Source organism: Pecten maximus, chromosome 19 (genome assembly GCF_902652985.1).
Source record: "Pecten maximus chromosome 19, xPecMax1.1, whole genome shotgun sequence".
Classification (NCBI taxonomy): domain Eukaryota; kingdom Metazoa; phylum Mollusca; class Bivalvia; order Pectinida; family Pectinidae; genus Pecten; species Pecten maximus.
Window position 1 is genome coordinate 18,028,099 of NC_047033.1, and position 144,179 is coordinate 18,172,277.

A 144,179-nucleotide genomic window follows, 5' to 3' on the forward strand; every position below is an offset into this window, starting at 1 on the left:
CTTTCTATGCCACCAGTAAGAAAAGTTACCTACAAATTTCATGCCACTAATGAAAGACAGATCTGATGAATCCTTGACAATTTGACGATGTTGGTTAAACAAAGATATGATCTAAAATCTCTATGTTGGAAACAAAGCTAACACAATGATTTTCCAAAACAACCAAAGTTAGAAAAAATAGGTCACATCAACATGCATGTGTCTGTACATAAATCAAGCCTGAAGACTATGGGACTTGTAGTTTCAGAGAAATGGAGCTAAAATCTAACCAAGGTGTTGTATGGACGGACATTAAAACATTAATTAATCTTCTGATAATGCTGAAAGTCGTACTTAAACAGTTTCTAACTTATAACGTATAGAAGGAGTGATCCCAACACAGAATTTCATCCAGAAATTCATTCCTTCAGTTGTTTACATGTTTCGACTACAGGGTAGTTGTCATCAGTTCTGATGACGATTGACAACTACCCTGTAGTTGAAACATGTAAACAAGTGAAGGAATAAATTTCCAGGAGGAAACTCCATGTTGGGATCACTCCTTCTATACGTTATTAAAAGGATTTTTGAGCGAGACCTCCGGTATCTTTTAGGATCCACAGCAGTTTCATCAGGATCGGCACCTAACTACACCTATAGAGACGCTGTGTCTCCACCCCCCACCCCCCCCCCATAGAGAGTTTCTAACTTAGCTTGGGTACGTGGCCAGTAATGCATAATGCATCAAGTAAATCTCACATTTTCATGGGTTTTTTCATGAAGATTTGGTTTTTTGATATGCTAGTTGTACTTATATAAGAGTAAAGTAAAAACACTGCAAACCCTTGAATTTAAATTATACCTGTCTTGTACAACACAAAAATAACATATGTGTGACAAGTTCATATCATCATATCAGAATTGGATTTGGAACAGCATGATAAAACAAAAATAATTTACATTATCACGGAGATAGCATCCAACAAGTTAATGAACAATGCATTAAAATTAAAAAGAGATGTCTCCCGTAATACCCAATGATAACAACAATTAGTGAGATCTTATATTCATGATATATTTAAGGCGCAACTTAAATCACTGATATGTTTACTGAATAATGCAATCTTCTACCTGCATTTCAATTTATCTCTGTCAAAGTCTGATATTCTGTTACAAAATACTATGTGAGCATGTTACAGAATGGCAATCTGAGTCTTGGATAGATCAATTTCTAACACAAATAAATTCTTGTCTTTTTTTCTTGTATATAATTTTATCAAAATTACTTAAAGTATATATCAAGTACTGTACCCAGTATTATAATTTCAGAATTCATCAATTTGAATGAATTACCTCCCTTGTGGGTAATATAAGAGCAAGGCAATCAACAATCTAATTAAAATCAGATGTCCCAGGCATTACACAACACTATAGACGTAATGTAATTAGGGACATGTTTTAATTAGATTGGACGATCGGATGTGACATCAGTTTACTTGTGATGTCACTTTGAGCCAACTATTGCATATAAGTGCCAGATAGACAAGATAAAAAAACAACTGAACAGCACACATCTTAGCTGTGTCTAGTACAAGAAAACTCTAGCACTGAACAGCAAACATCTTAGCTGTCACTAGTACAAGTATATTAATCCATGAGCATAGTTCCACTATTTATCTTAGGGGCATTTTCCTAAAATAGATGTGTTAGAAGTATGACTTTGGTTGAGTTTTTCAAAATGTGATTACCTTAATTCACTTAATTAGTGAAAATTTCACTTCTCCTTTACTTCCAAACCTGTTTGTATTCATGACAATAGGCTGGTAGGAAGAGAGTGTTATAGCTTCATAAAATTTTGTCAAGTCAATTTTACCCCCGGAAATGATTTTGTCAGGATTTAAAAAAATTTGTTCAACTGTGATCAGCTTAATCACCTTTTGAATAAGTGGGTCAGTGATTAGTTAGCATTCTTGTCAGAATCAGGGCATCAAGCAGTGATACAATTTAATCTGTGTCGCCCTCTTTTCAATTCCCCACAAAACCTTCTGGGGTATAAAATTTCAAAGACATGAGAAATGAAATTTCAACAAGGCAGAAGGTAGAGAATGAATTAATCACAGCAAAGCAGTGTTATCCCCTTGAAAATGTATATTATTCATACAATCCTTAATGGGAGTGTCATACTTGCCAATGTTTTAAAATTGGACTTAAAGCACATGCTGGCTTTTATCCATATAGACAAATATACCTAAATATTTAAACAGATTTTGAAAAATCAATACCATACAGCAAGATAATTTATTCTCGAGGACTTAAAAAATGGATGATAAAAATATTTACTGATAATTTAATGTAAAAACTACTAGTAGTACAGGCAGCGTCCCTCCAAAATAAGAATGGTTAGCAGGTATGTAGTTTCATATAGACATAGAAGTAAACTTTTAAATGCACAAATCCAAGCAATCCTGGAAGTAAAGCCATTTGGTAGGCAAATGACACCCAAAATCACAGGCAAGACAGCATAGACTTGAAATGGACGTTAAGTGAGACACAACATTTGATTTCAAATCTGAATATTTAGCAAGACGAAGGTGCTCACTGTAAATAAACTATGAAAAACATTTAACAAAATATTGTTATGTGACAGAGTTTTATATTAATAACAGAACAATAAATTTATCTATTATAAGAACTGCATATATCTTAATAAAGGGCCCCTGTTTGTACACACATTGTTAAATTAAACAAGTAAATATCTCAACATACTTAATAACGCTCTCACTGACATATCGTACAAATATACACATCAAGAATGTACTAAGTACAGGGGACGAGTAGTTCTGATGTCGTAAAAACAAGAGGATTTCAGCTACATTGTTGTCACAGCACTTCCATTAATTATTACTATATTATACACTATGTGTACCTGGAAACATTCCCACTCAGATAACAAATAAAACCTTTTAGATCTGTTTACAATCCATCCAGGCTGTAAGTGTGGTGTTTACTGTAAATTGTAGAAAGTAGTGAAAATTTCACTACATTGCTAAATTTTACTCGTCTTCTTGGGTTTGCCCTATTCCTATCGGTGAAAATACAAAAACTTAATAGCAGTAAAAGTTAAATAGTAGTAAAAGTTAAGTTTGCCCTCCTCTGATTAGTCAAAAATGTTACAGTTAGTGAATGTTAAATTTCCTCTTTTCTTATTGGTCAAAATTGGCAAAAACTAAATAGTCGTCATCCTCTTCTTATCGTGAAAATGAAAAAAGCTATCCGTATACTTTAGCAAAAGTTAAGTCAATCAAGTCAAAATATTAATGAAAGTAAACTTTACCCTCTTTTAATTTTTCGAAATTAGCAAGTTTCCCAGTTTCCACTGGGTAAATTTCAGAAAAGTAGATTTTGCGCACTAACCAACAAATCAATAATTTGGTAAGGAGTAGTAAATATCGCTAAAACAATTTATACCAATTTTTTGTTAATGCTGAACTGGTTCTTATAAAAAATATATGTATATCAACATTTCAATATTACAGCAGTGGTACCAATGTTTAACAAGTTTTCACAGTCACACAACATCAACAGTTAATATATATATTTACACATCAAAAGCATGATGGTGTGAGAATATAATATTTCATAAATTCTAAAAAATAAACAAAAACAATACCAGAAGAGTTTGGCAGATTATGCATCAACATTAACATAGCACAGATTGGATGTGACTTTCAGTCATTATTTAAATAAACTACTAGGTGAATTTGTAATAAATCAAAAAGTTCATTTGAAATATTATTAATAATCTATTAAACTTATATTCATATATAAATTATTTTGATAAAACATCAACTGATTAAATTATGCAAAATTAACTGAAATAATTCAAAAATTTATTTCAGATTTAATGAAATATAATAGTGAAAATGAAATTCAATTGAAATACAATCTTTTAAATTTTGATGCATAAATAGATTGATCAAAACATAACTAAATTACATTTTACAATATTATTTAATATTCAATACAAAAGTTCAAATATGATTGAAATAGTGAAAATAGTGAAAATAAAATCCAAATGAAGTACAATGGAATTTTCTCTATCTCACATTAACCGTCGGTTATCTTGTTACTCTGAAGATAGTCAGTATATTAAGTGATATGTATTCCTGAAGAAATCTAAATTGACTATAACATTCATCTACATGTAACATCCATGACTTTGTTGATCTTCATCATATCAAATAACTGTCAAAATCATTTACGAAAACCATATTCAACCTTTTAAACACATGGTTTGTGTTTAACAGGAACAACACAAAAAGGTGAGAATAATAAAGCCAGAAAAATGTTAATGTCAAATCAGAATTGGAAAAAAGATCATTTGAATTTTTCTCTGGAACGTGCGTTAATAAAGAAATATCAAAATGTATTAAATATAAGAATGAAGTTAATAAACTTTTTTATAGACTAAATTATTTTTTCCTAAAAAAATGAGGGGTGCACTTTGAGGGACAAGTTTGCTTATATGGCCCAATACGGTACACCTATAATCCTTGTAACTACAATCAGACAATTCATCTGTCATTATTCCCATGCCTAGAATCCATAGGAAGACAGGATGGAATGGAGAAATTCCATGCATGCCATCCATACCGAACAAACATTCTAATGTTGTAACTGTCTCACAATACTAATACATGTTTAACACTGGAATACAAGCCACAAAGCTTTCCTACTACATTACTGATAAAACATATTATTGGTTATTGTGTTACTGTTATCGTAACAAAGCCCTGAATCCTAGTGATTTCAATGGCTGTATCACTTTGTTACAGTGATAACAGGTTTTAATGCAAATTTGTGACAATACATGTTTTTGTTTATGTTTTAACTTCCTATTAACAGCCAGGGTCATTTCAGGATGTGCCAAGTTGGAGGTGGAGGATAGCCAGAGTACCAGAGAAAAACCACTGACCTACGGTCAGTAACAGGCAACTGCCCCACTGGAGAGCTAGTGATAAAGTGTCGGGACACCTTAACTTCTTGGCCATTGGCCCCATGTGACAATAAATAATGTTTGAAATATAAATCCTGACAAAATGTTGATGTTAGATATCTAAATATGTGTTAATAACAAGAAAAACATTGACGAGGATCAGGCTGAGGTCACAAGGTCATGTCATACAAACATTACAGTCAATTAGGACTTTGGTCATTAACCCTGTAACATACCTGGCCATTTAAAAAATAAATATTTACTATTATCATATGACATATTTAAACTTCAGCCTTGAATTTGTTTAATAGATTTGTGAATATAAAGTAAATTTGGAGCGAAGCATTTCAAAATCTGAAAAATTTAGAACTTCAGAACATTTTCATTTACATGTAGATGGATTTTTGATAATTCAATGACCCTCGAGTCATACAAAAAAAAGAAAATATCTTTTGATTTGTAAAAAAAAATTGGGCAATCAATAAAGTGGTTATCATTACATTAAATATTAAGGTTGTAATTCCAAGGTCAATGTCAAGGTCATTACACTAGAGTCAAAGTTGAATATGTCCAAGGTTGTTGGGTCATATGTCTATGAGCCTTGAGGTCTAGTACCAGTGACAACATACTGTTATAACTTAAGGAAACTATACCAGGAATGTTTCCACGGCATGGATAAGCATTCACTAAATGCCAATATGTCTTCATAACCTTTTCTGGATCAAGCTGTGACTATTAATTTCCAACTGTTAAATGATTTTTTCCTGATCAAGGATAACTAAACTTTTGACTCTCGCTCCAAGTCAGCATACCCGGTCACAAGATTCTGTTTACGCACCACACTGCCGGCGTGTCGCAACTTGAAACTCCCATAATGCCACACTCTATTTTTGTCTTCTTCAATTAATGTATGTAGCTGAAATAATAAATAAAACAGTGCTCAGGAAAGAAAAAAAACTTTTTTTTACTGAAACATTTAAACTGGTTGAAGGTGATTATCTTTATCCAATATGTTTTAAAAGGTAAAAAAATTACAAAAAGCAAAACAATTTATCAACACATGATACATGAATCACTACTGTTGGCCCAGATGGGAGCATACAGAAGGTACTTGATGTGGAGGTACTCATTTAGTTAGGCAGGTATTTATACCTAGTAAATCAAAATGTGGTTGGTCACCTCGGGAATGCTATTTTTGTTATCCACACTGCCACTCAACTACCCCTGGGTATTTCCACCTCTTCAGACTGAACTCCCTAAAGAGCCAGTCACACACTAACAATGGACCTCAACAGGACTGTACCAGAGCAGGTAATTAACAACAGCGAGAAAATGAGTTGAAAAAGCAGTTGAAATATTACAATTGGCCATAGAGTTCCTATTGTGATACTGTAGATTCAATATCATCCAACTGATATACAAGAGATAATTTGCTGCTGAATACCACTTTTCTATCACCTTTAGTGTTAGAGAAGCATTGTCATTGTTCTACTGAATAACCACCATTGACCAGCGCTATAGCAGAGTGATACTTGACCAGCGCTATAGCAGTGATACTTGACCAGAGCTATAGCAGAGTAATACTTGACCAGCGCTATAGCAGTGATACATGACCAGCACTATAGCAGAGTAATACTTGACCAGTGCTATAGCAGTGATACTTGACCAGCGCTATAGCAGTGATACTTGACCAGCACTATAGCAGAGTAATACTTGACCAGTGCTATAGCAGTGATACTTGACCAGAGCTATAGCAGAGTAATACTTGACCAGAGCTATAGCAGAGTGATACTTGACCAGCACTTTAGCAGAGTGATACTTGACCAGCACTTTAGCAGAGTGATACTTGACCAGCGCTATAGCAGAGTGATACTTGACCAGAGCTATAGCAGAGTGATACTTGACCAGCACTTTAGCAGAGTGATACTTGACCAGCGCTATAGCAGAGTGATACTTGACCAGAGCTATAGCAGAGTGATACTTGACCAGCACTTTAGCAGAGTGATACTTGACCAGCACTTTAGCAGAGTGATACTTGACCAGCGCTATAGCAGAGTAATACTATCCTACGACATAAAAGAGACAATTTGCTACTGAATACCACTTTTCTATCACCTTTAGTGATAGAGAGGCATCATCATTGTTCAGGGCTCAAACTGGATATTTTCACCAGGTGGCCTGTTTGACTACCAAGTCATAAAATCTAGGCGCCAATTGGAAAACTTAGGCTCTTGGCCAAGTTGTCCTACATTTTAAACAAGAGGCCCAATGGGCCTGTATCGCTCATCTGGCTCTACAGCAACTTTGAAGTTGATTGAGGTCATTTCTAAAGATACTATGTTGATTACCTCTTTATTCAAATATCATTGTAAGCTAGTTTTATTCATATTAAAAATGTTCTAGTCCTTCATTCCAGCATTCTATTGGCCTAATATCAGGTCTTGCAGGCTCTTGGCTATCGCAAAATTATTGCTTACAGATTTAAGCCGATTTCACCCATGTGACCTTGAATGAACGTCAAGGTCATTTATTTGAACAAACTTTGTAGCCCTTCACCCCAGCATGCTACAGGCGCAATATCAAGTCCCTGGGACTCTTGGTTATTGAGAAGAAGTCGTTTGAAGATTATAGCCTATTTGACCCATCTGACCTTGAATGAAGGTCAAGGTCATTTATTTGAACAAAATTTGTAGCCCTTCACCCCAGCATGCTATAGGCCCAATATCAAGTCCCTGGGCCTCTTGGTTATTGAAAAGAAGTCGTTTGAAGATTATAGCCTATTTGACCCATGTGACCTTGAATGAAGGCCAAGGTCATTTATTTGAACAAACTTTGTAGCCCTTCACCCCAGCATGCTACATGCTCAATATCAAGTCCCTGGTGGGCCTTTTGGTTATTTAGAAGAAGTTGTTTGAATGAAAAAGTTGACGCCGGACGGCCGGACGGAACGACGGACGCTGCACCACGGCATAAGCTCACTTGCCCTTCAGGCAGGTGAACTAAAAACGTCATTTTAGCATTGACAACAACCTTTGAAAGATTAACCAAATCGCAAATTTATACAATACAATTTTTAGTGGCTATGCAGGCGCCTTATACCGTAGGTCAATAACTGGATCTAAGGCGCCATGGCCACTAAAATATGCACCACTTTGAGCCTGTTGTTCTACTGAGTAACCACCATTGACCAGCGCTATAGTGGAGTGATACCACTGAACTACCATTGTATTGCAGACACACTACCAATATTATTACAAAAGTGTCGCCAAAACGACCAATCCCTTTAAATATGAGCCCTTCTTGAGGATGGCTATTTGATGATCATGAAGACACAGGTCAATGATCCTTTAATCACAGACTGTTAGTCTGTGCCCACTCTACACAATGACAATGTACATTGTTAATACGTCGACAGGACTACAGAATCACATCTGTACCAGTACAGTATACGTTCAGGTCACCGGGAGAGCCGATCCATAACAAGGCACTACCAAAGCTTTACCTACATTAACAAAGCTGTACTGGAGTATAGCTGTTGTTCTACCAGTGTAGTCCCATTGCTCGTCTGGGCAGCACAATGGCAGACATTTTTGAGCAAGTTAAAAAATGATCTGACAGTGTCCTGATCTACTTCTGTCAAAATAACCCTGATCTGTATATCCCTGGGCATCTTTCTACTTACTGATCTACTTCAGTCTAAATAACCCTGGCCCTGAGCTTCTATCTACATGTACTTACTGATCTACTTCTGTCAAAATAACCCTGATCTGTATATCCCTGGGCTTCTTTCTACTTACTGATCTACTTCTGTCTAAATAACCCTGATCTGTATATCCTTGGGCATCTTTCTACTTACTGATCTACTTCAGTCTAAATAACCCTGGCCCTGGGCTTCTATCTACTTACTGATTTACTTCGGTCAAAATAACCCTGATTTGTATATCCCTGGGCTTCTTTGTAGTAACGTCTTTCCTTCTTTTTATCCTGTAAAGATTGATATTAAAGTAACAACAGAAAATTAACAAAGTTTTCGAAAAAAATTAAAGCAAACAAAACAGTAAGCACATTATTACATTAATTAAGTAGGAGGAATGTCTGTTTTTCCCGACAAAATCTTATGTAGGATATGGGAGTAATCTCCCTTCTCAGCTTGCATCACGAACTCGTAATTTGACAAAAATGACCAAACAGCTCTCAATAGCTATGTTAATGTTTTAAAGGAGTTAATTATTTTGTTAATCAAAATTTAATTCAAAATTATATTCAATGTAATGTCTTAAAATGGAGAATCCAGCTAAAGTAAGACAAATTTAATTCAAAATTATATTCAATGTCATGTCTTAAAATGGATAATCCAGCCAAAGTAAGACAAATTTAATTCAAAATTATATTCAATGTCATGTCTTAAAATGGAGAATCCAGCCAAAGTAAGACAACAGGTTTCTTTAACTTAAAATGTTGAATATCAATCACATGATATGGAGTTTGAAAAACACTTACAAAGTAGCTAAAGGTACAGCTGGCAGGTATCCACAGCATAAGAGAGAAGACAATGATTGTCCCCACAATGTTACTACGCATAAAGGCCACTGTAACATACAACATCCACAAAATGAGAGAGTTTAAATCATCAACTATTAACTTAATCAGGCTGTTCCATCAAATGTGATTACATTTAAGCATTGAACGGCTTTCAGTTGGCATTCATATTGACTATGAATGCCAACTGAAAGCCGTTCAATGCTTATATTTACCATCTGCGATTTTTTATTTGTCGTGCGATTTTTTTTTGAAATTTTCAAATTCAAATTTCAGTTGGCAGTTCATAAGCTGGTGAACTCGCAACTGAATTGGTAGGGTTATATAGTGGCAGTGCCATACAATGGTAAATATATGCTGATCAACAACAACCAATCATCACCATGCTTTTAAATGTTGGTACATGTGCAGATGAAGTCTAGTTGCTGTGATCGGCCCAAAGTAAAGTCGGTGGTTGAACCAGAGTAGACTAGACATGTGCATTATAACTTCATGTGCATTACATGCAACCAAAGTGAGTTCCCTCCTACTCTAAATAGATCATGGTTACTATAGTTTCTGATTGAACTCACTCAATATTAGTATGCATAAAGGCAAAAACAGCCAATAACATCCCCACCTTACTACTCATAAAGGACACAGTATCTGATAAAATTTGACATTCTCAAAATTCTACAATGCATGAAAGCAAAGTATCTATTGACAATAATATCCTCACAATGTTATTAGAAATAAAGGCAATTGAAGCAGATAATTTTCCTAAAATGTTGCTAAAAAGCATTTAATAACACCCCCATAATGTTACTAAAAGATAAAGGCAAAAGCATCCAATAACACCCCCATAATGTTTTACAGATAAAGGCAAAAGTATCCAAATAACACCCCCATAATGCTTCTACAGATAAGGGCAAAAGCATCCAATAACACCCCCATAATGTTTCTACAGATAAAGGCAAAAGCATCCAATAACACCCCCATAATGCTTCTACAGATAAGGGCAAAAGCATCCAATAACACCCCCATAATGTTTCTACAGATAAAGGCAAAAGCATCCAATAACACCCCCATAATGCTTCTACAGATAAGGGCAAAAGCATCCAATAACACCCCCATAATGTTTCTACAGATAAAGGCAAAAGCATCCAATAACACCCCCATAATGCTTCTACAGATAAAGGCAAAAGCATCCAATAACATCCCCATAATGTTACGTAAGATAAAGGCAAAAGTATCCAATAACATCCCCATAATGTTACTATACATAATGACAGAATTGTCCGATATCACAAGTCTTTTCTTCAATACAAGTACAGAAGATCTCTTTTAACAACCCAACAACATTTATTGTTTTAAATATATTAGATTGTTTCTCTATAACAACATTTATTGTTTTAAATATATTAGATTGTTTCTCTATAAGTATTTACATACCTAGTTCATCAGCAGTAATATTGTCTATGAGACTGAACAAGCGCTGTATGACATCAGCAATCTGTTTTTCACAGTGTCCCTGTAAAAACAAAGGTCACATGATTTATATATTTAACAGCGTTCCTATGAATAATATCAGGATCACATGATTTATTTACATAATTGTATTGCTGCCATGTATTTTTTTTTCCTCAAAATTTTGAGAAATTCTTATGAGTTGATATTTCCAAATTCAGCTATGTTCATTTAGGTTTCAGTATGCCATCAATTAGGTTTCTACAGGCAGGCCATTATACTTGTAGACATGGCTTTGGATTTGTGGGCACAGCTTACAATTAAAAGGTAGTGCTTAACAAGTGAGACAAATGTTCATTTAGGGTACAAAACAGACAAAAGACAGACAGGTTCTGGAGCTTACATTAACACAGTATCCACGGTAACAGGGACGGCCATTAGGAAGTTTATCCATGTCTGGCTCCACCTCACAGACAGCACTGGTGTCATTTGGTTTTATACAACATCGAAAACATGCTGACTCTGAAAACAGTTTAAAATACTAAATAAAAGTGGGGAAGAACCAACCTCCATTCAGTGTAGTTAAGGAAAAAGTTTGTCCTCTAGGTCTCAGGAGGATACCACATGGTATGAAGTTTAAAATACTAATTGTTTCATGGTAATCATGTATGAATTTACAGACATTTTGGGGGCTATTCCAATAAATATATATCTGATGTGAGAACTCCAGAAACAAATAAATCCTATTCATGCTGGGTGCTGGAGAAAACACATCTTATATGGTACCATTTGGATTAAATCACCTACATGGGTGATCCCTGTTTGACAAACCTGGATCCTCCTGTTGGGTATAGTTCCGCGACCATTTTCATTGCTCTTATTTCCAATTTATTAATGGTGATCGGTTTTAGGATTGGAGGTTATGTGAACAGGAAACAAGTGCAATCAATGATTGCGAAAGCTCACCGGCGGCAGCAATCACACTATGCATTCATTTTTTATGTATGTATCATTAAGCATGTCATTTTGAAATTGTATGTCACATAATATCGCTCCTAGACCTCTAATGGATGTATAAACCAAATAAGAAGGGTGTGGACATCTTTAAAGTGGGTTTTTGTGTCAAAAAAAGTAAGTCCACTAAATGGTAAAATGCCAAAACAAATTTTTTTCTGCAGGAATTTTTGCCACAGCATCATTCCTTGATCTCTAATGAATGTATAAACCAAATAAGAAGGGTCATAGGTGTATACTTTTGGACTTACCCCAAAAACTTTAAAGTGAGTTTTGGTGCCAAAAAAGTTAAGTCCACAAAATGGTAAAATGCGAAAAAATCACAATTTTTTTCTGCATGATTTTGCCATAACATCACTCCTAGACCTCTAATAAATGTATACACTAAATTAGAAGGGCATGAGGTGTATACTTTTGGACTTACAAGCTTTCCAAAAACTTACCACAAAAACTTTAAAGTTTTGGGGTGGGACGCCGAAGCTGTCACGCCGACGCCGTTGCCGATGACGGGGTGACAGCATTAGCTCTCGGTTACTCGTAAAAACGAATCTGAATATGACATTTGTTACAGTAGATAGCAGAAATGTTTAAACACCAACCCCCAGTGCCTCTTTATAAAGTCAGAAGACCATATACCAATTTGCACAAGAGGCCCAGAGGGCCTGTATCGCTCACCTGGATATGGCAGTGAATATGGGAAAACACTCTATATTTCTACACAGGAAGGATTTGAAGTCTTCACAAATATGTCTGAGGAGGTAGGTTCACGAAATAAAGTAATCGCAAAATCTAAGTAATTTACTGTAGTGTCGTATAATTTGGGGGTGTGTTATAGTTATACACAGTAGAACAAGTGTTGTAGGATGCCATGTCGTTTATTTTTCTTCATCAAGCATATCCGTGACCCGGATCATTACATAATAATAAACAAAGGATGCTGATGCGGATGCAACATTATCCGGAATTGCCGATTGGCTTACCTCCCTTATCACAGTATTATCTCAACATCACCCAACACATTGCATACATATAACATCCCCCCTCGGCTTTTTAAAATTGGAAGCCATGATCAATTTTAAGGTGGGTGTGTGGAGAAATGATGTGGTAAGGTATCAAAACATGTTAAAGACAAAACATACAAATTCCATGATAAGGAAAAAATACAGAAACAAGAGCTACAAATTAAGGTGTAATATCAATACTGTAGGGCTATATATGGCTGGCATCTGTTTTACCATGTATTAAGACAACCCATTTATATTGCTACAATCCCATTGACAAATGGTACTCTTAACAATAATCATGAAAATATGACAATAGTCGTACATAAAGTGAACCAGAATACTCGGAGAACCCAACTCTCAAATAATAAATGTGATCTGATATAAACTGGAGATACACAAGGGATAGTTTGAGTATATACGTAACAGTATGGTTACACTACAATTGTCAAGAAAATTTTACATGATTTTATGAGTGGTAGCTAAAGGTTGTATATATGTGCACCATTTTAAAAACCCTGAGGTATGCAAATAATACATGTTGATCATGATCATATGAGCAAAAGCAATGGTTCCAAAATCTGAACATTAAAAAGGCATCCACTTGTAACAAACACAACTAACTATAAACACTTTGAAACAGCAATAACCCTAGAACAAGTCAATCAAAAATTATGGTACAAATATGGTATATAAAATAACCAATAAACAACCAATGAACACTTACATTTCTGGGTAAAGTATTCATTATTACTGACAAAAAAATGTGAAGGATCAATAAATTGAAGTATCATTAGTTAATTAATAAACCCATACTACACTGTAAGGTACAGTAAGTATATTGGTGGCATCATTAAGATCAATAAAGTTTATATTCATGATAGAACACAACACTAGAGTAATCACTTATAATGTTCATAAGCATTCATGGTACTGTCAATAACTGTAATGGCAATGAATTACAAGATATAGTACCTATATGATTAGAGGAGGTGGCTTTTGTTGAACATGTTTCTTGGCTTTGGTATCTAGACAATTGGAAGAAAGCCACAAAGCGTTCTGAGCAGGTTCCCCTACGATATGTACAAGATACAAGGTATCACCTCCATTATTCTTCTGAGCTAATACACGTTTAATTTTATGAATATTGCTTTCACTTGCTGAACCGGACGTAAAGAGCGTGTCTGGATTAACGTGATCACGAAAACGTATGGGTTTATTGGCATGTCGCACTGGACGTGTAGACACAGTTAAAGTTGGTATCCGTTCTGGTTGTGAAATGTCTGTACTGGACTCAATATCAACATGAGCGACAGGAGAATCTATCTCTGTGGATTTATCAAACACATCAGAACTAGCAATGTCCAATTCAGTTGTCTGATCAAATGCACTATTCTGAGCATCATTGTCACTAGAACCAGCAATCTTTGACATACCAGTAGTCACTTTGTCAATGAAGAAGTTTGAGGGGTTAGGAGCACGTACATACGCCATTTTAAGGCGATCGATGTGGACAGGCTTAGCAAGAAGCTTTCCAGATTCCTTGACTTACAATGCAATCATGTGTGGACTGAGCACTTTATTGACGATGTAGGGTCCCGTATATTTAGGCTGGAGTTTTTTACCCTTTCCTGTTGGTTGACTGGACATGTATACATAATCACCAGTGACAAGGTCTAATGGGTTAGCTTTCCTATTCACTCGTTCTTGCATATTTATACGCGACTTTTGAACAGCATCATGCATTTCTGTACGAACAGTCTGTAAGCGTTGAATGTGATGCTGTAGGTAAGAGTGACAATCCTTAGGAAGTCCTGAGAAGTCTGTATCTGCAATATTAGAGAGAGGAAACTTAGGTCTCTGTCCATACATTAACTCAAATGGCGAGTATTTAGAACTACTGTTAACAGAATTGTTCATGGCAAACACGATAGCAGGTAATATATCCTCCCAACTTTTCCCTTGAGTGATAAAAGGTGTCATTCGCTCTGCTAGAGTACGATGTAGGCGTTCACAAGATCCCAAGCAATGATGAACAAAAGATGGTGTAAACTGCTGGGAAATGTCAAGTAGTCGACAAACTTCAGCTGTGCACTTTGACATGAATTCTGTGCCTTGATCACTGATTAAAGAGTCACATACTCCATACTGAGTTACAAGTTGGAAAAGGCACTGGCTCACAGATAGGACATCCTTGTTTGGAATTGGAATGACAAACAAATATCGGGTGAACAGATCAACTGCAGTAAACATATAGGAGTTACCCTTTGATGATGTAGGGAGAGGTCCGTACAAGTCAACTTGCCATACTTCAAACGGTGCAGAGGGCGTCTTAAAGTAAGTAATAGGGGCACGCGTAGGAATCTTTGTCATTTTGCGAGTTTGACATTCATGACAAGATCGAATATAATCACCAACAATTTCGGCCATCTTTGTGAAGTAATAATGCACACGGATGAGATCTAAAGTTTGTTCTATGCCTCCATGTCCGCCCATGGGAGAGTCATGGTAGAGCTGTAATATGGTTCGTATCATTGCTTGCGGTAACACTAACTGATACTTACTCAATAGTTTTGTGCGCTTGGATTTGGCAATACGAGAGTGAAACAATAGGTCATCAACCAGAATGAAATCCGATGCTTGGACTAGAATGGTTCTGGATCGTTTCTGCGATAAAGGTAATGTACCGTTGGAAAGGTATGTATAGATATCCTTAAATATTTCATCACCTTTTTGCAATAAGGAAATACTCTCTTTTGAAAAACCAGTCTTTTCCAGTATATCCAACTGGGGAATAGTTTGGTGGGTCTCCCTATCAGTAGAGTCTGCTGCAGGAGTATCATCCAAAATATCAATGTCTGAGTCACAAGTTGTTTCAAGAGTAACATTTGATGATTGTGATCCATCAGCAGGCAAGGGTTCTGGAGTCGTCAAACAGACAGGAGGAACAAACATAAAGTCAGTAGGAACAGAAGTAGAAGACGCAACACCAGACTGACCAATATCAGTATATCCAATTAACTCTCCATCATTCACTGTCTCTATGTCACTATTACAAGCAGGAGAGTGGCTGGCATCTTGGGTTTCACTGGTTTCCACTGAAGTAAGATTTTCCGGAGATTGACCTGCATAAGAAGTTGTGACGCGAACTGTCTGAATATCAGATTTGCTTTCTATGTGGCGTGTTGTCAACTTTTTAAGATGACGACCAGCACAGTGCTGTACACGTTTTTCTATATCAACATCATCAGTGTCAGCATCGTATCCATCGTCATAACAATGCAGCTGAATCGGTCGCAAGATGTCAATATTCTGTACCATTTTAATGTCGACATCACTGTCCTCTGGCTTAAGAAGATCCTGAAGGTCCTGTCCTGTAGGTAGAGTGATCTTACATGGTATGTCATTGCTGTAGGGGAAATGCGGGTCATCCTCAGTAGGGCTTGCAAATAGGTCATCAGGATTTGTCCGACACCTGCTTAGAGCATCCTCCACAACCATCTCAGCCGCAGGTTTGTATTTTATTTCAAAACTAAACTGTTGTAGTATCGACATCCACCGTTCATATAATGCCCCAGAGAACTTCTTCTGAAACAGCGGTTTTAAAGCCTGGTGGTCGCATTCCACAATAAAGTTGCGTCCTCTTAAATAGTCAGCACAGTCTATAATACTAGTGACAACTCCCAAAAGTTCAAGCTTAGTTGGTCCATAAGATGACTGGCTCTTATTAAGAGACTTTGATCCAAAACGAACAACTTTGTGAATACCAGGAAGAGCACATTTCTTGTCAATGTTTGTATCTGGATCAGGGTGAATTTGGTACAGCATATATCCGATACCTTTGGAGGAAGTGTCAACTCCTAGGTGAAATGGTAAGTCGTAACGTGGAAACGCAAGTATGTCTGAAGTGGCCAGAAGGTCTTTCAATTGGTTGAAAGCAGAATCCTGTCCAATTGTCCATAAAAAGGTTTGATTCTTTTTCATCAGCCGAAGTAAAGGCTCTGCAACAGATGCATAGTTCGAAATATACTTCCTAAACCAATTCATTAGGCCAAGAAATCGTTTGAGTTCATTTATCGTCGACGGTTTAGGAAAATCCTTGACGGCAGTGATACGATCTGGCGGAGGACGAATTCCTTCCTTTGATATCAAATGACCAAGGTAAATGCATGACTGATGCGCGAAGGTACACTTTTTAGGCCCAAGTTTTAAACCAGCATCATGCAGACGTGTAAAAACTTCATCCAGGTCTGATAAATGTTCCTCAAAAGTTTCTGAAAAGATCAACACGTCATCTAAATAACATAAACAAGCGCGGAATGTCAACCCGTGCAACACCTTGTCCATCAGAAGCTGGAATGTATTAGGAGCAGTTGATAAGCCCATCGGCATACGTTGAAACTGGTATGTCCCAAAGCAGGAGTTAAACGCGGTATAACGCTGCGATGCAGGTTCGATACCCATCTGGAAAAACCCAGACGACAAGTCTATCGAAGTAATAAAATTTGGTACCCTGTCACTGAAGGACTCTGTCAGCTCCTGTAGGTTGGGAATGGTATAGTGAAAATGTTGAATTTGAGAATTCAAGTGACGGAAATCACAACAAAAGCGATATTGAGCAAGGCTTTTTTCACGCGACGTACCATTCAACTTTGACGGATCTTTACACCGTTTTGACACCAATACAATAGGGCTGGTGATAGGCAAATCTGCCTTTTCTGATACAGGTGTAATAATTCCTTGTGACAAAAGTTCATCCAGTTGATGGCGCAGTGCCTCGCGTTTATCAGGAGATAGTCTATAGGGTTTCTGAACTTTAGGCTCTGGGTTTGGTTTCAACATAATTTTGTGTTGGACTAAATTGGTAAATCCTAATGCTGGGCTTTCATTAGTAACAAATACATCTTTATGTTTAGTTAACAGTTCTAACAACCTTAGCCTTTCCTGCTCCGTCAACCGAGATGAAATGTCAAAATAAGATTCAAACCTACTATCAACAGAGTTACTCCCTTTTGAATCAAAACTCAAATGGTTTACATGGTGACTCTGATTTGAAATAAAATCATGATGTATACTGGAGTTATCTGAGCTTGACGAGTTATCGTGGCAAATATGGTTACATTTTAGAATATTTCTGTCTGAGGCAGGGCATGCATGAACAGAACAACATTGTCTCTTGTGGTCACATCCTTTGGTATCATTCTGACAACATTTGACATCAAAATTATCAAAAATATTTTCTGAACATGTTGCAACATTACCCAAATTCTGAAAACATTTGGTTGGAGCAGCATTAGTATCAAGTAAATGACCAGTGGAAGTATTGTTCAAGAAAGTGACAACATCTGGAACATTTTGGCAACATTTGGCAACATTCTCAAAATTCTGACAACATTTGGTATGTACAACATTAGTATCAAGTAAATGGTCATTGGAGGTATCATTCAAACAATCAACAACATCTGAAACATTTTGGCAACATTTGGCAACATTCTCAAAATTCTGACAACATTTTGTATCTACAACATTAGGTTTCATTTTCAAAGGTTTGTCTAACATAGAAAAATGAACACTGTCTGACTCTACGTCAGTCATACATGGCATAGATTGACCAACCTTAGTACGAGCAACATTCTGTACAGAAGGATTGTGATTTGTCAAAACTTCATCACTATTCAAGTTTAAAACATGAAATTGACCCAGAACTTTCCCTCGAGCAATGGTAATATGTTTGTTGGTAGGATTTAAAATCTGAATAGGTACATTGCCCTTTTGGTTAACATTTACAACCCTTCTGGCTAACAACAATCCACATTTTGCCATTTTCATATTACCTTTACATAAACCCTGTACACCATGCATAGTTTTTGAAACTGTTGCCCATAAGCGACACTCACTGTTAGGGGCTATAACACACCTTCGAGAACACACAATGTTATTTTTCTTGGAAAAATATGAAAAATTGTCAAAATCTAAAACAAGCTTGTGTTCTGCAAGATAATTACTACCTAACAACAAAGGTTGTGAACTCTCCTTGATAACATAAACATCAATACAGTGTTTCCCTTGTGGAGATTTCATAATCAATGTAGCCCTACTCTCAATATGTACTGACTGCTTATTAGGCAAAATAATCTTTGTACAAGGTTCAAAATCTAGTTGAGATTTACATTTGTCTGGTAGTGAACTAAATAATTCAGATGACATAACATTGATCTGACTACCACTATCTAGGAGAGCAGCTACCTGTGTAGATTCAAACCTGACAGGCATGTACATGAAATTTGTGTCTCCTGATTCATTTTTGTTACATAATGGTAAAGAGTCAGAGTCTGAAGTTACAGAACTGTTGGACATTGGATCTGTCTCTGAATCTAATATGGGAAAGGTGGCGGCACCTGAAATGTTGGACATCCCGGGGAGTTGTGCCGTTGGTTGGTGTTCCTCGCCGGGATTGGATAGTTTAACTGATAACATGTAATCGCTGTATGTCCATACATGCTGCAGAGCTGACACAGGGTCTCTGGTGAAGGAACACCATTACCGTTCCATTGACAGTTATATTGCTTGTGGCCTCTGCCACCACATCTATAACATGAGCTTACTTGACCTTCATCGAGACGCGAACGTGTATCAGGAGCGCGCGAGCGGTGACGTGTTCCGGTATCTTGTTCTTTGGTTGGTGATCGCCCCCTAGAATTTGTAGTTAAAGCATCAACAAGGTCAGAGAGCTTCTCAACCATACAGTTGAAATCAGTGGTGTTCTGGGAAGGTTGTGGCTGAATGTGAGAAACGGCAAGTGCAGGCGCATTACGACAACCATACAGTGACCCCATCTGGGCCGCTGTTAAAGCTGCACGACTGTCTTTAGGTTGACTGGCGCCAACAAATCGCTGTAGGTCTGCCGGCAATGCCGACATAAATTTAGACAAAATCTCAAGATCAGATTTTCCTATCCTTTGGCCTCTTTCCATCAATCTGGCGTAGAAATCTTCCAGCGGTTCATGCACTGATAAACTCGTGTTCATGAAATTTTGGTTCTCTAAAAGGAGAGCCGGACTGGTAGCGGACAACTGCAGGTACTCGCATTAACTGTAAAGAGGTAAACCATGTCCTTGCGGGTCCTTGCAATAATAAATGGAATGCTGCTACTCGCTTGTCTAAAGAGTCTGCAGAATAATCTCCCTGAAGGGAATATAATGTAGCGAAAGACTCGAACTCGTGTAAAAATTTTGATGCATTTTCATGGGACAAACCCGAAAATTTTCGACACTTTGAGATATCCATATTCAATATGGAGTCAAAATCTGTCGACTTCCTGGGAATGTTTATAGTTAACAAATTGTGTGAAGGTTCTTCAGTAAAATAGTTGTCATTTATGAACGATGCTGGGAAAATCTGATCCTCTAATGAAGCGTCGAGATCATCATAGGTTGATAAATTACTTGAAATGTCTTGAGACAGTTCACCATCAGAATATAAAATGGTCGATGCCAGATCCGATTGATTGGACGACATTGCCGACAGCAAAATGTGGTATTTCTACAACTAGCTCCATTTTTTCATCCATAGATTCATTATGATCATGGCAAAGCAATACGAAGATATATGGCATTGACGTGAATTTGAAATAAGTAAATGTTCATCAAAGTTTAAAAATCACATGGTACATTCGTTAACCGCGACTTTTCCCCGCTGGAAAGCACATGGTAGAAGTCGATATAAAAGGCGACAGTTCAAAACAATATAATGATCAGCATGAAGTATCTCCATTGAACAAATAAGATAATACTATAGTACACGTATGTCCAATCCAAAGAAGTATGTGTTGAGAATGACGAAAGTTCATCAAAGTTCTGTTCACCGGTAGATCACGTATCTGTGATATCTCGGCATTTTTTTCCCGCCGAAAAGCACATGGGTATCATGGTACGATTTTGGCTCGACACAAACAGTTCAGTGTTCTCCAAAGTAGGACAAAATGGTAGTTCTCAAAAGTTCATAATGGTCATAAAGCAAGCGAAGAGGTACTTATCTGAAGATCGACCCCGGATTCTCCACCATGTCGTATAATTTGGGGGGTGTTATGGTTATACACAGTAGAACAAGTGTTGTAGGATGCCATGTCGTTTATTTTTCTTATCAAGCATATCCGTGACCCGGATCATTACATAATAATAAACAAAGGATGCTGATGCGGATGCAACATTATCCGGAATTGCCGATTGGCTTACCTCCCTTATCACAGTATTATCTCAACATCACCCAACACATTGCATACATATAACAGTAGTGCCTATTATGTCTTTTGAGAAGAAAACAAATCTTGGACCAGATACAGTATATATATAATGAAGAAACTGCAATGGCAATAGCTGACTTAGGCAACAGCTGAAAACACAAATACAAACCAGTTATTGTGATAAACTGATAATGTGTATCAGATATCTACCTTGGGGACATATACAAGCAACTTTTCCTCTCAGTTCACAATATCCAAGACAAGTTCCGTCGATGCACCGACCTCTGTAACACAGACATGGTATATTTATGAATACACCGATCAAACACGATACAGACACTTAGAATCTACAATGACTTTTACAAAAGATGTTGACTACTATAATGTATAAAGCATTAATACAAGACACACCTGTTACAAGGTATTAAATGTTCGGATTATATATGGCACCCTTATCATTTGTTACATAAAATATTGTACAAATTACATTTTATTTCTATCCTTATTAAGTAATTCTGTATGAGCTGCTGTTGTCGGTACTTTAAGTTTGGTCCAAATTATGTGTAAGATTTATTTTTTCAAATATCAACAGTAAAATCCAGACAAAAATGGCCTATATAGGCAGGTGGCCATGACACATATTATATATATGCTTAAAACATGTGGCCTTTATAGACAGGTTTTTGTTATATACAGGTGGCCTTTACAGACAGGTTTTTGTTGTATACATACAGTATTGTCTTTAGGGCAAATTCTACTGTTACTAACAATACTTAAAACATATCGAGTATCAACCAAGGGAGATTACTCACTCATCCACACAGGAACTGTTGTCAGCCTTATCCTTTGGTTTGGGACATGTCATATTTATCCCGCTGTGTCTCATTAAAGAAAATGTTTATAAAGAGGTTAAATTGTCTTTAAATATTTAAACAAAAGCAGTCAAGTTCATCTCCATAATATGTATCATAAGTTTTCATAGAATATTTTGCCTTATAATTCAGCAATATACCACCAGTACATGGAAAGAGCTTAGACAACAGAAGGCAAATAAATTAAGGAGTTAATAGTCAGACTAACATGAGGCTTACAAAGAAAACGATATCAAAGGTCTGGTATAGGTAGTTCTGTACATACGATAGTCTCCTTAGAATGGATTCCAAATAGAATACATGAGTCCGGTCCAGTAACCATAAAAACAACTAGATCTGTCGCCAGGATGGCTGACTAATACCCCCGTAATCTGCACGAGTCAATGGTGAATTGGAACTCTTAATTACAGGCCAAGATAACCCAGTAATATAGCGACCAGTTGCCATAGCAACCATAATCTTGAGGAAAAGAAAGTGAGATGAACATCTGCATATGGTCCTCTATATTAGTGTGAAGTTTCATTGAAATTGGCGCTTCGGTTTAGGAGGAGTTGTCCTGACAAACTTAAAGTTATGGTTCTTATCAGAAAACCTGTTTATAGTGACCAGTTGCCATAGCAACTATAATTTTGAGAAAAAGAAAGTGGCATGCACATCTACACATGGTCCTCTATATTTGTGTGAAGTTTCATTGAAATCGGCCCTTCGGTTTAGGAGGAGTTGTCCTGACAAACTTAAAATTATGGTTCTTATCGGAAAACCTGTTTATAGTGACCAGTTGCCATAGCAACTATAATTTTGAGAAAAAGAAAGTGGCATGCATATCTACACATGCTCATTAATACGTGTGTGAAGTTTCATTGAAATCGGCCCTTCGGTTTAGGAGGAGTTGTCCGGACAAAATGTGTCTACAGACAGACAGACGGACGGACGGACGGAGGGACGGAGGGACGGACGGACAACCTGATTCCAGTATACCCCCCTAACTTCGTTGCGGGGGTATAATAAGTACAGAAGACTATACAACATCAGAGATCTCCCTGCAGTCTGGTCTACTTTACTTAACTTGCAGCTTAGATAACACTGTTTCTCGACCTATATTAAAAGGATACTCGCAATACGCCGTCCCCTTACAACTGATAGTGTCATCCGGCATGTCATGACAGATAGTGCCAAAAGGTGCCACCTTGCAGTTACTACGGCAACAGGCAAAATTCCATGGACTGAAAACAAAACATTTATATGATAACTTTTAGTTAAAATTACCATTTTCAGAGTAACCTTTATTTAAATAGACATGTTTATCTTTCAAACAGAGTTGATTACAGTACTTTGCATTGTAATCAGTCATTTGAGGAACAAAGTGATTTAATTCATATCAATAAGAAAAATTTCTAGTTTTCAAAGGCACCCTGTCTCCCCTCTACCACTTACACATGGCATCATCCACAAGCTGACATTAGTAATCTGTCTTCCCTATAGCTGCCTACACATGACATCATCCACCAGATGACACTCCTTAGTAACCTGTCTCCCCTCTACCTACCTACAATTGGCATTGTCCACCAGTTGACACTCCTTAGTAACCTGTCTCCCCTCTACCTACCTACAATTGGCATCGTCCACCAGTTGACACTCCTTGTTACAGCACTGATCACCAAACACCCCAGCATCACACTCCTCACCCTGATCTATACGACCGTTTCCACAGAATGAAAAGGAGTTCCTCTTAGCTGTCAAGTTAAAATTTTTACAGAGTTACATCATACTACCCTGTGAAAGACTGCTTCTGAAAACTTATATAAAAACACAAATTCTGAAAATAATGAAATTTAGCCTCATCATTCCTTATACCTTAAGGTAGTACTTATCGTGTTATAGACCAAGATGTCTAACACATAAATTCAATATAGGGTGTGAGCCTAATTGTAATTGCAATGAAACAGCATTTGTAGGATTTTTACTAAGATGTAAATTTTCCTTGCAGGTGTGATAACAACAGTGTGAGAGTTCTGACTTCACTATGCAATTAATACTCAAACTGTAATGCAAGGAAAGTGGCAAGGGGGATATGCTGAGGATGCAGCAATACATGATACGGGCAAATGGCTAGATTAGACAAACGGCAGCGGAGCATTTACTCTTGTAGATTATACACCTGTGACATATTGAGACATTTCAGATGCTTCTGTACAATAAAGATTATACTTACCTGTAAAACAATCTTTGGCTTTAGACTTCATAACAACATATATATATCTCCTACTGCAGGGTGAGAAATACTGAGGACAAAAAAAAACATGTAAAACATGTAAGTGTACTTTCAATACAGTACACAATATTGATACATACATGAATACTGCCAATGAAGAAATAAGCTATTAAGATAAAACAACTGTGTCATAGATCAAATTACTCATGTATGAAAGATAGCAAATATATCCCACCCTAACTACTGACATATTTAGCCAAATGTTTTATACACTGACCTCTGTACTGTGTCCTATATACTGACCTCTGTACGGTGTCCTATATATTGACCTCTGTACTGTATGTCCTATATACTGACCTCTGTACTGTGTCCTATATACTGACATCTCTATTGTAACCTGTATACTGACCTATGTACTGTGTCCTATATACTGACATCTATATTGTATCCTGTATACTGACCTATGTACTGTGTCCTATATACTGACATCTCTATTGTATCCTATATACTGACATCGGTACTGTGTGTCCTATATACTGACCTCTGTACTGTGTTCTATATACTGACAGCTCTACTGTATCCTATATACTGACCTCTGTACTGTGTGTCCTATATACTGACCTCTGTACTGTTTGTCCTATATATATAATGACCTCTGTACTGTGTGTCCTATATACTGATCTCAATACTGTATGCCCAATATACATTATCTCCTATATACTGTATGTCTTATATACTGATCTCTATGCTTTGTGTCCCCTGCGATGTTTTATCTATAAACTGACCCCTGCCTTGTTTTACTTATGTGACCCTGTATAGTTTAACATAAATTCTGACCTCAATATCATTATATATATATTAGCCCCTAAATTGTTCCCTAAGCACTGATCCCTGTCACGTTTTACCTGTATTCTGACCCTTGTATTGTTTGACCTATATACTGACCTTGTACCATTTGACCTATATAATGACCCCTTTATCTTTTGACCTATGCACTGACCTTATTGTTGGTCTCGTAGCCAGTGACAGAGTAGGGATACATGAGGTAGTGACCGCCCTCCTCACGTTTTGGAGAACATCTTAGACTGGCATCATGTTCACTCCCCCAGCTGTGACCTACAATCAGTTGTTTATTATTTTTGACAAGAAAAAATCCACCAGAAGTCTGTCACTTTTCAACTGAAGCAAAAATTTAATGGGTGTAAATTGTTTTACTCCAATTAGATTTTCTCAAATAAAATAAGGTAAAATATTTAGCCAAGATAGGATTCTTCATTTGCTAACAAAGGATACGACATGTTAAAAAGTCACTTACCTAATTCTGTTCATCCAGCAAAGACATCACACATAAACAAAAGAGTGAAAAGGAAACATTCATTAGTCAATAGACGTATGAGCATTGTAAAATTGCAGTTATTGATATTTTGTATAGAATTGATGTAGCACATATTCTCAATTCCAGGTTTTAAATGTTTTTTTTTTTAACACATTTATGTAGTTTATAAGCTAACATTGTAGGAAAAAAATATAAGGCAAAATTATAAAGTTTGAAAGTATAACATGATAGAGATACAACCATTAACATGATAGAGATAAGCTAGCTGGTAGATAATACTGTACCGTGAGCAGTGACCAGCGCTGCCTCAAGGGAGAGAACTCTATTTCCCTGACTGTTGGCTGAAGTACTCCAGCCTGTGTTTAGAGTGGACAGGTGACCATCCACTGTGAAAGCTGAAAAACAAAGGCAGCAAAATTAATGGAATTAAATCATTTCCTAGAAACATGAACATTACTTTGATCTCCGTTTTAAATCATCTGACAAGACAAAAGAGAATACATGGTCAGTGTCTTAAAATATAAGCTGTATTTTGGGCTGGGGACAGAAAGACAAAAGTGGTGAGCCAAGGCTCGCTCACTTGTGTCTTTCTTTATTCAACAGTCATCAAAAATAAGCATTTTTTAAGTGAAACAGTATCAACAATGTCTCAAATATGTTTGCCTTTTAAATGTTGTTTCACTTGGAAGAAGGTCAGTCGAATTGACGGACATGCTAAGATTCTAAAAAATTTTCGTATACAGCAAAAATATATATGGTGGGTGTATTCCAAAAAGGCAGTGCCAGTTGCAGGATAAATGTATGTACATCTATAGACTTTATCAGTGAATCACTACCTTTATATCGTTAAAAGCCAGGTTCAGGTTTTTATTTATACATCATGGTTGTTTCATTAATTTAGTCCAATACATTTCCATGACTTGTAAATTCAAGTTGCCAATAGCTAATTAGACTTTTCAACACTTATTGAGATAACTTATACGGTGAGTGTATATTGAGATAACTTATACGGTGAGTGTATATTGAGATAACTTATACGGTGACTGTATATTGAGATAACTTATACAGAGACTGTATATTGAGATAACTTATACAGTGACTGTATATTGAGATAACTTATACAGAGACTGTATATTGAGATAACTTATACAGTGACTGTATATTGAGATAACTTATACGGTGACTGTATATTGAGATAACTTATAAGGTGACTGTATATTGAGATAACTTATACAGTGACTGTATATTGAGATAACTTATACGGTGACTGTATATTGAGATAACTTATACAATGACTGTATATTGAGATAACTTATACCGTGACTGTATATTGAGATAACTTATACAGTGACTGTATATTGAGATAACTTATACAGTGACTGTATATTGAGATAACTTATACAGTGACTGTATATTGAGATAACTTATAAGGTGACTGTATATTGAGATAACTTATAAGGTGACTGTATATTGAGATAACTTATAAGGTGACTGTATATTGAGATAACTTATAAGGTGACTGTATATTGAGATAACTTATAAGGTGACTGTATATTGAGATAACTTATACAGTGACTGTATATTGTGATAACTTACACAGTGACTGTATATTGTGATAACTTATAAGGTGACTGTATATTGAGATAACTTATAAGGTGACTGTATATTGAGATAACTTATACAGTGACTGTATATTGAGATAACTTATAAGGTGACTGTATATTGAGATAACTTATACCGTCACTGTATATTGAGATAACTTATAAGGTGACTGTATATTGATATAACTTATACCGTCACTGTATATTGAGATAACTTATAAGGTGACTGTATATTGAGTGCTTCCCACTATTTATTACTCACAAGGTGAACATATTCCTCCTGGTGTATTCGGCTTATATGAGGCTATATAGGCCAAGCCCAGTACACCTCGTCCAAACTTCTGATATGTAAATAGGTGAGCCAAGCAGTACCCTTGGAATTCTGTACCTCTGCTGAAAACCTAACAGACATTCAACATTAAACTATGAATAAGAAAGATAATACTAAAATGTTTAATAATAATATGGAATATAATATTTCATTTTTTATATTAATATAGAAGTAATTCTAACTTACATAAGTACATACGCACATGATGAAGTCATGTTTATATTTTTGGAATACTGTACCGTATTTATCCTCAAATAAGACCCCTTCCTTTAGTGTAAAAAGTTTAGTATTAAAGTTTGGGTAGGGCTTGTTTGTGAAATCTATTTAGCTTATTAATTTCAAAATTGATGATTCTGCAAAAATGAAGGAGGGCAGGGGCTTATTTGCAGATAAATATGGTATGTATCTGTTATTATACAAATTATGGTTTCCTGTTGATCTGATAACTTGGTCTGTTACTGGATCACTACTCAATAGACGTATGATTACAATTGGAGACTGTACCTGCAGTAGTCTAGTCGTGTTGAATTTCCTGTCAGGCATGTTGTAATGGTCCCCTTCACCATAAGTATAGGCTTCATGGATCTTTAACTGGTGGTAACAAGAATGTTTGTCAGGTTCAAAATCAAATAAATGTTTGTATTAAATACTTTATTATCAGTTAAATGTATCACAATAAACAGATCCTGAATCCAGATATAAATTCCCTAAATTGTAAATATATCATACAGGAATAATCTTACCTCTGCTATCTCAAATCCAAAACCAACCAACCCTGAGTTGTCATCAGGCCATTTGGTCTTTTTATATATTGTATTTACTTTGTTTAATATGCTAATCTGAAAAAGAATAAAATAATTGTGAGTAATTTAAATAACTTTAATCTTCACATTTAAGATGTAAACTTTACCAATTCAAAGTAAAACATCTCTAAGACAGGAAACTACAATACTAGCCTTATAGTTAACTAACTTTTTACTCACTAAAGATACAGATCTCTGTACTGTATGTCCTATATACTGACCTCTGTACTGGGTGTCATATCTATATACTGACATCTGTACTGTATAACATATATACTGACCTCTATACTATATGTCTAACATACTGACCTCTGTACTCTATGTCCTATATACTGACTTCTGTACTGTGTGTCCTATATACTGACCTCTGTAGTGTGTGTCCTATATACTGACCTCTGTACTGTGTCCTATATACTGACATCTCTACTGTGTCCTATATAATGACCTCTGTACAGTATGTCCTATGTACTGACCTCTGTACTGTATGTCCTATATACTGACCTCTGTACTGTATGTCCTATATACTGACTTCTGTACTGCATGTCCTATATACTGACCTCTGTACTGTATGTCCTATATACTGACTTCTGTACTGTATGTCCTATATACTGACCTCTGTACTGTATGGCCTCTGTACTGTATGTCCCATATACTGACCTCTATACTGTATGTCCTATATACTGACCTCTGTAGTGTGTGTCCTATATAATGACCTCTGTACTGTATGTCCTATGTTATGACCTCTGTACTGTGTGTCCTATATACTGACCTCTGCACTGTATGTCCTATATACTGACCTCTGTACTGTGTCATATATACTGACATCTCTACTGTGTCCTATATACTGACCTCCGTACTGTGTGTCCTATATATTGACATATTTACTGTTTGTCCTCTATACTGACCTCTGTACCGTATATTTTATATACTGACCCCTGTACTGTGTCCTATATACTGACATCTCTACTGTGTGTCCTATATATAAACATATGAACTGTGTGTCCTATATATTGACATATGTACTGTTTGTCCTATATACTGACCCCTGTACTGTGTCCTATATACTGACCTCTCTACTGTATGTCCTATATACTGACCTCTCTACTGTATGTCCTATATACTGACCTCTGTACTGTGTCCTATATACTGACATCTCTACTGTATCATATAAACTGACATCTGTACTGTGTTCTATATACTGACCTCTGTACTGCGTGTCCTATATAATGACCCCTGTACTGCATGTCCTATATAATGACCCCTGTACTGTGTGTCCTTTATAATGACCTCTGTATTGTGTGTCCTATATAATTACCTCTGTACTGTATGTCCTATATACTGACCTATGTACTGCATGCACTACAACTTTCTTGCATTTAAAGATTTCTTGATGTTTAACAAGCAACAATTTGATTAGATGAAACCAAGCTGGACCTTTGACTTAAAAATGTTTCAACAACAAATAGGAGGACACATACTTTAACTAGGATGAGTCATTCGTTACAGCAGAGTTAGCCAGACATTCCTAGATACAAACAGCAGATGTTAGACATTTTATTGGACTCAAGTCAATGTCAAAATGTCTAAAATATCTGGTGTTGGTGCCAATGGAAACACAGACTACATAACCTCAGTCATCCATAATTTAGACCAAGCTATTTGTAGTGACTTTTCCCAGTCCTGCCATACTCCTCCCACATTTTTCAAAAGTCTTTTATTACCAAATATCAGCTAACCTTAGCCACAAATATTATCTAACATTGGAATCAGTTACAGTCACCATGGTAACAAAAGGAAACAAACTTACTAGATAACTGGCTGTCCAGTGGATTTTGTTTTTTCCAATATTGGTATGAAATGAGTAATCAGCCACAACATACAGACGACAGGATTTATGATCAGCTATCTGACTAGAGGTGTCCCTTCTCTCCCTCATCTCTGATTCATCTATAAAACAAAAATAAACAGTATGTGGGTATGAATTAGAGAGCAATTTTATCATTTATAATTTAATTTTGTATGAAACACGCATTTTCATTGGCTGAAATAATTTTGTTATACCTCCATAACAAAATTTTTGACGTTGCGAAATGTAACGTCATTTTTGATTGGCTGATGACGTTGCGTAATAATTTATCACAGAAAAGAGTTCGCCAAAGACAGTGAAATATCTTGGTGTGTATAAGACGAAATTAAATTATAAGAATTAACATTAATTATTTATACAGTCATAACATAAAAAACTGGAGTGTAACATTAATTGTATTTCCTTTACAGTGGAAATGTTTTCTTTAAAATGCATTCAAGGCTTTCAATATGAACAGGGTATTTCTTTCATAAAGTGTAGTAAATTGAATTGTAGATTTATATCTCTCAATGTAGTTAACATCTTCTCAATTAATTTTAGTCCTCTGAAAAATGTTCTTTTCAGTCCATTTAAATTTTAATCAACCCAAATGTGAGATGTTTTCATTAGGGAATGCTGTTAATTAAAATTCAGTCAAAGTTCCTTGCTATAAAATAATAGATAAACAAGCAGGCAACATCTGGAAGTCTATACAGAATTGTATACCTTGTAGTACCTACATACTTACCTTCATTAACTTCCACGCTTTTCGGTTCTAAATCCTCATCTCGAAGAATATTGTTGTCTGTTCCGTCACAAAATCTTTCCCTTTAAGGAACAAAGTTAATAAATATAGAAAAATATCATTGGTGATTTTGTCTACACCTATCTGTTAAATGTACCTGTATTCCTTAATCATATGGATAATGAATAGTTTAAGATTCTTACCATTAAATATTGCTTTATAATTACAATCAGTGACACTAAAATACCTCAAAGGATTACTAAGGCATAATGTTAACAAATTCTGACAAACATCTGATTGAAGCCAGAAATGTTTGCTGCATAATTCAAAATGTGTAAAAATAGCACTGCTGTTGAAATACTCTGAAATAGAGTACTCCAATGCAGTACAATACTTATATACTCAATACAGTACAAAACTTATATACTCCAATACAGTACAATACTTATATACTCCAATACAGTACAATACTTATATACTCCAATACAGTACAATACTTATATACTCCAATACAGTACAATACTTATATACTCAATACAGTACAATACTTATATACTCCAATACAGTACAATACGTATATACTCCAATACAGTACAATACTTATATACTCCAATACAGTACAATACTTATATACTCCAATACAGTAGAAAACTTATATACTCCAATATAGTACAATACTTATATACTCCAATACAGTACAATATTTATATACTCAATACAGTACAATACTTATATACTCAATACAGTACAATACTTATATACTCCAATACAGTACAATACTTATATACTCCAATACAGTACAATACTTATATACTCCAATACAGTACAATACTTATATATATGTAGATGATAAATACCTGTATCCAGTGTCGTCCGAGTGTTGGTCCAATATCAAGTCAGACTTCCTGTACGCTATAATGCTATGGTTACTGGACGGAGGAAGGACGCGCCAGGACGGCTGTTACATATAGGTATGGAATGACAACAGTGTTATTTGGGACAAACTACCACCTTACAGAAAATATGTATTAATGGTGAAATAACTTGAACTCTAATTTACAGAAAAAATATCTTAACTGAGAAATGATTTTGCATATTTTAATAATGATAAAAAAGAAGAGATTCTTAATAACAAAATATATAAACAAGGCAACACAACAATAAATTGTTTAATTTAATCTGTAATATTAATTTTTTTTCCAAATAGAGAAAGTGAACTTCCAATTAGATTCTTATCCATCTAAAATAATTATGATGTTTTGTGATACTTCGTTAATCAGGATAATTGATGATTAAAACCTACCTCTATCACATAATCATCTTCTGTAGTACTTATACTGGCCATCAATATGTCGTCCTCCCAATGGGCTGTTACGTCCGACTCAGCATCACCTACACAAAAATATACAGCTTGTATTACAAATAAATAAACACAATGAGAAGCTCTAAATTTAGAAATCACACTAGCAGAATTAATTTCTACATTTAATGGCACTATTTCAATAATGTTATATTTTTTATTTCCAGATTTAATTAAAACTCCCAAGCTTTATAACTTTAAAATGCTTGGATGTATGGTTTTGTTTTATAGTAAGGCACTTTGTAAAATTGTTGAATTTAGAAGTACATGTTTACTAATATAGGTACACCCATGTGATGTGCTCCAGGATTTTCCATAATTTGTTAATCTGATCCGGAATGATCCCAAAGGGATCTTGGCTCCAATCCTTAAATGATCTGTATTGGTTCTATGCCAGACTGATCTTCTCTATTTTTCCCTTTATTCTTCTATTCCTCGTAACCACCTGAACAAGTGAAACCTACATGTGAAGTTCGAGAAACATCACTCTAGGCCTTTTAAAACAGCCATTTTGTTATTTCTCAAAAATCCAAGATGGCCATCAGTTAGCCATATTGTTTTTCTGACCAAAAATCTAAATTAAATTGGTACAACTAAGATTTGTTTGTTTGTTTTTGTTTAAGTCCTATTAACAGCCAGGGTCATTTAAGGACATGCCAGGTTTTGGAGGTGGAGGAAAGCTGGAGTACCCGGAGAAAAACCACCAGCCTACGGTCAGTACCTGGCAACTGTCCCACATAGGTTTCGAACTCACAACCCAGAGGTGGAGGGCTAGTGATAAAGTGTCGGGATACCTTAACCACTCGGCCACTGCAGCCCCTTTCACAACTAAGAACAAAGGAGAACCTTTACATGAAGTATGAAAAATATCCCTCCAGTACTTTTCAAGAAATAGCGATAACAAGGATTGTTTACGGATGGATGGACAACGAACGGACCAGGGACCCCTGACCATGGATGCAGGGCAATTTGTAAAGCCCAGCATCTAATGATGGTGGGCTAAAAATATGAAAAATAATGAAACTTTTAAAATGTCTGATAAATTATAAAAATATGTACAGCGTATATTTTAATACATCATGCATTATTATAAGAATTGCTTCAACTAGAAATGTATACCTTGTTGAAATGTACACACTACCTGGGGGCGAGTGTGACTGTGTCCTTTATCATGAAATAAATTAAGAAAATTAGAACAATTGCAAACTTTCCAAAATCCTCAAAACAAAAGCAAAAGATAGCAATAAATTTAAAATAAAAAATAAATTATGTTGAAGAGATAGAATGCTCCAATACCGGGAAAATCTAAGGGATGGTTCTTAATGGATAAACATACTAATTCATTAACAGCAAGAAAAAATCTAAAAAAAAAAAAAAGGATACATGAAAATGAAGATAGTTTTTGCCAATTTGGAACATATTTGGTACATAAAAAAGTGGTGGTCTGCTTTCAATTGGAAATCAAATTCACTTCAACAGGAGATTTACCGGTTAACATCATATCCTTATTTTACTCATCAAACACTCCCGGCATGTTTACCATGTTATCTCATGTGTCATATCTCTCCCATTTACCTGCAAGTTTTCCACTGAAGAATTGTGTGTGGTCTATAGGTTCCCTGCGTGTTTTCCCTTCTCTGTCTACAATAGTAGCCTTAAATCCAGGTGATATAATGGTGGAAAGGCGAAGATCAAGATTAAAGTCTCTGTTGAGCAAAACAGCAAATATATAATTAATGGTTACTTGTCATCAAACTCTTCTGTTAAGCTTGGGTGCTTCTCTGAGCTATTTGGCATTATACATAATATTCAAATATGGTTAAATCTTTTTTATAGAAATAATAGGAAATGGCTCAGTACATACATTTTACAATAAAAACACTTTTTGTTTTGTTTTTTGTTTTTTTAGGGGGGGGGGGGAGGAGTTCATTCAGATGCTTAGTCCTTATCATTCTTTTTGAATGGTTCTGATAGGATTCAGGGATCGCTTTGGGCAGAGATTTGGGGATTTTTACTGATGTTTTTCAAAAAAATCTCATTAAAAATTCAAAATTGTACCTCTTTATACAGACAAATCTCATAGGAATTTTGCTAATCTCATAAAATCTCCCATAGGTTTTAAGAGCCAGAGTTATCCCTGAGGATTGCTTCTAAATTTTGACTTGTTCAGACCTCACATACCTTCCAAGAGCATGAAAGGAAATTTGATGTAAATGAGACTTCGGATTTGGATCTATGCTTCTTCGAGTTCGTAATTTTATGTCAGATATCTTCAGAGTTTCAAAATACTTCAGCCTTATATCATGTTCCCCTGTAAGAAAAATAATTTGTAAATTATAATCAAAATGGATGATTGTTCATGAGTTGTTATGTCACATGTTACGTAATTAATATTCATCAAACAAGTTCAATAATTTTATAAGACACAAGTCTATACTAAATTCAACAAGTGGCATATAAAATTATTGAACAAGATTAATATATTCCATACAACATAGACACAAGCTTAAGATTCTGTTTATCACATAACTCCCAATTAATTTCTATATCAGACATGAGAACTATGACTCAGATTATCTGATATAGTATGAATATCTCTACAGAGACAATCGTTTGATGTCATATATAAAATGTGTTGTAATAATTTATCCCTATCATTTTTACTCTACATATACATATTGCCGAATTTCTTAAAAATACACATTTACCAACCATAACTTTAGCTGTAAAAACTTCATATTCTTTAATCTAATTTATGGAAATTAAAGATTAAGTAGCTTATAATGTAGGTTTAAGGTATTTTGTTGTTAACAGGAAAACTGTATACATTTCTTAGGTTGGATTCTTTTAAACATGCACAATATCCCAAGGAAAGTAAATAACATTAAACAAATACAAAGTAACTTTAAACTAGCAATCAGTTAGCTGTTAAATTGTCTCCCCTTGTATTACTTAAGAAATAAAACTTTTCAACGTCATAAACGGAGCTAAATTATCGTCGTCAAGCAATTATCGAAATTATCCATATTAATACTGTATATTAAATACTGACGTGGCGACATATTGTTGAGGACGGTTAGATATGAACTTAAGCTGTATCAGTTGATCTGTAACGAGGGACCGATAAAATTAGCTACAGGTGTTGCTACTGTTTGGGTATTCGCGATTCAGCGATTGATATAAAAAGTTGACGACGATCGATTCTACCTGTGCTTATATTTGTGGAGGCAAACACAGCCATGAGAAATGCCAATATCCTCATGTCTCTTCATCTGTTCGTGTTTGTTGACAAACCAAACCAACCCATTACAACAACACGGAAGTCGAACGGAAATTACCGCGCCTCAGCTGTAGTTCCGACATCCGGCGAGACTAATTACGAAGTCGGAAACAGGTACCCGATAAATTCCGTCGATTATATACACAGGGGCTTGGCACGATTTTCCAAATGATGGTCCATATATATGTATTGCTTTTGTAGGCATTTCTTTGATTATCAATATTTGCAGTATATTAGGAAGTCAAAATTATGTGTAATCAGTTACAATTTGTTCATCATGGACAACTTTCCTGAAATGTTTAGCTTACTTAATAATATAAAGTTTAAAAATAAATTATGATGTTTAACCACAGACATACAATGCTACACTGACATTGAAACAAGGACCTTCATTTTCCACACAATTATTCTCCAAATTTCAGAGATAAAAACAACAATATATATATATATATATAGTTTCTGTTTTTCAAAAGTACAGATTTATATAAAGTATACCAGCTAAATTTATAAAGAAGGGGCTTTTGTCCGGGAGGGCTAATGTCTGGGGGGCTTTCGTCCGGAGGGGCTTTTGTCCTAGGGGCTAATGTCCGGGGGGGGGGGGGGGGGGGCTTTTGTCCTACACTTGTGGGTATGTGGCGAAAGTGATCAATAATTTTGTTATAATACACATGCCTACGGTTGAGCCGAAAGGCTTAAAGTAATAAAGAACTTTACTCGTCTTCGGTTTTATTGAATAACGATATTTAAAGGAACGGTCATTAAAAAAGTGAAACATGTGCAAGGATTTTTTTTAGTGTGTCTTATTTAAATATCACAGGCATGTACATAAATTAACCGACCGTAGGATCTTTCTCCTAATATTTTTTGCTATGCATATTATTCCCGGTTTTGATTTTCCGGAAAAGTTTGACATTTTATGTTCCTTAATGGTTACTTGATAAAGGGACATATAAGATATGTATGTCCCTGCTTGATAAAACCGCTGGTAAAAATAGCGTTTGATACCTGAACTTGGCTATAAACAATTATACAAATATCAGATTATTAGAAAATGTGTGAATTTGCTTGTGTACTCATCACCGTTTGTCAACTTGTCACCCGATCACAGCCAGGTAAGTTGTGATTTTTTATCACAGGTAAGTTGCAAGGTTCCTTTGAACTGCAGCCAGAGAACTTTAGATCACAGTCCTACCTGTGCCGGCATTGGAGATACATGTATAAGCTGTGGGTAAAACCGTCCATGGCCGGAGGGGGTTGGGGTTGGGGGTGTTAATATGGTGACATCTAGCTGGAGGTGGTCAATTAACGTACATTGTATGTACAAGCTCCGTCAGGTAATTTTATCGTTTTTCATCTTCCTCTTCCATTTAGGCTTGCTTAATTGGAGTGGATACGATCCATTTGATTGAATGTGACAACGAGAATAGTGCAGTGGAACTAGACTGGACTAAACGGTGGCCATGTAGCTCAAATGGTTAGAGAGTCCGTCTAGAGTTTTGAGGTCCCGGGTTCGAGTCCCTCCATGTTGAGTGTAGGACAAAAGCCCCCCCGGACATTAGCCCCCCCGGACATTAGCCCCTAGGACAAAAGCCCCTCCGGACGAAAGCCCCCCCCGGACATTAGCCCCCCCCCCCCCCCCCCCGGACAGAAGCCCCTTCTTTATAAATTTAGCTGGTATACTTTATATAAATCTGTACTTTTGAAAAACAGAAACTATATATATATATATTGTTCTTTTTATCTCTGAAATTTGGAGAATAATTGTGTGGAAAATGAAGGGCCTTGGTTCAATGTCAGTGTAGCATTATATGTCTGTGGTTAAACATCATAATTTATTTTTTTCAAACTTTATATTATTAAGTAAGCTGAAAATTTCAGGAAACTCTCCATGGTGAACATATTGTTACTGCATGATTACACAATTTTTGACTTCCTAATTAATATACTGCAAATATTGATAATCAAAGAAATGCCTACAAAACGATAAACATTTGATCCCTATTTGCAGTGTCTCAAATTATAATATAATAAGTACCTATAGTAACCAAACATGTTGCTCTGCGTTGTAATAAGAAAAGTTTAATTTTAGGAATGATTAAATTCAAAGAAACAATGAAGCCATTAATGATATATTTCTTTCCAGGAGAACACTACATCAATGAAAAACCTACCAAACACCTGTGTAACAGCTTATTGTTTATGTAACAGTTCAAGTAGTTGTTGTTGGAACCGGTTGTTTACATTGCCGAAGCCACTGATGACATATGTTATGTATATGCAGCAATTAGAAATCATAAAAAAATAAATATAATTTTTTTTTATGAAGGAGCTTTTGCCGAAGCCACTGATGACATATGTATATGTAGCAATTAAAAATCATTAAAAAAATAAATATCATTTTTTTTATGAAGGGGCTTTTGTCCACTTTTTGATTAGTGTGAAGGGGCTTTTGTCCGGAGGGGCTTTTGTCCTAGGGGCTAATGTCCGGGGGGCCTAATGTCCGGGGGGGCTTTTGTCCGTACCTCCTCCATGTTACAAAGCAAATATGCTGATCTAACAACTGTGCTGATTATTTTATGTTCGTAACATGTACATTTTTTTGTATATTACTTTGACATTATACCGTATTCCGTGATAGTAAACCCAGTAGCCCTACGTAGGTTTCTCTGTAAGTATAACTAGCACCAGCTAGATCTTTTTATCATCGGTTTGTTATGGCGTAGCGTGTTGTTGTTTGCCATTTTCCTTGTGTATCCCTTGAATTAAATATCATTCCAACAAACCAATTAATTCAGTGACAGTAGCAGTACTATCCTGATATGGAGTAATTATTTACAATATCATAATTAGGGGGCATAATTTATCTGAGACAATCCGGAATTTTGTGACGTTTTGGCGCCATGATTAGTTTGAGTAAGAAATATATAAACTTCCGGTTTATTGGCGCCAAATTTGTTGTGAAAATGGGTGACAAAACCGACTCGAGCTATGACCCAGCTTCACTGCCGGATCTGTTACCGATGTACTACAAGAAATTGTTTCCATACGGACCTTACTTTCGCTGGCTGAATTATGGAGGAGGTAATCATGTAGCTGTAGCGGAACTGGACTGGGTCCATAGCAAGTGTTGTTTTACCGATGAAGGATCAGCTGATATACGAGACAATAAACCTGCTCCTCACCCACCCCCTTCCCCCTGTCATTCGATTCCTTCAAGATAACCCTTCCTTATGTAAATACATTAGCATTTAACTGGGTTCCTTTTCGTTAAAAAAATAGTATTTCCCTATCTGCAAAAATGCGGGGGGGGGGGGCGCAGTGGTAACGCACTTGCCATTCATGGTGGTTCGATTCCCCGAGCGGTTGTGAAGTGGCCATGGTAAGACCTTCAATCAAGTCCTGACCCTGAAGACACACATTTCATATGTAGCAGAACTGGACATATACCTCTGTAGGTATTTAGTTTGGAGTCAAATGTAACGGGAGAAAATGCAACGACCAGACCGGGACTCGAACTAGAGACACTCCAAAATCTAGAGATATTCTGATTATTTGAGCTACCACTAGCGCTCAGCCCAGTCTGGTTCTGTAACTATTGAGATCAATTGTTTCACAAATAAGTGCTGGTCACAAGTTCCCAAGTGCAATAACCTAATCTTTTAGGTAAAACGGTGATAGGTATGGGCATGAAATTTCTCTTCAGAACTTATAATTAGTATAGTTGTCTATCATAATCCTAATTAAACACAGTCATACAACAGAAGTAGGAGAAAATGTAGCAGCTAGACAAGGGTTCAAACCCGGGACCCTCCAAAATCTGGACGGACACTCTACCACTGAGCTACCTGGTCGCTGATGATTGACGTAGTCCAGTTCCACTACACTCCTCCTTCCTCCTTTTTTTTCAAGTCTTCCCCAACAAAGACCACAAGTTTGAATATCCCCTTGCTAAGCATACTCCCAATGCTTTAAACAAGGGTAGGCAAGCTCGCAAATAATGTAACACGAGAAGAAGAAAATGAAGCAGCTAGACCGGGCTTCGAAACCCGGGACCTCCGAACACTAGCTGGATGCTCTACCAATTGAGCTACCTGGTCACCGGCATTCATCCCAGTCCAGTTCCGCTACATTCCTCCCTCCTTCAACACATGAGACCCTATACCACCTTTATGGGTATTTACTAGGGCTGTCACGGGTACAATTTTTTTGCCCCGGGTACTCGGCCTTTACAACCTGACCCGTACCTGGTTACCCGTTGGCTGTAGACTTGTAAGTTGTAGCCCTGTACGGACGTTTAGAATAGAACAGGAGAGGCCTTAGATATTATGAATTTGTTTGTGAAATATGTGCAGTTTGTTTTGCGCATGAAAATTCATTAAAATCAAATATGAATGTTTGGTGTTCTAAACTATTTTAGAGTATAAATATAAACATTTTCCTAAACATTTTCCTCGTCAGTATATGCAATTTTGTTAGCGTAGGATTACGTAGTTCTGTCTCGATCCTGCTTTGAAAACGAAAGTAGAAAAATCAGTTTGATTGTCGTGGAAATTTACATGCATTCACCGAGAAACTATCCACATCTGTTCATCCTGAGTTCATATGCAGGAACATTTCATATAAGCCTAAAACCAACACTATTTACGTAGTCAAATGCACTTGAGCATTCCACGAGATAACTTCAGCTGTCACGTGACTCATCACTAGTCGGCCAAAATGGCGGTTATGTCAACGACTGTTCGCAGTTTCATATTCATTTGTATGTCGCTAGAATACGCAAGAAATATTACCAGGAATATAGGGCAAGTTGTAACAAACTACATTGCCGTTTTTTGTGAGAATTTTATTAAATAAGTTTATTATTTGTTGTTTGTTTGTTGTGACCGATGTACTGGCTTTGGTGTCAAAACTAGATATGTCTCGTCGGACAACGCGACTGCAGTTTCTATCGGAGTTAAAATGTGTTACTAGTGGTCATAAAATAGATGTATAGGCCTTATTAACATCTTATAGTATAAATGAAATAAAAAAAAAACTTTGGCTGTGTACATCTTGGATTTTATCTTTAGTTGTAGTTACTTGAACAACATTTTCTGTTAATAGACCGATTTGTCGTTCAGTTGATTTTTTTTTTTTTCAAAGTTTACAAGCAGCTTTACTGATTTCGGAGTATATCAATAATCTTCCACAAGCATTAAAGAAATGGGGAAAGAACTATACTCAGCTATTGTAAAGTTGTCAGCTGATATATATGTTATACATGTTTTCTTGAATATATATAGAATAGAAATACCAGGGCCAGATGAAGACATTTCATCTGATACAAATGTAACTGTCTGACTAAAAAATCCAATTTTAAATTTCTTATAATATGACCACAGACCCTGACGTTTCTCAGGGCCTTTGGCCCTTTGATTTGTCACAAGCATTATTTCTTTAATTAATCTTGTACTATTTTATTTTCTTATCTTTTTCAGCCCCTAAAAGTTATTTCACAAATCGGGAATTTTCATTCACCTTAAAAGACGATGTGTACATTCGTTATCAGTCGTTTGCAGACAAACAGGAGATGGAAAAAGAGATACAAAAGCGATGTCCGTACAAAATTGATATTGGTGCTATTTTTTCACACAGGGTAGGTATACGTATATCCCCTTATCCAAAGGACTATGTTCATCTACCCATATCTCCTAGTCCTTCAGTTAATCTGAATTCTTAATCCCAGGAGATTTTTATATATGCGCAGTCAAGCGTTATCCAAAATGTATTCAAAGTGTAATAAGCTTTCTAGGAGATTGAGAGCTCGAGGCTTCCAAGGTTGTGGTTGTCTTTGAGGGAAGAGATTTTGAAGGGAAGGGTAGTGTTAAAGTGGAGAGTATAGGTCACTTTACTAGCTCAGACTAGTGGGAATTTCCCTTTAGCCTAGTGATAGGTTGCTAGTTAAAGCCCCAGCATGGGTAGGATATTTTTCATGAGTCCTTCCTTTTACAAAAGTATTCATTTAGTACCCACTGCTTTCACCAAAACGAGGGATAGTAGTTTGGGCCTGTCCATGTTTCACTCTTCTTTTCTGCGAAATAGATATAATTGCAACAAGTATTAATTGGATTTTTTTTCAAACTTGGTAACAAGGTTAAAAATGCTTTAAGGGCCCAGTCAAGTTTGATTGCCACTTTCACCAGACATCATTTGATAGAGTTATGGCCCCTTGATTAACTAAGATCGTTGTTTTCTGCCATTTCTCTGAAATTGGTCATATAGCCATCAGACTTTGTCTGTAAACTTTTCACATTTCAAAATTCTTCTCATGTTTCACCAGTGAGATTCAACTCAAACCTGCAAATAAAAGATGATCCCTAGATGTTCTGAAGAAATGTTATTTTTCGGGTTGGTCCAAAATCCAAGATGGCCACCATGGAAACCATCTTGAAAAACACATTTCAATCTTCTTAAGTTCCACTTATGGGATTGATTCAGCTCAAACATGCCTGTAAGGATCCTTAGATGATACTGACCAAATATGGTTATGTTTGGTTTGGTCAGAAATTAAAGATGGCAACTATGCAAAGGTCAACAGTACCATTATCTTATGTATACAATATACTACAATAGTACTTGGGTCTTAAAAGTCAGAGGGCCGTTAAGGCCCTTGGGAGTTTGTAGTTTTGCATGCAATAATTTAAAGTTATGGTCCGACATTGTATTTTAGCCCAAGGACCACAAGACGGTGAAGGCTGCAGCATTCCAGGCACAGGAGAAGGAGCTAGTGTTTGATATAGACATGACGGACTACGATGATGTCCGTTCATGCTGTTCGTAAGTAGTTATAGACATGAACTACTGTGCAGTATACTAGGGATATACAATTTTATGCTGTTCATTAATTTTTCATTGTTTTTATGCAGAATGATGTTTTCCAGTTGATCATTTTCTTTTCATTCTTTGACGGGGAAAAAATCAATATTCACCTACATGATTTTGAAATGATTGGAAGAATCAATGGCAACATGCACAGATCTAGATTTATTTGGACTTTTTTTTATCAATAGAATTTGTCTAATTACTAGAGCACTCTGTGTTGCGTTCACTCTCATTCATTGATGTAAACATTGTTAAATAAATAAACATCTTTCAATGCAACTAAGCAAAAGTACAGCAATTATGGGTTGGTCATAAAACACATGATGTTATACACATATTTTCATAATACATCATCAAAACAAATCATGCCAAGGTTTTCTCTATAATATTGTTATGCAGTGTCCCAGGGACTCTCAAATGTAAAGTTGGGAGTCTCATTTTGAAATTTTTGAGTCCCATGATATTTTGAAATTGAAAAAATCATGGTAAAGCAGTACCAGCATCCAAGATGGTCATCAGGTACTGTATAGCAGGAAATTTTAGGGGTCATAAAATTTGGCGATTTGGTCATGAAAACTGAAAGTTAAATTTTGGCGGGTTAAAAATTAGCGATTTCCCTTAAATCAAGGGTTTTAATTTGGCGTCGAGCAGATATATTACTTACAGTTATATATAGATAATTATGTTATGTCCATACATCCATGTTTTTGTGTGTTGTGTATTATCGATCCTCTGTCTCGAAACCAAAAACTATTACCAAAAATCTTTAGACAAACACATACACGTAGATTTGCTAAATAAGTGTTTATATGAGTATGTGTACAAGCAACAGACAAAGAGAATTTAATCAACCGTATGATATCGCCTTGGTCATCTATTGTATGATGTGTATGCGTACAGGTAAGTTAAACAATGAGTCTACAGGTAAAGTGTTAACACCAGTTCATTGAATGGTATGGGTAGATGGGTAGATGGCTTTGTTTTCACAAAAACTAGTTATAATGCAGTATATGTCATACTTGTATTGCTATACATGAATCGTGAGTAGTTGTTCACTAGCTATTCGCATGTACCTATCGGCATTTTAGCCGACAGTTGCCAGACAACAACCAACGTTATGTATCACTCGTTACTCTCTGTAGTTATCAAAGGTAAATGACGATCGGTACAGAAACTATTGGCAAAATTGAAATTTTCGCATCTTTTTAATTGGCGGAGTTAAAATTTTGGCAATCTATATATGGACCCGCCAAATTAAAGCCCCGCTAAAACTTCCTGCTATACGGTATAACAATGCTGTCAATTGAAATCAACTGTTATTTCTTCATTGTATGGCAGAATTTTTTAATTACAATGTATCCCAATGATGCAAAGGTTTAATTTGGAGTCTTTTATGATTTTCTGTGTATAAGTCGCATGAAACCTGTGTCAGGGAACACCCTGTCACGCTGGCTTATAAGCATCAGCTCTTTTTCTGATGATGTAAATATAAACCAACCAACCCTATCATATACATGTGTAATAATATACTAATATTCATATTGGGGTATACTGGTTACTCACAAGGTCATTAAACTCCAGCAAATGAAAATGTGTCCAGTTTTAATATATCTTTATTGCATTTTTGCCAGTGAAATACAGAAATTTATCAAACTAATAAAACTTATATTTTCACTGCAGCGATGAGCAGTGAAAATATAAGATTTTGCAGTGAAAATATAAGGTTTGCAGTGAAAATATAAGTTTTGTAGTGAAAATATAAGTTTTCTGTTTTTGACCAATCAGAGCGGACCTTTGTATTCACCTCGTTTGATTTTTCCAACCGAAGCGGAGATAGATAAATTGGTTATTTTGCTGTATTTCTGAAATTTTCAGACTAGTTTTTGACAAAATACTCACTTGACGTTAGCTATTCATGCACAGCTTCTATAACAGCAGAAAACGCTCAAATTACGTTGATCAGTCCTTTCAAAATGGCGTCGTCAAGTTGGCGTGGAGTAACGTCACAAAGAGGTGACGTCATTACTGATTCCTGCACTTTTTGACTATCAATTTTTCGATGTTTTCAATTTTGTTTTTAAGTATATGAAATGCAATAAAAAGAAAATTGAATTGTTTCCCGGTAAATATAAACTATATATTCCACTCGTATGACAGAATATTCAATATTTTTCACTCGTGAAAATATCGATATTCTGTCATACTCGTGAAATATATGTTATATTTAACGGGAAACCATTCAATATCCTCTATATATATTACCACACAGAAGACGTATAACCTGAGTGAATTTGTTTTACAGAGGGGCTGGCATATGCGGTCGGTGTTGGCCTCTCATGCAGATAGCGATAAAGATAATTGACCGAGCTTTACGAGGTATGTATCACAGCCACACAGGATTCAGAGTAGAAAAGTCATTCATTTTCAATACTTCATTAACTGTAAGTCAGCCACTCTTACAAGCTACTGTAAATGTTTTGATTTTGGTGCACTTTCAGATTTTTACACATATCCAAATTATAACAAATTAGCCAAATGAAGATTGAGCTCATTCTGATATTTTCTGTAGACATGGCACATAGATAATGTGAATAACACTGTCATAATTTAGCACAATGCTTCTGCAGTGAAAAAAGTTGAAATAAGAATATCGCTAAAATTTGTACATTAGCAGAATCCCAACCATTTTAATCCAAAATTTGAATTCTGTCCATTGTTACAGAAATTTTTGTTTTTTTTCTCAGATGATTTTGGTTTTAAACACATACTGTGGGTGTATTCTGGACGTCGTGGTGTCCATTGCTGGGTTTGTGATGAGGTTGCCAGGAAACTTTCAGCTCAGGGTCGCACAGCCATAGCAGAATATTTAAGTGTTGTAAAGGTATTGGATATATTCTTCAATAATCCCAACTTTAACATGTTGACTCAATTAAGGAATGGGCTTATTGCAGTAGTACAATGACGTAGAATTTGCTAGTATTTTTCTTTTTAACTGGATAGTCCAATCTAATGCCATGGTGCAGTGTCTGTCACATGTCAACTAATGAGCGCTACTTGTCTTGAAGGACTGAATGGATTTTGATAAAAATTTGGTCAGGGCATCTTTCTGTACATTAAAACAAATTTGGCATGAATTATCACCTTGGGGAAGGAAGGACGGGGCTTAGGGGACAGAGAGATAATTCCTTTAAATTGCTTCTAGTCATAAGCTACTGAATGGATCTTAATCAAATTTGGTCAGATTAGCACCTTCTGGGCAATGGGAAAACAAAGTTTGCATATAGGGTTACTCTGGTCCACCTGGGGCAGGAAGGGCATGGCCTAAGAGGGGAAACATAGCTAAGTGGTTAAGATTGCAACTAGTCATAATGGACTGAACTGATTTTGACCACATTTGACCAGAAGCATCCTTGGAAAAGTGGAACAAACTTGCATAAATGATGACTTTCCATCTGATCCCACTGTGACAGGAGGGGTGGGACCCAATAAGGGAAATAGAGGTAATACATTTAGATCATTGCTCTGAGTTATCTAGGTGAGTGATGCAGGCCCCTTTAGCCTTTTTTATTGAATTTGGATATGAGTGGGTTGTTAACAGATATGGAATTATTGCTTAAAACAAAAACTGTCATAACGAAATATTTCAAATAGTATCATATTGAAGTAGAGCAACCTTTTTGGTATTTTGATATTTTTGAAACAGTGATAAATTATCCATGTCTAGACTTACAACTCCTGATTCCTGTCAGAAAGCAACTATAAACTTTATGTAAAAATACCAATTTTGTTTCATTGGTTTAAAAGTAGGCATATACTCAAAATCTGCATGTTATGAGACACAATTTTGTTGAAGGGAGGTGAACAACAGACAAGGAAGGTGTCCTTGGATGAGCCTGTCCATCCCTCCATCAGACAGTCTATAGACGTTGTACGACAAAGCTTTCATGACTATGCTATCAAGAAACAGGACTTCCTGGGTGATGAGGAAAAACAGAAGAAAGTGTTAGCTCTTGTACCAGATGAAGATATCCTTTGGTATATGTTGTATTGTGCTTTGGATAGAACATATTACTGGAGATTTATAGATTAAAATATCTTTTATTTTTCAATACTTGAATAGGGGGGATTGTTGTTTTCATGCAAAGGTATATAAATTTATACTGTGAACTCCCAGTTAAAATGAAGATAAATTCAAAAGATATTACTTCACTGATGAAACGAAGCTTTAGCATTGTCTGTATTTAAGTCTACTATTAGTTAAATACAGCCACCAGTTACTCCATAATAATCAAAATTATTGTTAGGGCCCCGCATCGAGAGATGCGGGTGCCTTATAGTAATCAGGTTGTCCGTCCGTCCGTCCGTCTGTCTGTCCGTCCGTCCGTCCGTCTGTCCGCTTTTTTTTCTTCTGCACAAAAATGATTGAAGGATTTGTATCAAATTGGAACTGATGATTCCTCATGCATCCTAGATCAGATGTGTAGTATTTCATGCAAATCGGATTCAAAATGGCTGTTAGGCGGCCATATTGGATTTTAACATTAACATGAAAATACTGGATCTTTGTTGTTTTTAACTGTTCACTATTCGATTATGCAAAGTTGTCAAGAAATAAACCAAGAGTTAACTGACAGAATGATCAAACTCATAGTTCAAGGTCACAAGTTCAAAGGTCAACGGTCAAGGTCATCCTGGGTCGGCTTCAAAATGCCAGGTAATCGACCCTTTTGGATTTTAGCAGTCAAAACAATTTTGACATTTTCTTATCAATGAATGATCTTGTTTTTGATATGCTTTTATATAAATTTGAAACATTAGTTATAGCAGATTGCAGAATTGTTTATTAGGGCCACGCATCAAAGATGCGGTGCCCTATAGTAATCAGGTTGTCTGTCTGTCCGTTTTTTTCTTTTGCGCCAAATTATTGACAAGAGTTGGAGGATTTCGGTGAAAATTGGTACATAGTGGTATTTAGGGAAGCCAAACACAATGGTACCACTTACAAAATCGTCTGTTGCCATGGTAACAAATGGAGGTTTCTGATTGGTTGAAATTTCGATATTGTTCGATTTCGGTGAAAATTGGTACATAGTGGTATTTAGGGAAGCCAAACACAATGGTACCACTTATGAAACCGTCTGTTGCCATGGTAACAAATGGAGGTTTCTGATTGGTCAAAATTTAGTTATTGTTTGATTTTGGTGAGAGAATTGGTATATAGGGGTTTTGAGGGAACAATGGTTCACCTTTCCAAAACCTGTGTTGTCATTGGAATGAAACAGAGGCTTCTGATTGGTAGAAATTTTGATATTATTTGATTGCGGAGAAAATTGGTACATACAGGTATTGAGGGAAGCCGATTTTCGATGTAACATTTTACATATTGACATAAAACCACAATACACACATACATATACAATACTATTACAGTCTTCCATTAGCATAATTTATGACTTATGCAAAGTTGGTCACAATCAAACAAGATATCAACTGACCAAAGTTCAAAGTCAATGGGTCATATGTTAAGGTCGGATTGACATTTTTTAAATGGTAAATCTTAAGTTGGTCACAATCAAACAAGATATCAACTGACCAAAGTTCAAAGTCAATGGGTCATATGTTAAGGTCGGATTGACATTTTTTAAATGGTATTAAAGATTTTGTTATGACATTATGAAGGTAAGTTGGTGTCAAGCGACCAAATTTTGAAGTTGATTGGGTCTAAATATAAAAAGTTTTAAAACAAAAAAAGGTGAAAAAAGTACTGGTTTGGATTTCTTATACCTCAAATGACAAAAAAAGGACATTATTAAAATATTTTAAAAAATCCTTTTTTTCTCCCCTTTTCTTCACATTTGGTATGTTTTGTTTTTCAGAAAACCCTCTCAAGTTTACCTTATTAGAATAACTGCATTGAGTTTATATCAGTTTGTGTGCTCCTTGATATTAGATTTGAAACAAATTTGAAATGTGTAATGCTTGTAGAATTCTTTTAGCTAGCTTTTCCATGCAATAATAATAAGCAGTATTGTCAGTGGCCCTATTAATGCTAACATTAATGAAACAATAGCAAAGGTTAATCAAAAACATATATCTAATAGTTTCATGTCAATATATTACAATATTACAGTGTTTTTCCTGGGTATTTTGGGAAAACTTCAATATGCCAAATTGGGAAAATTTGAGCGCAAACTGTAAATTACACCCAAATACACACATTGCTAACCAATTGTACAGTGCCCAGTGTATTCCTAAAAACGAAACTGGGAATTTTTTCATTGATTGTGAAAAGTCGTCATACAAATGTTATTTGGAATTTTCGAGCTGATTTTGGGAAAAAATCAGGCTAAAACGCATTGAGAATGGGGTCGTTTGGCGCACCCAGTTATATAGGCAGGAAAAACACTGACAATAATTATTACATTTACCCTGAAGGGTCAGACACATAGCGGGGCCCTTTCTGACGTGTCAGTGTTCTAGTTTTTGACAGTAAATTTATTTTCTCCACCTGTTCCTGTCATGATAAAGTAAAGCTCCTGGTATGTCTGAATGGTTGCTTTGGAGATACCTCGATATCTTAACACTGTGTGACTGAGTATTGCTATGGTAACTATGCATGTTGTTAGCCTTAACAATGAGTACTGCTCAGATCAACATTAGAGGAAGACTTCAACAAGGGAAGTAACTCCAGCAACTGGTGGGCAATTATTGAGAAGAGAGAAAAAGACTGTGTGTCCAAGGTTTGTACTGCCTAGTTGCTATTAGGGGGAGGGGGGGGGATTGAGGGAAATAATGATTCATAACTAACATTTTATTTTCTATACCGAGTTATGGTAAAGAGGAGATAGAGCTTGGAATTGAAAGAAGGCTCATATTGATTTATATGAAATGCATTTTGACCCATTTAATTGTGGCACGTACATATTCATGGAAATTCTTTCAGGTTTGCTATAATTAATCTTCAGAAAAAAACTACATTCATGCACTGTGGATCAGTATATGCCTTCTGTATTGATTTGTATGTATAATAGCTTGGTTTTATGTGTGACAGGGGTCCTTTAAAGCTTCACACCACATCGTGGAGGAGATTATGTTACAGTACTGCTACCCACGCCTGGACGTCAATGTCAGTAAGGGGGTCAACCATCTCCTCAAAAGTCCTTTCTGCATACACCCTAAAACAGGTACTAATTTACAAGTGTTGCACTACAGCCTTAACATAATTTTATACTTGTATCAAAAGACTGAATCATGTATTTCTGTCTCTTGTTTTGACCTGCTAATGACTAACAGTAACTATGAAAACAGTAAAAGGCTTGTATGGTTTTCATATCAAAATTGCTGGGCTATTGCCCCTGGCCCTTTGGTGTAAATGACAAATCAGGATTGAATGGTTTGTGATTTCAGGTCGAGTCTGTGTACCTATAGACGTTGAACAGGTGGATGATTTTGATCCAATGGCCGTCCCCACGATCAGGTAAAAGTTTCTAAATCTTTCTGAATACATGTCAAGTCTCTTGTCCCTGACTGTTAGAAATCATTATAAAACCAGAAACTCATAGTCCACAGTGACAGGATGCCAAACTTCATACCTAGCTTTGAAACTCACTTTATTCCTAAACTTGGGTAATATACAAGATGTAAGGGTCTCAATAACTCTGCCACAATGAAATTGAATTGTATATATATATTCTAACAAGAAATATCTTTAAAAAAAGATAAACAGCTTTAAATAGTTTTAATGCTGGTGATTATAATGTAAAACTGCTGGTGAAATAAAGTAACGAACTAATGCGTTTCAGCACGGATAACAAAATCATATCAGTTTGAATCATTTTTGGTGATTATAAGACTGCATTTGAATCAGGAATATAATTGTCTTAATGTGTCATTTGAAAAGATACATCCACTTATTCATCTTGCATTCAATCTTAACAATGATTCTTTTTTAACTGTATATCTGCATTTTGCATTCACCGCTACATTGACCAATCACATACTTCATCTTGACCAGTAACGCCACCTGTCGCATCATATCACGGGGCCAAAAGAATAGTATACGGTTATGCCGAAAAATGTGTTAGGTTCTAAATTTGCTGACCAAGTTATGTGTTACCTTGTAGTCAGATATTGGACGAGTTAAACCAGACTTCCACAACAAGCACTGATGATTCAGGGAAGAAAATGAAAGGTAAGCTATCATATTACATTAGAGGCTGTAAATCTTGATGCAGCATTTCTATGTACATATTAACAGAACTTGATATTCAGCTGTTAAGACACAGGTACTTGGTGCATGATGTTTCAGTTGATAATCAGTTCTGACAGGTTACTCTGTACATGTAACGGGAAATAATGTCCAATTAAGTCAGATTTCATTTGGTGTTGTCCAAATGATTGATCTTAATTGATATCTAAAGGCAACCAGTTTCTAACAATCGATCATGAGATGTCAACATTGATTATTAGAGATAACGAGAATTCTACGTCACTTTACTCTTAACTTCTTACCAATTATGCTATTTAAACATAATTAATTGCAAAAAATATAAATGTTAACTGTTCATCAACAAGATTGTTATGTTGAAATGTTATGATAAAAGATAGATATGAAACTATTCAGAGTAAAACTAGTATAGAATCAAAATGGCAGTGAATTCCGCTAAGGGGAAGCTGAGGAGGAAATAGGCCTCTTCAATCCCAAGATGATTAAAAAAAAGGGGGGGGGGGGGGGGGGAGTAATATTTTTAAGAATTATGTAACCAAACAGTCAATCAGTTCACACTAACCAATTATATCCTATCATTGATGTTGAAATCTCAATTACTCGCTTTACAATTGATGTCTAGCTTAAAGTGTACCCTGAACGAAAAACGATAATCAAATATGTTATTCTTTGTAACCACCAAAGAAGAATATCGCAAACCGCATCAAAATCGGTTGGCCGAGTGCCGAGATATACACATCGAAGTACGCGATTTGCACCTGTCGGTCGACTGCTAATCAGCGTATCGGTCAGTCACGCTGATTTGGAACTCTTCAGTCTATGACGTCACAGGTTGAACGGAGTGACTGTTATGGTGGCCAGTAGCATAGAGGACAGTGTGAACAGTAGCAGCACAAACATGTCTGAATACGATCTGGACATGAGATTTGAGGTTGTTGAATTTGGCGAATATTGCGGACAAGAAGTCGGAATCCAACAATATAAGTTTATGTTTAAAAAAAAAATAAAAAAATAGTGAAATTGACTCTGAAAATGACCGCTTGGATAACACAGACTGGTGTAATAATCGGTCAATCACCAATAAATGTATATTAGTTATGTGTTTACCATTTCTTACTCATTACCAAAGAAAGGAACAGAGCATCAACATTTTAAAATAAAATAATGTGCCATTTCATTCGCAAATTAATATTCAAATAAACATACCAACAATACAACAGTTCTGGATACTCTGGTTTGTGAGAAAAGACGATACGCACGTACAGTAAATTCATTCGTTATATTCTATACAAAACCCGCTTCTAGTCATGAAGGACACTTAATTTAGGGCGAATTTGTTCTCCTAAAACCAGTTTTAGTTTCGAACCGGTTCTGTAAACTTTCCATTTGTTGAGTAAAGCAGTTTCAAACCACATTTAAACTGAAACCGGTTCATTCATTTGTTTCTGATAAACCTAAACTAGTTTATTAGGTCATCTGACCCAAAGGGTCAGGATGACCTATAGTCATCGTGCTTCGTCCGTCGTCGTCCGCCGTGCGCCGTCCGCCGTCCGCCGTGCGCCGTCCGTAAACTTTTTCTTTCAAAACGCTACTCCTCCTTAACGCTTGGATGGATTACTTCCAAATTTGGTTTGAAGCATCATTGGGGGAGGGCAATCATATTTTATATAAATGAGGCTGGTCTGACCCCTGGGGCCAGAAGGGCGGGGCCCCAAAAAGGGAACTTAGGTGAATATTGCTATAAAATCCTACTCCTCCTTTACCCTTGGGTGGATTACAACTAAATTTGGTGTGAAACATCATTGGGGGAGGGCGGTCATATTTTATATAAATGAAGTTGGTGTGACCCCTGGGGCCTGAGGGGCGGGGCCCCAAAAGGGGAACTTTGATGAAATTTTGCTATAAAATCCTACTCCTCCTTAACCCTTTAGTGGATTTCAACCAGATATGTTGTGAAACATCATTTGGGGAGGGCGGTCATATTTTATATAAATGAGGCTGGTGTGACCACTAGGGCCTGAGGGGCGGGGCCCCAAATGGGGAACTTTGATGAAATTTTGCTATAAAATCCTACTCCTCCTTAACCCTTTAGTAGATTTCAACCAGATATGTTGTGAAACATCATTGGGGGAGGGTGGTCATATTTTATATAAATGAGGCTGGTGTGAGCCCTGGGGCCAGAGTGACGGGCCCAAAAAAGGGAACTTTGATGAAATTTTGCTATAAAATCCTACTCGTCCTTAACCCTTTGGTGGATTTCAACCAGATATTGTGTGAAACATCATTGGTGGAGGGTGGTCATATTTCATATAAATGAGGCTGGTGTGGCCCCTGGGGCCAGAGGGGCGGGGCCCCAAAAGGGGAACTTTGATGAAATTTTGCTATAAAATCCTACTCCTCCTAACACCCATAGTGAATTATTACCAAATTTGGTGTGAAACATCATTGGAGGAGGGTGGTCATATTTTATATAAATGAGGCTGGTTTGACCCCTAGGGCCAGAGGGGCGGGGCCCCAAAAGGGGAACTTTGGTGAATTGTTGCTATAAATCCTACTTCTCTCTAACCCTTGGGTGGATTAATACGAAATATGGTATGAAACATCCTTTGGGAAGGGTGGTCATATTTTATATAAACGAGGCTAGTGTGACCCCTGGGGCCTGAGGGGCAGGGCCCCAAAAGGGGAACTTTGGTGAATATTTGCTGTTAAATCCTAATCCTCCCTAACCTTTTGGTGGATTACAACCAAATTTGATGTGAAACATAAGGTGACGGCAATCATATTTTTAATGAGACAGGTTTGACCCCTGGGGAAAAAAAGATGGGGCAAAAGGAGCGCTTAGGTTAAACATTTCTTAAAAATGCAATTCCTCCTTAATGCCTGAATTGATTACAACCATATTTAGTATGAAACATCATTGGGGAAAGGCAATCCTAATTGATATAAATGAGTCTTGTCTGACCCATTGGGACAGAGGGGCATGCCCCAAAAATGGGAACTTGGCTAAAATTTTGCTTTATGATGCTGCTCTTCCTGGACAAGCTAAATGGATAAAAACCAAATTTGATCTAAAACATAACTGGCTGCGATAAATAATTTATGGTAATAATGCTGGATTGGGGTGTGTGTCCCTGCTGTAAGTGTAAGTGTTTGTCAGATGACCGTTAAGGCCCATGGGCCTCTTGTTAAACCATTCAAACCACCACCGGTTGTGGTTTGGAAGATTTCGTTTCTGAAAACAAGATGGCGAATGTTGTCAACATGCAGAATGTGCTTTTGAAGTGCGCTACGTGCTCCAAACTTGCCAGCTATGGCTTGTAGTGTCATTTGACTGGACAAATAAAATATAAATTATAAATATTAATAATTGTTTTCCCATTGGTATGACAGTGTTCCCTTGTGTTTGTCATTGCATTGAATTGTGGAAGTATGTCTTCAACATAATTTGGGATTCGGGGAATTTTTGTGCGTTCAGGAGGTATTAACGTTTCAAATACTGCTCTGAAGCTTTTTCTCCCAAAGACACCATATTGAAAACTAGAATTTCGCATTTGTTTCTCAAGAGCAAACCAGTTTTAGTTTACAAACCGTTTTGAAAACCAGGTTTAAACCATACACCCAAACCTAAACCAGTTTATTTGCAACAAATTTGCCCTTAGAAAGTAATATATTATAATCATCATGATCTACAATAGACTAAATCTCTCTCCCGTATGAATACCAGTGTTGAAGTCTACAACAAACTTCTACATATACAGATTTTATCCCTTATTTTACATGCCATGGTCTCAGGGATTAAGGACGATTAAATGCTTGAGAAAGATATAATTTATATACGATCGTTGTCAGTGAAATTATATAAAAGAGATTCGCAACAATTATAATATAATTGATACTTTATGTACAGGTATAAAGCATAGGTACTTATTAAAACCATCATTTTAGCTCCGTTTTTTATGATAAAAAAGATACAATTTATTTCATCGTGACTAATCATAATTAATACTAAAACTTATAAACTCGCAATGATTTTCGTGTATGATTTTTTTTCAAATTTTATGTATTTTTTGCTATTATTTTTAGCTCACCTGGACCGAAGGTCCGGTGAGCTTATGTCATGGCGCGGCGTCCGTCGTCCGTCCGTCCGTCCGTCCGTCCGTCAACATTTGCTTCAAATCGCTACTAGTCAAAAAGTTCTTATTGGATTTTTACCAAATTTGGTCAGAAACATCCTTGGCAGAAGGGGAACAGATTTTGCATAAATGGTGACTCTGACCCCCGAGGGGCCAAAAGGGCAGGGCCCAATAGGGGAAAAAGAGGTAATTCCTTTAAATCGCTACTTGTCATAAATTTATGAATGGATTTCAACCCAATTAGGTCAGAAACATCCTTGGCAAAAGGGGAACAGATTTTGCATAAATGGTGACTCTGAGCCCCGAGGGGCCAAAAGGGCGGGACCCAATAGGAGAAATAGAGGTAATTCCTTTAAATCGCTACTTGTCATAAAGTTATGAATGGATTTGAACCCAATTTGGTCAGGAACATTCGTGGGGAAAGGGGAACAGATTTTGCATAAATGGTGACTCTGACCCCCGAGGGGCTAAAGGGGCGGGGCTCAATAGGGGAAATAGAGGTAATTCCTTTAAATCGCTACTTGTCATAAAGTTATGAATGGATTTGAACCAAATTTGGTCAGAAGCATCCTTGGGGGAAGGGGAACAGATTTTGCATAAATAGTGGTTCTGACCCCAAAGGGGTCAAAAGGGCGGGGCCCAATAGGGGAAATAGAGGTAATTCCTTTAAATCGCTACTTGTCATCAAGTTATGAATGGATTTCAACCCAATTAGGTCAGAAACATCCTTGGCAGAAGGGGAACAGATTTTGCCTAAATGGTGACTCTGACCCCCGAGGGGCCAAAAGGGCGGGGCCCAATAGGTGAAATAGAGGTAATTCCTTTAAATCGCTACTTGTCATAAAGTTATGAATGGATTTGAACCCAATTTGGTCAGGAACATTCTTGGGGGAAGGGGAACAGATTTTGCGTAAATGGTGAATCTGACCCCCGAGGGGCCAAAGGGGCGGGGCTCAATAGGGCAAATAGAGGTAATTCCTTTAAATCGCTACTTGTCATAAAGTTATGAATGGATTTGAACCAAATTTGGTCAGAAACATCCTTGGGGGAAGGGAAACAGATTTTGCATAAATGGTGGTTCTGACCCCAAAGGGGTCAAAAGGGCAGGGCCCAATAGGGGAAATAGAGGTAATTCCTTTAAATCGCTACTTGTCATAAAGTTATGAATGGATTTGAACCAAATTTGGTCAGGAACATTCTTGGGGGAAGGGGAACAGATTTTGCGTAAATGGTGAATCTGACCCCCGAGGGGCCAAAGGGGCGGGGCTCAATAGGGGAAATAGAGGTAATTCCTTTAAATCGCTACTTGTCATAAAGTTATGAATGGATTTGAACCCAATTAGGTCAGAAACATCCTTGGCAGAAGGGGAATAGATTTTGCATAAATGGTGACTCTGACCCCCGAGGGGCCAAAAGGGCGGGACCCAATAGGGGAAATAGAGGTAATTCCTTTAAATCACTACTTGTCATAAAGTTATGAATTGATTTGAACCAAATTTGGTCAGGAACATTCTTGGGGGAAGGGGAACAGATTTTGCATAAATGGTGACTGACACCCGAGGGGCCAAAGGGGCGGGACCCAATAGGGGAAATAGAGGTAATACCTTTTAATCGCTACTAGTCATAAAGTTATGAATGGATTTGAACCAAATTTGGTCAGAAACATCCTTGGGGGAAGGGGAACAGATTTTGCATAAATGGTGGTTCTGACCCCAAAGGGGTCAAAAGGGCGGGGCCCAATAGGGGAAATAGAGGTAATTCCTTTAAATCGCTACTAGTCATAGAGTTATGAATGGATTTCAACCCAATTAGGTCAGAAACATCCTTGGCAGAAGGGGAACAGATTTTGCATGCATGATGACTCTGACTCCAAAGGGGCCAAAGGGGCAGGCACAATAGGGGAAATAGAGGTAATTCCTTTAAATCGCTACTAGTCATTAAAGCTATGAATGAATTTGAAACCAATTTGGTCAAAAACATCCTTGGGGGAAGGGGAAGAGATTTTGCATAAATGGTGACTCTGACCCCCGAGGGGCCAAAAGGGCGGGGCCCAATAGGGGAAATAGAGGTAATTCCTTTAAATCGCTACTTGTCATAAAGTTATGAATGGATTTGAACCCAATTTGGTCAGAAACATCCTTGGGGGAAGGGGAATAGATTTTGCATAAATGGTGACTATGACCCCCGACGGGCCAAAGGGGCGGGGCCCAATAGGTGAAATAGAGGAAATTCCTTTGAATCGCTACTAGTCATAAAGTGATGAATGCATGTTCTAAAAGCAATTCTTGAGGTCTTTCAGACCTTAGAGAGTCTGGACTTCATTAATCTTTAAAGCAGTTCGGATTACCACACTATAACCATATATGGCATTGTTAGAGATTTACAAATAAAACAAATTGAATATGAACATCATTTTGACATTTGGCCTAATCCAACCAGGTGAGCGATGCAGGCCCCATGGGCCTCTTGTTTTAATTGTGTCATTATTATGAAGTGATCGAGATCCTTGTGGTTTTGCTTTCCATTCATGTCGTAAGTCATATCTTCACTTAAAAAGGGACTTTTAAAAGATTTGAATGGGTTAGTATACCGCTGAACAATTACCAGGTGTGAAATTACGGTCCACAGGCTCGTCACACCTGTCACTGCACCACAGGTGTCTGTGAGTTCTGGTGTTCTAATCGGCACACGCCGATAATTGCTTGTGAGTTCACGCGTTTGGTTTCTGTGCACTTCAAAAAAGTTCCGAAGCCATGCTTTTACAGGTTGTACATAAATTGAGCTTGAATTTTATTAAGAATTGCGTTTATACTATAGGGAATACATTTTCAAGTTGTTGAAATCAAACACATTATTTTTGGAATTCAGTGAGTTTCGTTTTCCTTACAAACGAAAAAAATCATATCTCAAAGGTTTGCCTATAGAATTATTAACTTAAGTTACCTCATTCATATATATACCCATGATGTTGAAAATTTACTCTATGAATCTTGTCTGGGAATTACTGATCTTTCATGGACACGTTTTATCAATTGCGGACAATTACCCAAAAATCACAAATAACGGTATCATTGCTGTTTTGGCTAATAAAAAATCAAAATGATTAGCATTTATTTCACATCTTGTATGAATTGCATTTTAAACTTGTATTACTAGAAGTATTATAACCGAAAATAATACTGGTACATTTGTATGTAACAAACCGGTCATGCCCTCATAGTAAAGGCTATATGATGTAAGTCGTTATAAACGGCCCGTTATTCAAATGTCATACATTGTACATGTTACAACGACCCGTTAAAATAAAAAATAAAAATATTTAAATATACATGTTATATACGACCTGTTATGATAGAAAATAAATAAGATGATACACGTTGTATTTGGCCCGTTATAATAGAAAATTAGTAAGATGTTACATGTTGTATATGGCTCGTTATGAGAGAAAATTAGTGAGATGCTACATGTTATATATGGCCCGTTTAAAAAGAAAATTATATGTCCCTGGTTTCGGTAGCACTTGTTATTAACTAATTCACAAATATAACTCAGAGCGTTTATTCAGCACTTTCATTTTTGTTGTCTAATTCGCATTAATTGCAGGCACGTGTTCACGTTTGTTTCTATATATTTCCTATATGGCGGCTCCGATCGTGTTCAACCTGTAATGTCACAGGTCAGAGGTCACCAAAACGAGGTATTCGGTTTTGGGCTTCAGGTGTGTTTTCGAGAATAATCGCAATTACTCGGTAATGGGTCGGCCGATTTTGATGCGGTTTTCTGCATTCTTGTTTATTAATCAATACCAATAACATATTTAAATAGAATTTTTCGTTCAGGGTACACTTTAATAGATAGTCCTCTGTATAGATGTTCTATATCCATAGCTTACTGGATGGCTAATAGCAGAATAGCAAATTATTTGAAACCGCATGTAGTATAAAGTTAGAGTATATTAACTTTTGATTGAAATTTGAATTTAGCTACAGAAAAGGATAAGTATGATAATGTTTTTCTCTCACAGATTACAAGAAAACATCAATGGGAGAATATCTTAGAATATTTGAAAAGTTCCTGAAGGGGTTAGAGTCGACCTGGTCTGGAAAAATCCTTAAACAGAGTGGTGAGTAGTCTATAGTCTGTGACCTTCACCTTTTGTTCTCTGAAGTCTGTGACCTTCACCTTTTGTTCTCTGTAGTCTGTGACCTTCACCTTTCGTTTTCTGTAGTATGTAACCTTCACCTCTAGTGTACTATAATCTGTTACCTTTACTTTAAGTGTATCATGGTCTGTGACCTTCATGTTTTGTATTCTATACTCTGACCTTAGCCTGTAGTGTATTATGGTCTGTGACTTTCACCTTGTGTATTCTGTAGCCTGTGACCTTCACCTTGTGTTTACAGTTGTCTGTAATCTTCGCCTCTAGTGTGTTATAGCCTGTGACCTTCACCTTAAGTGTACCATATTACTAAGTATCAAAACAGATAAAATTCAAAGTTTATTTTTGTTATTTTCAGATGAGAACAGAGAGTTTTGATGAAAAGATTTTGAGACAGCTTACAGACTGATTATAGATTCCTTGCGTGACATTGAAGTCAAAACTGAGGACACATTTCTATCCGGGATATCTACTTTGTTTTCAAAAATGTTAAGGCATATAGTTATATTAATAGTTATATTACCAGGCGATACAGCCATGCCTAGTTACAAGCCCACCCCTTTCTTATACAGTTCAATAAAAAATACAAAGGAAAGTAATTTCACAGGCTGTTAATATAAAGCCATACTCCCTACTCAGATACTATGTGTTGGCTTCCTGACCTTATTGCTGGATAAATATGGTACCACTGATAGAATTAAATTGATATTAATATGATGGAGATAACTGGTTTTCTTTTGATTTGACAATTTATGGTGTACAGGAGGACGACACATGAACACAATGACTAATGTCAGGGTTTTACTTTAATATAGCAGGATAGTGAAATGAAATTCCAATGAGCTGCAATAGATATATGCAAGATTTTGCCAAGCATGTCTATTTAGGAAGGAAACTACCTATTGATTAATTCTCAGTGAAATTTATTTATTGTTCATGTTTTTAGATTCATATTAGTGCTCCTTGACTTGAGTGATTATGGAACAACCTGTCGGCCAATTGGGATAATTAAAATTGTGTTGTTTAATATGTATAAATACATCAATGTAAATGTTACATGCTACCCTTTATATTAAACCCATGTCAGATTATGTCAATAAATATTTATCTGTTATCTGTGTTATGTGTTATTTTCTGACATGACGACTGATAGCCAAGGTCCTTCTGTAGAAAATACATTGGAAGGATTTTACATCTGATGAAAACTACATATGAACAGCATAGGTCAGATGCATCAATCATATTGATTAAACAACGTTGATATAGTAAGAGTAGGGGCTAATATGTTTTTTTCCATAAATACTAACCAGAAGCAAATGCTTATGGTATACGAGGGCTGATTGATAAGTTGTGAGCCTCATATTGAAGGATTTGAATTTTGCCGGACAGATTGTATTCTTTTTCAACATAATCCCCTTCAGTATCTATACACTTTGGTCAGCAGTGTTTAAGGGCCCCAATGCCACTTTTATAGAACTCCTGTTCTTGGCTGATCAGAAAGTTATCCACTGCATGTTAGGGTGCCTGAAATAGCTGTTTTCAGTTTTGGAAATAGATGAAAGGCTGATGGAGCGAGATCAGGTGAATAAGGCGGATGCTCAATCAATTTAAAGGCACAATCATGAATGGCAACCATGGTAATGACAGACTTTTCACCCTAACCCTACCCGAGTTTGTCCATTTTGCAAAAGCTGCTTGTCTTGTTTACTTTCGAGTCCTACCTCGTTGATATAAACTTACTGGATGAGACCAGTCCTTGGGTACATGGCCCTATATAGTAGGACTTAAAAAGAACATCCTTGAGTACCTCCTTCAATATGAGGCTCACAACTTACCAATCAACCCTCATAGCTCACAGTGTGATTATATTGTGAAGGAGATGTTGTCCCTGTCCATCTGTCTTTTTATAACTTTCAACCTCTAAAAATCTTAAAGCAACTGGATACTAATATTTGGCCAAGATATACCTGGGTTTATACAAATAAATGTCCTTTGCCTTTTCTCAATGTAAAATATATCCATAGGGCAATTTTCGATTTCCAGCATATGTACATGGGATGGCTCGGATGCAATAAATTTTACTGGTATATTTGACCAACTTATTTAATTCCAAGGTCACAGGGGTCAAACACATTAAAAATCTATAAGCACCTTCTCAAGATCCAGATTGCAGAGTCCTGATATGCCACTTAAATGGTACCTGGAATGAAGTGCTTTAAAATCTGGCATAAATGACCTTGACATTTTCTAGGCCACAGTGTTCAAATATATAGAATACCCAATGTGTTGATATTTTGACAGCTCCTATGATGGAATGCTTTGTAATTTCCTTGTATAAATGACCTTGATCTTTTCCCGTGGTCATTGGACTACAGTTCTGATATTAGACCATCTGGTGCCTAGGCTGGAGTGATTAAATCTGTTTTCTCAATTAAATTAAACATGTATATCAAACGTTCTTTCAATGCCATACGGTTCAGCTACCTTAAGCATTTGAAGAATTATTTTCTACAGAAGACCCAGATTACTGGTATTTTGCTAGCAGGTATATAGGACAGAGAACTTTAATATTCCTCATATAAATTACCTTATCTTGTTTTGAAAGTCTCGTTGACTATTTCAAGATCATACGAGTCTTTAATTGGTCTCATGTGCCAAGAAACCCGGAGTCCTGATCTGCCAGAAGGTACCTATGATGACATTGTGACATTGGCCGTTTAAACTAATGCCAATCTTCTCAGGTTTCATAAGACCCAAAGCTACGTTTTTTGTGCTTTTGTTTTTGTCATTTATCCTTGCCACTACTACTCATGTGAGCAATTAAGGCCATTTCGATGTTTACTCAAATTCCCTTTAAACCTTTTCAAGATGAAAGTGATCGAAACAACTTACAACCGTTTAGGATATAGTTTCTAGAAAAATAGGTATCACCTTTTTAATATCGCTATAGTGAACAGTGTTAAAAGAATTTGATCAAGTTTTAAATCGGTAATGTCATCCAACAGAAAAATCAATGATGTTAACAAATTAGGTATTCAAAACCTAAATGGTTCGTACAGGCCTTGATACATACTTTAATTTAAACAGTCAAGAATTTGAAAGTGCATGAATTTGTATATTGAGCAATTGTAAAGAAACGAAGTATTTCATTTTTAATATATAAGTCGTCGATCGTAATTTTTTGTAACCGTTCATTGTATATTTATGTCAACTCCAGTGACTTCAGGACTGTTTTGTGAGGCTTAAAATGATCTATACATTTCATACTTTAAAATAAATTCCTTGTCATTTTCGGCACACACCACATTTATATTTCATTACTACATAGGAGACAGGAAGTCCTTATATTGACATGAATTTGGTCATAGATTTCATATCTTTTAAATAAGAATTCAGATTACCAGAAATTTTACATATTGTTTAAAGATATGAGTTGTCAAACGTAAATCTATAACAGGGATCACTTTGGGCAGATATTTGGGGATTTTTACCCATGTTTTTAAAAAAAATCTCATTAAAAATTCAAAATTGTACCTCTTTATACAGACAAATCTCATAGGAATTTTGCTAATCTCATAAAATCTCCCATAGGTTTTAAGAGCCAGAGTTATCCCTGCTATAACTGTATTTTTCTAAGGCTAGAACGTTTACATTTTTGTAAATGATGCGCAAAGTTTATCTTTAGCTAGTAAAAGTTTCCAAAACACAAATAAGTTTGACTTAAAACTTCCATAATGTAGTTAAAAGATGCCTTGATATAATTCCGTTTATAACACAAATGGTACGTAAAATATTTAACAAGAGAACACACATGCTTGTAACTTCTTTATTTATGTTTGTACTCGATAACTGACCTTTGGTAAACGCGTATTTATAATGAACAAGCTGTTAAGTTTAAATAAATGATATCACAAGTTTATAAAAACGTTACCTTAGTTGGCACTGTTGCATATATATAGTAGGAGTAGGGGCAGGGTTTTTTTTTTTTTTTTTCTATAAATACGTACTGCAGATACAGACGCCTTTGTACGCAGTCACTTGCCATGAAAGCTAATATTCAATACTCCAAGAATATGCCATGACACCTGACGGTAAAACAAGGACTAGTTTGATCCTTTTAATTAATTGCTCATCCTCGATGCTCCATGTATACTACATTCTCTTTTACTCTCTATCTGGAGTATCGTGGCTGTTTTTCTTTATTTGGAAATCAATATCACGGATACTAATTTATAGGATATTTTACCGAAACTTAGAGAAACTTTCTCGGTAACAGAAATATACCACAGTTATGTACCTGTATACTGTATAAGGGTTCAAATGGACAGTTATTTAACACTTGATGCATCGTTAGATCAGAGGAGAGTTGTATTATAACAACAACAGAATTGATATCAATTTTTGCTCTGAAGTCACTTAATTTAACATTATGCAAACACATGCGTCTGCTTCTGGTTAATATTAGCAGGAAAAATAATATAAGCCTTAAATTACTCCTACTATATCATACATGTAGTATGAGTAGGGTATAATATTTCTGTCTATTATTACTAACCAGAAGCAGACGCCTTTGATGCAATTAAAGTATTCAAAACGTTTTCGAGATTCCCATGAACACAACCGGAAGACGTGAGTAGCAAATCATTAAGGAGGTATAGTACTCACGGTGGAATTATGACGAATTGTATCAACGTTAATTGGTGCCGTCGAGCTAAACCATAGAAACATTGTCGATGCCATGGCGTCAATGTTCAATACGTTATAGTGTGGTCGTGACATTGGCGATGTTTTTTTCGACCTTGATCAGACAACGGATTATGTATACGTCCGTGATCAGACAACGTATTATGTATACGTCCGTGATCAGACAACGTATTATGTATACGTCCGTGATCAGACAATGGATTATGTATACGTCCGTGATCAGACAACGTATTATGTATACGTCCGTGATTAGACAACGGATTATGTATACTTCCGTGATCAGACAACGTATTATGTATACGTCCGTGATCAGACATTGAAATAAAGGATGTGGATGCGGTGTCAGACGACATTGTAGCCTATGTATATGACAACAAATACATTTATGTTTCGTTACTCATGCAGTCGAGTTAAACAAATGAAGTTAATATGACATGTAAACCCGCTGGGGATCTTATCTCTCCTGTATAAAATTCGTTTTCGTTAGATTGGTGTTTATACATTTTGTATTATAATAGGTCAAATGAAGCCATTGTCTTCGAATTTCGGGGTCACTTACAGATCAGTACGCTTTTACAGTGCAACACACTGAAATGCCATACCTAACTTAAGCCCCGTCCAGCCACATTATACTGACAAACTGGTTTGAATTTAAATATATATTAGCAATTAAAGTCTCTTTAGAAGACACTATGTGAGCGTACATTAAATGGACAACAGTAATTAAGAACAACGTGTATGATAAAAATTGGAACGTGAACAATAGATAGGAATGATTGTTCTATATTGCTGTAATAGAAATATAAACGCTCAAAATATTATGTGTATAATAATAAGCTCATTTTGGAAACATGTCAAATTAAACTTCACAAAATCATTACTAATATAAACACTGTAAATAAAATGTCTTATAATGTTTAACATTCGGAACCGTATCAGCTGAAATACTGTAAAGCAATTTTGGGTGATATAGTTCTTGCGGATTTTGGAAATTGACGTTGATATTTCACCCACTGTACGCCATTTTATTTCAGATGGACTTTTGCAGGCGCGTAGCTGCCTGTACGCAAGTACGCAGGTGAATCCACTTAATTTTTCATAAAAAAATGTATCAATATGAAGTCAAATGCACCTTGTATACTTAGTAGAACCATAAAGTGACACTGACACATCGGGAACAGAAATGAAAATCAAAGTTTACTGGGGGAAAGCCGGATCATCGACTTTGTTTGAACACCATTTTAATATTCAAAACTTCAAAACTTTCCAAAATTTTCGAACTCGCGCCTACGGTGCTCGTGAATCCACTTTAATCAAGGGCCCAGTCTACGCCCCTGTTTTGTCAATAAACAATTAAAGAACTATTTAAATTCTTGTTCTTTTCTCATTCAACCATTTATTGATTTAATTGGTCTATAACTCTATATATTTTTTATAAATGATTTACTATTTTAGGGGTGTGATTGGGTGTTTAAGCTTATTAGTTCTGAAAGGTTTTTGTGTGTGAGTGTGTGTTTGAGGAGTAATAAGGATAAGTGGGAGGGGAGACTGGATCATTTGAGTGAATAAATAAATAAAATAGGCCTGTAGAATACTTATAGTCTAAGTCTCCCATTTTTCAGTAAACCATTATTCGAGCAGTTCTCTCTCTACTCCTATCATAAATTCTTTGTACATTTTTTCCCTTCATCTTGTTAAAGTTGGTCATCATCCTTTAGAAGTTGAAGTAAAAGTAGCAAGATTTGGTCAGTTGATGTGGAGATTGAGTTCCATGAAAAATTATGACAAGGTATAGTAGGCCCGCAACTAATGTACAGTTTATTGAATATGGTCTACACGTGTATCTAGATTTAGATACTTTTTAGAAATCATATATATACTGTATACCGACTTAAAATATACATGTAGATACAGATAAGTCATAATATGACAATCGCAAAAAAGAATATGATAAAAAAAAAGCAGTGACGCAACAGATCTCCACAAAAAAATGAAGGGATGAATAAGACATTAAAATGAACCCTAATATTTTAGTTTCACGATTTGGCGCGAAAAGTTTGTATACTGTCATTTAAAGCCGAATCACTACTCGTAGATCTACAGATATCAATTATCATTATATCTTGTAACTTTTGCTATTGTTCATGTTAACCTTATCTCTGTTTTCCATCTCCTAATATTATATGTGAAATGTATCTTTAAGAACATTAATAAATTATGAATTTTGAGGACGAAAAGTTTTACACAGAAAATAGTTCTGGTTTTAGAACGGTGTTAGTGATTAGTTAGTTCTCTCATTTTTGTGACGTTCCTGAAACATTCATCCAATGAAATTCGACGTTACTGTTGCCTGTTGGATTCCCCAGACCGGATCACCTTTCTCCCGCCATCTTGGATTATCACGCAGCCCACATGGGGAAGTGGAGTGACCGGTCTCAAGAGAAATTGCATCTATGATCTATGAGTTGTTAGAAGAGTCTTAAAAACTACGTTGGAAAAGTGACCAAGCGAACCATGGATCTTGTCAACATTCTCGAAAAGACTGTCTCGTCAGGTAAAGATGCATTTTTCATGCATATCTGACATGAACCGGCACTAAATTTTCTGAAGTTTTGAGATGACTTTGTCTCACATTTTCGATCAATTTAACATTTAATGCCTATTTACTTTTTAATTTTCAGATCAACAAGAACTTGAAGCAGCACAGAGGTTTCTTGAGCAAGCATCGCAAACCAATTTGGTGTGTTTATTATTAAATTGTTCTTCTGTTGAACCAACCGGCACGTGTTTGGTTGATGTATCGAGTGTGATGACATCATAGTATGCTGTCATATCTCGATATAATCGAGAAATCAGGGCTTTCGACAAAGCCAGTATTTAGCTAAATGTAGACGGTATAATGTCCTGATATAGCTGTGTATTTTCACGATCAGATTACGTATACTTTCTTTTGAATTATTGGTAGAACAAGTTGTCAATTCAGAACCAGCAAACCGGGTTTGGTAGGTCTAAAGTTGCTTTACATTTGCCTTTTCCAACTTTCAGTTTAACTAGAAATAAAGAGGGGTACACCTGCCATATAACCATAGCCCAGAAGGATGAAAATAACAGAAAACTGATATTAGTTGTCATTTCAAACAACTGGAATTTTTAGATTAATTGAATCTGTTGTTTCAGATCGGTATTCGGTCATAATTATCACCAAACAATGCAAGGAAGTAGGAGTAATATTTTATGTGTTTCTTATGATGTATTTATTGGGAATTTTGAGGAAACATTAAATAGAATGATGTATGGCAAAGTGATTGATCCATACATGATTGATAAGATGTGTGTAATCACAAGTTTTTAAGTCATACCCACTAAATTCTGATATTTCTGTTCACAATTGTTTTGATACATTTAATGTAAATATTTACAATCAAGTATTTCACTGACTCGGTGACTGAAGAGAAATTCATGTTAGTCTTCGCTAGTAAAGTGACCTATAGTTTTTTTTCCACTTTTACAATAACAGCAAATTTTCTTGCATAGCACTACTGGTGGGCTTATGAACGAAAATACTCAAAAAAATAAATAAAACCAATTATTGATGAGTGTTTGTAAATCTTCGGCTTCTCATATTTTTGTAACGGTAGTACGGTACCCAACAAATTATTAGTTGATCTTATATTTTGCTGATATATTCATTAGTCGTTTACAAGCTAGTAAGATTTAGATATTAACAACTGTTCAATGCTTTGTGTTCAGTATTTAAAATATTGAAAACAAAGGCTAAGACGTTCAATAAATGTACTTAAGATGTACATACATTTTCTTCAAAAGGGCAATTCTGTGCTAAATTTAGAGAACTTGATTGTAATCGATAAACAGTCAGTTTTGAGTTTCCGATTATTGATTCTGAAAATGAAACCATTTCCCATCGCTAGCGCTACACACTACAGTTTAAGTTAACTGTCTAGTATCTTACATTTAGTTACATGATGTCAATGATGAGAAATTGGAAGCAAAATAAAATGTGATTGAACAGCTGGCAGTAGACCTAACCAAGCAGTTTCAAGTTTTTGTGAAGACTCCTCGTAGAAATAGGACATCAGTTTATAATGACAAGAAACGGAAGATAGATCTCTTTAGTAATTGATCCATTTAAATAACCGACCTGATAAATTTATGATACATATAATATTTGATTCTAGTTATCTGATGCTTATTTATTTTGCCCATATGATCCCAATTTTATCCATATGTGGTGATCAGTAATTTTAAAAAAAATCAGATGTATATAAATTTGCCTTTCTGTAAAATGCAACTTTTTTTCGATAAAATATTGCATGTTTACCTTTATAAGAAAACTGTGTTAAGATATTCTTACCAATAGATCTAAAAGAAAACAAACAGTTCCAAAATATTTGGAAGTTTTTGTTTGTATTGGATATGTCTGACAGTAAAGTGAACAACTGTATCTTTATTATTTAGCCGGATCTATTGCAATCCTTGTCAGATGTCCTAAAAAATGGTGGAAACAGTGCAGTGGTTCGAATGCAGGCAGGTCTTCAGTTGAAGAATGCCCTGTACTCCAAAGATCAAAACATTCGAGTTGAATACCAGCAGAGATGGCTTCAGTTTCCCGAGGAAAGGAGAAGTTTAATTAAACAAAATGTAAGTTTAAAGTCAGGTTTGTATTATGCTAATTTTAATTGGTGTGTGCTTTTAATTTTTATTTTCTTATTGTTGGATGTTTAGAAGAAATGCTGTCTAAATTTAATTGTTTGTGAAGTGATTCAAATTGTTGAATAGAAGTAGTTATCAAGGTTAACTGATTTGTAGGTACTTGCCTCTTTGGGTACGGAGAGTATCCGTCCAAGCTCTGCGGCCCAGTGTGTGGCCTATATTGCCTGTGCTGAGCTGCCCACTGGATTGTGGCCTGATCTCATCACAGTCCTCACCAGCAATGTGACAAGTCCAGGAAGCACCGAAATCATGAAGGAATCTGCTCTCGAGGCCATTGGCTACATCTGTCAGGATATTGTAAGTTTAACTGTTACAACTAGACTGTCAGCTGTGTTGATAAAATACTTAGTCAGTGCTTTAATTGACCTTTTGCATCTGGCAATACAGAGCAAGAAAAATTGAGAAAAAGTGCTTCAATTTGGGTATGAACAATCTATAAATCATGAATACAGGATGAGAAAAAAGATGTCATTAATATTAGTATTAGATCCTATATATCAAGAAGCTCCCTTTGTTATGTAATTTTTATCTAACAAGACCAGGGACAAGAAAAAACCTGGGGCCAGTCGATCTGGTCTGTGTGAAGGTAAATATGCGTGACTACCTGATGTGCAAGTGCAAAATTTCTCAAAATTTTTACCTTTTCCTTAGAATAATTTAAGATATTGTTAATTTAGTTTAATCAGACCACTTTGTTTCGTCATGGGCAAGTACTTTTGAGTCCAAAATTTGCTGTTAGGATCAGTTATGCTGAAATTTTTCTTCCTGTCCTGAACTCAAAAATGTATCAAACAGAACTTTATGTTCTGGAAAGAAAGTTATTTTCTCGTCACAGGATACTGAAATTGTGAATTTGAATTCTTGTTTTGCATAGGATCCCGACATTCTGCAGACTCAGTCTAACATCATTCTGACAGCTATCGTGCATGGTATGAAGAAAGAAGAACCAAGGTAATCACATTTGTTATTGCTCCTTTATAAATTGAAACATAGACCACTAGCACGAACCATTTGGTTATGGTAAAGCTAGGATTGATATTTACATTGATATAGCAGTTAAGTTGTTACACCTTTTTGGAAATTGTTTGAAACATTTATTGAACAAAATAGCAGTTTTTATCAGTTTTTGTTACATCAGATTTTAATATCTTAATTCTTGCAAATATCAATAAGGGTACCAGTATTTTTTTAAACAAGTACATACCAGTATTTCATGAAACAAGTACATATTGGTATGGTACTGGTACCGAGTATCGTTGTCCAACCCAAAACATAGTAACATCACGTCAAAATACTAAATTAGACTGAAATTTAGTTCTTTATAGTAAAAGAAAATTATCTGAATTTGACAACATTGCTTTTGCATTGATGATAATCTTTCATTTGGTTTTCAGCAACTATGTGAGATTGGCAGCAACCAATGCACTGCTGAACTCTCTGGAGTTTACTAAAGCAAATTTTGATAAAGAGGTATAGTACTATCTCATAATTGGTATCATGATGCAATTGTACAAGTTTACTAAATTAATTTTTGATAAAAAAATATGTTACTTGGGCCTATTCCAGTAAAATATCTACACAACTGGAGGACTGGAGGTTTGTCATACAGGGACCTCCTATAGAGGTGATTGGATTCAAACAATACCATAACAATAATGTCGGTAAAGTAAATGTTGATTATATGGTAGAATCAGTATTAAATAACATTACTGTTTGCTTGGTGCCAGTGATGACAAATGCCTATTTGTGACACACGAGATGATGTGTAATGATTAGTCTTACTGAGGTGGCAAGTTAAACATGTTCACGTACAACTGAGTCAGCATTTAAGTAATAGCATGGTTTGTGCAGATGCTGGAATTTTGGGTTAGTTCTGGGAAATGTTGGCATTTGCTTGCAAGTGCTTGAAAAGTACCAGAATTCATACTTAATGTAAAAATGCAATTATATCTATCAGGAGAAAGTTATATTTTTGATGATAGCTAATTAGATTTCCACTTTCCACGTCCGATTTTGGGACACAAGTTGATATTTGGCAAAGGTAAAGAGTAATAAAATTTGATCACGTTGAAGATGAAAATGCCCCGATTCTCTACAAGTTTGGACAAAAGAATGCCCCTGGAAAATTGAAAAAAAAGTGCTGGAAATGTGCTTGAATTTTGGTTTGAAAATCTATACATAACTTCATTAGGCTATAAATTGTAAAAACAATCTTCATCTCGGGGTGAAATTACACACATGGTTATCTAGGCTAATTTGTGTTGGTATCTGGAAAAGAAATAAAGTATTGATTACAGAACAATATTTCACGAATAGTAATGTGCCATTCAAGTAAAATATTAAGCGAACAGTCGGGAATCAATTAGGATCCACAAAAAGAGATAATTAAATCAAATTGATATTAATAAGACATTTTTTCCATGTCTGCAATACTTAGTATTTTGATATTTCTTGAGTTCTTCGGTAGTTTCTATTTAACTGTATTTGCCTTTATCATCTATTAAAAGTAAAACATGTTGAGCATTTGTGATTTGAAGTTCATGATATTCTAACTGCAATGCGAGCTAAGATAAATGGTTGATTTTAGCATATATCCATTAGCAGGGCTTTTGCTCACTGCTTTGGGATGGGGCCGTTTTGTCTCATTTTGGGTTACATAGGTAGAATATTGGTGAATTGGGAAAGACTTTCTCAGGAGTAAACTCCAAATTTTGGGAATTTGGCTTCAATATGAAATAATTTTAATTGGAATGGGGCCCATTAACGGCCCCAAAAAACCTTCAGAAAAAGTCCTGATTAGGGAGTTTGAATCACATAGTAATACGGATACTGCTTTCAGTGCAAGAAATAAACAAAGTAGTATTTCAGTTTGTCCCCTATGATGACAAATGCCTATTTGTGACACACAAGATGATGTGTAATGATTAGTCTTACTGAGGTGGCAAATGAGAACTTTAAACATGTCCTCTTGATGTATCTTTAGATAGGAGAACTTAAGAGAGAGATTCAATGGGTTTGGGATAAGACAAGTTGTAGGGGACTGTTTGAATCAAATCATTTCTATGGCCGGCAGTAAAGATGATCCCTCAGTGTTTAACATTTCTGGGATGGAGTATCTCTAAAATAAAGAGTATCGCTAAAATAAAAGGTTGATTAAGCATATTCAGCAAGGACCTTCAAAGTATAAACCATCTTATTTTGCTGTCGTAACTCCCAAGATTTAGCCTACAAGAAATCTACTTCCAATAAATCTTCTTTGTAACCATTACCAAATTTGTGTTTTAGTTTGCTTGGCCCTATGATGACAAATGCCTATTTTGTGACACACGAAATGATGTGTAATGATTAGTCTTACTGAGGTGGCAAGCTAAAATATGTTTTTATAATGTTTTGTAGTTTTAAATCAACATGTAATAATTTGAATCTGTTCAAATGTTTAAACCAAAAATGAAAATGAAAGTTCCAGCAATAAATAAAACAAGAAATTGAAGGGATATAACTTGTTGGCTACCACACATAAACTTTTAATAATAAACAGTTCATAGTGCGAGACCAAAGGCTGAAACCCCTTGAATAGTTAATAAGGGCTATTCTGGTAACATGTATATATCAAAACAGAAGGAATAAAGAAATCCTATGCATGGTGGGTGCTGGAGAAAAAGTAAACCTATTGTACAGTACTGTTGAAGAAATTATTTTCTGTCAAAAATTGGTTGGAAATTGATATCATCAATGCGGTATAATACAAATAACATGCGAGATATTTTAGGTATAAAGAAACTAATTCCTCATAATTAGTCATAATTAAGTGTTCTATACAGATTATTTTATGAATCTGTTCTAATTTTGATAAATTTATTTATTTACAGTCTGAAAGACACTTCATCATGCAGGTTGTTTGTGAAGCTACCCAATCAACAGATACTAGGGTGAGTTAAGTAATGGATGATGAACTGATTTCATTAGATTTTGCAAAATTTTAGTTTCTTTTTAAAATACTGAACTCCTTTTATGCCAGAATTGGAAGTTTATATTGCAGCTTGTACAGTCTTCTGAAACATATTAACTATGTTTTCTGTAACAGGTAAAAGTTGCGGCAATGCAGTGTCTGGTGAAAATCATGTCATTGTACTACAACTACATGGAGCACTACATGGGACCTGCCTTGTTTGCTGTAAGTTCAAAACATAAGTAATACATGACATCCAGTTGACCTTTGATTTTTAGTAGTTTCAGTATTTTTCAGAAATCTGAAAGGTCAAAACATATGTTATAAAGACATATCCTTTGTATCCTATGTGTCAAATCTCATTAAAATTAGTCAAAACCATAATCTCAAGGGTGTACTGAAAGCCTTGTAATCCTACAACTGGAGTCCTATTGAAAGTTTGATTATCAGTGAATACCCAATATCAATGGCATTACATAATATGAATATACTTTGTAATAATAAAGATCGTTAAGGTTTCTTGTTTTATTACAATCACTGTTTGATAAGGTCTTTTTCTAAATTTATCTGTGTGGGCAACATTATTAAAATGAGATGGATGGTAGGGCAAATCCCTGTTTTACTAGTATTCTTTATACTAGATCTGTTTTGATATTTGATGGGTGGTTGGGTCTCTGAGAAAGCATAAATTCCCTCCCACACAGAAACTTTTAGGACAACCTGAACATTTTGCAAAGATTATTTGTATCAAAATGATTATTTCATTTCAAATATTGACATATATAGAAATAGTATATAAAATCAAGGCAAATTTCTTTAAAATGTGTTGAAAGCTGGCCACTTTAGATCATAATTATATGACCTAATTCTGGTGAAGTCCAATATATTTGTACTTATTCAACAAAAAAAATATATAGAATTTTTCGCAAGATTTCCATGTGAAGTACAGGAGCAATAAAGGAAATGCTTCTTATGTAATCTTTTACTTGAAAGTTATTGATTAAATTCTATGATACAATCTTAGAGTCCTGGTGAAGAGTGCTGCTGTAACTGGAATAGTGCTTGTGTGTCAAGGGAGACAACCACTGTCCAATGATAGCATTCATTATATTTCAGATCACAATGGAGGCCATGAAGAGTGAAGTGGATGAGATAGCACTCCAGGGTATAGAGTTCTGGTCAACTGTCTGCGATGAGGAAGTTGACTTGTCAATAGAGCTGTCTGAGGTAAAATTTAGATATTTGATCAAAAATATTCTTCATCTGATCTAGGACAGAGTATAAACTGCTTCTCACAACAAAATTCTTTGAAAGTTATCCACAGCATAGCAGTATATTAGCCACAACAAATGATAATTAAAAAAAAACCCACCTTAAATTGTCCTAAAAATTATCTCCTATAAGACTGAAAGTTTGTACCAAAAATAGAGGTGAAATATGATAGAAATAAGTGCACGGTTCATAAATGTAGCGGAGATCCAGGTTGTTTAGGAAAGTGCATGAGATTTACTAATATGATAATAGTAAATTCTGAATATTTCTGAGTTTAAAAGAAAAAAACTCATTCCCAAATATTGCCTAATGTTATCCTTACATAATAAAAGTAAAATAATCCGAACAAATGAGGGGAAAAAACAAGGGGGTTCTAAAAGTTATATCTTTATAAGACCAAAAATTTTGGAAACCGAATAGACAAAGTTTTCTGCTCTGCTCTGAAAGCAATTTTGTTCACAATAATTTGAATAAAAAAGGTACTTTTTTCAGGCGGCAGAACAGGGACGGCCCCCAGAAAGAACGAGCAAGTTCTATGCTAAAGGTGCTCTACAGTATCTTGCTCCTATCCTGCTTCAGTCCCTTACCAAGCAGGTAATGCATGTACGTATTACCAGTTCTTTTTTTATTTTATACTAACTCTAACTATACAGGGCTGTTCCAAAATTGTCATTATGCAGACGTAGTGAACATTCATTCAGTCTTTGTTCATCTCTGAAATTTTCTAATAAAAGTAATGAATATGCTTCCTACCTCCTTGCAACTTGAGTAATTTTGGAACATTCCTTTAATTATTGATTATATTTTTGATAACGGGTTTAAATACAAGCAAGGCACTTCCTTTTTAAAAAATACTATTTTGTAATCTTTGAACAAAATAATGCTTGCATGGAATTTTCAACTTTTCCATTATTGATGTTCATCATTTGTGTATCTGGATGCACTTTTATTATTGGTAAAAATGTTCCTGGATTGGGATATATCACCAAACTGATTCAGTCTGAATATTTCTATCACCAATTTGGGTTTTACCTGAATTATCCATTCAATCAAGTACTTAAAATTTATATTCTGAATATTTGGTTGCTATCATGCTGGGATGGAAGTCTTATCATGTTTGTTTAAATGAATGCCATTGTCATATATAATTTAAGTTACTATTATTAGTCACTAAATGCGATGAAAACGGTGGGAGATCTATATCTGATTGCCCTTCATCTTGTAACATTTTGCCTGTAGTTTACGAGATATTGTACTTTACAGAGCAGGTTGTAATCTTTTAAAGGTCAGTATTGATTTGAAGAGGAAATGACATGTACAGTGCAACTTCCGAAAACCGAACCTTCTAAAAACCGAACACCTCTGAATACCGAACGAATTGTCATTGTACGGAATTGGTCCTTCTTTATTATAGTATTAAAAAACTTCCAAATACCGATCCCTCTGAATTCCGAACACCGGACTGATTTTGTGTCCGGTTCCTGTTAAAATATACCAAAAATTACTTCTGAAAACCGGCCTTACCTGGGCGATTATGACACGAGGTCAGGCCAGTCAACCGTGAAACAACAACTGTGACGGGTATTGTGTGAAGCCTTATTGTCTCGGGACCTACGTAGGTGATTTGTACAGGTATCCAATATATACCCCAAGGGGGCATTATGACGGAAGGCCTAGTGTATAATCAACACGACAATTATGAAACAATGCCACACTTCATTGAAGCGCGTCGGTTCGTTTATCTTCTCAATGCAAGTAGAGCTAGAAGCCTGAGTTTCGCATTTAATTTAAATGAGGCCCAAAAGGGGTTGTTTTCGTAAAGAAGCCAGTGATGTTTTTTTTTAAACAAAGCGATGTCGGAAATACGACCAGAATCATCTGATCAATTGTAATTGATATTGAAACAAAACATCTTCACACCCTTTAATATTATTTGATGTGTAAAATAATCTGTATCGGACTATTGGCCCCATCCACATGACGATTCACCGGATGTAACAAAATGTAGGCCGATCGTAAAGTGTAGTTGTACATGTGAAAATACTGTTTAAAACTATTGTTATAGTCATTTGCCTTTCTTATATATTCTGCAATATATACATTGATTAACTTTCATAATATGCATATTATTCAGACAATCCAAATTGTCTAAGTATGTACGTGGCGTTTTGTAATCGGGTGCATTCTAATAAAACATTGTCCAACCAATTATATCCGGAATTTGACCGGTCATTTTTCGATCAACTTCTCCAAACCGAACCCTCTTTAAACCGAACAAATAGTCATGTCCCATGCATGTTCGGTTTATAGAGGTTCCACTGTACCGTAAAAAAACCCATGTAATTTACACACTTTTTTTGGCTAAAAATTGTTGTTGTAGTAGGGGTTGCATAGATTACATTGGTGCACAGATGGTCCAGGTTTTTTTCTCTACCTGCCTTACATGACTGTCACATGATGAGCTTTACACAAAGCAGGGATAATTTGGAGGGGGCTAATGACCCACAATTTTCCTGAATGACCCTCAAAATTCAGAAAAATTTCTATAAATGGCCCATAAATTATATTATAGGTAGTTCTTTTTCTTGAAAATGTCCCATCTATTTGGTAACCCAAAATAATCCGACACAGGAATAATGTCACAATCTGCTGAAATTTACGAGAGCAAGGTAATCCATGCCTTGATCAGAAGTTCAACAATTCATGACATTGGGTGTGATATAATTTATTTTCAATATTCATAAGTTCAGCTGAATGTTTCATTACAAAAGTTTCAGTTTGATAGAGAGATTAAAGTGAAAGTAGATATTTGTTACTGTTGTACTATAAGTTGTAGTTCCTTGTACTACTGGCCTTGAAGCATCCATGTGGCGATGACTTCCCAGGTTATACAAGACTCTAAAAGGGAATTGGTAATGACCTATTGGTTGGACTTGTCATCGCTAATTTACCACCAAAACTAGTTTTTTTTTATCAGTCCAAGCTGTAGAATTTTGGGAATAAAATTAATGAGATTTTCTTATTTGTGTGTGTACTACATTGGTACAAACCTTTTTCCAGTCTTCGTAAGATACATACATTACATCAGTTTTTTACAAGTACACTGTTTTTATAATCAAATTTGACTTGAATGCCTTTGACCTACTTAAAGCTCACAGTTGTGAGACGTGTTTTTGAATAACATCGATGAACAGCGAAGTGATTTAGTTGTTTGGGTTTTTTTTCATCATTAATGTTTAGGTCCAAGTTAGATTTTTCATCATTAATGTTGCAAGATAACCATTTCATTTAATTGACAATATCTCGAGGCATTTTCGTTTGTGTAGACACCAGTTTGTCAATTCATGTAATATTTCGGGCACAAATCTTGACCTGCAGATGTTAATACAGGCCTTGAAAGTCATTGTCAAAGATTAGTCCATTCCTTATGCTGTAATAACAAATAAAATTACAAAGTCCATCAGCATTTTTAGGTCAAACTGGTTTGACTGCAATAAATGAAAGTGGCCTTACAGTACAGTTAATTCATGTTTAACTAATCTGGATCATTACTAACAACCTTTCAGTCATGTATTGTTGTGAAATAAAAATATTTTCAACTTTTTTACCCCCAAGCCTTTTTGGAAACATACCATGAAATGTATTATTAATCAGCAGAAGTTCATTTCTTGTACAACAGGCATGCGGAAATGATCATAAAAGCAAGTCTTTGCTAAGTCTAACTGCTTACCAAGTTTCTTTGTTATTACAAGCATTTTATGAATTTAGTTATTTATTCACTCACTGACAAGCTTCTTGGAGACTTGGTTATGAGAAGCATTCATGAATTACATTCACACACTAAGAAAAGCTTCTTAGAGACTTGGTTATGACAAGCATTCATGAATTACATTCATATGCTGTGACAAGCCCTTCGGTAATTTTTAGTCATTACAAGCATTCCTGTACAACACTGTAAATTATATGATATTGTGGAATAGTAAATATTACTATTTATTCATGAAAAGGACCTACATGATCTGTAGATATTTACAAAAAATGTATTTATATCAGCTGTTGTGAATCATTTAGAAATACGATCTCTCCTAATATGAATAATTAAGGAAGGTAAAATGCAGCTTTCAAGACTAATGGTATCAACATTGACTGTTGAAGGAAAGAATAGAAGTTTTAAGTTAGGGAAGTTCCATGATGTCTACAAATTGTTCTTTATGCTTTGAAGTGAAGGAAATAAAACACCTTGTCCTTGTTTGCAGCACAAAAATGACTTCGATGTTTGGTGCCCCCGCCATGAAATGGGTGGGCATAAAGAGTTAACAATGTCCAGTCCCATCCTGTTGCAATGTAATTACCAAATCTTAGGAACTGATGATCCGATCCTCACCAAACTGTGTTTCAGGGTGTCACGTAGCAACGGGGGCAAATATGTCTTAGACAAGATTTTACATGATATGTTGGTCAGACAAACATGTTTGGCCGAGACTGTCTTGTACATGGTACAGTGTATATTTGTCTTGTAGGAGGAACTTGATGACGATGATGAGTGGAACCCATGTAAAGCGGCTGGTGTGTGTCTCATGTTGATGGCCAACTGTTGCGAAGACGATATTGTTCCTCATATTCTGCCATTTGTAAATGACCACATCCGACACCCAGATTGGCGCTTCAGGGATGCTGCAGTCATGGCTTTTGGTAAGTTCTTTAAAAATTAGTGGTAGAGGTCCAGGGACTAAAATAATATCGAATTTCATGATTAAATTTCTGTGGCCTTTATAACTATTATCAGGAGAAAAGCAGAATTTTTCTACTGCAATAATGTCTATTCAGAGTTCAAAAAATGAATCCCTACTGCCAGTGTCCTGATATGGAGATATAGGTTCAGATGTAAAGCTTGAGTATGGAAAATCCTCCTTTGAGTTTGGTGTTTCAGAGTGCCAAGGTTTTTGTTACTATTTCGAGAAGTTTGGGAGTAGATAGTATTGGTGTCTTTCATTTTCTAGTTGTTTTGGGCGATAAGATTTTACATGAATCGTCCTCATCCAGACTAACTATTTTGATTCGTTTTCATTTCCAGGTTCCATATTAGAAGGACCTGACCCAGCCAAGCTGAAACCTGTTGTAGAACAAGCTATGAGAATGCTTATTGAATTGTTAAAAGACTCTAGTGTTGTTGTACGCGATACTGGAGCGTGGACTGTCGGTCGTGTATGTGAAATGTTGCCAGATGCTGTAATCAATGAACAATGCCTAAATCCACTCTTAGTTGCCCTTGTTGAGGGTCTTACAGCAGAACCTAGGGTCTCTAGCAATATTTGTTGGGTAAGTAAAATATTAACATGCTCTTGATATTTAAACTGGAAATCATTGGGTATTGCACCAATTTGCATAACAAATCTTTTCCAGTGACTGTAAAAGGTAGATTTAATACAGCAAAGAATATATAGGGAAATGTTTATCTATTTTTTTTAATTTTAAAAACTACACCTAAATGAAGTTAATAAAATATTACTGAAATAGTGCTGAATATATATAGTTATATATACATATATTAAAAAAATGGAGTTACAGGTCATAATGAAGTGACTATTTGTGTCCCACAGGCAATTTCTAGTCTAGCTGAGGCAGCCTATGACACTGCTGCAGAGGCAGCCGAGGAAGGTTCAGAACCACAAACATATTGTTTATCTACCTACTTTGAAACCATTGTAGAAAAACTAATTATTACAACAGATAGGTAAGCTATACAAATCTTGTATTGAACTTCACGGAAAACAAGCTACTGGAATATACAAACAACAAGATTAATGTAATATGTATGTATTTTTCTGTTCATATGTTTTTCATCCACCTGAAATTATATTTAGGCAAAGATTCAGGGATTAGAAGGGCAAACCTAAATGTTGGTTATTTACAGCTGTTTAAATCATCACTTGTGGGTTATTATAAGATCTAAACAAGATCCCATGCCCTCCAACCTTGAGGTTATGATGTCCATTATTCCTAATTAGATCTGATAAGTAACTAAAATAGCAATGTATATATGACACAATTATACATAAAGTACCACTTGCATGAGGTGGACATGCAAATCATCGATAGTATTAGCTGGTATTACCAATTATTACTTGATCATTGAATACAACACTAATTCTAAATGATCATTAAATGACTATTTCCTTCAGGATTAAAGCTTCAGCAATTCTAGTTTGAATGATGACCTTTTTTCAGAGCTGATGGAAACCAGCACAATTTAAGAAATGCTGCATATGAAGCACTTATGGAAATGATCAAAAATAGTCCAAAGGTGAGAGATTGTCAGATTTATTTTCAGAGTGTATACAACCTTACTGTGTAGCCATAAGAGGCTTTTACCTTGAAAGAACTTTTGGCTCGATGAATTTCATGGTGTCGGTACAAAAGTGAATAGTTTGATTATCGTCATATTCCACGCATATTCAATGAGGATGCTATGATCTAATTGGCGGATTGCTTTCTACCCGATATCTTTTGAAGGAATGATAGGATTTTGATGAAACTTGGTAGACTTGTTACTATACTTGTTGATTACTTTCACAGGAACTTAATGACTGAACACAAATACCTCTAATTTAATTGATCAATTGATTGTTATTAATAATGAAACAACACATCTTCACACACTTTCATATCATTTGATTTCCGTTTTTTTTTTTTTTTTTTTGTGAAATAATTAAATATCCGGTATTGGGCCCACCACATGGCGAAGCTTCAGCAGGATGCAACAGAATATTGGTCGATCGTGAAGTCAATATTTATTTTCATTTCAGGATTGCTATGCAATAGTACAGAAAACAACTGTAATTATCTTAGAAAAATTGAACCGAGTTCTTCAGATGGAGGTTTGTTTAATATTTCTGTTTTTCTTCTGATAGAAAAGATGATGCATGTTCAAAAAAATACTTTAGTTATTTACATTCTATTAGTTATATAAGATACCTTTTTACAAATTTTTTCTTTAAAATGTTCTGATTAAACCTGTCATAAATATAGACTTTGATTCGATAGTTATTAAATGTAGAAAAAAATCATATTTGTACTTTAGTTTAGAGAATTTCATATACCTAATTCAGCCATTCTTATTAATGCAATATTGAAAATAATTAATTGTAATTGCATATTTGGCGATTCGTTTGATTACAGAATATGATTCAGATGTCTGCAGATCGAGCCCAGTACAATGACCTCCAGTCACTTCTCTGTGCCACTCTACAAGTAAGTTATCATGACAGGTCGGGGATTAGCTTTTGAGCTTTGGGACAGGAAAGCAACAAAATAGAATCTGCAATACCTGGTGCAACACATGTCATTTCTTGAAACGTTCTGGAGGATATTTCTCAAACTTCCTGAATAGGTTCCCCATGGTCCCTAGTTCTGCCAATACAATTAAGATTTTTTATCAGAAAATTGAAATGGGTGACATGCAGCCATCTTGGATTTTGAGAATTGAATGTTTTTATCAATATTTCTTGAAAAGTACTGGAGGAATATTAGATATCAGATTATTAAGAGAGAAAGAAGGGAAAAAATAGAGAGAAGATCAGTCTGACATAGAACTAAAATGATAATTCAATGGTGGATGTCAAGATCCCTCTGGGATCTCTACTTTCTTAAAACTATTTCCGTCTTGCCTTGAGCGGAGGAAGAGTTGGAACCATCTTCCATTTCACCTTGAGGTCAAGGAAGGTTATAGGTTCTGGTCCCTGACTAGGTCCGACTGAGGTGAAGTTAAGGTTGAAGTCCACTTCATCCCCCTATTGTAAACACAGCTTACAATCGCAGCCCTATCATCAAGAATGATTGCACTGCCATATCTGTAATTAAGCCTTAAATTGATGACTTGTTTCCTTTGGGAGATTACATGCTGGTATAATTTGGAGCTATAAAGGTATTAATGTTTTGTAGAGTGTCCTAAGGAAAGTTACCCCTGAGGATGCACCAAAGATCTCGGATCAAGTGATGACAGCTCTGCTCAGTATGTTCCAGAGTTCCGCTGGTAAAACTGGCGGTGTTCAGGAGGATGCTTTACTTGCAGTTTCTACACTCATTGAGGGTAAATATAGGGGTACAATGTTAGAAAACATAATGTAAGGGCTATTCCAGTAAAATATATATCGTACGGAAGGAATACAGAAACAAGTTCTAGGCATGGAGGAAAAACAGCTTATTACAATAGGGCTTTTTCTGGGGGCTTTTTGGGGCCGTTAATGGGCCCTATTCCCAATTGAAATTATTTCATATTAGAGCCAAATTCCCAAAATTTGGAGTTTACTCCTGAAAAAATCTTTCCCAATTCACCAATTTTCTTCCCAAAATGAGACATAAAGGCCCTTTACCAAACCAGTGAGAAAAAGCCCTGTATTTAGTAGTTTCAATCAAACTCTTTCTATTGGTGGTCCCTGTTTGACAAACTTTTAAGCTCCTTCTGGATAGATGTTTCACTGGAATATCCCATAGCCATTTTGGTCTGTATATATCTGATTAAATTGGTACAGTAAATGAGCTTTGCATGCATAAATATGGTGTATACTGCTAAAGAACAGGTGACGCTGTATTACATTTATATATGCTGTCATTACTGTTGCTTTATCTACAACAGATTTTTTTTTATCCCCCGCGAAACGCGTTTGCGGGGGATATTAAATTGGGCTCCGTGCGTGTGTCCGTCCGAGATTCTTTTCCGGACTATAACTCCATAACCGTTCAACGCAGCTCCTACAAACTTTCTGTATATATCCGACTAGTGCCGTAGTTGTGCCTTTTGCTATTGCGGACCTTCCATTTTCGGTATTTTTTTTGTCACCATGGAAACTTAGTCAAAAATACCAATTTACTGTTTCTTTTTGTTTTCCGGGCTATAACTCCATAACCGTTCAACACAGCTCCTTGAAACTTTCTGTATATATCCGACTAGTGCCCTAGTTGTGCCTTTTGCTATTGCGGACCTTCCATTTTCGGTATTTTTTCTGTCACCATGGAAACTTAGTCAACAATACCAAATTACTGTTTCCTTTTGTTTCCGGGCTACAACTCCATAACCGTTCAACGCAGCTCCTTGAAACTTTCTGTATATATCCGACTAGTGCCCTAGTTGTGCCTTTTGCTATTGCGGACCTTCCATTTTCGGTATTTTTTCTGTCACCATGGACACTTAATCAAAAATACAGGAAGAGTTGGAACCATCTTCCATTTCACCTTGAGGTCAAGGAAGGTTATAGGTTCTGGTCCCTGACTACTAGGTCCGACTGAGGTGAAGTTAAGGTTGAAGTCCACTTCATCCCCCTATTGTAAACACAGCTTACAATCGCAGTCCTATCATCAAGAATGATTTCACTACCATATCTGTAATTTAACCTTAACCCTTTGCCACATGCAGGTTATAACACTTCAGCACTCTGTGCCAATAGTGCAAAGATACATTGTTGCAATGCAACATTATCGCACTGACTGAAATATACATACACCATCTCAATGGCAGTTTTTGAGAAATCAAGCTTTGTTTTGATTAATTTTTCTAAACCTAATTTTGAAAGTGAAATAGTTGTTTTAGACATTTTTAGTAAGTTAGAATTATGTTCAGAATTTCTTAAATTTTAATTCTGTGCTATTTTCTTTATAAAACAACTGAATTTTCAAAGTTTTCACAAGAGTATTTCAACAGTTCAGGCTTAAGCCTAGAATATTTTATATCCGATGTCGCGACGAAGGAATGTGTATCCGACTATTTTGGGTCAAATCTACCTTCGTTTTTCAAATGCCAGCGAGCGTAGTTATTAGTGTGTCGAGCTATGGTGGAAAACTGATTCTCATTGAAGAAAAGGTAGAAATAATCAATGGGACTTGCAGTATCAACATCAAAAGTTTCTGGAAGTACTGGCCCCGTTTTCCTAAAAAAATCATTTACTGTGATCGGCGAAAAATCTCGGTCAACATTACGTAATGGCGGCAGTACAACAAGTCGCCGTTCGTCCTCATTTTCGGACTCGTTATCTGTTGACAGTTCATTTAGAACATCGTTAAGATCAATATCTGACTCAATGTATTCAGGTCCAAAGCCATCAAACTCTAAATTATCATCATCGTCGTCAAAAACGTCGCGCAAAATCGTAGCCACAGCCGCCATCACGCCTCGTTGTTGTCACACTTTTCTACACTCATGACTCACACTTTCTAGGTTAATTTATTCAAAAACTTTCGTATGAATGACGTGTACAAATCTGATTGGTCGATGCATTGATATCTTCTTAAAATAGTATCAGGGATTTCCAGATAGGTGTCGCTCTCAATCACGGGATTTTCCATGTCTAAGTTTACCGAACCGGCATGGCGTCGAGAGGCGCTTACATTGAGATAACGTAGAGGCGTCGAGAAGCGCTTACATGGAGATAATGCAAAGGCGTCGAGAAGCACTTACATGTGGCAAGGGGTAAAGGCGTCCAGAGGCGCTTACATGTGGCAAAGGGTTAAATTGATGACTTGTTTCCTTTGGGAGATTACATGCTGGTATAATTTTGAGCTATAAAGGTATTAATGTTTTGTAGAGTGTCCTAAGGAAAGTTACCCCTGAGGATGCACCAAAGATCTCGGATCAAGTGATGACAGCTCTGCTCAGTATGTTCCAGAGTTCCGCTGGTAAAACTGGCGGTGTTCAGGAGGATGCTTTACTTGCAGTTTCTACACTCATTGAGGGTAAATATAGGGGTACAATGTTAGAAAACATATGTAAGGGTTATTCCAGTAAAATATATATCGTATAGAAGGACTACAGAAATAAGTTCTAGGCATGGAGGAAAAACAGCTTACTGTATACCTGGTATTTTTCGCCCCAGGTTATTTTCGCCCTTGAGCAGCACAAAAGATATTCGCCCCGTTTTAATTTCGCCCTAAACTACTTTTAAGAAATGTCTTTTCCTCGTTCACAATCGGAAAATTCTGTTCGGAATTCTCGATACAATTGCACTCGGAACACTCAGGATTTATCGAGTTCTCCCATTTTCTTTTCTTTGCATATCGCGCTGAGGTGTGATATGTAATCAGGTGTGAAATAAACAATGTTTATAATTACCTGTGTTCAGATTTACTTTTAGCCTATATTGATTCAAATAGTATCAGGTATGCATGGTCGATTTTAAGCAAACACGATGAGTGGTAAGTTCACTGTCGTGACTAATTAGAAGTCTACTGACCAGTGTTTTCTTTTGTTCATTTGTCATCGATGGAAGCCACAAGCGACGGTGAGCTCATAAAATCAGTCTTCACAATGACAAGAATTTGATGCTATTTTGTGTGCATCATTTTAAAAAATGATTGGCTTTTAAAAGTTACTTATTATTTATAGTTTTTTAAAATCAAATATACTAAACCTAGTACGCTGTCTTAGCCCATATTCTCGAGTTAACTCAACATGATAATTAACTAGGCCTATATTTAGATCTAGATTTTATTTCACATGCACAGATTGGAATAAAACAATTAACTATTTGATAAATTTAGTGTAAATATATAACACGAGTTGCTTGTAATTGTATAGGATAAAACACACTTAAAAAAATAACAGGGTAAGTTTTGGATCCGACTACAATTAGCCTGTGTACTATAGCTTGTAAATCCTGCAATTGAGCTTGAAATTTTCGCCGTCATCTTAAATTCGCCCTATCCTCAAAGGGCGAAAATTACCAGGGCCCAGTTGTTCAAAAGGTGATTAGGCTAATCACATTTTAAACAACATTTTACAAATCCTGATATGATAATTTCTGGTAGAATTAGCTTGACAAAAATTAATGAAATTCTGTAATTTTTAATTCTCTTCCAACTGGCATAATTTAAAGATGATATACTCACAGGTTTTGCAACAAATGAGAAATGAATTTTTCTCTTATCAAGTGATTAAGCTAATCACCATTTGAACAACTGGGCCCAGGTATACAGTATTACAATAAGGCTTTTTCTGGGGGCCTTTTTGGGGCCGTTAATGGGCCCTATTCCCAATTGAAATTATTTCATATTGGAGCCAAATCCCAAAATTCGGAGTTTACTCCTGAAAAAATCTTTCCCAATTTTCATCCCAAAATGAGACATAAAGGCCCTTTACCAAACCAGTGAGAAAAAGCCCTGTATTTAGTACTGTTTCAATCAAACTGTTTCTAATGGTGGTCCCTGTTTGACAAACTTCTAAGTCCTTCTGGATAGATGTTTTACTGGAATATCCCATAGCCATTTTGGTCTGTATATATCTGATTAAATTGGTACAGTAAATGAGCTTTGCATGCATAAATATGGTATATACTGCTAAAGAACAGGTGACGCTGTATTGCATTTATATATGCTGTCGTTACTATTGCTTTATCTACAACAGATTTTTTTTTGTTAATTGTTTGCAAGAAATTTTTTGTCATCTTGACTTGCCTGATAATGAAAAACAAAAAGTTTTCTAGTATTGTTAACATTGGATTGGTTATTTCCTGTAACTTGCTATATTGGTTTCTCTCCTCTCGTTACAGTATTAGGAGATTACTTTATAAATTATATGGAAGCCTTCAAGCCATTCCTGCTGATGAGTTTGAAGAACTTTGAAGAATATACAGTAAGTAGAACATTTTAATCTCTAAATGTCGAGCAAGTGGATTTTTTTTACATGCGGCTAGATTCTTGTATTTTATCTCAGTCTTGACTTTTTCATTTTCATGAAACTGGATTACAGATTTTTTACTCATTTAATTGGTCAAGTACACCTCCACAATGATACTTGACGAATTTGATTTATCGGAGAACCAGTTCCCATCACTAATATATACCGATTGAATATTACACAACATGTAATGGCATTTGTTTTGACATGCCAAGGATTTGTTTACAGGTGTGTCTAGCGTCCGTAGGGATTGTTGGAGATCTGTGCAGGGCACTGGGACCCAAGGTTTTGACATGCTGTGATGAAATTATGACCATGCTTTTGGAAAATTTAGGGGTAAGTTTTCAGAATATAAGTCAATAATATTATCCGTTTTTTGATAATGTGTTGACAATGCCAATTGATTTCCCTTCAATCTTATTGAAACTTTACAACATTATATTCTGCTATGCATTTTGGTGATTTTCTGTTAAAAAATTCAAAATACTTGTGACGGTTTTCTCCATTTTTGAAAAATATAACATTTTTAGCTGTTTTTGGATGGACAAACAGCACAAAATATATCACACCTGACTATACACCATTTACATTGTCAGAATTCCACAGTCCATCGTTCAGTGAAGCCCCAGATCTTGTCAGCATTTGGAGATATAGCACTTGCCATTGGTCCGAACTTCAAACCTTACCTTGAATATGTATTAAATACACTACAGCAAGCCTCACAGGCACAAGTTGACAAAGTGAGTAATATCTTGTTGATTACAATCATGAATGCTAATTATAGGCTTTATCCATCTTGTCTTTCTATGATTCTATTGCTGAAGAATTTTACATTTTGATACTCTGTTCTGGTAGCATCTTCGCTAGCCAAGGTTTCTAATTACGCTACGCTCCATGAACCCTTAGCAGATATAGTCGTGTTTAAGCTGTCGTGCCCTGGAATCCCAGGACATCCAATCAAATTGTGTTTTACATTCAGGCTTTGCTTTGCAGCAAACAAAAATTTTGGGCCAAGTACAGAGCTACTTTGTCGACTATGTCGTGGCATTTAACATAAATACAGAGACAAACAATCTTTGGGGCGAACATTTCAGTGTTTTGATCAATTGATAGAAGTTCAATTTCAATTTCAACACATTTTATTGTCATTTAATTCGACAAATGGATCTGACATCAGGCATAGCCTATTTAAGTCATCTCCATATAAACATGTATACAGGTAACAATTTTTTAATCTCGAATATAACAGAAGTAGTATACATAATTTTATATATATTAACAGGAACATATATATGAATATATATATTAATTTACGTAGTTGATACATACAATTGCCAAATCACAAATTAACAGTAGATTAGAGTATAATTTAAATAATGAAGTATATATCACTCCAGGTAGAATTTTTTTGGTGTGTATAAATTGAGTCAAATTATATGAATTTAGGTATTGTCTGTACACCATATTTGTTGATAGAATTTTCATACATTACTTCCTTGGGCTGCAGGTCCTATAAAGTCCCCGTGTTAAAACACATTGACCAGTCACCCTAAAAGATGTATGAGAATTCATCAACAACTATGTTATACACATTTTTGCTAATACATATTACATAAAAAAAAAAACAAAAAAAAAACTGGAGTAGTCAAAAGTGTTATCAATCTACCCTTAATTATTTTAGGAAATTCGTTACTTTATATAACTTAATAATACTATGACAACTTCCATCCAGTCCAATCTTGGCCATTTGCATAATGTTATATTGCTTGCAGGGTACTGTATGTGCTACATATATATATAATTGAGATTTACCCAGAATCAATATAGAATTGTCATATATAACATATGCATAACAAAATTACTATGAATTTTACTAATTGATAAAAACATATGTGTTTGAAGAAGTTATTGATCACTAATTGATAAAAGTTATTGATCACATATCTCGTCAAAATTACACAAGCCTCCATGTATGTTTGTAAACATCACCGATGAAGTACATCGGTAGCAATCGTTTTGATTGGTAGAAAATTTCATGTGTAAAGGGTGGTCATTTCAAATCTCCGCTGGAGGGCCAGAATGACTACTATATCTGCCAAGGGTTGGTGGAGTGTATAACATAACCAACATTGGCTAGCAAAGATTTTCTAGTAGATGATAGTTGGGATTAGCAAATTCCGAAGGTCAAAGTTTCTGAAAATAATTTTGGTTATTCTTCAGACTGATTATGACATGATAGACTACCTTAATGAGTTACGAGAAGGATGTTTGGAGGCCTACACTGGCATAGTACAAGGTCTGAAAGGAGATGGTGAAACGCCTAGTGGTGAGTAAAGCTATCATGTCCTGCGCTTTGAACATCAACCTACCAGCATTGTTAGGTTGCATTATTTTTTTCTGGCTATACAAAAAGGCCATTCCCAATGGATTTTAGCCTGAATTTCCCCAAAAGATATTAAAAAAAAAATCAAAATTGTGTCCATGGATTAAAACTTCTGAAAAACAGACAAATTGCAAATAATTTCAGGGGAAAAAAAAAAAGGACAGTTTGTGTCAAAATTGGTGCATGTCGTGTAACGCTACACTGCATTATAAAACTGGTAAGAATGCCTCTTTTAAGCAATTATTATCACATAATGAGTTTGTGTTAGGAAATATCTCCTGAGCGAGGCCATGTTTGAATGTATATTGATTTAGAGAGCACTCGGTCACTGTTTTAAGCATGGTTCATCAATTTGTTTCAGCTGACATTGATCTTATCCAAGGTCAGGTTGGTCACATCATCTCCTTCATCGAACACATTGCTTTGGATGAGGACCATAGTGATGACAATATAGCTGCCAGTTGTGGACTGATAGGGTATGTAGCTAGATATAGGCCTACAGCTAACTCATACAGAAGTTGGGAAAGACTTCCTACTCTCTTCATCCCCTCCTCCCAATCCACCCACCCACATAACATGATCTGGTTGGTATCTCGGAAGTCTCCGAGTTCCCATGAAGAATAGGGCCTGCCATATCAAACTGAGTCTTGATTGGTGACTAAAAGTAGGCTCCCTACAGACTTGCTACACAACCCTTTATAATCAATTGTCAGATGTCGGGGATCAATCTAGGGATTTTTTACTACCGTTTATGGGTAGTTTCCCCTAATAGGATTTTGTTCCATTTTTCCCCTCAGACTAATGTTAAATTCACTGAAATATTGTTTTTTCCCTCATTTTTATGGCAATGATATTCCCATATACTCCAGATTTGCCTTCCAAATTAACCGTTTGTTGTTTTAACTTGGAAAATGTGTTTTTAATGCCAAAAAACTGAAACTTTGTGATGTTTTAATTTCCCCTTTTCAGAACTGATTTTCCCTATTGTCAAAAAAGGGTAGTTTCCCCTAAATTCTAGATTAACCCCTGGATGTAAAATTAACAGCTTGTTACATGAACTGTAGACAGTGACCTTGATTATCCCTCCCCCTCCCCCCCGAAACCATGGGGACTAGAGTTTTCCTCCCCTTTTATCTGTCAGTCCGTCCACTCAGTTCTCTGCACATTTCTCAGCCATGCTTCAAAGTATGCTGGTAAAAGTTGGTATGTAACTTCAGTATGAGTAGCTACAGATCAAGGTTTTAGGGTCAAGGTTACTGTTACTATTTTTAGCAGGGCCAGTAGGGGACATGTATTTCTTTAGGAAATTAACAGTTGATTGTATTGTTGACAGTGACCTCTGTACAGCATTCGGTATGAAGATTCTACAGTTGGTTGACAAAGAACCAATCACCGCCCTTTTGACTAAAGGTCGTCGCTCGAAAGCTACTAAGGCCAAGACACTGGCAACCTGGGCAACCAAGGAGATACGCAAACTGAAGAATGCTGCTTCCTGGTAAGGCTTGCTTGATACGTTTGGATTTCTTCGCATTTTGTTCACCCTCAATACTCTGGGTGTTAATTCACTGTCGTTGTCTGCACCCCAGGAATATATGTCGTGGTAAAATTGAAATTTTGACCTACATCAAAGAGAAAACTTGTTAATGTAACTGCTGTAATACAACATTGAGAGTCAATTTTAGTTCAGAATAAGTCCTTCATTAAAAAACAATATTTTATATTGATGGTTCATGTAATAAATTATCTTTCTCCATTTTACTTGCAGAAGGTGATCTGGAATAATCCTCTACTCCTATGTGACATTCGGATACCGTAAACGTCCGTTTTGACATCAGCTCGTCCAGCGTGACGAATTGCATTGAGTGAGAGAAGAGCGAGAGGGGAGAGAGAGAGAGTGTCCACTAATATGGCTCTGGCTGACCACCTCGTTATCTGGGACTCGCGAGCCTCCCGATCTCCAAAGGACAGCGGACAGAGTTACAAACAATTCCACAGCGCCCTCACCAGGGCTCACACTTACTGGGGAAACTCCGGGGAACACACAAATTCCGGGGAACACACCTAGCGAGGGAACTCCAGGGAAACGCTAATTAAGGAAACGCGTGTGAACTTTTAAAGACCTGCATAAACCCTGACACGTGGGTTTTCAGAAATGTGCAGTCTTTCATTACAAACTACAAGTGGGTTTCCTTACGATGTGATAAAGACACATATTGTGACAGTTAGCTGTCACTGTGTCACAGTTGACCGTGAATTTACTGCATTTTGAACACAGTTACTTGTATGTATTTGCTATTAAGTTATGAACAGTTTTCCGTAATATATTTTGCTGAATGTTGTATTAAGATGTGATATATTTCCAAGCTCTATTGTTGGAGGAGTTGTTCCTTATGAAAGATGTGGCAACACATCATTTCTCAAGATTGTGATATTTAGTTTTTTGTTTGGAAAGTGCTAATTTGCATGCAATTACAGAGATTTGAGATCAAAGTGCAGTTTTTTCACAGTCAACAGCGTCTATATACACAAAGACATCCACAGAGAGAGTGTATCCGTGCCAAGTTTTATTGAGTGCAGTACAGTCCTTCACCAGCCTAATGAAATATGTCATCTGCCACTTTATAACTCCTTTGGAACATTTCCGTATGTATGTGAAATATTTCCTTTCACCCGTTCTATTATTTTGGTACTTTTTGTTGACATCTGATTATTTTGGCTATATGCAATTAACTCTTAAAGCTAATTAATAGATTTCTATTTTACTTTTTATGTTTTTTGTTGTTTTTTTTTGTTTTTTTTTCTCGAGACGGTCAATTCCATTTGTGAATTTGATTTAGTATTTATACTGATAATCATGACCCAAATTTAAGACCTTGTAAATTTTGGAATTATTCCAGAGTGGTGCTATTAGTATTTACTTTCAAATGAAAATGTAAATTTTAAAAATGGTTAAAGATCTTTTTTCCTCCTGGCATGTCAAGATAATCTTTATTTTCTGATGTATGATTTTATGGATAAAAGTGTAGTGCCTGAACTAGTTAGAGGGAAACAGACCACTTTTAAACTGGAATGATAACTGACATTTTGCAGAGTTTCAGAGTGACCAGATGATTGAACATTCACCATCCATTGCCTGCATAAAGCCAAAATATGAAAGTGAAAATTCCTGAATTTTTCTTCTGTTATTGCCCCTTTACCTTGAGGACTGGGTCATACTGATTCCGTTTCTATGGTGTATAAGAGGCTATATATATATATATTTCTACGTTAGTGCTAATAATATGAAGTGCTAAAATTTTCGGGTGTTATATTATTTTTTGCTTATTTCGTTTTGGTCATTTTGTAAGCAGAATGACACCCAAATTTTATCATTGTCAAAAAAATCCACTTTAAAGCTGAGAAATATAAAAGCTTTAGTAAATATTTTGATTGTTTAGTCTTTTTTTTCTCACTGAGACAAAGTCGCAGGGAGATTTGTTATAGCTGGTGTCATCTGTGGACAGCTAGGTTAGTATAAATAAAAAAAAACAACACATTTGTGTCAATACGAATGAGGACACAGTTTCGATATTTGACGTATGTGTTTCTTGTGACAAGACATTCCCATTGTTATTTGTTGACCTTGGCCGTGACCTTTGACCTACCTTTTAAAAGGTTCAAGCTTGGCTCCTGTATGTTAGCCATACAAGATCGAGCATTCATGTTTGCTGTGTGTTATACTTTTGATAATACCTTTTTATTGGTCCTTACTTGTAAAAGACCTTTCTATTGGTCCTTACTTGTAAAAGACCTTTCTATTGGTCCTTACTTCTAAAATACCTTTCTATTGGTGCTTACTTGTAATAAGACCTTTCTATTGGCCCCTACTTGTAAAAGACCTTTCTATTGGTTCTTACTTGTTAAAGACCTTTCTATTGGTCCTTACTTGTAAAAGACCTTTCTATTGGTCCTTACTTCTAAAATACCTTTTTATTGGTGCTTACTTGTAATAAGACCTTTCTATTGCTTCTATATTTGCGGAACTGACCGCGACTAATTTGACCTTTTCAAAGACTTCATTTTGAATTTTAAACCATGCGGCGAGCTATGTTGGTCTTCTGACAACTCGTTTTCACTATTTGAAACGGAGCTGTTACTGATGATGGAAACTCGCCCCTGGACATACAGAAAGCCCATCCATCAAACTGGAGGAGATACAACCATAACAAAACAAAATGCATCTCTGATATAAATTATACCGCAGCATAATGGAGGGATAACGAATGCAAGCCTGTCGCAGAAACTGTATACCTGCAAATTTTCGCCCCCGTTCAATTTTCGCCCTTTGAAGATGGGACGAATTTAAGATGACAAAAAATTCAAGCTGAATTGAAGGGTTTATAAACCATAGTACATGGGCCAAGTGTAGTCGGATCACAAACATACCCTCTTACTTTTCACCTGTAAAATCCCGTACTAGGCTAAGCATTTTTAATTAAAAAACGACACATACTAAGTAGTTTTAAAACTTCAGTCAATTTTACAAAACTAGGTAGTCTGGTCATGATAAAAATGAAATACAGAGTGACATCAAATTCCTGTCATGGAAAAGACTAATTTTATGAGTTCAACGTCGCATAATTGTGGCTTCCATTCATGTACATGTATATACATGTGAACAAGAGAAAACACTGGTCATACAATTGATCGTGGTTGCTTAAAATCACCCATGCATACCCGATACTACTTGAATCAGAAGAGACTAAGAGAAAGTCTGAGCACAGGTAAAAGTTCTTTTATTTCACATCTCATGCTGGTAAGACAATTGGGGTACTCGATAATTCCCGAGTGTTCCGAGTGCAACTGTATTGAGAATTCCGAACGGAATTTTTCGATTTTACAAACGAGGAAAAGGATATTTCTGGAAAACTAGGACGAATATGTTTTGTGTTGCTCAAGGGCGAACATTACCAGGTATACAGTATCTAGGTATCCAGTCTCTAATAGACGAACCACACCGTAACCCTGTACGAAATATTTGGTGTTAACACAAAAAGTTTACCTTTGAATCTCTACTAGACTAACCACAACGTAAATACGCAATATTTAGTGTTGGGCTAACGCCGGTATCCACACATATATCCGCAATTCAACTGTGATAAACATATCGGGACAAGAGACAACAAAAACACCACAATATTGTCGATAAGCAATCATTTCCTATGTAGGTATACAGTGAGATTAAGGTGCTGATAAAACAACGAACGGTGAATGTTGGACCGTCCGATCTGAACTTCGTCCATAAACGGTATTTGTTATTTCCCAATAAGGTCGGTAAATTGTGTTCAAGTTTTCCCCCAATGTTGAACTTGTCCGATCTGAACTTTGTCCATAAATGTTTTTTGTTATTTCCCGATAAGGAAATGTAGATTGTGTTTAAGGTTTCCCAAATGTTAAACTGAACTTTATCTATAGACTGTTTTTGTCCATTTGTAATACCCAATTAGGACAAAGTAGATTGCGTCCAAAGTTTCCCCAATGCTGAACTGGCCTATCTGAAGTTTGTCCATTCACGGGGTTTGTCCATTTGTAATATCCAATTATGACAAAGTAGATTGTGTCCAAGGTTTCCCCAATGCTGAATCATATATGGAAGGGTCTTGTGGTGCTTTACCAAAATTGTGAATTGCATGACCCTGGGGTCTCACATTTGCCCTTGGGGAGGGGGTAAACTTTAGTATAGTTTATATAGGGAAATCACATTTTTGACTATTATTTGTTGAATTTGCATTGGAATTCATTCTAACCTGGATAACATTATCAGCATTGGATAACAGTTTGATGGTATGCATATGTTGGCCCTGACTGACCCCCAGGGGCTGATGGGCGGGGCTAAAAAGGGTCAAATTGACTGAAATTTCAAAAATCTTCTTCTCTACTCTCATATTGGTAGAATCAGAAACTCTCCATAGATGGAAGGGTCTTATGGTGCTTTACCAAAATTGTGAATTTCATGACCCTGGGGTCTCACGTTTGTCCCTGGGGAGGGGGTAAACTTTACAATAGTTTATGTAGGGAATTCATATTTTTGACAATCATTTGTTTTATTTGTATTGGAACTCATTCTAACCTGGTCAACATTATCAGCATGGGATAACAGTTTGATGAAATGCACATGTTGGCCCTGATTGACCCCCAGGGGCTGAGGGACGGGGCTAAAAAGGGTCAAATTGACTGAAATTTCAAAAATCTTCTTCTCAATACCTATTTAAGATAGAAACAAATACTTTTCATAGAAGGAAAGGTTTCATGGTGTTTTACTTAAATTGTGAATTTCATGACCCTTGGGGTCTCACGTTTGCCCCTGGGGAGGGGGTAAACTTTACTATAGTTTATATAGGGAAATCACATTTTTGACTATTATTTGTTGGATTTGTATTGGAACTCATTCTTACCTGGTCAACATTATCAGCATGGGATAACAGTTTGATGGTATGCATATGGTGGCCCTGACTGACCCTCAGGGGCTGATGGGCGAGGCTAAAAAGGGTCAAATTGACTGAAATTTCAAAAATCTTCTCTACTCTCATATTTGGTAGAATCAAAAACTCTCCATATATGGAGCTTTACCAAAACTGAATTTAATCACCCTTGGGTCTCATGTTTGCCCCTGGGGAGTGAGTAAACTTTGCTATAGTTTATGTAGGGAATTCATATTTTTGACAATCATTTGTTTTATTTCTATTGGAATTCATTCTAACTTTCTCAAAATTATTTGTAATATCCAATTATGACAAAGTAGATTGTGTCCAAGGTTTCCCCAATGCTGAACTGTCCAATCAGAACTTTGTCCATTAACGGTTTTTGTTATTTCCGATAAGGACAATGTAGACTGTATCCAAGGTTTCCCCAAATGACAGTTGTTACCGATATGAAGGTCATTATCTTTATAATAGGTGACCACATTTTTGTGTTCACCGTCTGTCCATTTTTCGTGTAAATTGGCCAAGGTCTTTGAAGTCATTAGGATTCCTATACAATAATCTCGGATAGACATGGCAAAAAATTCCTTTTCTCTGATTTATCCATGTGATTTCCATCATCATTCTTTATTTCCTCCTATTGGGGATTAATAATTTACGTTCGAAATCGAGAAAAAAATAAATTGTAGATAAGTAAAACAGTTCAGTTGGGAAGAAATTCGAGAGACTGCAAAACAGCTTACTCAGTGTCGCGCAGTGACATCAGGGGGTTAAAGTAAGAAAGAACCCAAAGTCAAACGCGTTGTGTGCACAACGAACCGAGCCGCCTTCATCAGGAATCGTCTCCTGGCACCATCGTCGTCGAATGGAATGAGATATTGTTCTCGCGTTCTATAGTGTTGGAGCACACAGGCCACACTCAAACAGGACGTCTTGCAGGAAGAGTTCACGGAGATCCTCGGAGTACTTGCAATTGGAGCAGCAATGTACTATAACATCGCTAAAAGGCTCATTTCACAAGGAACACGCTGAACGGACATGGATGAGTGACGAGGTCAATGTTGAATATAGCGAGTTTATCACCTGAATGTCATGTAGAGATCCCACAGCGAGCCACATCACATACGGTCTGTAGATGGAATGACACCAACGGAACAGTTCAAACTCGTTATCGTTAATCATATGATCTTTTAATGCCGAGATTTCGGTAGAAAATATAGCAGTTTTTACTATATACTTCCATTGTCGTTTCCCGGGAAATGTATATGACCGAAGATATGTTTAGATGTACGGGAGTAGCTCATATCTTTGAAGAACCTCTATGATCTTGAACGTATCCTTTCGCGCAAACCGCTCCAGATTTACCGGCTAGAATGTTCAAAAACGAATATAGGCGTGAGATGAAAATACGCTTCTCTATCATATCTGATCTGGCGCGCCGATGAACACCAAGCATGGGCTACGAAAGGACTGAGTTTTGTAATTTCGCTGATACGAAGACTTGCCCAATGCTCACAAGGACTGACGGCAAGACCACTTTCTTGTATAGACTGGCTTTGACAAGCGGATTTATGAGGTTAGACTGGTCAATGATCGAATAAAGCGTCCGCCTTCCCTTATCACACGCTGCTTGCACGCGTTCCATATTGGACATCACGGATGATATTATTGTCCCGAGGTGAACCCGAGATCGAGTGGTTTCTAAGTTGACAGGACCAATCATCCAGGCAAAATCCGACTGGCTTGGAATATAATTTCCGATTAAATTCTACAGCAGTTTTACATTTTGTGTTGTTAAATTCAAATTTCCATTTCTTGCTGTACTTATGACAAATGCCGAGAAAACCTTGAAGTGACAGAGGAGACGTTCTTATTAGCGTAGTATCATCTGCTAGTGTCGGATTTCTTGCATTAAGGGCCTCGACTTTTGCGCCGTGATGACTATTTCCCAGAAGAATGAGCAGAACATGCAATCGATATATGCGTATTGATATGCATAGTGATTGTGTTGTCATCACCCTAGTTTTCATTTAGGGAATGTGACTTTTAAAACCCGGATTTTTTTTTTACAAATTTGTATGGCATGCCATGCTGTCATTTAATCACGGAGCAACTTTGTTTCAGGATTTTTACCAAACTATATAAGATGCCTTATAAATTTTAAAACATATCTTATATAATAAATGAGATATCTCATTTAATTTTCTTTATAAAATATCTTATATATCATATATAAAAGATCATGTCAAGAAAATTACATGAGATATCTTATATAAGATATCTAATAATGAAAAGTTTGAGATATCTTTTATGAGATATCGTATAAACATATAATATATCTTATATAGTTTGGTAAAATACTAGATCAATTTAATAAAAATTTGACTTGTAATTTCCGCTCCCCTACGATACACTGCATACAAGTATTGCAGTGCATTGTAGAGTATCGTAGATGAATGGAAAATACAAGTCTAATTTTAATTAGATTGAATACTGGATTAACGTTGCTCCATGAATAAATGACAACTTGGCTTGCCATATATTTGACTTGGATTTGTAAGGCGGGTGCCGTCGATAAACCAGAAGACGCTTACCCTTGTAAACACCTGGTCGTCTTCTGTTTTACCATAGGTCTCCATACAAATCTATACCTTTTGTTCTTAGTTTGCCTTCGTCTTATCGATTTTGAGTTAGAATTACGGTTTCGTTATTATGTCAACATTCTCTGTTTTCTTTTTAGATGTTCGATCAAGCAAATATATCTAGAAATATGAATTCCAATTGGTCTCAATGTGAATAAAACTTGTTAATAAAGGCTGTTACTAGCTTTGTTTGTCAGATTTCACGAATAAACCCTTTCCTTTCCGGTAAAAGTTGTTTCTCATACTTGACTATTAGGGTTTGCACATGTTTAATGAAACAGTTCCAAGACCATATTATATCTAAAGGGACTTCCTTGTGTCACTTTTATCGCTGTGATAACAGAAATGATAAAAAAACAATAAATTGTCAGTTCAGTTGTTTATTTGTATTTCCTTAAACTGATCCAGAAAACCCCAACCATACCCATTTGGATCTACCCTAGTTACGGGAAGATGATAATTTGTTAGTCTAGGTGTATTTGGACCTACCCTAGTTACAGGGATATGATAATTTTTTAGTCTATTTGTTTTTGGACCTACCCTAGTCACGGGACATGATGATTTATTTGTTAGTCTATGTGTTTTTGGATATACTCTAGTGTATATTAACGATAGAATGTTTTTAGAGGTTTGAGTGAGCTAAATTAAAAATCATTAAAACTGAAAAGGGTGTACGTTTTACCGTTAATATTGTTAACCAAGCCTTCCAAAACGTCTAACTTGCCCCATATACACTAGAATAGGTACCAAATACCACAATGTTTAGACCCCGACAATATAGAACTCCACAATCTCTGTTATAACCCTGATCTACATTTAAGACTGAAGGTCAGTTGTTCCACTTCCAGGAGAAGTGTCACTCTGATGAATGCTGGACGATAACGTATCTGTCACCAGAGAGTGGCGGACCGAGACATTATTGGCAAACAGACCCAGCGAACATGACGTTTTTGTGTGTTGTTGCGTTAACCTTAGCAATTCTGGGAGCAGGTAAATATTTCCTCTTTCATTTCTACTTTCTTATTAATTTAGTTTTCTACCATTTGTGATCCTGTCATTATGTTATGTAATGCTGTATATATTCCTCGTAGTAAAAATATCCAAATTAAAAAATTCCTCGTACATTATCTGTCTTTGAACTACAGTTTGTATAAACTAATTTGGGAGAGGTTTCAACCCAATGAAAATGTTTGTTATTACATATGTTCTGACACTTTTAGTTAAAGAACTGTTTAAATTGTTAATTAAATATATATCTATTCCATAGCATTCTTACTGCCGTGAACCCATTAAAATGTACAAACCAAAAGACAACTTGGGCTGCCGTATCAAACATAACACCAGGTTTTGGTTTGTTTGAGTTTTACGTCATGACAATATGGTTAGGCCACTCTTTTAGTATAAGCTTCCAAGCATTCATGTTCATTCATATATACTGTAAACGGACTTAATTTGGCACCAAAAATACAACGTAAACCAAATGAAAACAAATAACTGGAATAATGAATTAGCGCACCAACAATGTCATGGAAACCAATGTAGATAAACAACAATTAGCCAATCATAATTTAGCGGAATACTTCCAGCGCGACAAAACGCTAAACTAAGATAGGTTTACAGTATATCTTGTGTGTGTCTTTGTGGTGTACGAGTTGTTCAGTCCATCAGGAGCGATCTCTTACCATCCAATACATTAACTTACTCACAAACTGCGTCAGGCCGTATCCAGGTGTGGCATGGCAGTGTGATCACACTATCGAATCATTTGTTGTTGACAAAATCTTGCTCACGAATGCAAATAGTGTAATGCTAAAGATATAAAACATATTACTGAATAAAAAGTAGGAAAAAAGGTTAATTTTCAATGTTAAAGTGATTTCCAATACCCCATATAAAAAGTAAGGAGTAGAATAATATAGGGTACTATGAACTCAAAAACAACAAACAAACTTAAAGAAAAGACTCTACCACAAAGGGTTGTTTGTACGGAGTTCAACATATACAGATTTGGAGTAAGAAAGAAAACTACAGGAACGATGGAAAGATGTTGAAGGGAGGAAGGTAGAACAGTTATCATGGTCTCTTCAATGTCCCATAGTCAGCCTCTTGCGACATACTGTAGACTACAGCTGCTACATATTTATTAAAGATTACCATTTGCACGTCGAAATTGTAATGATTAGTGACGAAGTCACGTAATTGATCGAATTATAAGCATTTTACCAATGGGGTTGGATTATAGGGTAGCTACACCCCCTTCCTGGTTTTAACATTCGTACAGGCTTATTTTGATTTCCCAACCGTCTTTTTTGGAATGTTAAATCTAAAGGACGGCCTCCCCTGTGTGCAGCACCATACCTGTGGTGAATGTGTGTGTTTTGGGAGGCTCTGCTATGTTCCTGTTTATCTACTTGTGATAGTGCGGAACTGATGACGATTTTGCATAGTGCAACGTCAGTGTAGCATACTGCTGAGGACCCCCAGCAGGGTATCCTATCGATCACATTATACTGATAATGGTCTTCCCAATCCCAAAGTGATTAATAAGAGTAATGATACCATATTATGGGATGTGTCGGCCAGGGGATATAACCCAAAGCCTTCATCGCAGGCACAAACGCCTAACACAAGGCCAAAGTTGAGGCCGTGTCGAGGGAGGCATTAGAAAGAAGAAAGTTGTTTAGAAAGAAGGGAAAATGTAACATTCTAAATCTAGTCGCCTCTTACTATTCATGCTATAGGGACAGCAGGTACAATTAGTACGTCTTCCATGTAGGGGATTTACATGTGATTTGTAAAATCAATTACAATGTATGTTGTAATACTCTGCTACACAGATGGACAGGGCACCAGTCAGATCCCGGTAGTGGCCTTCTCGAAGGGACAGACCTCGCATTTACATCTTACTCAGGGTGAGATTCTAAATTACGACAAAACCATCACATCAGTCGATTCCTCCTTGGACAGCTCTGGCGTCTTTCATGCCAACCAGAAGGTAAGTGCTGTCAATGTCATATGATAATATAACGAGATTTCTTATATCACAACATGACATCATGGTTCCTTTCGGATTAATATGTGATGACAAAATATAAAACAATGCTCAGATGACGTCAGTCTGTTGGTACAAAATGAAATAAAGATAGGTATGAATGTATCTGACGCGTACAGTTTATTTGGATGCATTAAACCGAACAAATAACCGAAGAGTGCAGGTACGGAAAGTCAGAAATAATATAAAGACATCTTTTTTCATAGGTATTCATAAGAAATCCATTTAGAAATGAAACGTAGTCAGAAAGAATAATGATATTAATCCATTACCGACATTTGTTTCCAACTAATATATAACTCTTTTTTTAACTGAATTAGATATCTATAGCATAATTATCCTATTATCCAATAAATTGGCCTTTATGTCACTAATGAAATAAACTTTGAATGATGCGGACAATGACGTTACGTCATGAATTGAAAATGCCACAAGGCTCGAAGAAATCTTCTTAAAATAATTTCACTAAATGAAATAAAAACTCATATAATGTCCCATAAATATATTATAATCCTCTGACTTCCACTTTCACTAGGGTCTGTACGCCTTCCACTTCTACTCGCTGACCCGTCAGAACACTGAGTTGTGGCTTGAGCTGTATAAGAACACAGAGTTGATATGTTCAGCTTACGGCCATAATCCCAGCAGTGGTGGATATGCCGACGCCGGGAATTCCGCCCTTCTTTTTCTGAATATCGGGGACACTGTTTACGTTAAAGCCCACGACGCCTATGACAACACACTTTATGGTGCCAGTGACGAGATATATACGACCTTTACAGGTGTACTTCTTGACGGTGGATATTTTGGTGAGTAACCTTACTTGGCAGAAGAGCTTTTGCTGTTTTTGCTCTTTTTGCGCTATGTATTACACCTATCCTAGATATTATTTTGAGACCGTGACATTATGTGACTTCCGCCGAGATTGACCTTCCAAGTTTCGTCGATGAAACGGAAGACGCTTAGTGTCACTTGCGACAAACTAGATAACTCGAAGGGGCTTGGTAAAGGGTGAGCAGAAATTCCATCCCGAGAGTTAATCAGATATGGACAGATATATGTATAGAAATAGTTTATATTTTGGCAGCACGACTTAAGCATTTTACAGACGCAGACCTGTAGGGACAGTGGTTTAATTAGGTCTAGAACATTCCGGTAATTATCTGTTATTGCTATGTAGCCGATCTATATCAATAAATATTTCCTAAATACAATATACATGTGTATATATATTTATATCGTATACGAAATATATTTTCACGTGTTCGTTATTTGTTCAAGCTTTGCTATGTATTCAGAGCACGAGGGATTCGATGAAAGCGTGCCACATGGGTTTTCTGTTGGTCTTTCCCAAAACCTTACCATCAATGACGGAGGAAAAGTAGCGTATGACGTGGACTTCAACAACAACGCAGCCTTGGCAGGATACAACCTCTCAAGTCACGATTTTGTCGCACCGTATGATGGTCTTTACATATTCCATTTACACGCCCTGTCGTTAGCCGATAAAGTAAGTCATCAGCATTTGTGCATTTTATCTCAACATAATTTAGAGGTTTTTACATTTGCACCAGGCTTATCCCAAAGTGAACAATAAGTATCATATTGAATCCTCTTGAAGTGGCTGCTGGCCACCTCACTGAACAACATGCGGGGGACCAATGACATGCTATTCTGAACAATCGGGGTTGTGCCAAGCCTAATATCACCGGGCAGTCCTTGTTCCCTCCTGTTGTAGTGTAGCTGTGGAACTTTCGGTGGTACATTGTATAATAGATATTAATTTCCTGAGGAAATTTCGTCAGTATCGGTAATAAAGCATGTATTGCACTTTGCTTTATGAACATTGTTAACAGAAATGTTTTGGTTTTTCTGCAGGAAGTGTACCTGGAACTCTTTCAGAATACCCAATATGTGCTGTCTGCTTATGCCTATACAACAAACGAATGGGGAGATGCTGGGAATACCGTTATTCTTCGTCTCAGCATGAATGATACAATCACAGTTAAAGCTCGTCCCCAGTATGACGTACAGCTGTTTGGAGAACCGTCTGAGATCTACTGTACGTTTTCCGGTGCCCTTCTGTCTGTGACGGTGCCGGGAAACAATGCCGTATCTGGAGGTAGGTAGATTGAATGCATTCATCAGAGTTTGAAGTGTGACAAGTTAATTCTGCTGTCGTCATCCTGGTGCTCATTAGGAAAGGTGAATTCCCAAGCAGGATTTAAATAAGGTCTGCATGGCCGATGTCGTCTATAAAACATACGAAGCTTAACCTCCTGGAACACATGGCCTTTTTCTTCTTGTATCTTTTAATGGTCTCTATAGATTTTTTTTTCTGTTTCTTGCCCTGCCTTTGTTTATTTTGAATTATTTATACGGTTTCGTTAAAATCCCGATATTCTCTATCGTTTTCATAGATATCTATAGTCATTCATTACGTAATTTTAAAAGTTAATACAACTCTACAATCAAATGTCCGGTCATTTGTTTTCGGTCCGGTACAGGTTTCACCCTTATTTGTTTTCTTTCATGTACAAGTTTCACTATTGTTTGTTTTGGTTCTACAGGTTTAAGCGAAGTCGCGTTCTCTGTGGGGTTATCACACAACGTCAACATCTCCGCCTACTCTAAAGTCACCTGGGATAAAATATTTACAAATTATGGGAGTGGATTTGACACTGGAACTGGAACATTCACTGCAAAGGTCGACGGTATCTACGTATTCCATTTCCACGGGCTGTCCCAGACCGGTGAGGAACTATACCTCGAGCTCTATCACAACTTCCAGTATGTTGTGTCCGCTTATGCATATGACGCAAATTCCTACGCGGCCGGAAGTAACTCGGCGACCTTGACTCTAGCGGCAGGTGACACGGTGTACATCGGTGTCCAGAGCCAGGCAGTACTTTACGGAGTCAATGATGAGATATACTGCACATTTTCTGGATATCTGCTAGCTCCATTAGCCCAGTCTCAGCCGATTGTCGGGTGAAGCTTTTCTAATAAAAAAATATTAACTGAAGTTTGTCGTTACTTTTATTCTATACCAAATGCGGTTATATATAACCTTCTCTTACATTGTTATATGTTATTGTCTCTTATATTGTTCCTATAGCTACACCTGTTCGCAACTGATATGACACGTGATAAAATTCCTAATAGTGTATTATTGTTTTTGTTTTCACTCCGCGGTGTGTAACCACTTTCAAACCATAGAATAGGTACCAAATACAGATATAGAACTCCACAATTTAGACCGTTCACACATTCTCTATCTCAATCATGACCATGATCTACAAATAATTTGTTTACAATGTAGGTGAACTTCGACCTACCCTGGTTACAGGACATGATAATTTGTTACAGTCTAGGTGTATTTGGACCTACCAAGTTACAGGGACATGCTAATTTTTGTTACAGTCTGGGTGTATTTGGACCTAGCCTAGTTACAGGGACATGCCAATTTGTTACAGTCTGGGTGTATTTGGACCTGCCCTAGTTACAGGGACATGATAATTTGTTAGTCAAGGTGTATTTGAACCTCCCCTAGTAACAGGGACACGATAATTTGTTACAGTCTAGATGTATTTGGACCTACCCTAGTTACAGGGACATGATAATTTGTTACAGTCTAGGTGTATTTGGACCTACCCTAGTTACAGGGACATGATAATTTGTTACAGTCTGGGTGTATTTGGACCTACCCTAGTTACAGGGACATGATAATTTGTTACAGTCTAGGTGTATTTGAACCTCCCCTAGTTACAGGGACATGATAATTTGTTACAGTCTTGGTGTAGTTGGACCTGCCCTAGTTACAGGGACATGATGATTTGTTAGTCTATGTGTATTTGAACCTTCCAAGTTACAGGGACATGCTAATTTGTTACAGTCTGGGTGTAGTTGGACCTACCCTAGTTACAGGGACATGATCATTTGTTAGTCTAGGTGTATTTGAACCTCCCCTAGTTACAGGGACATGATGATTTGTTACAGTCTATGTGTATTTGAACCTACCCTAGTTACAGGGATATGATAATTTGTTACAGTCTAGGTGTAGTTGGACCTACCCTAGTTACAGGAACATGATGATTTGTTACAGTCTAGGTGTATTTGGACCGGTCCTACTTACAGGGACATGATAATTTGTTACAGTCTAGGTGTATTTGGACCGGTCCTAGTTACAGGGACATGCCAATTTGTTACAGTCTAGGTGTATTTGGACCTAGCCTAGTTACAGGGACATTCCAGTTTGTTACAGTCTAGGTGTATTTGAACCTACCCTAGTTACAGGGACATGCCAATTTGTTACAGTCTGGGTGTATTTGGACCTACCCTAGTTACAGGGACATGATAATTTGTTACAGTCTAGGTGTATTTGGACCTACCCTAGTTACAGGGACATGATAATTTGTTACAGTCTAGGTGTATTTGGACCTACCCTAGTTACAGGGACATTCCAGTTTGTTACAGTCTAGGAGTATTTGGACCTACCCTAGTTACAGGGACATGATAATCTGTTACAGTCTAGGAGTATTTGGACCTGCCCTAGTTACAGGGACATGATAATTTGTTATTCTAGAATTATTTGGATCTACCCGATTGTCCATTTACGACAGTGTGTTTTTAGATGTTTAGTGGGCTAAATCAACATTCGATAAAGCTGAAAAGCTTGTAATTCATAACGTTTATAATGTTAATCAACCCCTCTAAAACATCTAAATTATCATATACATACTAGAATAGGTACCAAATTCGCACACCCCAATGACCAGGCCCAGGTGATATAAAACTCCACAATATAGACCGTTCACATATTCTCTATCTCAGTCATGACCATGATCTACATTGAAAACTGAAGGTCAGCAGTTCCACTTCCATGAGAATTGTCAGTCTGGTGAATGCTGGACGATAACGTATATCAGTCACCAGAGTAGGCGTGTGGCAGACCGAGCTAACATAGTTGGCGTACAGACCCAACGAACATGACGTTTTTGTGTGTTGTTGCGTTAACCTTGGCGATTCTCGGAGCAGGTAAATATTCTTCCATTGTTACTATCTTATAAATGTAGTTTTCTACCATTTGTAATCATGTCATTGTGTTTTGTAATGCTGTTTATATTCCTCGTAGTCATGGAAACCACTTTGGATAAACAACAATTAGCCAATCATAATTTAGCGGAATACTTGCAGCGCAAAAAACACTAAAATGAAATGTTTGCTGACGAATTCACGTAGTGTAATAGTAAAGATACAACACATATTACTAAATATAAGTAATATAAATTAGAAATTTGATTTTTAATGTTAAAGCAATTTTCAATACTCCGCCTTACCACACAAATTTTTTAAAATAGCATCGCCCCAATATCAACGCTATTTATGAGCTTAGAGGCGAGATACAGTCCTCTAAATCTATTCAAAGGCGAACTTTACATAACGTTAACGTCATCGGAGTCATTGTTTGACCGTGTAAATAACGCAATGAGGTATTCTGTATTACCAAGAGGTCAATATCTGAGAAAAGAAAGTAATCAAGAGTAAGTCAAAAACAGATTAACCAAATCAAGGAATAGAACACAATCAACTAAAACAATTAAATAAGTATTTTATGATATTTCTAATAATTATGTTAAATGACTTTAGCGACTACACGACGGTTGGCCTGGGTATATCTTGACTAAATTAGATGATCTGACCACACGGGGTACATGCCAAGGGCTACTGAGACAACGCTCTCAGTGAACCCTATTGTAACACTGTCATGCTAGACCGCAGAAACTATACTGGCTTCCAAACGGGTTTTGCTGGCGAGGTACTGCATTTGGTATTTAACGAAACTGAAAACGGTTGTTATGTAAGGTTCCATTGAAAATTAATACTGTACCTGTAATTGACCACAGGTTACCTTGCACTTTTTCAATCCAAGGTCATACTATCTGTGTATTTCACCTATACATTGCCCAATATTAGCAAATCCAATGGCAACATTTATTTCCTTTCAAAAAAATTCAGAGCCATTTCTGGAACTAGCATCATTATGAAGCTAAAATAAGTTGTTTATCCATTTGTCGGAAAGGTACTGCTAGAAATATTTTATTTGAGTATTGATTAAAGATACCAAAAAATCATTGACACATGTACCTACCCCATTTCAAGTGGTCTGTTTTACTGAAAGTTAAAATTTAAAATGTATTTTTAGCATTCAAGTATAGGAGTACCTTTGTAAATGTCATATGGTGACTCATAGAAAAGTATCATTTCGCACCTGTTACCTGTTTTGAGATAGGTGTTTCTACTTATTCTTGCTGTAAACGAACCAACCAGTTCGGTTTATTAGGAAAAGTTGGTAGGCCTTTGTGAATACAAGAGTGTTCCATTTTCAAAGGAAACACAGGTAAAACCATAGCTAATCTCGCAAACACCCTGGTGTTTGTACAAAATATTTCAATAGCAAGTAATATTTAGTGGAATATTGGTCATGAACCCTAATAGACCTGAGTTTCTTTCGTAGCACTCTGCTGGGTCCCAAGGAGGAGGGATGGTATCCAAAAGGGGGATTCTACAATTCAAATGCACATGTTGTAGTTATGGTCCAAAATAATGAGATAAGATGTCCTAAAGTAATAAGGTTTCTGTCTGTCTGTTTACAACTCGACCGCCTACCGAAAGGCTGCAAAGTTTGCTTCAATGAATGACCTTTATCTTCATTATAGGTCACAGGGTTCAGCCATGCAAAAATCTTGAAAATATTCTACTCAATACTGTAGTATGGCGTGAAGTGATACACATTTTATTAAAATGAACTACATTGACTTACATTCAAGGTCACACGATTCAAACATGGGTCTCTTGTTTGGTTACTGCACAATACCTTAAATACTCTTTCGGGTCCGAAGGTCAAAGGCCAATTTCACTCTTTCTATAAATTGAAAATCAGTAAAAGTATCGAGTTCTACCTTGTGTCTGCATGTCGGGATAACTTATCAGGCCTGGCGGTCAAGTTCACAGTTACTTAAAAAGTAAGCACAGCGGTCAAAGATAATGCTACTATAAATAGAATAACATCATGCACAAAACTTTCTGTTGAGTTGTATGCACTCAGACCTCGTCCAGTGTTTTATCATAGAAAGACTTTGCTTTGCCGAGATAAAACAAGTATAAAAAACCAAACGCCTAGTTCACACAGATTATCACGGAGGATTGATACGGCAGCATTTTAAATACATCATAATATAAATACTCATTTCCGGTAATTTTGTAATAATGATAATAAAAAACAAAAACAAAACAAAAGCAATCTCCTCACACGCGCTAAATAGTTAAAAAGTAAGACATATAGTAATTTAGGGTAATATGAACCCAGCAAACAGCAAACAAGCGCTAATAAAAGAACTTACCACAAGGGTTTGTTTGTATGGAGTGCAATATATAACGATTTTGAGAAAGAAAGAAAACAATACGATCGATAGATAAATGTCTCTTATGTTGGGCGAGGACAGCAGAACAATTATCGTTGTCTCTTCAATGTCACATTGTCAAAAGTTCTAGAGGAAAAATAAATCTCGGTCGACTCCCATTCCTCATAGCAACAGAAGACATCGTCGATACCACCTCGATCCTACATAGACTACATTTAAGCATCTCTTACAGCATACAGTGGGCTTTAGCTGATAAATATTTTCACCTTGATCTGAAGGTACCCTTTCGTGGTTCCATTAAGGAGTGTTTTTTTCTTCTTCTTTCCTTTCAAAGGATTTTTTTAGATAATTAACTACAGTTATTTTAAACGTTAAAATTTACGCGAGGGGGAATTTACGCTAATTACGTGGACTCCTTTTGTTCGAGAAAATTCCCCCCACGCGTATTATTTTGATATCAATTTGCCTAATCTTGAACTACAAGCGAAAGTTAATCGATCGCGAAAATTTACCCCACGCGTATAATTTACATATTGAAATCGCAAAATTAAGTGCCCGCGAAAGTAATTACGTTAACAGTGTTTCAAATAAACTAGAATTTGTCGTCACCTTGCATGTCACGTCGAAATCATTATGCATAACGACGGCAGTTCAGGACGTTATCACGTAGATGATATGATTATAAGCATTTTACCGATAGGATTGGATTACAAGGTAGCTCTCTTCCTGCTTTTAACACTCGTGCGGGTAAATTTTGATTTTCAAGCGTCTTTTCTGGGGCATTGACTTTTTAGGATGCCGATTTAACATAGTGCTTCGTCACTGACGTATACTGGTGAGGACACCCCGCAGGACATCCCACCCAGTCACATTATACTGATAATAGCTTTCCCACTCCCAAAGTGTTTAGTAGGAATAGTAAGTACCATATTATGGTACATTGTATGTGTCGGCCAGAGGATATTACCCAAAGCCTCCATCATAGGTTCGAACGCCAAACAAAACACCACAATTTAGCCAGTGTAGAGTCGAGGAAGACAGAAAGAAGAAAGTTGTTTTTGAAAGTAGGGGAATATAAGTTTCCAAAATCTAGTCGCCTCTTATGTATCATGCTATGGGGGCAGCGGGTACAATTATTAACCCTACCTGTAGGGATTTTACTTGTGATTTGTAAAATCAATTATCTTCATACTTTGCTACACAGATGGACAGGGCACCAGTCAGATCCCGGTAGTGGCCTTCTCGAAGGGACAGACCTCACATTTACATCTTATTCAGGGTGAGATTCTGAATTACAACAAACTCATCACGTCAGTTGATTCCGTCGTGAACAACGCTGGCGTCTTTCAAGCCAACAAGAAGGTTAGTATTGCTGTTGTCATATAATAATATCAAGACGAGACTCCTGGTCACAACATGACATCATGGTTAAATTAGGCATAAATAGGTCATGCAAATTCCCAGATGACATCAGTCTTTTGGTACATTATAATATACATACAATTATGAATATACGAACGCAGGTACGGAAAGTTGGGTGATCGTTCTACAGAAATGTACAAAATCAGCATGCAATTAACATAACGAATCCATTAAGAAGTGAAACGTAGTCAGAAACAAACAATAATACATTGCCAGCATTTGTTTCCCACTAATATATAACCTTATTGGCTTGTATTAGATATTTATAACATAATCGCCCTGTTATCCAGTGAATTTTAATTTGTCATTATGCCACAAGTAAACTTTGAGTGATACGGAAAAATGTCCTTAAATCATGAATTGAAAATGTCACAAGGCCAGAAAAATCTTCCTAAACTAAATTCATGCATTGAAATAAAAACTCATATAATATGCCATATATATATTACTCCTCTGACTTCCACTTTCACTAGGGTCTGTACGCCTTCCACTTCTACTCGCTGACCCGTCAGAACACTGAGTTGTGGCTTGAGCTATACAAGAACACAGATTTGATATGTTCAGCTTACGCCCACAATCCCAGCAGTAGTGGATATGCCGACGCCGGGAATTCTGCCCTTCTTTTTCTGAATATCGGGGACACTGTTTACGTTAAAGCCCACGACGCCTATGACAACACACTTTATGGTGCCAGCGACGAGATATATACGACCTTTACAGGTGTACTTCTTGACGGTGGATATTTTGGTGAGTAACGTTACTGGAAAGACGTGCTTTTGTGCTTTTTGTTCCTTTTTTTGCGCTTTGTGTTATGCCTACCCTTGATATTATTTTGAGAGCGTGACATTATGTGAATTTTGCTCAGATTGACATGCCGGATTTCGTCGATGAAACGGAAGACGCCAAGTTTTCCTGTACATATTTCTTTTGAAAATTTATGAATTTCTTTTATTGTAAAATACCGCTTATAGATGCCAAACGGCGTATTATCTTAAGTAGGACTTTACACAAGAACAAAGAAGTTGATTAATTTCCAGGCGTATTCACAGCCCTTCTAGATTTACCGTTAGCTTAGGCCAATTTGATTTTCAACTTTCCTTCTGGATCTCCTGACCTTTCACATAGAATACCCAGGAGACCTAGAAGGACATGCAGCCGTATGTTGCAGTTCTATAATCATAAGTATGCATTGTATCTATTATTCAACATTATAAGTTTAAACTATATTTTATTCAGGTAAATGGAACATGCACATTTGTAAAACATACATACAGAAGATGATATTGCTTTACCTTATCAAATATTTAAAAGAGTATCCTGAATGATTTTCCGATATTTTAGTTTTTTTATTCATTAGCTTGAACTGTGGAAATTATCGAAAACTGCATCGTCACTGTCTCCTTTGTCCCGAGATATAATACCTCAAAGGTGGCTATTTTTACTTGTTTGTCGATACCATTCAGCACTGGGGCTTTTCGCTGTTATAGATAGATTTCGGTGTGGGAGTCGCCTAGATTAGCGGGAGCAGGTCTAACCCTATTTATAAGCTCAGTTTTCTGTTGTTTAAGTATGAATACAATTACTTAAATGGTTTGTATTAACTCAGAACAGACTTACTGTAAATATTTCAAACAATTTTGTGCAAATAGTTTTATGTTGGCAGCACGACTCCAGTATGCAGACGTAGACATGTAGGAACAAGAGCTTTATTAGGCCTAGAATATACAAGTAATTATCTGGTATTGCTATATTTCTGTAGTCAATCTTTATCATCATATGTTTAACTCTCTTACATAAATCAACATCATTAAATATTTTCTAAAATACATACTTTCTATATATATATATATAATATTTTCGCTTTTCACGTGCCTGTTATTTGCTGAAGCTTTGTTATGTTTTCAGAAATTGAGGATTTCGATAAAACCGCGCCACATGGGTTTTCTGTCGGTCTTTCCCAAAACCTAACCATCAATGATGGAGGAAAAGTAGCGTATGACGTGGACTTCAACAACAACGCAGCCTTGGCAGGATACAACCTCTCAAGTCACGATTTTGTCGCACCGCATGATGGCCTTTACATATTCCATTTACACGCCCTGTCGTTAGCCGATAAAGTAAGGCATTATCATTTGAGCATTGATCTTAACATAATTTAGACGTTTTGATATTTTCAACGGGTTTAACCCCAAGTGAGCAATCAGTATCATATTGTGCCTTCATGAAAAACATGCCACTCATATCCTGAACAACTGGGGCATTGTCAAGCCCAATAACACAAGACAGTTCTTGATCTCCGCTTTTGCAGTGAAGCTATTTCCTATGGAAATCTAGACAGTATCGGTAATCAAGGTGTTTTTTTTTGTTTTTGTCTTCAGGAAGTGTACCTGCAACTCTTCGAGAACTCCCAGTATGTTTTGTCTGCATACGCATATACAGCAAATGAATGGGGAGATGCTGGGAATACCGTTATTCTTCGTCTCAGCAAGAATGATACCATCACAGTTAAAGCTCGTCCCCAGTATGACGTACAGCTGTTTGGAGACCCATCCCAAATCTACTGTACGTTTTCTGGTGCCCTTCTGTCTGTGACGGTGCCGGGAAACAATGTCGTGGCTGGAGGTAGGTAGAGTGAATGCATTCATCAGAATTTGAAGTGTGACAAGTTAATTCCGCTGTCGCTAACTCTTCTGAAACACCCGGTATATTATCCATATACGTGTTTACTGGTCTCCATAGAAATATGTCTTTTTGTATCTCGCCTTTGCTTTTTTGACTTCGAATTAGTACTACGGTTTTGTTTAAATATCGGTATTCTTTATCGTTTTCAGAGAAATCGATAATCGAACATTACCTAACTCTAAAAGTTCAGCTTATAGCAAAATCATTTTATACTATGCTAACTTTAAAAAAGTTTGCTCATATTGTTTTTTTCATGCAAATCTAAGGTCAAACAGTCGTTAGCTATCCGGTTATGTCTGCGTTCCCCTGTCTTTCAGGGTTCATAGTTATTTGTTTTCGGTCTTGTACAGGTTTTTACCTTTTATTCTTTGCTTTCCTTTACAAGTTGCATTATCATTTGTTTTGGTTCAACAGGTTTAAGCGAAGTCGCGTTCTCTGTGGGCTTGTCACACAACGTCAACATCTCCGCCTACTCTAAAGTCACCTGGGATAGATTGTTTATAAATTATGGGAGTAGATTTGACATGGGCTCTGGAACATTCACTGCCGAGGTCGACGGTATCTACGTATTCCACTTCCACGGGCTGTCCCAGACCGGTGAGGAACTATACCTCGAGCTCTATCACAACTTTCAGTATGTTGTGTCCGCTTACGCATATGACGCAAATTCCTACGCGGCCGGAAGTAACTCGGTGACCTTGAACCTGATATCGGGTGACGTGGTGTACATCGGTGTCCAGAGCCAGGCAGTACTTTACGGAGGCTATGATGAGATATACTGTTCATTTTCTGGGTATCTGCTGGCCCCATTAGCCCAGTCTCAGCCAATTGTCGGATGAAAACTTTATAATAAAATGGTAGGAACTGATGCTTGCCTTTATTTTTATTTCAAATTAAATGTGGTTATATACCATTTTCTTTTCTATTGTAATATATTAAATGATATTTGCCATTAACAACACAGGATATTTAAACATTTAACTGCCTTTACTTACATGTTCTTCATATCACTACACTGATGGGAATTGTGTGATAATAATGATCTGATAACTTTCGCTTTTGTTTGGGAAGTCTTATAGTGACAATGTAGAGAAAATGGATATATAAATATTCGTCTAATCAAGTTTGTTTATCATGATCATAACGTTTAACCAGAGAGGGGTCTTGGCTCCTATCTTAATGTTATTGTTTCTCTGTAAGTTTTTAGTCTTCCTCTAATTTTTTACGTTACTTCTTAAAATACGTCTTTAAATAATACGTTTGTCATGTTGATCACTTTGAAAACTGAATAAAAATGGAAAAAAAAATCAATGACATTTTGCTTTTCCTGTCAGCATTCCCAGATAACTGAAATAATGATATTAAGAACAAACAATTTATAACCACGTGAGGTTCTACATAGAAGAGGAGAAATGACTACAGGGAGTTTGAATCATACTGATCGTGAAGTATAGTGTGGTGGACTATCCCTGATTACTAGGTATTTCATTTGAAGTTATGAATACAAAATGAATGTTTACTTTCACGAATCACCTATTGTATTAACTCTTTAAGGTATCATGATTGTCAGCTGTTAATACCCGTTTAGCTTTGACGTAAGATGAATGTTATGTCGAAAGTATTTTTCAGAATTTAAGTTAGGCTTACGTTTGGCAGAGTTCTGCTGTTTCTTTATAATGTAAGAAATCATAAGATTGTCGTATCGAAGGTTATTTCAACTAAGTCACTGGTACAATATAATCAAGAGCACAAAAAACGGCTCGGTTCTAACATAAAGAGGCTATGTCACTGTAGATCATTACAGTCAAAGGTATAGCTGATTGGATCCTCCTTTTCATCTTTATTCTCTTTCCTAGACCAGTCTTACTCCCAAGGATAAGATATGTTATCTTTATATTCTTCCGTAGACCAGTCTTACTCCCAAGGTTAATGTTATCTTTATATTCTTCCGTAGACCAGTCTTACTCCCAAGGTTAATGTTATCGTTATATTCTTCCGTAGACCAGTCTTACTCCCAAGGATTAAAGATGTTATCTTTATATTCTTCCCTAGACCAGGACCAGTCTTACTCCCAAGGATAAGATATGTTATCTTTATATTCTTCCCTAGACCAGTCTTACTCCCAAGGTTAATGTTATCTTTATATTCTTCCCTAGGCCAGTCTTACTCCCAAGGTTAATGTTATCTTTATATTCTTCCGTAGACCAGTCTTACTCCCAAGGTTAATGTTATCTTTATATTCTTCCGTAGACCATTCTTACTCCCAAGGATAAGATATGTTATCTTTATATTCTTCCCTAGACCAGTCTTACTCCCAAGGATTAAAAATGTTATCTTTATATTCTTCCGTAGACCAGTCTTACTCCCAAGGATAAGAGATGTTATCTTTATATTCTTCCGTAGACCAGTCTTACTCCCAAGGATTAAAAATGTTATCTTTATATTCTTCCGTAGACCAGTCTTACTCCCAAGGATAAGTGATGTTATCTTTATATTCTTCCGTAGACCAGTCTTACTCCCAAGGATTAAAAATGTTATCTTTACATTCTTCCGTAGACCAGTCTTACTCCCAAGGATAAGAGATGTTATCTTTATATTCTTCCGTAGACCAGTCTTACTCCCAAGGATAAGAGATGTTATCTTTATATTCTTCCGTAGACCAGTCTTACTCCCAAGGATAAGAGATGTTGTCTTTATATTCTTCCGTAGACCAGTCTTACTCCCAAGGATTAAAGATGTTATCTTTATATTCTTCCGTAGACCAGTCTTACTCCCAAGGTTAATGTTATCTTTATATTCTTCCGTAGACCAGTCTTACTCCCAAGGTTAATGTTATCGTTATATTCTTCCGTAGACCAGTCTTACTCCCAAGGATTAAAGATGTTATCTTTATATTCTTCCGTAGACCAGTCTTACTCCCAAGGATAAGATATGTTATCTTTATATTCTTCCGTAGACCAGTCTTACTCCCAAGGATTAAAATGTTATCTTTATATTCTTCCGTAGACCAGTCTTACTCCCAAGGATTAAAGATGTTATCTTTATATTCTGCCGTAGACCAGTCTTACTCCCAAGGATTAAAGATGTTATCTTTATATTCTTCCGTAGACCAGTCTTACTCCCAAGGATAAAAGATGTTATCTTTATATTCTTCCGTAGACCAGTCTTACTCCCAAGGATTAAAGATGTTATCTTTATATTCTTCCCTAGACCAGTCCTACTCCCAAGGTTAATGTTATCTTTATATTCTTCCCTAGGCCAGTCTTACTCCCAAGGTTAATGTTATCTTTATATTCTTCCGTAGACCAGTCTTACTCCCAAGGATAAGAGATGTTATCTTTATATTCTTCCGTAGACCAGTCTTAATCCAAAGGATATGTAATCTCTATATTCTTTTATATACCAGTTTTACTCCTAATTATTTAGGATGTCATATCTTCCCCTTTTTAATGGCTGTCTGTTTCATAGATAGAGTCAGTGCTTGTAACAAAAGAGTTGTCCCCCGTGAGTCGTTGCGAGCATTTAACAATATACACAAAACTAACCTGTCATGACAGTATTGTCTAACTTCATCCACAGGAAACTGTTACTTGTAGTCGTATTCAATAATGGCCGTGTAACTTTCTCTCTTGAGATAGACAGAACCTTCTCTGAACTGTATTCTATACCCGAGATGACAGTATCTACTTTATGTCGGCGATAAGCCGTGTTTGTCCGTCTTCCTGTTTTGATTTTTCGTCTGTATATAAAATATTGTCAGAAATTTCTCCCGTGAGATTATCTGAATATTTAATGGCCATTCCTGTACTTTATATATCACATGTCGAAATAACCACATTCACACTTCATCTCTCCATTCCCATCACTAAAAAGGTATTTGCCTGTAAACATATTAAGAAGACATTTAATTTCCTCGGAGACAATTATGCATTTTACAAATCATGATAAAATGATAAAAAAAAACGTTTCGACAATAATGTAATTATATTCAACGAATCACACCTATCGAGTTATTCATTCACATCTCGTACTTCAGATAACATATATACTTGTAATAAAATACCCTGATTGACAGCATGTTATAAAACGACAATGAAACAGTATTCACAGTATTCCACTACAAACAGTATATCTCACCCTTAGAAAGGTTAGATGAGAATTCACCGTTACATTTTTATCGGTATGATTTCAACAGCCGTGACAGCAAAAACAACTGTTCAATTACAGCTACTAGTAATGCGAGTAAATGCACATTTTAACATTATAGAATTCAACGAAATTTACTGATCTCCGGGATTCTAACCCAGATCCACGATTCGATTATAAAGCTAAGATTTTATCCATTAAACTATCGCGCATGTTATCATATACAGGTAATATATATATACTAAAAAAACTCGCAATGAGCTAAATAAAAGGTATGGGAATATCGACAACTTGAGTATAATAATCAATCATTTGCCATTAAAAATAGCCAAAATCGCTTGAATAGTCAATTTTGCAATATATTATTTATAGGCGCATTAATTTACACAAGGTAAATAATATTTCACTGAAAGATATTTTGATTTGAACATATTTTTATTCTTTTAACCCACATCATAATATAATACATATGACAGTACATCATTACGAACAACATATACAATCTATAACACACCGAAACAATTCTAGAACCAGAATTTGGACAACATTTTAGTTAATTGTAATTAAGTAAATAATGATTGAAGCAGGCATGTATATACATTTGTATCCGTGTTTGGATTTACAATTTCTATATGAAGTCAATATTTATGTATTATTTATCTAGCTTTGTTTGTCACCTAGTAGCTCATGCCATCCTGCCTATAAGATATTTAGAATATACCTTTGTTTTGTTTGTATGAATATTTTTTACTTAATAGTAATAAAAAACTTGAATTTTTAAAACTTCGAAGTAGGCATACATGCAATATCTGCTTAAAAGAATATATTGCTTAAACAGCATAGAGATAATAATAATTTACTCATTCACACTACCTGGTAATCCAAAATTACACTGAAACGGGCGATAGACTTTTATCAAAAGAAGTTTTATCCTTTATCAATTGTTCTAATTCGTGGCGGATTTTACTTATTCGAGAACATTCATTAAAAAAATAAACAAAGTTTCCTTCTTCTCATTACAAAAAGTACACATAGGTGAGTCTGAAATCTAATTTTTGCGTATAAAAATATACTGTGCATCAGTCTATACTGCAACCACTGTAGCTTTGTGTCTTCAGATATCTTAAAGATCTTAAAGTGAGATCTATTCACCTTCCTCAACCATTCATCATCTTTCTCAAAATCTGATTCCCTATTCCATTTTAGAATAAATGTTTTAGCTAGTGATGAATCAATTGAAAGTACAATTCTTTATATATAGTTCTTTTTCCTATCCTATCCTTTAGAGCCATATTTATGAATTTCGGGTACAGAAGTAGGTCTCCATTTATACTGACTCCTTTTCTCAAAATATGAAGGGCTTTCATTAGTTTCTTCTTCAAACCTTCATGATTATAATGTGAATGGTAGATGAAATTCATAGAAAGAACACAAATTATTATAAGTTTCCCATTAACATCCAATAAACCACCTACATTGAATATACCACGTTCATTTTCACTCCTTATAGTACACACACTGCTTGTTAATTATAAAACGGAGTTGTGATGCTCTGACAATACATATTCATCTTTTTTGTGGAGCTATTCTACTAACTTCATTCTACATTAACAATACCTCCTTCTAAAATTTATTTTGGATAGATCTGTAGTGTTTATAGAATTCATCACCAAAAATATCAATTTTAAGCCATGCTTTAAGCCTGATTTGGATACTTCTTGTAAAATGTGAGCCCAAAAAGTAGAATTGTTATAAACTAATATCTTATCCACTTAAGATTTCGATATTTTGAAAATAACCCCAAGTGTATCGGTTCTAACATAAAGAGGCTATGTCACTGTAGATCATTACAGTCAAAGGTATAGCTGATTGGATCCCCCTTTTTATCCTTATATTCTTTCCTAGACCAGTCTTACTCCCAAGGATTAAAGATGTTATCTTTATATTCTTCCTTTGTTTGAATTAACATCTGCCTTGTATCCTATCTGTAGTGTTACCCCAAAAACATGAACACTTAATTTTATTTCAAGCAGGAATAGGTTCAGCTATAAAAAGCACCAGTCTAGACATAACCAAGGACTATCATGCGACCTGCAGGTGTTAAATATCATTTTCACCAATTTGTCAGAAAAAAAAGACTTATTTTATCTTAACTGTATTCAATCATATCATTTATATTGGAACAAAAAGTAATCCGTAGAGCGTTTATTGGATCCTGATTCCAATGTGTGTACTATTATCGGCGACCGCCTTAGGAAATTACCTGATGTAAGTAAAGCAGTACTTTTTATCACCAAGAGTTGTTGTTATAAGATTCCACCGACAATCTCTTTAATGAATTTATGAAACACTTATAATAGCATGTACTAATCGTTTGGTTTGTAGTGCCGATATTTTCAGTATTACAAACGGAATTTTGCTGTTAAAAAATGTCGGCGTTTACCACCGATCGTTGTTTTGGTCAGAAACATTATACTTCGAGTTATTCGATCATTTCAGGTAGGATTTTTATTGTTAGGACCAGTTTCACTTCGTATTATCCGAGTTTTTCGAGTTTTCATAGTTCGAGTTTTCCGATTTTTCTTTACTAAGATAAAGAGAGAATTCGGCCGGGACTGACGAAGTACTTCGAGTTAAGCGGGGTATTCGAGTTTTCCGAGTTCGATTTAACGAAGTTCCACTGTATGTTGATATCAGAACAAATTTTTGTTGCAATGTAGCTTTGCTACCAAACCACATGGCTTTTATTTTCTAAATGTTTGGTTTTAGTTATTCCTTACCATTAGCCAATATTTCAACACACAAATTTAATTTGTAAGGGGAAACCGGAACCTCCTGTCTACAGCCTCTGCTTACAATAAAAAATTGTGAAAATTGTCAATTTTAAATAATACACAACTTAAAATCATGGTTCAGCATTCTTATCCGCTAGGATATATTTGATAAAAAATGTAATGTTTTTTTGTACAAAATCATGTATCTATAAAACCCAAGCAAATGCCTTTTTAAAATCACAGACAATGCTGAATCAGCCATTTAATTGATATCCGTGTAACTCTTTATATCATAAAGTATTCTCACCTATAATTCGTTCTTTCAAAAACACTGTTTCGTTTTCATGGATTAAATAAGATGATGTAAGTTTTAATATATTAGCTTAATATCCAGATAGCAATTTATAAATGTGATTTAAGAGTGATATTAGTCCCCAATTCTTAAGCAGATTTCTTTGTTTTTTTGCCTTTTGGAATTTCTGCTTTTGTGTAATTGACACTGATTTATATGCAGAAGAATGTTTTATAGAGTTGTATAATAACGTCCTAATAACTTAAAAGCAAAAACAAAAATTAAAACAGCAGGAAATCCATCGTGGCAAGTTTTTTGTTCATTATTGAGTCCTTTTAAAGCCGAGCTTACTTTTATCATTGCAATATCATACTCAAGTTCATCTCTTTTATCTTCAGACAATTTCTAAAACATAAAGACCTGTAAAAGGATATTCAAATCAACATCATCCAGATTCTCATTTCTGCTTTTATAAAGATCAGCATAAAACCGTTTGATGTCTGTAATTTATTCTTCCCGATTTGTTATTTTTGTACCACATTCTGTATTTATTGCCTTAATTGTATTGTTGATATAATGTCTTTTCTTAATTATATGCAATATTTGTCTCGTTTCTCACCATCTTCTATCCATTTTGATTTGGCTCTTATTAAAAAAACTTTCCTGTATTATTTCCTTAACATTTCCTATTTTTGTCTTTTTCTCTAATAAGATATTTGTGAATATTTCAGGATCTCGCGACATATCACGCAACTGTTGAAGATTTATTTGATTTTCAATAATGCAAGATTTTAACTTTTTTTTTCGTTTGCTTCCCGCACTGTAAAAAGCCATTCCTCTCCAGTTAAGTTTCTAATGATAAATGGCCATCGATCACATAATGTAAAAGAGCAGGGTCTTCGTCTTTCAGTTTTTCTCTATTATAAGGTGTGGCTGCAAATCTTTCAATAATTGCTTGTATCACATGTTTAACTTTATCAATGTATTGATGATCTCCTTGAAGGGAAGTGTTGAATTGTCAAAAACCTTCGCATTCATTACAAGTTGATAATATTAACTTCAGAAAAAAAGGAAAAATCTAACCTCCCTTTCTTAACAGGTTTTTTTTAACCGTGTATGGAGATGAGGATTATTCACTCGTCAAGGATCGCACATTTGGAGCTCCTCAATGCTTTTTAGAACTTCCTTTCTAAAATGGATTGTTAATGTGGGCATAGTTAAGCATTGAAACTTTTTTGTATGGTATTTATGATCTATTTGAATGCCAGAGCTTTGCAAGAAAACAACATAATGTGCGTAAATACCATACAAAAACAGTTCAATGCTTATATTTACATTCCTTTTACTTTTTTTTAAATTTTTTTTTTAAATGCTATAATTGATATTTAAAATTCATAATTCCCGCCTTACCGTCAGTCAACAGAGTTTTTGTCAGTCGTTGGAACAGCCGGAACATGGTCGCGTGCTTTTTGGCAAACAAAATAGTACATGGAAAATTAGAAAAACAACTCAATTTTGTTAATCATTTTATTATCAACGCAATGCGCAAATGGCATAGTTTTTTTTATAACAAATAATGTAGACAAAATAATTTGTCGTTAAATTTAATTATCCTGGTTATTGTAGTTCCGGTTTGTGTTGTGTTAATACGCTGATAGCGCGTGATGGATGGTATTTAAACGTACATCGAATATTTACATATATCCTGTATGTTTTATGTTTAAGGCTAACAAGTAACCCTCATTTACACATTATCTCGTTTTATGTCTTCGAATTGAAATTCAAAGTTTGTGTTGATCAAGATTGCGACTCCTCTGGAGTTTCCACAGAAACTATTGAAAATACATTCAAAGCCCTACTGAGAACTTACAGACTGAACACCAGAATTCTGAAAATATGTATCCTGTATACAATATCTTTAACACAAATTTCTTTTAGGATAGTTTAAAACATCTTTCCTTTTATTACAGTTACCTAGCCCTATGTTTTTAAGGTAAGCAAGAAAATTGTTATCCACTACATATCTGACAGGATTGAAATTTAAACAATATCTATAATGTTTCATTCCAATTGTAACCTTATATTTGTCCTTTTACAAAGCACTGTTTATAGCATATATACTCCTGGGGTGTGGACATATCTATATAATATCATACAATATTGGAAATGTTTTGTTTTAATATGTTTTACAAGTAAGGTGTAGTTGTAGGCAGATATGAAACTCTTGTACGATAGAGAAAATTTGTAATAAAGTGACTATATATAAGGTATGATATTTCCATCTCCAAGTTTTACTTAATTACTACATCAGCAATTCGACATAAGGCTGGCTGAATGAAACCCTGAGTAAATAAAGGTTTTTGATCATTGCAAAGAAAACTGGATAATTAAAGCAGTATAGGCTAATGCTACACTATATGCGGTATTAATATTGCAAATTATAACTCAACTGAACCGGAAATTCTGATCCTTACTATGGGTCCAGAAATATAATTCTCCGCAATCATGGTCATAAAAATACTTGCCACAGATCATAACAAGAATGTTTCAAAATCCAAAATTACAAAATTAAGAACGATAAATCAAAGTCGAAACCTCACCTTTTCAATCAAAAAGTTATTTTAGAATTCTGCAACATCAGATCGAAAGAGTTGCGTCTCTCTCATGATAGGAATTGATGACACGCATATACACGTACAAGACTGTATCGACAAAAGTATGTCAAACTTTCTCCCAAATGTCCTTCCTTTGCTTGGATCCTTCGGTACTATCTCAGGCCATACATCTTCCAGACCAAGAGACTACAGTAATAGAGTTGTAATTGTCTTATGCCTCATAGCATATCCTACCTTTGCAAGATCAGCTCGGTTTCGCTTCCGTCTCGTCGGTTAGTATGTCTTGATAGTCATTATCTCGTCCATTGGGATGTCTTGTCTCCATGGTAGCAAATATAACCATTGTCGATGGTGAGGGGATCGTTTGAAGTGTTGAAATTATTATTTCTCTAAAGTAGACGATGAACATTTCAGATAATCTCCTTCAGAGATTTTTTTTTACAAAACAAAAGTCTCTCACATCTTGCATAGGCCATAGCATTTTCATTAGGTGTGATCTTAATTACATGCATAAGCATATTATATTGCCTTCTTTGGGATTCTGTCTATTCTGATATTTTCTCCTATTCGTCTATTTTTCTTTCGTGAAAGAGGCCTCTAATTGTCTGACTTGTTTCTAATTCCATTACTGATTTTTTTCTCTAGTTCAATTACAAAAGTTTTATTCTCCAAATTGCTTACTTCTGTCTTTGAGCTTGTATCTCCCGAACACGTGTTGTTCGTCATTTGGTCAATGGTTGTCGATGAGTTTTCTGAAGAATTGGTCCACTGAGTGTTGTTTCTCCTGCAGTTTTTGTTGATTTGTTTTGCCTTCCGTCTTTGTTTAATTTAGTTTTCGGTCCCAGAATGTACTTTTTTCTTCCGTATAGCAATTTCTGACCCTACAATATTTTTCTCCGTCATACTCTAGTCGCCATCTTAGCGGAAGTTTCTATTAAAAGATAATTTACTGAAAGTGTTGTCTACATCGAAACTCAGAATCATGACTGAATAAATGCGGTTTGGACGAACATTAAAAAGTTAAGTTAAAAATAATTTTGTCTATTTTTTAGTAACAAACTATACCTCAATTGGTGTATAATGGACACGTTTGTGTAATATACGAATGTAGGGATAGTTTTCTACAATTTGATAGATACAATTGACCACATATGAATATAAATGACGACAACGCATGTACAGTTAAACAAATATACATAACGATTTATGTTGCTAATACTAACTTCAAAATATTTACACTTATTTATCAATAGATGCATAACTCACAATTATGTTTATCCGGAACCGATTATTCGGAAAATTTGAATTGTACGTGGACGTAATGATCGTCAGCTATCTGATCTCGGACTGACTGACCGATGAAAAACCGTGAGTGCCTTGGACAAATGAAGCTCGATCGGGATTGTACATACGTTACAAAAAACTCTAAGGAAAATGCCCCAGGGACCTGCTGAACACAGGGAGAAAGGCAATACTATCTCTAACAAAACTCGCCCACTCAAGAGTGCATTTACTGCAGTAGGACATATGAACATAAGAAAGAATACTGCCCAGCATATGGAAAACCTGCATCAAATGTGTAAATCACTTCTCTGTGAAATGTAACAGTCTAAAACAATACAGGTCTAAGCAAGCAAAATGTTGCTGACAACGAGCATGAAACTGATGACTAATATGAAGGCCTTTGTGTACAGGAGGAATTTGAACTGGTAACTCTGTCAAGTTATCTGGAGAATTTTTGCGGCTTTAGACAAAGTAGTGGCGCGACCTTTGACATTATTCCAAACCACCTTGTGTTACTGTGAACCCTACCAAGAGCATTCCTTAAGATGTTTATTACGTCTACTCTCACTTCAGGTGGTAAATGCCAGTTAGACATACACAACCCGAGGACTCCGATGACACACACTGTATATGTCATCGTATTGAATGAAATACGCCTACCTATGATCGGCAACTCGCTGATGCAAGGCATGAACCTTTTGTTTCTATACAGCATCAAACCATTCTTAGTTTCTTGACTGATACTTAACCCCTCACAATGCCTGACATAGTGACCAACTACGCAGACGTCTGGGAAACTAGTATGGAAGTATCATCTAGTGGAAAATTCAGATGCCTAGCCTATGGCACATCCACCGAGAAATGTTCCTCTAGCTATTTAGGACGGTCTGCAGACAGAACTGGACATACTCGTGGCGATGAATATTATTACACCAATAAGTGAACCTACTGAATGGGTATCGTGCATGATGACCGTCGTCAAACCTAAACACCCAGACTCTGTCCGGGTCAACCCGAAGGAGATTCGGTCACTTAACATGTTCACCTGCGTACCCACAGAATAACGGAAAATCGGAACAGTCTGTAAAGACAGCCAAGTAACTTGCGGAGTCAAATTCAGATCCCTATTTGGCGCTTTGAGACGTCTAAATGGAGATTTATCTGACACCTTTGACCTGAAACTTGTAATGTACGTAAACGGCTAATTCCAACGTAACAATTACAAGATTAATATTTTTCTGCCTTTGCCAAAATCAAGCATTTTGTATCATTGGGCAATTTACAAGATCGTATACTTTTTTTTTTTTTAATTTTGTGTATGTTTTTAAATAGATATAAAGTTTGATTTAATAAATTCGTTTACTTTATTTATTCAATATTACTTTAATAAATTTCGTGATAATGTAAGATTTCAACAGACTTTATTTACTATAACAAGTGAACAACAATTAAACAAGTATACACTTAACACAGAAAGGGTCACACAGATCCCTGTTGTAGCCGTCCCCGCTCACCAAGACCCGGAGAGGCCACCAAACGCTCGAAGAAGTTTATGACAGGGGGAATTATCGCACGTCCTGCTGGTTCATAGCTTGGGTCGAAGAGCGCGAATCGCATCTCCCGCCACAGGAAAGTCCACACAAGGGGAAGTAACTCTGCCGAGATTCCCAACAATAACGCTATGAAAGAGACCGTCCGTGGCCCCTTCCTTCGAGGACTCCGCCCGTGGCCCCTTCCTTCGAGGACACCGTCCGTAAACGACCTAAACGTAAAAATAGAAACACACAAGTCTTTCCGCAATAATTCTCGGTTAATGCTAGATTATTCAACCTAATAAAACAATTGAAATCACTTATTATGTCGCCAATAACGCACAGAGATTGCCAACATCATCAGGCTAAATTATAATCAGTATGTTGGTATCTTGGATAGAACGATTCTTCGAAATTAATTAATCCTAGAAGCCAAAGAAAAATAGCTGTCGATTTTCAAACCGTTAAGCGATAACTAACATATTTCCACTGGGAAACGGTGGTGCGTTATACAATCTGTTATTGATCTTAATGATAAAAATACAATCACATTTCCAATGGTTATCAGTGACAGCTTTAACTTCATTCTGTTAATGAAACAAATATTTGATATTAGTTCACAAATATGTGACTGAAAAGAGGATTATTATTCCTCTCCCCTTCCCTCATTTCTCGCCACACTTTTTGACATCCCTCAACCTTAACATATTTACGAAGAGTTGATATGGCTGAAGGAATATCATTGATCTACCTCAATAAATTATACCAAACACGTAGGACTTTACACCATTGCCCAATTCCTCTTAAACGTTGTCGAATATCCTCCTGTGAGGAATATCTGTCGACTTTGTAATGAACTCATCTCCTCTGGTCAGATTTCTTTGTGTGTGTTCATTTTAGCCCAGTCAATAAGGGTTAATCAGGTTCAATTGACTCATATTTGTAACTCTGTCTGTAGGAAATGTTTTTTAATTCATTTGTGTAATATCTAATAATAATAAAAAAGAGAAACAGAGAATACTGACATAATAACGACAGAAAAAAAAAAAAAAAAAATCTAAAACGAGTAAAAAGATTCTCTGTGTGTGTGAAATTAAATAAACAATAAGTGGATTATATTATTGCGATCCGACAACTAAGATTTGTGAACGCGTATCCTGGTTAACGAGGAAAGATATATTACACTGAAACATGGACTGGTTATTATTCTTTTTCCTCAGTAAACCGGAATGAGGCTATAGCTAACACCTCCTTGTATGGAACGTAAGGTCCGCGTAATAGTTTAATGTCACTGTCGAAGACACAGGCGCGACAAGACCATTATACTGACACCAAGATGTAATGTCGCAGAGACACTGGCCTGGCATCTCTCCGGACCATTATACTGACACCAGAATGTCTTGTCACATACATATTGGCAAGACATCACTCCTGGACAATAATACTGACACCAGAATGTCATGTCACAGACACATTGTCACATATCTCTGGACAATTATACTGACACCAGAATGTCATGTCACAGACACATTGGTAAGACATCTCTCCGGACCATTATACTGCCACCAGAATGTCATGTCACATACACATTGGCCTGACATCTCTCCGGACCATTATACTGACACCAGAATGTCATGTCACAGACACATTGGTAAGACATCTCTCCGCACCATTATACTGACACCAGAATGTCATGTCACAGACACATTGGTAAGACATCTCTCCGCACCATTATACTGACACCAGAATGTCATGTCACAGACACACTGGTAAGACATCTCTCCGGACCATTATACTGACACCAGAATGTCATGTCACAGACACATTGGCGAGACATCTTTCCGCACCATTATACTGACACCAGAATGTCATGTCACAGACACATTGGTAAGACATCACCGCGGACCATTATACTGACACCAGAATGTCATGTCACAGACACATTGGTAAGACATCACTCCGGACCATTATACTGACACCAGAATGTCATGTCACATACACATTGGCAAGGCATCTCTCCGGACCATTATACTGACACCAGAATGTCTTGTCACAGACACATTGGTAAGACATCACTCTGGACCATTATACTGACACCAGAATGTCATGTCACAGACACATTGACACGACATCTCTCTGGACCATTATACTGACACCAGAATGTCTTGTCACAGACACATTGGTAAGACATCTCTCCGGACTATTATACTGACACCAGAATGTCATGTCACAGACACATTGGTAAGACATCTCTCCGGACCATTATACTGACACCAGAATGTCATGTCACAGACACATTGGCCTGACATCTCTCTGGACCATTATACTGACACCAGAATGTCTTGTCACAGACACATTGGTAAGACATCTCTCCGGACCATTATACTGACACCAGAATGTCTTGTCACAGACACATTGGTAAGACATCTCTCCGGACTATTATACTGACACCAGAATGTCATGTCACAGACACATTGGTAAGACATCTCTCCGGACCATTATACTGACACCAGAATGTCATGTCACAGACACACTGGTAAGACATCTCTCCGGACCATTATACTGACACCAGAATGTCATGTCACATACACATTGTCACATCTCTCTGGACCATTATACTGACACCAGAATGTCATGTCACATACACATTAGCAAGGCATCTCTCTGGACCATTATACTGACACCAGAATGTCATGTCACATACACATTGGTAAGACATCTCTCCGGACCATTATACTGACACCAGAATGTCTTGTCACAGACACATTGGTAAGACATATCTCCGGACCATTATACTGACACCAGAATGTCATGTCACAGACACATTGGTAAGACATATCTCCGGACCATTATACTGACACCAGAATGTCATGTCACAGACACATTGGTAAGACATCACTCTGGACCATTATACTGACACCAGAATGTCATGTCACAGACACATTGACACGACATCTCTCTGGACCATTATACTGACACCAGAATGTCATGTCACATACACATTGGTAAGACATCTCTCCGGACCATTATACTGACACCAGAATGTCATGTCACATACACATTGGCCTGACATCTCTCCGGACCATTATACTGACACCAGAATGTCATGTCACAGACACATTGGCCTGACATCTCTCCGGACCATTATACTGACACCAGAATGTCATGTCACATACACATTGGTAAGACATCTCTCCGGACCATTATACTGACACCAGAATGTCATGTCACATACACATTGGTAAGACATCACTCCGGACCATTATACTGACACCAGAATGTCATGTCACAGACACATTGGTAAGACATCTCTCCGGACTATTATACTGACACCAGAATGTCATGTCACAGACACATTATTAATACATCTCTCCGGACCATTATACTGACACCAGAATGTCATTCACAAACACATTGGTAAGACATCTCTCTGGACCATTATACTGACACCAGAATGTCATGTCACATACACATTGTCACATCACTCCGGACCATTATACTGACACCAGAATGTCATGTCACAGACACATTGGTAAGACATCACTCCGGACCATTATACTGACACCAGAATGTCATGTCACAGACACATTGGTAAGACATATCTCCGGACAATTATACTGACACCAGAATGTCATGTCACAGACACATTGGCGAGACATCTCTCCGGACCATTATACTGACACCAGAATGTCATGTCACATACACATTGGCCTGACATCTCTCCGGACCATTATACTGACACCAGAATGTCATGTCACATACACATTGGTAAGACATCTCTCCGGACCATTATACTGACACCAGAATGTCATGTCACAGACACATTGGTAAGACATCTCTCCGCACCATTATACTGACACCAGAATGTCATGTCACAGACACATTGGTAAGACATCTCTCCGCACCATTATACTGACACCAGAATGTCATGTCACAGACACATTGGAAAGACATCTCTCCGCACCATTATACTGACACCAGAATGTCATGTCACATACACATTGGTAAGACATCTCTCCGGACCATTATACTGACACCAGAATGTCATGTCACATACACATTGGCCTGACATCTCTCCGGACCATTATACTGACACCAGAATGTCATGTCACATACACATTGGTAAGACACCTCTCCGGACCATTATACTGACACCAGAATGTCATGTCACATACACATTGGAAAGACATCTCTCCGCACCATTATACTGACACCAGAATGTCATGTCACATACACATTGGTAAGACATCACTCTGGACCATTATACTGACACCAGAATGTCATGTCACAGACACATTGGTAAGACATCACTCCGGACCATTATACTGACACCAGAATGTCATGTCACATACACATTGGTAAGACATCTCTCCGGACCATTATACTGACACCAGAATGTCTTGTCACATACACATTGGTAAGACATCTCTCCGGACCATTATACTGACACCAGAATGTCTTGTCACAGACACATTGGTAAGACATCACTCTGGACCATTATACTGACACCAGAATGTCATGTCACAGACACATTGTCACATCTCTCCGGACCATTATACTGACACCAGAATGTCTTGTCACATACACATTGGTAAGACATCTCTCCGGACCATTATACTGACACCAGAATGTCATGTCACAGACACATTGGTAAGACAACACTCCGGACCATTATACTGACACCAGAATGTCTTGTCACAGACACATTGGTAAGACATCTCTCCGGACCATTATACTGACACCAGAATGTCATGTCACAGACACATTGATACGACAGCACTCCTGGACAAGCATACTGACAACAGAGAGTATGAAGTACCAATTGAGACAAATTGACGGCTTTGTGACAGAATCAAGGTAAAACGAAATGAGGCCGCGTCACGAAGGCCACGAGTGAAAGATACCAAATCTAGTCACCTCTCAAGAACCCAGCAATAATGTCAGAAAGCACATTTCCTATGTTTTACTTGCAAGGTAATATAAACATAGGTAACACTGCATGCTCCTCAATGTGTCATTTGCTACCGGAAATGTATCTGAATAAGTCGATTGGAAATCAATTATAAAAAGTTCTCTTTTTTAAGTACATTTTCCATTTCAGGTCGTATAAGTCCGCCCACGATGGTATAAGTCCAACGTTACGTAATAGGTCGAATAAGGCAACTTAAGGCCGTATAAGATGAAACATGATGGGGCGATGAAATAGTTCCTTTCTGAAATATACTTATATAGGAATGGTAGCAGTAGAAACCGAGAACAAAAGTAAAGGTTGAACTGTTTAAAATTTTAAAAGACAGTAAATATAATAGAGATTAACTGCTTTCTTCTTTGGAAACATTGTCACGAGCTTGAACTTGCTAATTTAAATTTACATTTCATTGAGTTAAGAGGAGTTAGTATTATTACCGAATTCCTGTATAAGCGCAGTGTACTCCACACAGCGATGTAAAGTACGTTGATCAGAGACACCTCCCATTTTATACGACATTTGTCAGCATGGAAATGTTCCGTTTTTAGTTCGGCATTTTATTTTAGTGTTTATTATCATTCATGTGGCTGTAACAGGACGACATTAACGACAACACGTAAGTGAATGTCTGTTATACTTCCCCGTGTGGTAAGATGATTGTAACGTTAAGCCCATTACTCTGTGGAATAGCCGAACGTTTAATAGCTACTGGAAATAGACAACAGGTTCCTTATATCACGCCGTCGATGTTTTCATGCCAGCTTCAGCTGCATACGCCGGTTCCTCTATTTTACAGGAATGGGTGTACATTGCCAATAACAACTAGGATTAAATCCATTTTATTGACCAGCAAAACAATCATACGACATTCTTGTTGCGCTCAATATTTAGTGGTATGCTAATTCTGCAGCCGTTATCAGATACAGCACTTGTTGTCTTGGAACAATGTGATGTTTGGTTGGCTGTTCTAGTTACTGTGTTGTTGTTGTAGTTACTGTGTTGTTGTTATAGTTACTGTGTTGTTGTTGTAGTTACTGTGTTGTTAAAGTAACCGTGTTGTTATAGTTACTGTGTTGTTATAGTTACTGTGTTGTTGTAGTTACTGTGTTGTTGTTGTAGTTACTGTGTTGTTAAAGTAACCGTGTTGTTATAGTTACTGTGTTGTTGTAGTTACTGTGTTGTTGTAGTTACTGTGTTGTTGTTATATTTACTGTGTTGTTGTAGTTACTGTGTTGTTGTTATATTTACTGTGTTGTTATAGTTACTGTGTTGTTATAGTTACTGTGTTGTTATAGTTACTGTGTTGTTTAAAGTAACCGTGTTGTTATAGTTACTGTGTTGTTAAAGATACCGTGTTGTTATAGTTACTGTGTTGTTATAGTTACCGTGTTGTTATAGTTACTGTGTTGTTATAGTTACTGTGTTGTTATAGTTACTGTGTTGTTATAGTTACTGTGTTGTTATAGTTACCGTGTTGTTGTAGTTACTGTGTTGTTGTAGTTACTGTGTTGTTATAGTTACTGTGTTGTTTATAGTTACTGTGTTGTTGTTTTCGTTACTGTGTTGTTGTTATAGTTACTGTGTTGTTGTTATAGTTACTGTGTTGTTATAGTTACTGTGTTGTTATAGTTACCGTGTTGTTGTTATAGTTTCTGTGTTGTTGTTATAGTTACTGTGTTGTTATGTTACCGTGTTTTTGTATAGTTACTGTGTTGTTGTTTTATGTTTAGTTTCTGTGTTGGGTTTAGTTACTGTGTTGTTATAGTTACTGTGTTGTTGTAGTTACTGTGTTGTTGTAGTTACTGTGTTGTTGTAGTTACGTGTTATTGTTAAAGTTACTGTGTTGTTGTAGTTACTGTGTTGTTATTGTTACTGTGTTGTTGTAGTTACTGTGTTGTTATAGTTACTGTGTTGTTATAGTTACTGTGTTGTTGTAGTTACTGTGTTGTTGTAGTTACTGTGTTGTTGTAATACTGGTGTTGTTTACTGTTTTTGTTATAGTTACTGTGTTTTATGTTACGTGTTGTTTTATACTGTGTTGTTTAGTTACGTGTTGTTTATGTTACTGTGTTGTAGTGTGTTAGTTACTGTGTTGTTTATAGTTTACCTGTGTTGTGTTGTTGTTATAGTTACTGTGTTGTTATAGTTACTGTGTTGTTGTTATAGTTACCGTGTTGTTGTAGTTACTGTGTTGTTATAGTTACTGTGTTGTTATAGTTACTGTGTTGTTGTTGTAGTTACTGTGTTGTTGTTATAGTTACTGTGTTGTTGTTATAGTTACTGTGTTGTTATAGTTACTGTGTTGTTATAGTTACCGTGTTGTTGTTAATGTTGTTATAGTTACCGTGTTGTTGTTATAGTTACTGTGTTGTTATAGTTACTGTGTTGTTGTAGTTACTGTGTTGTTATAGTTACTGTGTTGTTGTTATAGTTACTGTGTTGTTTTCGTTACTGTGTTGTTGTTATAGTTACTGTGTTGTTGTTATAGTAACTGTGTTGTTATAGTTACCGTGTTGTTGTAACTACTGTGTTGTTATAGCTACCGTGTTGTTGTTATAGTTACTGTGATATGTTTAATAAGTTATTGTGGTAACTGTTATATATTTGGTAAGTTGTTATATAATGCTAATGGGATATATTTGTTAAATTGTTATGGTAAATGTGATATGATTGGTAAGTTGTTATATATTGGTAACTGTGATATATTTGGTAAGTTGATATATAATGGTAACTGTGATATATTTGGTAAGATGTTATGGTAACTGTGATATGATTGGTAAGTTGTTATATAATGGTAACTGTGATATATTTGGTAAGTTGATATATAATGGTAACTGTGATATATTTTGTAAAATGTTATGGTTACTGTGATATAATTGGTAAGTTGTTATGGTAACTGTGATACATTTGGTAAGATGTTATGGTAACTGTGATATATTTTGTAAAATGTTATGGTAAATATTATAGTTGGATTGATAATCATAATGTATTACAATACTACAAGTATATTTTCTATATGTTCTGCCCATGCTACCTCCCCTTATATTCTAACTCGTTGTGTGAAGGTCTTGGACGATTACACGAGAACAGTACACGAAACAGATAGGTAAGTAGCCTCTGTAACAGAATGGCGATTTTACATTACTCAGGCATTCCCTATTTACCAGTTTAAAGCTTCAATTTTCGACACGTCACAGAAGTCAAAGAGTATTTCTCTGGGATGTAACAGTTACAGCCACAGTTATTAGAGTAGAGTTGTCACTCACTTTAATGCCGGGAAATCATTTTATAGCTGTTCTTATCACAGGCGGTAAAACCATCATGCGTTCTCTGAAATATTGGTGTGACATTTAATTCCATACACTCAGATATTTTGGGCAAGAATTAATTGGAATCGAAGTTGAGTGCGAAGGAAGTGTCGCTTTTGGTGGCCCATCGTGCATTTTGTCATAAAGTGCACAGTCTAGCGGAGAGTAACGGAACTTAATCAAGTACACGGAACGACTAAAGAGCTTTTACATTTATCCGGTCCCTCCCTGCGTTTTATGATGAGGGCACAGCAAACGGCTGGGTACACATATTTTGTTAGCTCATTGATCTTTCATGTGATCATTTGTAATTATATTTAGTATAACAACAATCACAATGGTCGCTCAGGTGACCCCCAAAGGGACGACTAATTGTGAACCTTCGGTAGTTTGGCAGGTTAAAGTTCTTTAAGCTTTCGATTAAGAAACGATTGGAGAAACAAAAATAAGGTCCACTGTATCCCATAGCATTCGCCTAAAGTGGGCCCCTTAAGACATCATGGATTTTCTTCTCTTTATTCTTCTCAGAGGAAATTAAATATCTACTGACTCTATCACTTGGGATTTTAACATTAATCCTTTATCTCCTGATTTTCCCCATTCTTCCCTGTCTGTCGCCCTTTATGCCCTCCTATGACACTAGCTTTTATGAGGACGTTAGACCCCGTAAATAAGGACAACGAAATCAGATCAGACATTGAATCAATACCTTATCAAAAGCACATAAACACATATAAGCGTAAACATGAACAACACGACATGTATAAATACTAAAAGGCTGTACTTGAAATCTGACTATACACATGAATCCAGTTTCAATTTGATCACCTGCAGAGTAGTTAGAATACATAATTCTATGCTGTTATCGTTATGTAAAAATCAGTTAATGTATCTTTCCGTCTGCACGTATTGTACTCGACGTGTTGATGATGTCTCCAGACTCCTAATCTCACACTCACACAGCTATTTGTCTGACCATTGTATAGAGGAATCCCATCAATACACCGATCGTTAAAAACGCTTTCCCCGAAATTATGTGAATAATCCTGCATTGTTGAATAAATTATTATAGGGAATGGAACTACATTTTTCGCGGCTTTATTTCCGATACTTGAGCAGTAAACACCGAGTGTGTATGGAACTATCTATAACCGCCATCTTAACTGACTAATCCTGTGATCGCTCGATATTGCAAAACCTCAAAAGTTCGTGAAAAAATTTATAGCGCATTTAAATAGGGACAGACGGGAACACAAGAAATCGTGCTATCAATCTGTGATATTTTAACGAATTGTACTCGAGTATACAACTGATCCCTAGTCAAGCGTGAAGTCGATGACCATATCACAAGTAATTTAGTGACGAGTTGCATGGATGTGAAACCGTAATCAAACTAGTAAACACATTATTCCCCTTTGCTTTGACGATCTCCTTGTAAATGGCCTATCGATTAAAACGGGTACTTTATCTTACCGATATTCAAACCATTGTTAAATATTGACTTGATTTTTTAATGCGATTCAACTTATATTAATCACTCTTGTTGGCCGACCACGTGGATATCATAGCAATTTTTTAACCGCATATTTTTTCACGTCCGATCGGGGAATCGAGCGCCTACCGCCACGGGGAAAAGCAAGTGTGTTAACACTGTGCCACCCAAACCGGGTTTAAATGGTTTGTCCAGGAAGAGTGTTAAAATACTATGCACAGGTTAGGTATAACATTTCATTGAGGATAACATGGCAGTGTTTTAAGGGGAGTTAATCATCAATCACAGTCAGCGCACTTCAAATATGACTTCCGGTCACGTACGGCACTAGTTTCTAATTCCAGCAGATATACTTGGTAAAGAAATAGCTGTTTTTGTCAGATTTTTCTATTAAAGACAGAGGTCAATCATACGTAAACAATAATTGCTAGGACCGTGGTACGGACAATAAACAATTCATCTTGCGTTCCCCTACAGCTGTCTCAAGTGTCTATAGAGGGGTATATGCTAACTCCCCATCGATATTACCATTGTTACTAATATCTAAATATATACTCCTGTATGGGGACGATATGAATAGAAGCTCTATGCAGAGAAAGAGGAAGTCTTACTCTCGTGTTTTACAAATAGACCTCATTATGGAAGGCCACGAGTGCACCTGCCATTGCGATCTTTCACTCGCCCCGAGCTCGTGCTGTTTGGTGCTGGCATTAGTATACGCATAGAATGCCTTATAGATATACCATTTACGAGTGAAAAAAGTTAAATATGAATTCATCAATAAATAAAGACATATCGAACTGTGGTATGTTCGTCCTTCGAGGACTCTTCAGTGATGCTAGCAAAAAAATGAAAATGAATAATGGGTTTGAACAAATGTAATATATTTTGTAAATTGTAGATATTTAAGGTTTAAAACAACAGAATACACAAGCGCGTGTTTATATCCTGAAATGGTACCATTATTCATAGGAATTTTAACGTGGAATTGACGGGACGCTGTCCATCAATGTTAAATATTCAGAACTGCGCAGTAATACAAATAAGTAAAGATTTTCAGTTGTCAATCTGTCATTGTAAGGCAACATGAACTCGTTTATAACTCAAAAGATCATTGTTTTCAAAATACACAGCAGACTTCATGATATAATATTGTGGAAGGTGTATTTACTATGTATAGTTTTCTTTGAGTTATTAAACTTATTTTCGCCAGTCATAAATAACTCGTATTTCTCTTGTCCTGTTTTAACATTTTAAGTTTAAGTTTGATACATTCATTTTATCACCTATCTGTTAGAAGTGTTATTTGTCCCAGAATACCAAATCCCATCATTTAGATGTCGACATGAATAGGACAAAACTATATCGCCGGTACTGACACGGGAACCTACCATATTATAATGAAGATGATAGACATGGTTAACAAACTGTCATATTCTAGACACAGGAGATTAAGCTTAGTCATAATCAGCATAAACCGGAAGCGGAAATTGACTCCCGAAATGCTTAAGAGGACAATTCAGTGATCTCTCCCAGTATAAGCCAGAAAAAAATGAAGTGAGAAATAAAGCCCCTAAAATAAAATGATCAATAGATGAAGGTCAATCGCCGTTTCTACAATGCATCACGGAAACAAAAAACAGTTTAAAAGTTAAGAAAGTTATGCTTCCAATGTCAAAGATAGACGAAATACAAAATAATGTAATCGTTTATTTCAACTTTAAATCAACGGCATTAAATACACTTCTCCATCAACCGATTACCTGAATCTTTACTGTCATGATAACAAACAGGCACAACTTACAGTTAGGTGTGTAATAGGCAAGGAGCTTTCCATAACTTTTAAATAAATTTTCCATTTCTAGATAGTAACATTCCTGCTTCCCACACATGCTTGTAAACATGTCTTATTTCAGCCTATTTTCATAGTTTACTTGAATATCAGGATATCCTTTAGATGTATTGACTTCATGAAAGAAAATTTCGAGAGTTGAAGATTGATAATGACCGTGATCTTCCTGTTTCCTTGTGTGATATGAAGTTTGATATTTCAGTACTCATAACGAGATTTGGTTGATTCATTGTCACCGCCCCTTTTCAATTTTGAGGACATAAGATTACATTGATTTGCCGTAGATTTACACAGTGGGTGTCGTCGATAGAGCAGAAGACGCTTACCCTTCCTTGACTCCTGTTCCTATTTTTATTGTAATTTTCAAGAATCTCTGTGTTAATTGATGATTTTGTTCAGAGGCTTCCTTATAAATCGATTTTGGGTTATATTTACATTTTCATACACATGTCGGTATTCTTTTATTGATATTCCTTACGATAAAAACAAGATGATTAGGAGGCTCTTTATTTTTGACACATATACTAATTTAGCCGAATCAATGCATTCTGAAAATACATATACAAACATTGTAACAAATCTTGTCGCTTATAAACAATAGTCATCAGGACGGAAGGGACTTCATTTCGTGACGTATAACCTCTGTGTAGGACACAATAGTTTATCACTTGTTTTAGCGGACTGGCAAATGACAACTCCGGGTCATACAGAAGTAAAGACCATTATTCTTTATGTTAATCTAAACTCTAGTTATAACTGCATAAGGCTGACAGTGTACCTTATCTGGACATGTATAGCTGACCGCAAATCGGTCAAGAGACCCCAGTCACATGCTTCATCAACGTAATGTTTACCTAATTAAGTATCCATGTTTGTTTCGCTTTTGATGAGGAATACGATAATTGGTCTTGGAATCCCCACTGTATATCTAGTCTGCCCAATAATCAGTCGGCGTTCTATCACCTCCCTTGGAATCCCCACTGTATATCTGGTCTGAGCAAGGATCAGTCGGCGTTCTATCACCTCCCTTGGAATCCCCACTGTATATCTAGTCTGACCAATGATCAGTCGGCGTTCTATCACCTCCCTTGGAATCCCCAATGTATATCTAGTCTGACCAATGATCAGTCGGCGTTCTATCACCTCCCTTGGAATCCCCACTGTATATCTAGTCTGCCCAATGATCAGTCGGCGTTCTATCACCCCCCTTGGAATCCCCACTGTATATCTAGTCCGACCAATGATCAGTCGGCGTCCTATCACCTCCCTTGGAATCCCCACTGTATATCTAGTCTGACCAATGATCAGTCGGCGTTCTATCACCTCCCTTGGAATCCCCACTGTATATCTAGTCCGACCAATAATCAGTCGGCGTTCTATCACCTCCCTTGGAATCCCCACTGTATATCTAGTCTGCCAAATACTCAGTCGGCGTTCTATCATCTCCCTTGGAACCCCACTGTATATCTAGTCCGACCAATGATCAGTCGGCGTTCTATCACCTTCCTTGGAAACCCCACTGTATATCTAGTCTGACCAATACTCAGTCGGCGTTCTATCACCTCCCTTGGAATCCCCACTGTATATCTAGTCCGACCAATAATCAGTCGGCGTTCTATCACCTCCCTTGGAATCCCCACTGTATATCTAGTCTGACCAATGATCAGTCGGCGTACTATCACCTTCCTTGGAATCCCCACTGTATATCTAGTCTGACCAATGATCAGTCGGCGTTCTATCACCTCCCTTGGAATCCCCACTGTATATCTAGTCCGACCAATGATCAGTCGGCGTTCTATCACCTCCCTTGGAATCCCCACTGTATATCTAGTCCGACCAATGATCAGTCGGCGTTCTATCACCTCCCTTGGAATCCCCACTGTATATCTAGTCTGCCAAATACTCAGTCGGCGTTCTATCACCTCCCTTGGAATCCCCACTGTATATCTAGTCCGACCAATGATCAGTCGGCGTTCTATCACCTCCCTTGGAATCCCCACTGTATATCTAGTCCGACCAATGATCAGTCGGCGTTCTATCACCTCCCTTGGAATCCCCACTGTATATCTAGTCTGCCCAATGATCAGTCGGCGTTCTATCACCCCCCTTGGAATCCCCACTGTATATCTAGTCTGCCCAATGATCAGTCGGCGTTCTATCACCCCCCTTGGAATCCCCACTGTATATCTAGTCCGACCAATGATCAGTCGGCGTCCTATCACCTCCCTTGGAATCCCCACTGTATATCTAGTCTGACCAATGATCAGTCGGCGTTCTATCACCTCCCTTGGAATCCCCACTGTATATCTAGTCCGACCAATAATCAGTCGGCGTTCTATCACCTCCCTTGGAATCCCCACTGTATATCTAGTTTGCCAAATACTCAGTCGGCGTTCTATCATCTCCCTTGGAACCCCACTGTATATCTAGTCCGACCAATGATCAGTCGGCGTTCTATCACCTTCCTTGGAAACCCCACTGTATATCTAGTCTGACCAATACTCAGTCGGCGTTCTATCACCTCCCTTGGAATCCCCACTGTATATCTAGTCCGACCAATAATCAGTCGGCGTTCTATCACCTCCCTCGGAATCCCCACTGTATATATAGTCTGACCAATGATCAGTCGGCGTACTATCACCTTCCTTGGAATCCCCACTGTATATCTAGTCTGACCAATGATCAGTCGGCGTTCTATCACCTCCCTTGGAATCCCCACTGTATATCTAGTCCGACCAATGATCAGTCGGCGTTCTATCACCTCCCTTGGAATCCCCACTGTATATCTAGTCCGACCAATGATCAGTCGGCGTTCTATCACCTCCCTTGGAATCCCCACTGTATATCTAGTCCGACCAATGATCAGTCGGCGTTCTATCACCTCCCTTGGAATCCCCACTGTATATCTAGTCTGCCAAATACTCAGTCGGCGTTCTATCATCTCCCTTGGAACCCCACTGTATATCTAGTCCGACCAATGATCAGTCGGCGTTCTATCACCTTCCTTGGAAACCCCACTGTATATCTAGTCTGACCAATACTCAGTCGGCGTTCTATCACCTCCCTTGGAATCCCCACTGTATATCTAGTCTGCCCAATGATCAGTCGGCGTTCTATCACCTCCCTTGGAATCCCCACTGTATATCTAGTCCGACCAATGATCAGTCGGCGTTCTATCACCTCCCTTGGAATCCCCACTGTATATCTAGTCTGACCAATGATCAGTCGGTGTTCTATTACCTCCCTTGGAATCCCCACTGTATATCTAGTCTGACCAATACTCAGTCGGCGTTCTATCACCTCCCTTGGAATCCCCACTGTATATCTAGTCCGACCAATGATCAGTCGGCGTCCTATCACCTCCCTTGGAATCCCCACTGTATATCTAGTCTGACCAATGATCAGTCGGCGTTCTATCACCTCCCTTGGAATCCCCACTGTATATCTAGTCTGACCAATGATCAGTCGGCGTTCTATCACCTCCCTTGGAATCCCCACTGTATATCTAGTCCGACCAATACTCAGTCGGCGTTCTATCGCCTCCCTTGGAATCCCCACTGTATATCTAGTCTGACCAATGATCAGTCGGCGTTCTATTACCTCCCTTGGAATCCCCACTGTATATCTAGTCTGACCAATACTCAGTCGGCGTTCTATCACCTCCATTGGAATCCCCACTGTATATCTAGTCCGACCAATGATCAGTCGGCGTTCTATCACCTCCCTTGGAATCCCCACTGTATATCTAGTCCGACCAATGATCAGTCGGCGTTCTATCACCTCCCTTGGAATCCCCACTGTATATCTAGTCTGCCAAATACTCAGTCGGCGTTCTATCATCTCCCTTGGAACCCCACTGTATATCTAGTCCGACCAATGATCAGTCGGCGTTCTATCACCTTCCTTGGAAACCACACTGTATATCTAGTCTGACCAATACTCAGTCGGCGTTCTATCACCTCCCTTGGAATCCCCACTGTATATCTAGTCCGACCAATAATCAGTCGGCGTTCTATCACCTCCCTTGGAATCCCCACTGTATATATAGTCTGACCAATGATCAGTCGGCGTACTATCACCTTCCTTGGAATCCCCACTGTATATCTAGTCTGACCAATGATCAGTCGGCGTTCTATCACCTCCCTTGGAATCCCCACTGTATATCTAGTCCGACCAATGATCAGTCGGCGTTCTATCACCTCCCTTGGAATCCCCACTGTATATCTAGTCCGACCAATGATCAGTCGGCGTTCTATCACCTCCCTTGGAATCCCCACTGTATATCTAGTCCGACCAATGATCAGTCGGCGTTCTATCACCTCCCTTGGAATCCCCACTGTATATCTAGTCTGCCAAATACTCAGTCGGCGTTCTATCACCTCCCTTGGAATCCCCACTGTATATCTAGTCCGACCAATGATCAGTCGGCGTTCTATCACCTCCCTTGGAATCCCCACTGTATATCTAGTCCGACCAATGATCAGTCGGCGTTCTATCACCTCCCTTGGAATCCCCACTGTATATCTAGTCTGCCCAATGATCAGTCGGCGTTCTATCACCCCCCTTGGAATCCCCACTGTATATCTAGTCTGCCCAATGATCAGTCGGCGTTCTATCACCCCCCTTGGAATCCCCACTGTATATCTAGTCCGACCAATGATCAGTCGGCGTCCTATCACCTCCCTTGGAATCCCCACTGTATATCTAGTCTGACCAATGATCAGTCGGCGTTCTATCACCTCCCTTGGAATCCCCACTGTATATCTAGTCCGACCAATAATCAGTCGGCGTTCTATCACCTCCCTTGGAATCCCCACTGTATATCTAGTCTGCCAAATACTCAGTCGGCGTTCTATCATCTCCCTTGGAACCCCACTGTATATCTAGTCCGACCAATGATCAGTCGGCGTTCTATCACCTTCCTTGGAAACCCCACTGTATATCTAGTCTGACCAATACTCAGTCGGCGTTCTATCACCTCCCTTGGAATCCCCACTGTATATCTAGTCCGACCAATAATCAGTCGGCGTTCTATCACCTCCCTTGGAATCCCCACTGTATATATAGTCTGACCAATGATCAGTCGGCGTACTATCACCTTCCTTGGAATCCCCACTGTATATCTAGTCTGACCAATGATCAGTCGGCGTTCTATCACCTCCCTTGGAATCCCCACTGTATATCTAGTCCGACCAATGATCAGTCGGCGTTCTATCACCTCCCTTGGAATCCCCACTGTATATCTAGTCCGACCAATAATCAGTCGGCGTTCTATCACCTCCCTTGGAATCCCCACTGTATATCTAGTCCGACCAATGATCAGTCGGCGTTCTATCACCTCCCTTGGAATCCCCACTGTATATCTAGTCTGCCAAATACTCAGTCGGCGTTCTATCATCTCCCTTGGAACCCCACTGTATATCTAGTCCGACCAATGATCAGTCGGCGTTCTATCACCTTCCTTGGAAACCCCACTGTATATCTAGTCTGACCAATACTTAGTCGGCGTTCTATCACCTCCCTTGGAATCCCCACTGTATATCTAGTCTGCCCAATAATCAGTCGGCGTTCTATCACCTCCCTTGGAATCCCCAATGTATATCTAGTCCGACCAATGATCAGTTGGCGTTCTATCACCTCCCTTGGAATCCCCACTGTATATCTAGTCCGACCAATGATCAGTCGGCGTTCTATCACCTCCCTTGGAATCCCCACTGTATATCTAGTCTGACCAATGATCAGTCGGCGTTCTATTACCTCCCTTGGAATCCCCACTGTATATCTAGTCTGACCAATACTCAGTCGGCGTTCTATCACCTCCCTTGGAATCCCCACTGTATATCTAGTCTGACCAATGATCAGTCGGCGTTCTATCACCTCCCTTGGAATCCCCACTGTATATCTAGTCTGACCAATGATCAGTCGGCGTTCTATCACCTCCCTTGGAATCCCCACTGTATATCTAGTCCGACCAATACTCAGTCGGCGTTCTATCGCCTCCCTTGGAATCCCCACTGTATATCTAGTCTGACCAATGATCAGTCGGCGTTCTATTACCTCCCTTGGAATCCCCACTGTATATCTAGTCTGACCAATACTCAGTCGGCGTTCTATCACCTCCATTGGAATCCCCAATGTATATCTAGTCTGACCAATGATCAGTCGGCGTTCTATCACCTCCCTTGGAATCCCCACTGTATATCTAGTCTACCCAATAATCAGTCGGCGTTCTATCACCTCCCTTGGAACCCCACTGTATATCTAGTCCGACCAATGATCAGTCGGCGTTCTATCACCTCCCTTGGAATCCCCAATGTATATCTAGTCTGACCAATACTCAGTCGGCGTTCTATCACCTCCCTTGGAATCCCCAATGTATATCTAGTCTGACCAATGGTCAGTCGGCGTTCTATCACCTCCCTTGGAATCCCCAATGTATATCTAGTCCGACCAATAATCAGTCGGCGTTCTATCACCTCCCTTGGAATCCCAAATGTATATCTAGTCTGACCAATGGTCAGTCGGCGTTCTATCCCCTCCCTTGGTATCCCCACTGTATATCTAGTCCGACCAATACTCAGTCGGCGTTCTATCACCTCCCTTGGAATCCCCACTGTATATCTAGTCTGACCAATGATCAGTCGGCGTTCTATCACTTCCCTTGGAACCCCACTGTATATCTAGTCTGACCAATGATCAGTCGGCGTTCTATCACTTCCCTTGCAACCCCCCAATGTATATCTGGTCTGACCAATACTCAGTCGGCGTTCTATCACCTCTCTTATGATCCCCTCTGTATATCTAGTCCGACCAATGATCAGTCGGAGTTCTACCACCTCCCTTAGGATCCCCTCTGTATATCTAGTCTGCCCAATAATCAGTCGGCGTACTATCACCTTCCTTGGAATCCCCACTGTATATCTAGTCTGACCAATGATCAGTCGGCGTTCTATCACCTCCCTTAGGATCCCCACTGTATATCTAGTCTGACCAATGATCAGTCGGCGTTCTATCACCTCCATTGGAATCCCCAATGTACAGCATGTATATCTAGTCCGACCAATAATCAGTCTGCGTTCTATCACTTCCCTTGGAACCCCCACTGTATATCTAGTCTGACCAATGACCACTCGGCGTTCTATCACCTCCCTTGGAATCCCCAATGTATATCTAGTCTGACCAATGATCAGTCGGCCTTCTACTTCGTAATGTCTCCCTTGACAGTGTCTCTCTTGTGTTTCGTGTTCTGCTCCCTAACTGATCTATTCCACTCCCGTTCGACGCTCAGTATTTTGGGACTTAGACGATTGGTTCGCCAGTTGTCAGTATAATGTGACCGGGTAGTGTGTCCAGTTGGATGTCATCGGCAGCATATTTCAGTGAGGTAGTACTATAAATTCGGTGTTTATTTCGCACTATCACAAGGAGGCAAACAAAAAAGAGAAAGCGCACGGATTCAACACATACAATCAATTGGCATCTTGAGTGATGTCTTGAGTCAGAAGATACGCTCCGCCATTATTTATTATTTACATTGCCGTATATG

The 144,179-nt window shown here is 36.7% G+C and overlaps 5 protein-coding genes across 6 annotated transcripts; 4 read left to right on the forward strand and 1 right to left on the reverse strand.

Moving 5' to 3' along the window:
* Positions 1–1,234: 1,234 nt before the first annotated feature.
* Positions 1,235–35,658, reverse strand: LOC117317391 (ADAM 17-like protease). Its single transcript, XM_033872202.1, has 23 exons — positions 35,531–35,658; positions 34,505–34,634; positions 33,899–34,029; positions 32,267–32,355; positions 31,821–31,921; positions 30,967–31,046; positions 30,180–30,319; positions 28,313–28,408; positions 28,074–28,160; positions 27,501–27,639; positions 25,922–26,032; positions 25,617–25,622; positions 25,302–25,417; positions 24,302–24,371; positions 23,696–23,822; positions 23,202–23,312; positions 22,030–22,092; positions 21,428–21,501; positions 11,364–11,482; positions 10,946–11,024; positions 9,476–9,564; positions 8,882–8,959; positions 1,235–5,891 (listed from the first exon to the last, which is right to left on the reverse strand). Exons 1-23 carry the CDS (start codon positions 35,583–35,585, stop codon positions 5,754–5,756), a joined length of 2,229 nt encoding a protein of 742 aa, XP_033728093.1. The 5' UTR covers positions 35,586–35,658; the 3' UTR covers positions 1,235–5,753.
* A 2,858-nt stretch (positions 35,659–38,516) lies between these two features.
* LOC117317798 (DNA primase small subunit-like) lies at positions 38,517–59,992 on the forward strand. The gene is made up of 12 exons (XM_033872732.1): positions 38,517–38,684; positions 41,081–41,238; positions 42,313–42,419; positions 44,767–44,840; positions 45,209–45,345; positions 46,318–46,489; positions 49,107–49,204; positions 49,516–49,648; positions 49,872–49,941; positions 50,588–50,655; positions 58,849–58,947; positions 59,342–59,992. The coding sequence occupies exons 1-12, from the start codon at positions 38,567–38,569 to the stop codon at positions 59,359–59,361; spliced, it is 1,254 nt and encodes a 417-aa protein (XP_033728623.1). The 5' UTR covers positions 38,517–38,566; the 3' UTR covers positions 59,362–59,992.
* A 6,062-nt stretch (positions 59,993–66,054) lies between these two features.
* LOC117318191 (importin subunit beta-1-like) lies at positions 66,055–92,110 on the forward strand. 2 transcript variants are annotated; one of them, XM_033873219.1, is made up of 24 exons: positions 66,057–66,241; positions 66,369–66,427; positions 68,164–68,346; positions 68,515–68,715; positions 69,293–69,369; positions 69,813–69,888; positions 72,288–72,347; positions 72,503–72,592; positions 73,484–73,594; positions 74,132–74,242; positions 78,160–78,331; positions 78,714–78,958; positions 79,240–79,373; positions 79,868–79,943; positions 80,446–80,517; positions 80,819–80,890; positions 81,581–81,728; positions 86,176–86,258; positions 86,532–86,639; positions 86,900–87,043; positions 88,524–88,629; positions 89,048–89,162; positions 90,020–90,181; positions 90,452–92,110. In XM_033873219.1, coding segments are annotated over exons 1-24 (2,646 nt in total). In that variant the 5' UTR covers positions 66,057–66,201; the 3' UTR covers positions 90,453–92,110. The 2 variants fall into 2 exon arrangements, with proteins under 2 accessions (XP_033729111.1, XP_033729110.1); XM_033873220.1 differs by lacking the exon at positions 90,452–92,110 and having other exon boundaries at positions 66,055–66,241; positions 74,132–74,233; positions 90,020–90,185.
* A 6,504-nt stretch (positions 92,111–98,614) lies between these two features.
* Positions 98,615–103,855, forward strand: LOC117318193. Its single transcript, XM_033873223.1, has 6 exons — positions 98,615–98,779; positions 100,627–100,784; positions 101,377–101,650; positions 102,140–102,351; positions 102,720–102,963; positions 103,412–103,855. The coding sequence occupies exons 1-6, from the start codon at positions 98,731–98,733 to the stop codon at positions 103,834–103,836; spliced, it is 1,362 nt and encodes a 453-aa protein (XP_033729114.1). The 5' UTR covers positions 98,615–98,730; the 3' UTR covers positions 103,837–103,855.
* A 1,899-nt stretch (positions 103,856–105,754) lies between these two features.
* On the forward strand, positions 105,755–113,237 carry LOC117318192. The gene is made up of 6 exons (XM_033873221.1): positions 105,755–105,878; positions 109,470–109,627; positions 110,161–110,434; positions 111,593–111,804; positions 112,066–112,309; positions 112,784–113,237. Exons 1-6 carry the CDS (start codon positions 105,830–105,832, stop codon positions 113,206–113,208), a joined length of 1,362 nt encoding a protein of 453 aa, XP_033729112.1. The 5' UTR covers positions 105,755–105,829; the 3' UTR covers positions 113,209–113,237.
* The last annotated feature ends 30,942 nt before the right edge of the window (positions 113,238–144,179 follow it).

What these genes read in the sequence shown, in the direction of transcription:
- LOC117317391 (XM_033872202.1), bottom strand. Translation starts at nt 35,585, where the DNA reads ATGAGGATATTGGCATTTCTCATGGCTGTGTTTGCCTCCACAAATATA. An exon ending in ACTGGACAGCCAGTTATCTA is followed by an intron (nt 28,409 to 30,179) that starts GTAAGTTTGTTT and finishes ATTCTTTTTCAG; the next exon opens with ATTAGCATATTAAACAAAGT. An exon ending in AACAGTTCCTGTGTGGATGA is followed by an intron (nt 21,502 to 22,029) that starts GTGAGTAATCTC and finishes TCTGTGTTACAG; the next exon opens with AGGTCGGTGCATCGACGGAA.
- LOC117318192 (XM_033873221.1), top strand. Translation starts at nt 105,830, where the DNA reads ATGACGTTTTTGTGTGTTGTTGCGTTAACCTTGGCGATTCTCGGAGCA. An exon ending in TCTTTCAAGCCAACAAGAAG is followed by an intron (nt 109,628 to 110,160) that starts GTTAGTATTGCT and finishes CACTTTCACTAG; the next exon opens with GGTCTGTACGCCTTCCACTT. An exon ending in CCCTGTCGTTAGCCGATAAA is followed by an intron (nt 111,805 to 112,065) that starts GTAAGGCATTAT and finishes TTTTGTCTTCAG; the next exon opens with GAAGTGTACCTGCAACTCTT.
- LOC117318191 (XM_033873219.1), top strand. Translation starts at nt 66,202, where the DNA reads ATGGATCTTGTCAACATTCTCGAAAAGACTGTCTCGTCAG. An exon ending in CGAAAAGACTGTCTCGTCAG is followed by an intron (nt 66,242 to 66,368) that starts GTAAAGATGCAT and finishes TTTAATTTTCAG; the next exon opens with ATCAACAAGAACTTGAAGCA. An exon ending in CACAGGCACAAGTTGACAAA is followed by an intron (nt 87,044 to 88,523) that starts GTGAGTAATATC and finishes GTTATTCTTCAG; the next exon opens with ACTGATTATGACATGATAGA.
- LOC117317798 (XM_033872732.1), top strand. Translation starts at nt 38,567, where the DNA reads ATGGGTGACAAAACCGACTCGAGCTATGACCCAGCTTCACTGCCGGAT. An exon ending in AATTGACCGAGCTTTACGAG is followed by an intron (nt 44,841 to 45,208) that starts GTATGTATCACA and finishes TTTTTTTCTCAG; the next exon opens with ATGATTTTGGTTTTAAACAC. An exon ending in ATGGCCGTCCCCACGATCAG is followed by an intron (nt 49,942 to 50,587) that starts GTAAAAGTTTCT and finishes GTTACCTTGTAG; the next exon opens with TCAGATATTGGACGAGTTAA.
- LOC117318193 (XM_033873223.1), top strand. Translation starts at nt 98,731, where the DNA reads ATGACGTTTTTGTGTGTTGTTGCGTTAACCTTAGCAATTCTGGGAGCA. An exon ending in CTTAGCAATTCTGGGAGCAG is followed by an intron (nt 98,780 to 100,626) that starts GTAAATATTTCC and finishes TCTGCTACACAG; the next exon opens with ATGGACAGGGCACCAGTCAG. An exon ending in TCTTGACGGTGGATATTTTG is followed by an intron (nt 101,651 to 102,139) that starts GTGAGTAACCTT and finishes CTATGTATTCAG; the next exon opens with AGCACGAGGGATTCGATGAA.